Source organism: Schistocerca nitens, chromosome 1, assembly GCF_023898315.1.
Source record: "Schistocerca nitens isolate TAMUIC-IGC-003100 chromosome 1, iqSchNite1.1, whole genome shotgun sequence".
Classification (NCBI taxonomy): Eukaryota; Metazoa; Arthropoda; class Insecta; order Orthoptera; family Acrididae; genus Schistocerca; species Schistocerca nitens.
The window spans coordinates 792,875,097-793,019,275 of record NC_064614.1 but is presented as its reverse complement, the minus strand read 5'-3'; the positions used below and the strand labels follow the sequence as shown (position 1 = coordinate 793,019,275).

Genomic DNA, 144,179 nt, shown 5'->3' with positions numbered 1-144,179 from the left:
ATTTTAATAAACATTTTTGGAACAGAACAGCGATCAAAATATTTTTTAAAAAATTTTCTTATTAAAATTCAGTCCTGATCGCACCACGTATGCTACAAAATATTACTATGATCGTTTCCCCCTATGTAGGTCGGCGTCAACAAAATATTTTCGCATTCGGAGGAGAATATTGTTGATTGAAATTTCGTGAGAAGACTCCACCGCAACGAAAACGTCTTTAAAAAATTTTTCTTTTTAAAATTCAGTCTTGATAGCATCACGTATGCTACAAGAACATGGGTGACCGGTTTCGGTCATATCACATGACAATCATCAGACCTGTAATTTAGTTTAGAAAGTAATAGAATAGGTTTCTATTACTTTCTAAATTAAATTACAGGTCGGATGATGGTCATGTGATATGACCGAAACCAGTCACCCATGTTCTTGTAGCATACGTGGTGCGATCAAGACTGAATGTTAAAAAGAAAAATTTTTTAAAGACTTTTTCGTTGCGGCGGAGTCTTCTCACGAAATTTAAGTCATCAATTTTCTCCTCCGCATGCAAAAATATTTTGTTGACGCCGACCTACATAGGGGGAAACGATCGTAGTAATAAAATAAGGGAAATCAGAGCTCGCACGGAGAGATACATGTCTTCGAGATTGGAATAACAGAGAACTATTGTGAAGGTAGTTCGATTAACCTACTGCCAGGCACTTAAGCGTGATTTGCGGAGTATCCAGCTAGATGTAGATGTAGCAGGTATTCGGAACTAAAATACCGATATCCGTTTTAAACGGTCGCTTTTTGCCATTCCTAATGTACGGGTCGGCCGGAGGAAGCAAGTCCCCGCGTGCGCCCGGCCCTCATACAGGTCGGGCGTACGCCAGCGGCTGGGCGTGTAGCCGTACATAGCCACAGCGGGCAGCCGGCAGCCGGGCGGCGTACCGGGGAGTATCGATCGCGCGGGCGCGTCGCCCGGGAGGACGCAGCGCCCGCCACGCCCACGTGCCGGCGCCGCGCTGCAGCCGTGACACTCGCTCCGCACAGGCGGCGCTGCGCCCTGGGCCTCTGCCTGCGTGGGTGGGTGGGGGCTGCGGGAGACGCCCACCTGTTCCTCTCGCATGGACCCGGACGACCCAAACACTACCGCCGGTCACTTTGGTCAACCGGGGGAGGGGGGGGGGGGGAGTTTAGCATTTAGATCGCCTCCCAGCAAGACCTAACCGCAGGCGAGAATCCAAGGTTCGCTTCTGGGCTCCATCTTATTCTCTCTCTCTCTCTCACACACACACACACACACACATCACACACACAACGTGCCACAAGCGCCTTCGATTTTAATATTGACAACAATAAAATACGTAAAATCTTAACAATGTGACACAGATTATTGATGGGAAAAACCGATCAGTGAAGGGGGCTAGGACGTCAAACGGGCCGTCTTGGAGCAGGAGAGACACCACAGCACATTTTAATTTCCACTGTCTATAGTTTTACGAATAAATTCATAAAACTTTGTCAGCATGACCAGGAAGGATTCAAAAAAATAACAAAATAATTTTTTTTTACATGTGAAAGTTCATCATTTTTTCACTTCTATTGGCTGCGTTTATTGCTGTAGGTACACGTTTCTTCATAAGTAAGAGAGATTCTTCGATGAATTTTGCACAGCATACAAACCATACTTACTGGTGTATGAAACTCTAGAAATCATTTAAAAAAATGAATGTGCTGTTACATTGTTAACTTCATGTTTAGAAAAAACTCAAATTTTATAGTTAATTATCTCAATTTTTACCACAGTTTTTAATAGATTTGGAAAATTCTAGAGTTTCATACACCTGTAAGTATGGTTTGTATCCTGTGCAAAGTTCATCGAAGAATCTCTCTTACTTATGAAGAAACGTGTACCTATAGCAATAAACGCAGCCAATAGAAGTTAAAAAAAATGATGAACTTTCACATGTAAAAAAAATTATTTTGTTATATTTTTGAACTTCCACCACTATAAGTGAGTGTAAATCTTGAATACTTCCTGGTCATTCTGACAAAGTTTCATGGATTTATTTTTAAAAGTATAGCCAGTGGAAATTAAAAATTCCTGTGGTCTCTCTCCTGCTCCAAGTCGTCCCGTTTGACGTCCTACCCTCCTTAAAACCGATACCGGTATTTTAGTTCTGAATAACCGGTATTTTTCGGTATTTGTTTGGCCTCAGGTGTTTATTATTATTTACTAACAACCGGGTAAGAGACCGAAATGTCAATTAGCCACAGCAGCAGTGCTAAAATTTTTGGTTTTTACATATACCTTTCTTTAAAAAACGACTAATTTTATTCGTAAAATTTTCATCGCTTTGAAATATTGCGTTGTAACAGACAATGGGATAAGCTATCAGTGCTATTTTAAAAACAATGTCGACAGAAAGGAACAACTAACACGTGGCACAAGAATTGGTACAGCTTTGCTGAGACATTACTGGCACTGTTAACAATGTTGCGTGGCGTATTAGATGGTACGCATGTACAGTGAGTCCAAAAAGTATTCGTCTAGTTGTAATTTTTTTAAGAAACTAAGTATATGTCACGTGAAAGGAAGGGAACATAAAATGCAAACATCCAGTCCTATGTAATGAACCTTGGTAAGTCATTTTTATTGATGGGCAAGGAAATAAATACATCCATAGCGATAACAAATTTGACAAAATGGAGAATTTATTCAAGGGCTACTTCAAAAAGTATTCGTCCACTCATATTGTTACAATCTGAAAATATGATTTCAATTACAAAAATTGACATTTAGTGTGGTTTCCCTTTGCAGCTATTACTGCTTGTACTCGTCTGGGCATCGACTCGAACAACTTTGCCGTCAGAGAGGGTGGAATTTTGTCCCATTGAAGTGCTTCTTTTAGGTCTCTCTTGTCAGAAATGTGTCTTCTTCTGATGCTATCTTCCAGTACTGTCCAAAGGTGTTCAATAGTATTAATGTCGAGGGTCTGAGGAGCGGTGTTGTTTTGGGTTGTACAGGGGCCACAGCCTTGTATTTAATGCCATATGCCTTGGGTCGTTATCTTGTTTAAAAATGTAATTTCCTTGCAGATCTACTTTTTCGGCGCTAGAATTCATATTGTCCTTTAAAATGTTGATATACATCCATTGTACCTTCTATGAAATGTAATTTTCCAACACCTGCAGCACTCATGCATCCCCACACCAGCAGGGAGCCAACACTGTGTTTAACCGTTGGCACAAGTTTGAGTGGCAGCATCTCCGCATTCTTCTTACGCCACACCATTCGCCTGCATTCCGACCCGAATACGTTATATGATACCCATACGTTTTGAAGGTATTTCTGATTGTGTTGGCACATACTTTCTTTCCCTAGACTCTAACTCCCCAGCCAACTTACGAGCGCTGATTTTAGGTTTCTTCTTCATTTCCCTATTGATAAATCTCACGTCTGCATCAGTTAAAGTGCGAGTGCGTCCGGTACGTGGTTGGTTTCTTAATGATTTTGTTGCGCAAAATCGATCTGTTATCAACTGAACCGTCGATCTAGGTCTACCGACTACTTTAGCAACTTCGCAAGAAGATTTGCACTCATTATGTAAAGGCAGAATAAGTTTCCTTTCGATCAGCGTCGTCTCACTACCCTTACGGCCCAAGGCGCTAATTGCAGTGTATCGGCGCCATTCGGAACCACAACAGGCGATAGAGTGGGGCCGCGCACGGTTGACTCTATTGTGTGCCGTGGATCAGCGTTATAGTTTAATCACTGCGCGGAGAATTTCGGCATGTCCAGATGGTGGACGAATACTTTATGAAGTAGCTCTTGTATTACGTTTTCCATTTTGTTAACCTTGCTGTCGACCTGGATGTATTTCTTTCCTTGCTTTTCAACAAAAATGACTTACCGAGGTAATTCTTACATGGCTGGCTCTTTAGATTTTGTATACATGTCTTTTCATGTTACACAAACTTTGTTTTCTGAAAAATATGCAGGTAGTCGAATACTTTTTGGGCTCACTGTACGTACAACCAGTGTGCAAGATTTGCCTCATTTGGTCAGTATGGTAGTTTCTCGCTGTCGTCGTTCGACACCAGTTGAGTTGCATTACAGAATTGCACCATCCCTAGTCTGGAAGCATTTTACGAAGTGCGATAGTAATGAAGTACAATGCTCCATTTGCTTTAAAAGACTAAAAACGGTCGTAGCCACAACAAACTTGCGACTTCTTATGAGGACAAAACTTCACACTTAACAATTCATTCATAATTTACGATAAACACAGAAAGTAGTTGATATACTTCCTATGTCTACATAATATGCCTATATCTGCGCTTTTGTAGCTCCTGAAAACAGACAAATTAACACGAAAAATAGAGTACTTCAACGTCAGTTTTCATCCGTTACCAAATACCGCCTGATCTTAATCGCTTAAACAATGGCTGAAGCCATAACGGATAGATCATGTTTGTACGTGATTGTCCGGCAGTATTTTTTGCCTGTGATGTCATCGCACAAATGGACCTGCTTAGCTTTGCGCCTTTTCTGTTTGTTGTGCCTTTGACCCGCATCCGCGCAGTGTCGGCATGGTGATGAACGGTTTTTCGCACGGTTAATTTAAGGAGTGGCCAGATGGCTCCGTTACGCACCCCCATCCCCCTCTCCTAACGAGGAAGGAATGTGTATATCCCAACCGTATCCCTGTAGTGTTATTGATGGTGGTAGTGTTAGAAAGTTTTCTAAATATCTGCGAAAGGTGTTAAGTGATGCGGTATTTGGGTACCCGGGCATTCACCAAGTTGGATGTGGGAATCCGCTCGCAAACTTACGTCCAGGCTGGCCGGGATACCGACCCTCGTGGATAATCTGGGAGGGCCGACTCGATCCGAGGCCACCGCACCTCCCCCAACACGGAGACGGCGCTTTAACACAGTTATCAGGACGGCTTCGTCATAGCTTTGTGTAAATTCATGAATTGCTGCAGTATAGAAACTCGTTTAGCAATGACACTGATTAGGTGTCATTCTCAAGAGCTTACAGAGTCCCACTGCGTCCAGAAGTCAGACAATAAAAATATTCACCACAAATGGTTCAAATGGCTCTGAGCACTATGGGACTTAACTTCTGAGGTCATCAGTCCCCTAGAACTTAGAACTACTTAAACCTAACTAACCTAAGGACATCACACACATCCATGCCCGAGGCAGGATTCGAACCTGCGACCGTAGCGGTCGCGCGGTTCCACACTGTAACGCCTAGAACCGCTCGGCCACCCCGGCCGGCTATTCACCACAATATAGGCGAAAATCGTTATTATACTGAAAATTACAAAAGAATAAGCGATGATGTCTCATATGACTCGAATATGTGCACGGAATTATAGAAAACGCCAAGTCACAGGAAAGTTCGCGTCGAAAGGAATCTAAAAGGCCTAAAACGTCCAGAGCGAATGTGAGAGCTACGGCAGCGTCGAAATTGAAATGACAAACCGGTGCTAAGCGATCACGTTGCTGAACCGTCGGGCGTATCACCGCCCAGTATTACATCGATCCCACTGACGCGCATGTCATGTACGCCTGTGATCTGCTTCAGACCGTTGTCTGTTTCATGGAAGATGCTACTGCTGGTCATGCTGACCTCTCGATGATGATACTACGCACACCGCTATACATCCCTGGATATACTTGTTCAACTTCATGAGTCCATAGAACCTTGCTGCATGCGATCAGCTAGTGATTTATCTACTCTGAACCGCCGTACTAATCTGTATAAACAATGCAGCAAAGAGATGGCAAATTAGTTTACTTATTAATACGAGACACTTATTACAATCTTATCCCGACGTTCTCACTAAAAATCCGCGTCACACATAGACGATTTTGTTTATGTCAGTGAATACACACTGACTTCTTATAATGTCAAAGAAATTGTAATTCAGAGAAATATTTCATCTGAAAAACATTCGTCCGAGGTCCGAAAATGTGAGAAGTACATGCGTCATTCAACTGATTACGAACTGTAACAGTAACAATATCTTGTAACTTTGACAGTGTCATTATTTATCCAGTATAAAACGGAAGTGTGTGTTCGCCATTATTATTATTATTATTTCAGATATGGATGCAGACTATGGCTATGCGAGCGTATAAATGGAGTCTATTTCAGCTCTTTCCGTTCTTGAAGTCTGCCTTCTTACTACGTATATTGTTTTCTTCATAGTGCAGGTTCTCTCACCCTTTATCTTCCCCCTTAGACCCGTATTACGCTCTAAAAGGACTTTGTCAAAAATGTTTTGTAAAAGAGGGTTTATGAAATCTTTCACCGTGTACCAGAGTACTTAATTACACATTCTATAAAATTTAGAGCATTGTCCTAGCTTTTATAAAAGATTTGTTAAAGTAACGAGGGCGTGCTGAAGAGTAATGCCTCCGAATTTTTAATGTGAAATCTCTTAAAGCCTTTTAATTAAAACAGATGTTATGAAGGTTTTACATCTATATTCTTCATGTCTATGTATTTGCAGCCCTGTACCGCTACAGGGTTCTGAATTGTAGCGTATAACATGGCGGTGTGCAACGTAAGTATGTCGGTGCCCGAGAAACAGCGTGCTGTAATCAATTTTCGAATTCGAAAGAGTTCGTCCTCGCATGGAACACACACTCCAGCAAGGCAATGCCAGATCTCACGCGGGCGCTGCAACAATCCGACGCCTTCGGTTCACTGCCATCGATCATCCGCCAGGCGTAAATGTGTTCGCCGGCGAGTGCCTATGTTGAGAAATAAGTATGTAGAAACAGACAATAAAGATATAGAATGTTGAAAACGTTTTGTTTTATTTAAAAATCTTTAAGAGTATTCACATAAAAATCGGAGGCATTACTTTTCAGCACGTCCTCAAAGATTGACAATTTCGTGAAACAAATGTTTCTTGCATCGGCTGCTTCTCATGTCCATTTTACTTTTATTTTATGTACTACGATGTTTTCGCTGTGTAGTCATTCTCGGGCTTATGGTTTAACCTGTTAACTACTTACGTTTTGTGTTTCATGGGAAATCCGTGGTTCGTCGGACTTGAGAGCAATAGGCATGATATTCTGGTAAATATTACAGTAATAGTAGCAAACAGTAAAGGCGTTAACTAGAGTGACGGAGCACTGAACTATGTACAGGGAACTTATCCCTTTCCAGAACCTTATTAGAGCTGTGGATCCTGTTTCAGCAGAATTACCTTGTCAATATAATATGAACCTTATCTCTGTGGTTTGTCCGCTGTTCCTTTGGCTCACGAATTGCGTCGGATTTGTTGTTGACAGGTTTGGTCAGCCTGTGAAGATGCGCCTTTACCTGGCTGGTATGTTATTGATCGGACCGCAAACCCGCCCACGTGGGCAAATCTTGAAACAAGCACTAGGAAGGTATCCTGTGGTAAACGTAGCTCGGATTGTAGAATTCTTTGCCATTTCAGAGGCTTAGTTTTCGTGCTAGTTTATTTTACGAACGTTAGCTGCTAAATGTGAAAATTGACATGTGTAAAACTGTAACCGCTTTTGCTACAGTGAATTTTTTCTTGCCACGGCACCCCCTCCCCTCCCCTCCCCCACTTAACCCTAGCTATGGATCCCTTTAGCAGGTAGGGTGCGACAGCGACAGTTGCTGTTTTTTCACAAGCAACTGTTACATCTCTCTCTCTCTCTCTCTCTCTCTCTCTCTCTTTTCCCCCCGTAGCTTAGATACGGATGAACGAAAAACTGATATGACTTATGAAGAAATGTTTCCCGCTCATCAGAGATTTTTGTTATTATTACTGATCGAGTAAGCTACCAACAGGTGACTTAGTTTTTTTTCTGGCTTTCAATATCACAAGCGAAGCACAACGAGATGTTCCATTTACAAGAAAGCTATTTGCTGCCACGGAACATACGCACTAGATCCACCTTAATAAGTCCCAGCAATTACTATTTATTTTTTAATTCCTACAGCAAGGAAGACCTACAAATTGATTTTGTTCCCTTCCAGCCAGTATTGATTCGTAAGGACTACACAAAAGGGCTCCTCCCATTTCTTACGATGGGTAAATTAGCATGAAATTACTGCGTCATATCGATTAACTATACTCTTTTTTTTGTTTCTTATGTTTACGGAGCGTTTTGTAGTGCACGGAGGCAGCGCTACGACACCAAAGTCAACATGAAATATTACCGGCGTCATTTATTATTTTCGTTTTTTATAGAAGCCATGGAGCTGCAAGTGTGCAAATCAACATAGAATCGGAATTTGTGGTGTTGCAGCCACATTTCATGGTATCGGCACAGTGCGTGATCTGTGTTAACGCTTTGTCAAATGCTGAAGACTGGGATTAATTCTTATATTTATGGAGGCAAATTATGTATCTCTCATTTTATTAACATGCCCACTGCCTTCTGGCTTAAATGTGTTTCGCCGCCAGGAAATTCCTAGCTATATTATGGCCTTTTAGTGAGTTATGAATATGCTAATTTGCCGGCCGCTGTGGCCGAGTGGTTCTAAGCGCTTCAGTCTGGAACCGCGCGAGCACTACGGTCGCAGGTTCGAATCCTGCCTCGGGCATGGATGTGTGTGAAGTCCTTAGGTTAATTAGGTTTAAGTAGTTCTAAGTCTAGGGGACTGATGACCTCAGATATTAAGTCCCATAGTGCTCAGAGCCATTTGAACATGTTAATTTGTATCTAAGAAACGTCCCTGCAGGCTCTCCTGGAAGGGCATTACTAGGTTGCTTATGTACTTGTACATAAATGTTAACAATAAAATGCCATTATCAACACTGATTGCAAAGTACCATATGGTCATTTATCCAAGCACTCTATGACAACACAGACAGAGATTTATTTTTCAATATCTAGCCTGTCACTGTCAATTTGTGTGTGTAGAGTATCTAAACAGCAGATATCTCTTTAAGACTGAAGGGTACAGGTCTCCAAATTTCAGAATAGGTCATCTACTAACCAGGGTTACACCTACACACCAAGCAAATCTTAACATTTGAATTCAAAGAGACTGCGAAAAAAGGATTATTGTTGTGAATGGTGAAACTACTCCGTTTCCAATCCCATCTGAATTCATTCCCACATATGTAATTCACCTGGACCTTTTCTATACCAAAAGCAACCTACCTTAATGTCCACCATTTCAGAGATAGTCAGCTCCACACTTCAGCCTGTCAGATTAATAAATAAACAATACTTTCAGTTTAGCATTTGGCATCCTTTACATGTGAAATATCCTTCATGCACAGCCTTGATCTCTATGATTAACATATCCATTCAAATACTGTGTTGGCATATGAAAACGTTGCTACATGTTCTCACAGTTAGTCTGTAAGACTCATTTACAAACAGATCCTTGAAAATAAGACTCAATTAAAAAGTTAGAAAAAAAGGAGTTTAATGAGAAAAAGGATGTCGTCTCTCACCACATACAATTTTATGAAACTGCTCTGAAATAAGACCACTGAAACCAGTTTTTCTTCCATTTAACCCCAATAAAGAATGTTGAAGATTAGATGGGTAGATTGTAGAAATAATGAAACGGTCTGAGTCAAATAGGGGAGAAAGGAATTTCTGACAGATTGAGTAACAGTAGAGGACACATCTTGAGCTATCAAGGAATCATTAATTTGTAATGGAGAGTAGTGTGTGGGGTAAAAATTGTACAGGAAACCAAGGCTCAACTACAGTAATAAAATATAAAATGCACACACAGTATAAATCATAATAATTTCCTTCCATTTTCACTAAAAGTCATGTTTGTGTTCACCTCCCACCACCACACACTACCATTCAGACTGTACCCACCTGTAAGGAATACCAAATAGAAAGCTAAAGTAATGACTCAAATTAGTGTGGCTGGCTGATTTCTTACTAAAATATTTGATGAGCCAGCTAATATGAAAACACACCAGAACCTTCTCATTGGTAACTTAGCAGCACAGTTCATGCAAGGTTAAATGTCATAACACATTTATCTCAGTCTCTATTAAAATAGTTTGCAGATCATCAAATAAACTAGTGTCTGCCATCTTGTCTGCATGCACAATAAATGTGGCATACTGACATCTGAGACAAGCATTGCATACTGGAAGGCTCTCTGAACAGAGCATGAAGCCTTTTGCAACCACACTGTGTCTACTGCATCCTACATTCTGAATTGGTGATCCTCCGATGCCTCAGAATGTGTCCTATCAACCATTCCCTTCTTTTAGTAAAGCTGTGAACAAATTTCTTGTCACCCAAATTCTATTCAGTACCTCCTCATTAATTATGTGATCTCCCCACCTAATCTTTAGCATTCTTCTGTAGCACCACATTTCAAAAGCTTCTATTCTCTTCTTATCTAAACCATTAACCATCCATGTTTCATTGCAATACATGGCTCTAGAAAGCTTCAGGAAAGACTATTTAACACTTAGTCTCTGTATGTCCATCTTTTCAGAGATGGTTGCGAGACTTGGCTGTTCAATACAGGATGTCAAATTAAACACCTTTCAGCCAACTAGTTTCCAAACTTATTTATTTGGCTACCAGTATTGGCTATTTACTACACCATCTGACCAACGTGTAGGATCGGCAGTTAATGGTTGAAGATATCGCTATACCAAGTATAAATCTAATAATACCAGTATTGCTGGCCCCTGTTTTGATCAGAACTGAGGTGGAATCTTCCAATATATTGGTCAGAGGCCTCAAGATGGTGTAGTAAATCGCCAAAACTGATAGCCAAATAAAATGAGTTTGGAAACTAGACAGCTGAAAGGCATTTAATTTGACATCCTTTTAACTCTGAAGTCTCTATTCAATGTTAATACATTTCTCTTCTTTAGAAATACTTTCCTTGCCATTGTCAGTCTACATTTAATATCATCTCTATGACACCCATAAATTATTTTGCTGCCCAAAAAGTCTGATGTATATCACCTGTATCTTACAAGCGTACATCTTGCACACCAGATGGAAGAGTTTTTATTTGACTGGCTCTCCCACGGCACTCAGTAGATCTGATGGAATGTTGTCAGTTCTCAGGGACTTGTTTAGACTTGGGTCTCTCAGCACTCTATCAAATTCTTCTCAAAGTATCAATCTCCCATCTCATTTTCATCCACATTCTCTTCCATTTTTATAAAATTGCCTTCACGTTCATTTCCCGTGTACAGACCATCTACATAATCCTTCCACCTTTAAGCTTTCCCTTCTTTGCTTAGGACTGGTTTTACATCTGAGCTCTTAATATTCATACCACTGCTTCCCCAAAGGCCTCTTTAACTTTCCTGCAGATAGTATCTATCTTTTCTCTAGTTCATTGGTACCAGGTGACCAACTCTACCTTACTTATTTCTTTGAACGTTGAGAAGGGCATCGTGCAGGCTCTAGACCAGAGATAGTCAACCTGGTCTACTGTCCACTAGTGAGCATTCCAGCTGTCAAGGTGGGCAGTAGGTGTTTTAAAAATATTTTTATAAATTTTGACGTAAAGAATGTGATAAAGAATTATTATTATAAAAAGTCTGTTCAAAAAATGCCGCAATGTTGTCCGCAAAATTTTTCTATGTTTACCATTTACTTATCGTGCATGGTCTCCTTAGAAATACTCTCCTCCACAATTGATACAGCGCTCCCAGCACCGTTTACACTTCCGGGCACAGTCTTGGTAGGCCTCTTGTCTGGAGAGTATGGGGGATGAGGCAGCACACTAATTTCATTTTTTGTGCAACAGTCATGCAGCATCAGGGATGAATGTGCAGGTACATTATCGTGATGTATGAGCCATGAATTGTCTGACACATTTCAGGCCATTTCCTTCCCATATTTTCTCGCAGGCATTGCAACATATCCCGATAGTACCATCGCTTAACAGTCTGTCTCTGTGGCATGAATTCATGATGAACTAATCCTTCAAAGTCAAAGAAAACTATCAGCATGGCTCTGACATTTGACCTGAAGAGCTTTTTTCTGTCTTGTAGAATCTTTCCCGACCCATTGTAGAGATTGAACCTTGGTCTCAGCATCATAACCATAGACCCACGTCTCACCACCAGTTGTTATTCTCTTAAGGAACACCTCATTCTCATTTGTGTGATTCAAAAGCTCTTAGAAGGTTGTGAGGTGAAGGTCTTTCCGGTCTTGACTCTTGAGCCGTGGGACAAACGTGGCGGCAACATGATGCATTTCAAGAAAATGTGTAAGGATTTCATGACATGATCCAACTGAAATGTTACATTATTCTGCAATCTCTTGGACAGTCAGTCTTTGATTGGCACACACAATTTCGTTGACGTTGCTGTCATGAGCATCATCAGTAGACATCAAAGGGAGTCCTGAACAAGCGTCATCTTTAACATCTATCCAGCCATTTTTAACCTGTGCGAACCATTCGTAACACAGAATAAGGCTTAAGCACTCATCACTGTAGACTACCTAAATCATTTAGTGTGTCTCTGTGAAGTTTTTTTGAATTTTACACAAAATTTAATGCAGAGATATTGCTCTGCTAACTCTGCCATTTCGAAATTCTCAAAATGTGCGACAATGTTGTACTCAATACAACACTGAACAAAAACTAACAGACATACAATAATGAAACTTTCCGCAGTTACACATTAAACACAGTATGTGTACAGATGCAAACCACATTTCTCTCCAATAAACCACTGGTGTAAAATTACAAATGTCTGGAATTTTTCCCACAGACATCGTATGTTGTATCTTGCTGTAACTATGCTTTATAAATTTTGTAAAGTGACTTTTCCCTACATTGTAACTCATCATTACCAGTGGCGTAGCTTGGTTGTAAAGGTTGGGCAGACTCTACAGTTATTATAGGGAGACAAAATAGTACAATAAACAATAATTTAAACAAATGAAACAAAATGTATCAAATAAAACAACAACTACTACCACCACCACCACCACCACCACTACCACTACCACCACCACCACTAATAATAATAATATTAATAATAATAACTAACTTGCTCAAGAAAGGATGACAAATTTCTAGAACTCCAGCAGCAAGAGAAGAAGCAGTCATATTTTCTTGTACACAAGTGCAATGTGCCTGTCTTTGCTTTACACGAATAAGTCTATAACTCGGTCTACAAAGATCTGATCACTGGATAGCTCTTCAAATAGTGTCTTTTCTATTGCTCAAACACGACGACCGGGTGTTGGACATTGAATTCCTTAAATAATTCTTCACTCATTTAAGAGTACTCATGCTTCGTTCTATGCTTGCTATAATTGCGGGTAAGGTCAAAACCAAAAGCAGGAACTTTGTTGTTTCTTCATAAACAGAGTTTAAATCATTGTTGACAATGTACTTTAAGAGGATTCTTGGAGATAAATTGTTTTTTCTCATCAGCGTATATGTTACTCAGTTCATGCTCAAGTTGTTCTTGTTCGTAAAAAGGATACTGTTCTAATAACTGAAGCAGTTTCAACTTTGGGAATTCTTTTTGATAGTTTGGGAAACACTTTTTGTTCAGAAGTTCAACAAACTGAATTTGGGATAAACTCTTTAAATTTTCTTTCCACCTGAACAATTTGCAAATCCATTATCTTGTAAGTTAATGTCCTGAGAGGTGTCGTTTGACTGTCACAGAATGATAAGTAGCCATTCAAACAGAAGCTGCATTTAATGCATTCATCAACGAATGTTTTCGTTCTTAATTGTCATAAGTTTCTCAAAACAGTTCTTATTTCGTCGTGGCAAGCAATTATACTGACAGACTTTGACTGAAGAACATTAAAGAGATGATCTACATAAACAAAGCACCCTCGGTAGATGCAAAGCAAGTAGACAAATGTAGGATCATCCATTCGTCGTTTCATTCCCGCAGCACAGCTCAAAGATTCTGGGTCCCATTGAGAGTCTGTATCATCAATTATATAATTAAAAGCACCATATAACTCTGAGAAGTGACTAGATATTGTTGAAACTGCTCTGGAACGAAAGTTTCAGCGAGTGCTGCTCGCGTCTGGCAGTTTAAATCCTTTCTCAGTTAGCAATACAGTTTGTTTTGATGATTTGCTGAAAAATGAATGGAATGTAGTACTATCACTTACAAACATGCGTACTTGTCATATGATTTTGGAGGCATGTAACAGTACCAAATTCAGGTGGTGTGCTTAATAATGAATAAACAGCGCATGGAGACAGAACTGCTTCACCAATTGCTGTAGTCTTCTTTCTCTGCCCTCCATTACTGAAGCGCCATCATCTGTTTGACTAACCACTTTCCCTTCCACATTCCATTCTTTCAATACTGCATGAATAATGTTTGGCAAACCTACAGCAATTTAATCTCCAGAAACATCGTAAAATCCAACGAATCTTTCCTCAATTTTGTCTGCAATACAGTATCTGAATATTATAATCATTTGACTCTTGCATGACGTGTCTAATGTTTCATCAGCCTGAATCGAAATGAAATTGCAGTTGTGAATTTCAGATTTTATTTTCTCATTAACTGCCAAAGTTATCATTTCTATTGCATCATTCTGTATATCTGGAGAAGTTCCTTTAAAGGTTGATGATGACAGATGGTCTCTGATTAACTGCTCTCCTTGAGCTAGTAAATCCAACAATTCCAGATAGTTACCGTAGTTGCTAGAGGATTTGTCTTCTCGATGGCCACAAAAGGCTAGTTCTTGTTTACAAATAAATACAATTGCCTGAATAAGACGAGCCAATACTCTCCTGTTGGATACAACTTGTTCATTTTATTTTGTTGCCGTCAGACGAGCGGCTTCAGAAAGGGCGTGCTCAAGCCTACTTTTGCCCAATAACTGAAATGATACTTTGTTCTGCAGGTGACATTTTGATATCTGATGCTTTTGTGCTTTCCTGTGAAAGTTCTTTATTGTACAAATGCCCTCACTGCACCATTCCTTTTCACCACCGAACAGAAGACATGTATAACAATATAATCTTTTATTAACTGCATTCGCAGTCAGCCAAGTATACTTTTCGTACCAGGCTGTCTGAAAAGTGCGTTTTTGTTTGGCTTCACTTAAACTACTTTGAGTATAAGAATAGGTCGTTTGTCCTTCAATTCACACTTTTATCGTTCATTAATGTAGAAAAAGGCGTTTTTAATAAAAATTCTAAAAGGTGTTCAGATGCTGGCTCACTCGTGTTGGCGACACAATGAAAATATGCGCTAAAATCACACAAGAATGACTATGAACACAAACCGTGCGACTGTTCACTTCCGTGTTAAAAGCCAGCATAGAAGGGCAGAGACTAGTCTCGATACCTGCTAGCATGTGCAGCGCACCGGCCTTCGTGGAAGAGGGAAAGTGGAGGGGAGCCGTGAAAGCCACTAAAGCGCACAGGCGCACACAGCCAGGTAAGAGAAGGGAGGCAGAGACTGGGAGCAGTCGAGTCTCAAGCAGGCAGATACACACATACTCAGGGTGCGGTGCGGGCTACAAAAACTGATGTCTTCACACATTTAGAGCTCTTAGCAGAAAATTATTTATATTTTTGTTATGAATTACTATTGCATCTTTTTTAAGCAGGAATACAGGGGAGACTAAGTCTCAAAGTCTCCCCTCACGCTACGCCACCGATCATTACTGAGTAACTAGTAAACAGAAAATTTTACTGCTAACATGGATACAAAAGTCCTGTAAAAAAGGATGACTGCCTCTGCTCTAGACTATTCTGTCTACTCAGAACAAACTGTCTCCTCTGCAGTGGCACCCTCATGACTGTATGTAACTCTGTATAAAATACCATTTAATTGGTTAAATGTGTCTAAAAGACTTATTAATGGAAACATGTGGAGCATCTAAGAAAGCCCGCCCCCACTCCCCCCTTAAAGTCAAATGCAAGTACTGTGGTTCAATTACATGACACATTTAAAATCTCAACATTTTACAGTTAAGATATTCTCAGGAGTGCAGTACCTCTTGTATTTTACTAAATACTGGACAGATAAAACATCTACTCAACAAGCGGCAGCAGGAGAACAACACTTATATACAGTTTTAAATTTGCATGCTTTCAGAGCCAGTGGCTCCTTCTAGAAGAAAGGTTGAAGGGGAAGGAAGACGGATGAAGAAAAAAGCCTCACAATGTTAAGCGAATGAGGATAGTTTGGAAATGTCACCCAAAACCCAAGGTCAGTCTTTCCTGCACATCCTGTCTGATAAGCCTCCCCTTGTCCGTGGTTCTGGGCAACTTCTCAACCATTTGCTAAACTTTGTCAGTCCTTCTCATTTCTCTTCCTTCCACTTAACCATTGTCAGAAGAAGGGGACACTGACTCCAAAAGCTTGCAAATCTCCATAACCTTTATATGAGGGTGTTCTCCTGCTGTTGCTTGGTGAATAGATTTTTTTATCTATCCAGTCACATTATAGTTTAAAAATTGAGAACAGATAATTATTGTTGAAATATTAATTAACACAAAAGAATTCTTGGCGTCTTTAGTAACTGAGATGCTGGGCACCTCTGAAGCTGGGACAAGGTTGGTATTTTCCCCACACCAAGTACACTCCTGGAAATTGAAATAAGAACACCGTGAATTCATTGTCCCAGGAAGGGGAAACTTTATTGACACATTCCTGGGGTCAGATACATCACATGATCACACTGACAGAACCACAGGCACATAGACACAGGCAACAGAGCGTGCACAATGTCGGCACTAGTACAGTGTATATCCACCTTTCGCAGCAATGCAGGCTGCTATTCTCCCATGGAGACGATCGTAGAGATGCTGGATGTAGTCCTGTGGAACGGCTTGCCATGCCATTTCCACCTGGCGCCTCAGTTGGACCAGCGTTCGTGCTGGACGTGCAGACCGCGTGAGACGACGCTTCATCCAGTCCCAAACATGCTCAATGGGGGACAGATCCGGAGATCTTGCTGGCCAGGGTAGTTGACTTACACCTTCTAGAGCACGTTGGGTGGCACGGGATACATGCGGACGTGCATTGTCCTGTTGGAACAGCAAGTTCCCTTGCCGGTCTAGGAATGGTAGAACGATGGGTTCGATGACGGTTTGGATGTACCGTGCACTATTCAGTGTCCCCTCGACGATCACCAGTGGTGTACGGCCAGTGTAGGAGATCGCTCCCCACACCATGATGCCGGGTGTTGGCCCTGTGTGCCTCGGTCGTATGCAGTCCTGATTGTGGCGCTCACCTGCACGGCGCCAAACACGCATACGACCATCATTGGCACCAAGGCAGAAGCGACTCTCATCGCTGAAGACGACACGTCTCCATTCGTCCCTCCATTCACGCCTGTCGCGACACCACTGGAGGCGGGCTGCACGATGTTGGGGCGTGAGCGGAAGACGGCCTAATGGTGTGCGGGACCGTAGCCCAGCTTCATGGAGACGGTTGCGAATGGTCCTCGCCGATACCCCAGGAGCAACAGTGTCCCTAATTTGCTGGGAAGTGGCGGTGCGGTCCCCTACGGCACTGTGTAGGATCCTACGGTCTTGGCGTGCATCCGTGCGTCGCTGCGGTCCGGTCCCAGGTCGACGGGCACGTGCACCTTCCGCCGACCACTGGCGACAACATCAATGTACTGTGGAGACCTTATGCCCCACGTGTTGAGCAATTCGGCGGTACGTCCACCCGGCCTCCCGCATGCCCACTATACGCCCTCGCTCAAAGTCCGTCAACTGCACATACGGTTCACGTCCACGCTGTCGCGGCATGCTACCAGTGTTAAAGACTGCGATGGAGCTCCGTATGCCACGGCAAACTGGCTGACACTGACGGCGGCGGTGCACAAATGCTGCGCAGCTAGCGCCATTCGACGGCCAACACCGCGGTTCCTGGTGTGTCCGCTGTGCCGTGCGTGTGATCATTGCTTGTACAGCCCTCTCGCAGTGTCCGGAGCCAAGTATGGTGGGTCTGACACACCGGTGTCAATGTGTTCTTTTTTCCATTTCCAGGAGTGTATTACAACCTCATGCTTTGTGTAGATCCCACTTGACTATTTTTCTCAGGTGATTTCCAGAAATCAGTTACATGTGAAGGAAAGCAACTGTTTCGTATGTTGTTGATCCTGGAACAATAGAGTACTTGTCATGCTGAGGGTGCGAAGCAGTCACTTCTCATCCATTTGTGGTTCCTTGTGGAGGATCAGATGTATCATGGCCAGTTCATAGCCTTCACAAATGTAGATCTATTTTATATGAGCCTTTTATATGTGCAGCTTTGTCAAAATCCACTGCTTGTAGCATATCAGTCTGTAAATCAGACACCAACCAACCATGTCACACATACGTTGGTGACAACAATGTTCAATTGATTGCAGCATATGTGTAATTTTAAAAATATAATGTATGTGAAAGATAGTACAGGCACATAAATGGCACTGTCTATCCACATCTGTATCAATTTTCTTTCCCTTCAGCAATTTGTTAATCACCAGAAGACACTGGTGCTGTTTGAATTACGATGTTCACCTCGTAGGTCTTCTTAGATAATTTTTTAATGAATTTTCTCCAGTTACTGGTACAATTACAACAGACTTTTAATGTTTTGTATTTTGCAAAAATGAAATGAAATGATCATGTAGCATTATTGGTTGGGAAACTCCAACTGGGATTGTTCAGCCATCTGGTACAAGTCTTTCTGTTTAACGTCACATCAGTGAACTGTGTGTTGAAGATAAAATGATGATGAGAACAACACAACACCCAGTCCCTGAGTGAATAAAGTCTCCCACCCAACTGGCAATTGAACCCAGTCCTCCAACATGGCAGTCAGCCATGCCGACCTCTCAGCTACGAAATGGCTCTGAGCACTATGGGACGTAACATCTGAGGTCATCAGTACCCTAGAACTTAGAACTACTTAAACCTAACCAACCTAAGGACATCACACACATCCATGCCTGAAGCAGGATTCGAACCTGCGACCGTAGTGGTCGCGCGGTTCTAGACTGAAGCGCCTAGAACCGCTTGGCTACACTGGCTGGCTCTCAGCTACGAAAGCAGACATTTTACAGAAATGGAACAGACAATGTCTTAGCAGTGATGACCAGTGCATATTGTATAAGGATGAAAATACAGAAAACTAAAAGTATTACAATAATGTAATTTTGTGCAATCTCCAGCATTGCTAGTGCTCCTTACGATACAGATGCTTACACATGTAGAAAACTGTCATTATAACGTTGTGTAGATTCTAGTGTGTCAGGATATAGAATATGAAGAAAAAGCTAACAAAGTTTCGTGGAACATGCAAACCAATAGCTGAGAACAGTAGGCCCTACGCAGCGAATTTGTACTGCCCAAAAGTGTGGTAGTTTCCACATGTATGTTCTCAGCAAGTCTGGATTCAGTAGTGTCCTCTGGTCCCAAATTATTAAGCAATGCATTATGTACAGTATTAACTTTCTGATGTCTTTTTCTGTCTCTGTTGTATTCCTTTCTGTGCAGTACAGTGGCAGCTACATCTCTACTGCTATTATAAAATGCATATGCTTAGATTGTCAGGAAGCAAAAAGCACAAACAAATGTGAATCATGAAAAGGATTATTCATAATAAAATATTTCAGTAAGTTACTAACTTAACAGGCAGCTCCAAGCATCAAAATATGTGTGCCAAATTGAACAGCAAACAGCACTCAGCAGGCAAGCAGTTTTGTCACTGGAGTTTAAACACAAATAATCAATCGCACCACGCAAGTCTCATGACAGAAATAATTTACCATGGCAGCAACAGCAACTTTACCTACCATGATTGACAAAATAAAAGTACTCACATGAGTACTGTATCAATCTTGGTGCGGCTCAATGGTGCATGAGAAAACATAAGAGAGAGAGGCCAGTACTGTAGCCACCACATTCTCCCGACCTCACTCCTATGGCTTTCTTGTAATAATAGTGTGGTGTACAAAACATCGATGGACAGTCTAGAATGGACGAAATTTTCACCAACATCTGTAGCATCAAAAGTTTCATGGACACCTTGTGTGGAAATGGAGCATCTATGACATTGAGTCACACAAAATGTATCTTTCATTTCCTCTAACTACTCGAAACTTTTGTGTGTATCGATTTTTATAGACCGTCTGTACAACACCATTGTGTGGCAAAGTGACTGGGAGATCAGTTGACTGGAATGGCTAATGTATTGCAAAAAAGGTTATGCAATGAACATCAACGAAAATGAAACAAGGGTAATAGAGTGTAATCAAATCAGGTGATGGTGAGGGAATTAGACTACGAAACGAGGCACTAAAATAGAGAAATGAATTTAGCTGTTCAGCATAAAAATTGACAATGGTTCAGTAAAGAGCTTACAAAATGCAGACTGGCAATCGAAACAAAAGTGTTGGAGAAAGAGAAATTCTAATAGAAATATTGTTACAAAACATTTTGTGAAGTTATCTGTCTAGTGTTGCCTTGTATGGAACTGAAATACACGAGGCGTGTTTTTTAAGTATGATCCGTTTGAACATAAGTACACAACTAAAGTTTATTTCAAAAAAGTAAATTTATTTTCAGAAAGTACATACTTCAATTTATTTCTTGACACAGTTGCCAAGTTTGTTGAAACACATATACCTCTCAACCAATTTTAAAATACCCTCTTCATAAAAACTTGCCGCCTGTTCTGGTAACAGAAAGTTCACCGCCATTTCCACGTCATCGTCATTGTAACGGTTATCACTGAGGTGTTGTTTGAGATGGAGGAACAGATGGTAATCGCTCGGCGCAAGATCAGGACTGTAGGGTGGGTGGTCTAAATCTTCCCAGCCAAAACTGTCCAATAAATCACGGGTCTGACCTGCAGTTTGAGGTCTTGCATTGTCATGGAGAAGGACAATTCTCTTTGTCAGCATGCCGCGTCTTTTGTTTTGAATCGCTCTGCGTAGCTTTCTCGGTGTTTGGCAGTATGCTTGTGCATCGCTAGTGGTTCCTGGTTCCTTGTTGCGTGAAGTAGACCAGCGAAACACCATGCCTATCCCAAAACACCGACGCCATGATTTTGTGCTGGTACAGAGTCTGTTTGGCCTTCACCTTTACAGGCGAGCGTGTGTGTCTCCATTCCATGTCTGTTGCTTCGATTCGGGCACGATATGCGAAACCCATGTTTCGTCTCCAGTTACGATCTGACTCAAGAAGCCATCACCTTCTTTGTGATAACGAGTCAAGAACTTCATCACACACTCAAATCTTTGGTTTCTGTGGTCCTCTGTTAGGAGTTTCAGGACCCAATGGGAGCACAGTTTCCTAAACTTTAGGTGTTCAGAAACAATGTTGTAAAGCACTGATCTCGACATGTCAGGAAATTCTTTTGAGAGACCTGGTATTGTGAAGCACCTGTTCTCATGAATCCTCGCTTCAACTGAAGCCACCAAATCGTCTGTAATCAAAGAAGGGCGACCGGAGCAGTCCTCATCATGGACGTTGTCATGGCCAACTTTGAATTCTCGTACCCACTTATGCACTTTGCTTTCACTCATAACAGTATCACCGTACATTTCGCAAATCTGTCGATGAATTTCTGCAGGAGACAGGTTTCTTGCTGACAAAAACCATATCACTGAGCGAACCTCACACGTGGCAGGCAAGTTGATAGTCTTAAACATTTTGAAGCACAGAAAAGAACCATACAGGTTAGCTACAGAGCTGAAATTGAGCACAGTTGTTCCTGAGGCATGCCGGTACACAGTGCAGGCACTCGTTGTGGTATACGCACGAACTACTAGTGTCTACTACAAAACAGACCTTACTTAAAACACACACCTCGTAGATAATAAACAGGACAGACAAGTAAAATCAGAAGCTTTTGAAATGTAGTGTCCAAGGAGAATAATAAAGACTAGAGGGATATATCAAGTAACTAACAGAGGTTTTGCATTGAATTGGCAAGAAGGAAGCTTCATGATGCAACTTCACTAAAAGGTGAAATAAGTTGACAGGATAATCATTAGATGTCAAGTAATAGCTGATTTGGTAATGGGAAGGTGTCATGGGAAGTTGTTCAGGGTGGTGTGTGTGTGTGTGTGTGTGTGTGTGTGTGTGTGTGTGTGTGTGTGTGTGGTGGTGTGGGAGAGAGGAGGGTTGGTTGCAGTAGTTATGCAGATATGAAAAGACTTGCACGGGACAAACTTAAAGACTAGTGTAGAGAGCTGTATCAAACCCATTTTCAGACTGAAGATTACAGTAACATCTATGTCACAGTAAATATTAGAACAAAATATTAAGTGTTAGAAAAATAAGGAACAACAAATACATAGGCTCAACAGGGGCACTGTAACTGATATTGCAGTGAAGTATTCATTTGCTTCTGTAGCTGACACAGATTATCACTTTTGCCAAAATCCTCGTGATTATACACCAAGGGTCATCATACTCAGTTTAAAGGGACTAAATATCTCCATTATCAGTCCACCATTTCACTGGAAATTCACGTAATGCAAAATAAGAAAGAGAGAACTGCCAGGTCCAGAGTATGTGGCTTTGTTGTCAAGATTGGAAATGTGCATAACAATAGTTTAAAATAGATAGTTAGAAATGAGAGAAAACTGAGGCAGCTAAAAACTACAATTGTTCACTGAAGGATACCCCATGAAGGGTCACCATAGTCAGTATGATTACACTGAGGTGACAAAAGTCATGAGATACCTCATAATATCACGTCAGACCACTTTTTGCCTGGCGTAGCACAGCAACTCGAAGTTGTTGGAAGTCCCTACAGAAATACTGAGCCATGCTGCATCTAAAGCCATCCACAAATGCAAAAGTGTTGCACATGAAGGAGTTTTTGCATGAACTGACCTCTTAATTATGTCCCATAAATGTTCTATAGGATTCATGTAAGATGGTCTGCGTGGCCAATTCATTCACTCAAAATGTCCAGCATGTGCTTCAAATCATTCATGTACAACGGTGGCCTGGTGACGCATTGTCATCCATAAAATTCCACTGTCATTTGGGAATATGAAGTCCATTAATGGCTGCAAATAGCCGAACATAACCACGATCCAGTCCGTTCATGTAAACACAGCCCACACCATTAAGGAGCCACCAGCAATTTGCACAATACCTTTGTGGCAGCTTGCGTACATGGATTCAAGGGGTCTGAGGCCACACTCTGACCCTACCATCAGCTCTTACCAAATGAAACTGTGATTCATCTGACCATGACACAGTTTTCCAGTCATCTAGGGTTAAACCGATATGCTCATGAGCCCAGTAGAGTTACTGCAGGTGATGTCATGCAGTTAGCTAAGGCATTCGTGTCATCTGCTGCCACAGCCCATTAACACCAAATTCCACCACTCAGTCCTAACACACACATTTTTTGTACATCCCATGCTGATTTCCAACGTTATTTCACACAGTGTTGCTTCTCCGTTGACACTGACAAATGCCGCTGCTCTTGGTTGTTTAGTAAAGGCTACTGGCCACAGCATTGTCCATAGTGAGAAGTAATGCCTGAAATTTAGTGTTCACAGTACACTCTTGACCGCTGTGGATGTCGCAATATTGAATTCCCAAACCATTTCCGAAATGGAATGTCCCATGCATCTAGCGCCAAATAACAGTCGGCATTCAGAGTCTGTTAATTCCCTTCGTGTGGCCATAATCACGCCTGAAACCTTTTTACGTGAATCACCCGAGTACAAATGACTGCTCTGCCAATGCACTGCCCTTTTATATCTTGTGTATGTAATATTACCACCACCTTTATCGTACATATCACTACCCCACGACTTGTCACTACAGTGTAAAATGGCATGAGAAAATGAAGACCACTCAGAGTAGAGAGCTAATTAGGCTAAAGAGCAGGATGAATAAAATACATACATAAAGATCTTAAGATGCCTGACAATGCAGAGGCGGAAGGTAGCTTGAGGTAAACTAGGGCACATGCCGCAGTGACAGGTACTCCCTCCACATATACCCTTAACACCAAATGTTGAGGTGCATTATATTTTGTTATAAAATCTGGTTTCCCTCAGGAAACATGACTTTGTTAACTGCTATCCCAATGTCCCTAATTATCTGGGGTAGGGAGGTATGCAGGTTGATGGCTTTTGTCTCTCTTCAGCCAACAAGGCACACATTGTGAGAATATGGGCTCCCATGGGATGGTTAGTGCAAATGCATTGAGACAGTTTTCTTGATGTAAAAGGAACTTGTGGTTAAGTCTGGTGTGGCAGATATGTAGCTGTCAGGATACAATGGCTTTTGAGAGGCTTGGACAGAAGTATACCATGCCTTGGTGGTTCCCTTAATTGTCCTCTACTTGCTGAGGATTGTGCTGACCTGCCATTCCATATCACAGGTTTCAAATTTTGATCCCACAGTTGCAATTTTAGGGCTGTTCTCAGCCTGTGCCCAGTACTCTGAGTTCAATTTTGACTCCTGTGGTGGCTTCTTTAGCTAATTTGCCAGCAAGTTCATTTCCTGGAACATCTGCATGCCTCAGTATCCAGATGAATGTCAAAACCCTTCTGGCATCTGTCATATGAAGAGCATGGAACCAACAGAGAAGGAAAATGTGTTTGGATAATACACTCACAATGAATGAAAAATTTAATTTCTAAAAAAGTTAACTTTTATTTTCCATAGTGAATTGGAATATATCACAAATCACAGTAATGTTGGAAATATTGCCGCATAATATATGTAAATACTATGTATAAATATTTAATATACTATAAAATATCATACATACACACACAGCAACACTGTTATCCTACTAATGAAGTCACTAGTTCTGCTACATCTTCACTAGTTGATCTTACTGTCAGCTGCATTGTGACACCTTCAGCAAGTGCTAATTTCGCTCGGACCAGCATATCATGACCTCCGCGAAACACCCCTGTACAGGAAATAGAAAGGATTCAAGTTGGTTATATGAGTAAAAATACTACCGGTATGAAAACAAATGTATACATTCACTGCTACGTAAGGCTGAAGATGGAATCCAAGTTTCTTAATTCTACAAAGGAAATTCTTCAAGAATGGTGTCGCTTACACTTTTCTTTCTCACTGAAACTTGTCCTTTCTATATCGATCACATTAGCAATTAAAAAACTGCTTTTGACGCCAAATATTTCTAAAAACAATTCTAAATCTTCCACCTTCTTTTCAACGCCTTTCATCCCAATGACTTCGGGCCACTAGTTGATCTTATATAAAACAGAATCTTATTTAAAAAAATACTGTGTTTTGGAAATAATTAAAACCAGCTTAAATTTTCTTGTATAGTTCTTTGGTTGCCATCTCACTTTATTTAAAAAGAAACTTTATACTATTTTAAATACCCATTTCCTGAGTTCTTGTAATTCGAGACTCATAGCATTTCCATGATTGCAGACTCGAATTTAAAAATGCCAAAAATTTTTGAAGAACTCTTCCTGCAGCTTTTAGGTTTTATCACCTAATCTTAACCATAATTTCTGAAAGAAGAATCTGATCTGTTGCTCTGCCATCCAAGACAGATTCTACCTCTTTATTATTCAGTGGATTGTGGTTCTGGTTTTCCTTTTTTATTTATTAATTTTAGTCTGGTTTGATTTGCTTGCGAGTTGTTTAAGCCTGCACTGCAGCTTGCTGCTTCGCCCGCAGCTTTCTACAATTGATATGAAACCAGGATAGATTTTTCTCATCTATCTTAAATGGGTTGTTGAATGAGATTCCTAAAATTAAATTACATATTGTTCTACCAGTTTTATCAAGAGCTGAAAGTTTAGGAAAAAAACTTACAAATACATTCTCTATTCTATTTCCTCAGCCACTCCCATTCTTATTTTGCTTTTGTTCCTGATATCTTCATGCCATAAATTTTCATATATAACATGCAAGAAATAATTATGCTAAACTCATAAAAATTAGAGATGTATGTGCTACTGTACACTACACACTTTACCTGCCAGAAACAATGTGTGTGCCGACTTTCCTTCAGGTACTCTGTCTGACCTCTCAGCTGGCTGCATGCCAAGGAAGTTGATAATGGATTTCACAGCCTCTTCCAGTGTATTCATGCTTGATAGTGCATAAATATCCTCCATTTCACAATATGCTTCTGCTGCTTCATCCCACGAAGCACCAAAATTTACTTTGCTAACCTTCTGGATTTGGTCACTGAGAGTTACTTCAACATCCTCCAACTGCAAACACAATTGCAAGAATGAGAATTGAGAAAATAAAATAAACTCAGTTATTCTACCTATGAACAACAAATTTATTTAACAAGTTGACTGCCATGAGACCAGTGGCAGCGTAAGCAGAGCCACTTGCTGTGCCCGCGCCACAGCCCCTTGGCAGTCAATGTTTTAGATTCCTGTCTTATTATGAAAAAGTGAATGAGTATTTCAATATTCAGGTTGTGGTCTTCAGTCCAGAGACTGGTTTGAAGCAGTTTTCCATGCTACTCTATCCTGTGCAAGCTTCTTTATCTCCGAGCAACTACTGCAACCTACATCCTTCTGAATCTGCTTAGTGTATTTGTCTCTTGGTCCCCCTATATGACTTTTACCCTCCATGCTTCCCTCCAATACTAAATTGGAGATCCCTTGATGCCTCAGAATATGCCCTACCAGCCGATCCCTTCTTCTAGTCAAGTTGTGCCAGAAATTTCTCTTCTCTCCAATTATATTCAATACCTCCTCCTAGTTATGTGATCTACCCCTCTAATCTTCAGCATTCTTCTGCAGCACCATATTTCGAAAGCTTCTATTCTCTTCTTGTCTAAACTATTTATCGTCCATGTTTCACTTGCATACGTAGCGACACTGCATACAAATACTTTCAGAAACAACTTCCTGACACTTAAATCTATACTCGATGTTAACAAATTTCTCTTCTTCAGAAACACTTTCCTTGCTATTGCCAGTCTACATTTTATATCCTCTCTACTTCGACCATCATCAGTATTTTGCTCCCCAAATAGCAAAACTCCTTTACTACTTTAAGTGTCTCATTTCCTAATCTAATTCCCTCAGCACCAGCTGACTTAATTCGATTACATTCCATTATCCCCGTTTTGCTTTTGTTGATGTTCATCTTATACCCTTCTTTCAAGACACTGTCCATTCCGTTCAACTGCTCTTCCAAGTCCTTTGCTCTCTCTGACAGAATTACAATGTCATCGGCGAACCTCAAAGTTTTTATTTCTTCTCCATGGATTTTAATGCCTACTCCGAACTTTTCTTTTGTTTCCTTTACTGCTTGCTCAATATACAGATTGAATAACATCGGGGAGAGGCTACAACCCTGTCTCACTCCTTTCCCAACCACTGCTTCCCTTTCATGCCCCTCGACTCTTATAACTGCCATCTGGTTTCTGTACAAATTGTAAATAGCCTTTCGCTCCCTGTATTTTACCCCTGCCACCTTTAGAATTTGAAAGAGTATTCCACTCAATGTTGTCAAAAGCTTTCTACAAGTGTACAAATGCTAGAAACGTAGGTTTGCCTTTCCTTAATCTATTTTCTAAGATAAGTTGTAGGGTGAGTATTGCCTAGCATGTTCCAAGACTTCTACGGAATCCAAACTGATCTTCCCCAAGTTTGGCTTTTACCAGTTTTTCCATTTTTCTGTAAAGAATTCGTGTTAGTATTTTGCAGCCACGGCTTATTAAACTGATAGGTTGGTAATTTTCACACCTGTCGACACCTGCTTTCTTTGGGATTGGAATTATTTATTCTTCTTGAAGCCTGAGGGTATTTGTATTTCAATGTAGTAAGTTAAATAACATAAATAAGACAATTTTATAATTCTCAACTTATATCACAAACTCAACAAATACCCAAAATATTATGGATTTTGTTCTATATATATATATATAAAAAGAAAACCACCAGAAATAATAAAAACTGGGAAAGGAAGATTAGATTTTAATGTCTCTCTTACCATGAGGTTATTAGTTAAATGCTCAAAGTTTGACACAATGAAAGAGTAGGAAAATGGCTGTAACATCTTCAAAGCAGACATCTTAGCTGTTGCCTTAATTCGCAGAAACTTTGGTAAACCTAGATTTATTGTCCAGACAGGGTTTGAACCCAGTTTCTCTTATGAAGCAGTCTAGTGGCTTAGTCATTATGCCACCAGCTCTACATCTGCATCTATTCTCCGCAAATCATCTGACTGTGTGGCAGAAGGTACTTTGGCACCATTACAGAATTCCACCATTCCCTGTTCCATTCACAAATAGTGCAAGGGAAAATTGATTCGTGGTGAACCTCCACATTAACTGTAATTTCTCGAATTTTCTCATTGTTGTCATTTTAGGAGTTGCATGTGGGAGGAAGTAATTTTTGCTAGACTTTTCCCAGAACATACTCTTTCACAATTTCAAGTACAAACCTCTCCACGATGCCCAACACGTCTCTTGTAGCATCTGCCACTAGTGTTTGTCGAGTATCTCCATAATGTTTTCATGTCAGATGAAGCAATGAAAACTGCTGCTCTTCATTGGATCTTGTCTCAGTCTTCGATCAAACCTTATTACTAGTATTAGTAATTTATTTGTCTAAGGAGGATTCTACAATCCCTTTCCACCTTCAATTTACATATAATACAATTTGTCAAGGTAATATAAAGAAGAACACATGTCACATACATAGACATATAAATATATATACACATGTTAATAACTTGAATACTCAGTATTAATATTCCACAATAATATTTATTAAATAATTCATTATGAACCAGCTTTCAGCTTCTTAGTAATCAGATAGCCCACACAACTCCAGTGATAATTCATAACTTTACAATGATGTGCAAAATTTTATAACTATATCAATACAAAACACAAGCTCAATGTAATACCTAAAGAGGCTCTGAACAAATAAATCTGATATTACAGTAAATTCAAATGTTAAAGCTGTATGAATGTATAAGCCAAATATGTTGTACAGGTGAATAATGGAACAGGCTACAAGTCATATGGACAACTTGTCAATGTGATGAACAGGCCAAAAAAGGAGGAGGAGGAGGAGGAGGAGGAGGAGTAGGAGGAGAAAGACGTCTATGTAATGTGGGTGCGGAACAGTTACAACAAGCCTATTATTCAATGGTGAGAGAAACAATGACTGTCTGCTGATACCTTAGTAAGGTTGAGTAATGCGAACTGCATTAGGTCATTAAGGGCCAGGTCAGGATTCTTTGATTGGTGTTTATTAACGACCAGGGTGTCAAATGTTAGTTTTCTGCCATTAGTTCCTCTATCGCGAACATGTTTCACATCATATGAATGACATTCATTCAGAGCATATTCAGCAAAGGTGTAATCTTTCTTTTTCAGTCCCCAGCACCTTTCATAATCAGTCAATCTAGTAGTTATAGTGCTACCTGGCTGACCTACATATAACTTGCCACACAGATTGCAGGAAATTCTATAAATTCCAAAGGTGGAATCTTACCTTTACAGTTGAACAGAAGGTAGACAACAGTATTCCTAGAACCAAAAGCTGGAGTATGTTCCCTTCCACCTTTGCTAAACATGCTCTGAAAGAATGTCATTCATATGATGTGGAATGTGATGTTCTCCGTAGAGGAACTGAACGCAGAAAACTAACATAATTCAAAACTCCGGCCATTAATAAAAATCAATCAAAGAACACAGACCCGGTCCTTAATGACCAAATACTGTTCTATTACCTACCCTTACTAAAGTAACACCAGCCAGTTATTTCCCTCACCACTAGATAATAAGCTTGTTTTAACTGTTCCACATCAACATTACACAGAATTCTCCCCCACCCCTCCTCCTACCCCTTTTTCAGCTTGTTGTTGTTGTGGTCTTCAGTCCTGAGACTGGTTTGATGCAGCTCTCCATGCTACCCTATCCTGTGCAAGCTTCTTCATCTCCCAGTACCTACTGCAACCTACATCCTTCTGAATCTGCTTAGTGTATTCATCTCTTGGTCTCCCTCTACGATTTTTACCCTCCACGCTGCCCTCCAATGCTAAATTTGTGATCCCTTGATGCCTCAGAACATGTCCTACCAACCGGTCCCTTCTTCTCGTCAAGTTGTGCCACAAACTCCTCTTCTCCCCAATTCTATTCAATACCTCCTCATTAGTTATGTGATCTACCCATCTAATCTTCAGCATTCTTATGTAGCACCAAATTTTGAAAGCTTCTATTCTCTTCTTTTCCAAACTATTTATCATCCATGTTTCACTTCCATATATGGCTACACTCCATACATATACTTTCAGAAACGACTTCCTGACACTTAAATCTATACTCGATGTTAACAAATTTCTCTTCTTCAGAAACGCTTTCCTTGCCATTGCCAGTCTACATTTTATATCCTCTCTACTTTGACCATCATTAGTTATTTTGCTCCCCAAATAGCAGAACACATTTACTACTTTAAGTGTCTCATTTCCTAATCTAATTCCCTCAGCATCACCCGACTTAATTTGTCTACATTCCATTATCCTCGTTTTGCTTTTGTTGATGTTCATCTTATATGCTCCTTTCAAGACACTGTCCATTCCGTTCAATTGCTCTTCCAAGTCCTTTGCTGTCTCTTGACAGAATTACAATGTCATCGGCGAACCTCAAAGTTTTTATTTCTTCTCCCTGGATTTTAATACCTAATCCAAATTTTTATTTTGTTTCCTTTACTGCTTGCTCAATATACAGATTGAAAAACATCGGGGAGAGGCTACAACCCTGTCTCACTCCCTTCCCAACCACTGCTTCCCTTTCACGCCCCTCAACTCTTATAAATGCCATCTGGTTTCTGTACAAACTGTAAATAGCCTTTCGTTCCCTGTATTTTACCCCTGCCACCTTCAGAATTTGGAAGAGAGTATTCCCGTCAACATTGTCAAAAGCTTTCTCTAAGGCTACAAATGCTAGAAACGTAGGTTTGCCTTTCCTTAATCTTTCTTCTAAGGTAAGTCGTAAGGTCAGTATTGCCTCACGTGTTCCAATATTTCCACGGAATCCAAACTGATCTTCCCCGATGTCAGCTTCTACCAGTTTTTCCATTCGTCTGTAAAGACTTCGCCTTAGCATTTTGCAGCTGTGACTTATTAAACTGATAGTTCGGTAATTTTCACATCTGTCAACACCTGCTTTCTTTGGGATTGGAATTACTATGTTCTTCTTGAAGTCTGAGGGTATTTCGCCTGTCTCATACATCTTGCTCACCAGTTGGTAGAGTTTTGTCAGGATTGGCTCTCCCAAGGCCGTCAGTAGTTCTAATGGTATGTTGTCTACTCCCGGGGCCTTGTTTCGATTCAGGTCTTTCAGTGCTCTGTCGAACTCTTCACGCAGTATCGTATCTCCCAACTCATCTTCATCTACCTCCTCTTCCATTTCCATAATATTGTCCTCAAGTACATCGCCCTTGTATAGACCCTCTATATATTCCTTCCATCTTTCTGCTTTCCCTTCTTTGGTTAGAACTGGGTTTCCATCTGAGCTCTTGATATTCATACAAGTGGTTCTCTTTTCTCCAAAGGTCTCTTTAATTTTCCTGTAGGCAGTATCTATCTTACCCTAGTGAGATAAGCCTCTACATCCTTACATTTGTCCTCTAGCCATCCCTGCTTAGCCATTTTGCACTTCCTGTCGATCTCATTTTTGAGACGTTTGTATTCCTTTTTGCCTGCTTCATTTACTGCATTTTTATATTTTCTCCTTTCATCAATTAAATTCAATATTTCTTTTGTTACCCAAGGATTTCTACTAACCCTCGTCTTTTTACCTACTTAATCCACTGCTGCCTTCACTATTTCATTCCTCAAAGCTACCCATTCTTCTTCTATTGTATTTCTTTCCCCCATTCCTAACAATTGTTCCCTTGTGCTCTCCCTGAAACTCTGTACAACCTCTGGTTCTTTCAGTTTATCCAGGTCCCATCTCCTTAAATTCCCACCTTTTTGCAGTTTCTTCAATTTTAATCTGCAGTTCATAACCAATAGATTGTGGTCAGAGTCCACATCTGCCCCTGGAAATGTCTTACAATTTAAAACCAGGTTCCTAAATCTCTGTCTTACCATTATATAATCTATCTGATACCTTTTAATATCTCCGGGATTCTTCCATGTATACAACCTTCTTTTATTCATCACATTCACCAATCTGTTGATGTGACATAGTAGCCTGCGCCATTACTCACTCACTTGTACAACATATGTGGCTTATCTATTGATATGGTTTTAATATTTGAATATAGTATAAGATTTATTTGTTAAGAGTCTGTTTAGGTATGATATACTTATTTTTTTGATATAGTCATAAATGTCACATATCTTTGTACAGCTATATGTCACTGAATTTGTGTGGACTATCTGTTTAGTATTAAGTTATCTTACAATGGCCTAAGAAGCCAAAAGCCAGTTCATAACCATCTATTAAATAGATATTATTGTGGAACATTAATAATGTGTATTCAAGTTGTTAATATGTGTATATTCCTCCAAAAAATGACAGAATATTTCACAAATATATATACATGTGTTTAAATAGGAGAGGGCAGGTGATCAACCATGAACTTGTTAAAGGAAATGTTTCAATATTTGCCTGAATTGATTTGGGAAAGCCACATAAAACCTAAACCAGGCTGATCAGACAGAGAATGTTTGAGCATTCGAATGTAATCCTTTTGAAATGTAGTGCCACAATATTCTAGCCCTGTTTTTCTGCTTCAAAAACTTTGAAGTTTTACAAGAGTAACATGATAGTTTATATTGCTGAAAAAAACTGCCAATATTTCTAAAAACCACAAAAATCGGCAAAAAATAACCTTGAATTTAATAAAAAATCAAATCAAATTTGGCAATAAACAATGACAGCAGCAAGAAATAAAACTGAATTTTATTGAAAAAATCCACTGAATTTGGTGAAGAGCACTGAAACTGGCAAAAACTAAACTGAATTCATTGAAAAATATCAAATTTGATAAAAACAACACAACTGGCAAAAAACAGTACAGACATTTGAGAAAATAACACCAAAATAGGAAAAAAATAACATGGTAAAGTAGAAAAAAAAGTAACACTGAAATACGGAAAAAATAAACCAGATTAAGGAAAAAAATTATCGAGTTTATCAGAATATGTAGCAACATTGGAAAAAACTAACACCAAATTTGGCATAATCATCATATTTGCAAAAAATTATACTGAATTTGGCAAAAAATAACACCAAATTTGGCCATAAAATAAATGATTTTTTCCTGTCTCTACTGGTTCACCACTGTCCAAAAAATGGACTGCTGGAACACGCACCACATTAAAAACACGGCTGCAGTACACCTGCTCGACACCCGCCCTAATATACACAAGAACAGCCCAATTGCCTGCTGCATATCTTAATGTCGACAGCAAGTTTCACATTTGATCCATTAAGGCTTGTTGAGACTGCATCATGCTTTACTAGCTAGAGCAAATGTAGTAGAGTATGCGGAACAATGTCATGCTACACCTTATGTGTATTCACGCGAACATCTGTGGACCCAAGTGCAGAAAAAATGGCAATTTGTGCACTGTAAAAAGAGGGAAAAAATGGTGAAACATCAAGGTCAATATCTACATCTACATGGATACTCTGCAAATCACATTTCAGTGCCTGGCAGAGTGTTTATCGAACCACCTTCACAATAATTCTCTATTATTCCAATCTCGTAAAGTCGCGGAAAAAATGAACACCTTTATCCTTCTGTGCGAGCTCTGATTTCCCTTTTTTATTATGGTAATCGTTTCTCCCTTTATACGTCAAAATCAACAAAATATGTTAGCATTCGAAGGAGAAAGTTGGTGATTGAAATTTCATGAGACATTCGGCCACGATGACAAACACATTTGTTTTAATGACTTCCAACCCAAATACGGTATCACTTCAGTGACACACTCTCTCCTATTTCACGACAATACAAAACATGCTGCCCTTCTCTGAACTTTCTTGATGTACTCTGTCAATCCTATCTGCTAAGGATCCCACACCGTGCAACAGTATTCTAAAAGAGGACGGACAAGCATAGCGTAGGCAGTTTCTCTAGCAGGTCTGTTACATTTTCTAAGTGTGCTGCCAATAAAATGCAGTCTTTGGTTAACCTTCCCCACAACATTTTCTATGTGTTCGTTCCTATTTAAGTTGTTCGCAATTGTAATTCCTAAGTATTTAGTTGAATGTAAGGTCTTTAGATTTGACTCATTTATTGTGTAACTGAAGTTTAACAGATTCCTTCATGCATTCATATGGATGACTTCACACTTTTTGTTATTTTGGGTCAATTGCCAAATTTTGCGCCATACAGATTTCTTTTCTAAATCATTTTGCAATTTGTTTTGATCTTTTTATGACTTTACTAGTCGATAAATGACAGTGTCATCTGCAAACAACCTATGACAGCTGTTCAGATTGACTCCCAAATCATTTATATAGATAAGGAACAGCAAAGATCCTTTAACACTATCTTGGGAAACGCCAGATTAAGGTGTTTGGACCTTCTTAAAATAAACAGTTCTTGAACACTGTGACATCTAGCAATAGAGTTACAAGTTCTGTAGTCCAGTTGCCATGGCCACACAATACCATACCAAACAAGGGAGACAGGGACTATTTTGGTGGAGACCTAGGATGTTAAGAGTTGCTCAAACTAACCACTATTAATAATATGAAATGAGGTAGTTAGGATATACTGCTGAAATATGGTTACCTTTAAGGTATAACAGTAATCTAGCTTTATAAAATATTGAATGAATGGAGAACTTCCTGTCAAATTTATTTCTTGAGGATCAACACGTTATCAAACTCAGCTAATCAACTATAACAAAAATGGCACTTTCTGTGTCTTGCCCCCTCTTGTATTAATTTCTGGGGGTACTCAGGCAGTCAGTGATCACTAAGCTACAACCATATCAGCTCAACATTCAGTCAATAGCACAAAAACATTCTGTGCTGCACTACCCTGATATACAGTCACCCATACTGAACAGCTACTGAGTATGGACACTGCTATACTGCCACTTCTTCGTGTAATTTCAACCCACTATAGTCTCTGTGAGTTTACTGATGTGTATTATTACAATGTGAAGTTTGATATAAAAGCTGATCCTCTTCAAAAAGGACAATGAAAAGAAATGTGCATAAACTTGGAAATCTACTTCAATGGTGTTGTGCAAAGTTACTTAAAGTAAACTTATGAGTCATCCATTCAGCTGGGTCGGTAAATTTGCAACTGGAGATTCGTGACACCGGAAACAGAGAAACGACAGTTTTGATTAATGAAGAATCACTAAACTGGAAACAGATTTTGAAATAGATGATTCAGAGTTTATTGATGAAGACCGTGCAGTTGAAGACAACAAATTGAGTAATGTTAGTGCTAAATGGCTGAGGATTGTATTTACTGGCCAGGACAAACGAAGTTTTAATAGTGGGTATCTTACAAAAAGAATATTTTGGAAATACAAAATTTATTTCACATATATTTGTTGAGGAAATAATTTGATTGAAACTAAGGGAAATTCTGTACAGCTTTTAGATGACAACTGCGTCCACCCCAGGCAAATTAGTAAGAAAATCAGCAAATGGAGTACAATGATAAGAAACAGAAAAGTTCCCCTTTGTAGGAGGGGTGCATCCCCCTTTTTCCCCTCCAGAAGTAGATTGGTACCATATTTTTAATTTACATGCAAAAAGGCTCATTTTTCAAACAGAGCTCTGATTAGTAAATATATTCCTTGCAAAATTGTACACGAAAAAGATCTTGTGCATCTTTTCATTTATACGAATGGTATTTGAGGTATAAGAAGTGGTACAGAATTCTTTTAATGTGATGGTTTGCACTTTTTGTTTCTTAGCAAAGTATTTAAATAAAAAGCGTAAATAAGTGTATATTTTGTAGCCTATATATTCTACTTAATGATTTTTTTTTTTGCGATCAGTATTGTTGAAATCAGGAGTATGTGCCAACAATGAAAACATCAAGTTCTCCTTCCCATTCACTCAGTGATCCCCTACCACTACTGTCAATGCCATTTCTTCCTACCCACTGTCCAGTTCAACTGAGTTAATGTTGTGAACTGTCAAAGTAGTGTCAGAGTTGTTTTTGTGATAGTACTCATCAGTTTGTGGTTTTATGAAGTTCTTCTCCTTAGTCTCAAATCCTTTTGTCTGGACTGAGGAAGCAATACTGCTGGACCCTACTATCTGTTTTATTTGTGGTAAATCTGTTTTGGAAGAAGAGACATCAATAGTGACAAAGGGCTTGGAAACTCTGATACACATCAGCAAGGAATGGAAGGATGGGCTCATAATCCTCTACAGAACGCTGGACTGACTGAAGTGCATAAGGTATGTCGACCTGAATTAGTAGTGTAAGGAAACTAAGCAACCAGAATGTTGCACAAGCAGATGATAAAAGCTCGAGATCCTCTTACTCTTATTCATTCAGTTTCAAAAAAGACTGTTTCATATGTGCTGAAACATGTGACACAGAAGCGGGGGGGAAAAAAAAAACACCCCACAAATGCTGTGGAGTGTTTGATGTTTGCTCTTTAACTGTGAAATATATGTTGCTTGAGAAAGCAGAGAAATACGATGATTATTTTGGTAGAAAGGTTGCCGAATGCATCAAGAGTGTTATGTATTTAGTAGCTGCAAAAGCCCATTATCATCAAGATTGCTATGCTAAATTAATGTCGAACCCATCCTCTGTCTGAAAAAGAGGCCACCCTCAAGATACCAAGTTTGATGCTGCTTTTCAAGAATTATATAAATTTAGATAGTTCAGAGGAATGTCAAATTTTACTGTTCCATTTTTGGCAGAAAGTTAATGAATGTCTTCCAGAAGGAGAGACAATGACTATAAAAACTCTGAAAAATAAACTGACTGAACACTTCGGTGATGGGGTCTTGTTTGCCACAATGCCAAAAAATCCCCTAGTTGTATGTTTTCGTGGCAGGGGCCACAAACTATTGAATCAATGGTAAAATGAGCTATCTGTTAGTGAAAAAGACGAGAGAAAGAGAATAGTAGAAGCAGGAGCAGCAGCAGCTATCATCCGTGAAGATGTAAGAATGACTCCTTACAGTATTGCTGATTATCCAGATATCAATGACTTGGCAGAGAATGCTGAAGTTATGGTTGCTGAAACTTTACATGAATTTGTGAAGGGTGTGGTTTTGTCAAAACAGAAAGGTAGTAAAAAGTTCCCTTCAAAAAAATGTACAGCTATATCCCATGCGATTGTGTCAGCTACCAGCACTTTTTCATTTATCTCCCCACTGCAACCTGGTCTATCTCGAATATGGGTTTGTGCTTTTCATATAGCACTATGGCTTTATTTGAGGCTTCTGCCATTCAGTTCTGGAAACCAAATTTTCCAAATGATTCGTTCACACAGTTCGTTTTTGATACTTCTGACTTCAATATAGCAACAATGATAGGCAAAGGTATATTCCATGCTATGGATGGAATCAAATGTGTGACTCCAGGGAGAGCAACAGAACATCAGAAAGTAACTAAACACTCTGTCATGCGGAGCTTGACTGAAACACGAGGTGCCCAAAAAATTAATCTGCTAACATTCTGAAGGCAGAATAGAATTGGAATTGAAAAAATTGTTCTGCAAAATGTCTACTCAGAACAATCATTCACTAAAGCAACAGTGCCTACAAAGCACGATTTTACTTTGACGATGGGAAAGTTTTTATGGCTTTCTATTTCTGCATGGCTATGTTTTATGGAGAGAATCACAACTGGAGAACCTTATACATAATCAAATGTATTAGTGCTTCCATTCATCAACAAGCTCCCCACAGATTATAGTACTATTTTAACTGCAGGGTGGCGCAGTGGTTAGCACACTGGACTTGCATTTGGGAGGACGATGGTTCAAACCTGTCTCCGGCCATCCTGATTTAGGTTTTCCGCGATTTCCCTAAATCGTTTCACGCAAATGCCGGGATGGTTCCTTTGAAAGGGCATGGCCTATTTCCTTCCCAATACTTGCCCCATCTCAGCTTGTGCTCCTTCTCTAATGACCTCATTGTTGATGGGACGTTAAACACTTATCTCCTCCTCCTCCTCAATTGCCATCATGGAGAATAAGACCACAAAGCAAACATGTATTGTGACGTCTGATCAACCACTGTACATGAAAGCTAAAGATATAGTTGCAGTGGAGGCTAGTGGAGGGAATGAGCTGTTCACTAGCATAGTTATTCGATTAGGAGGCTTTCACTTGATAATGTTTTTCCTGGGAGCAATAGAATTATTAATTAGAGACAGTGGACTCTCTCAACTTTTGGGGACTGTATATGCTGCAGCTTCTGTTCCCCATATACTTTCTGGTCGTATACACGAGGGCAACTCAAGCTTACTCTGCAGTCGTGTGTGCTCTTTCCACCATAATACTGAAGGAAATGGCAGTCATTGAGGAGGAGAAGCAACATATTGAAGACTGTATTTCTGAAAGAGTGGAAATGGGGCATCTTTCAGCGATTCGGAAACAGATCAAGTGATTGAAAAGTTGAAAAATAAATTTGTCAACGCAATGGATTATATTAGGCAAAGAGGGAAAACTTCCCAATTGTGGATACAATACATTCAGCTTGTCATCTTGGCATTGCATTTCATCCAAGCAGAGCATATGGGGAATTGGGAGCTCCATACTTTCTTTATGCTAAGGTGTGTCATTTGCACCTCCAGGACATGGAAAAATTGAAAGAATCTATGAAACCCATGAAGTTCCATAAATTCTCCAAGGACAGTTTCTTCATGGTTCGACACTCTTATAAGTACTGGTGTGGAGTATGGACTGACATGACGATAGAACAAACGCTTATGAAAAACCTGAAGAGTATTGGAGGTGTTTCACACCGAAGAGATTTCAGCGATAGTGTGTTGAACCAATAGATTTGCAGTATACCAATAGCCAATCACTGATGTGAAGCTATGGAACAGTTCTGCAATTTACATTCGGTTATGAGTGATCAGAGTGTTGAACTGAGGAGTGGGAGAATTCACAGAAGATTTCAACTGTGGTTGCAACAACACACTCCATTTGCTTATAAGGAGCAATTGTATTCATCAGCATCTGAATTGGTAGCTTCTCTGGAAGTAAACTGCAACAAAGGTGTGTGTGTTGGTGAAGAAGCTCTTTGAAGAATAGTTACTGTATCGTCAAAATTTGGTTCTCTGAAGCTTAAGCGATGCAGCAAGGTTAGGACAACATGTGTGTCAATTGTTAGGATTAAAAACAAATATAACTGAAGTAGATACAACTCAGGTTATTTTAGAGAATACTGTGCATGTTTCATTCACCTGATGATTTAAAGGATTGCTTCACATACGAATTATTGAGTGTACCAATGTCTCTGTTGGACTGATGAGGAAAACAAAAAGGTCGTCACTGTGCAATCTTTTTGATCAAGTACCTAAAAGGAATATTGAAAATAATGAATTGAAGTTCTTTGCTATAGATGCAGGATTTCTTATCCTCCACATCGTGTGGCCCGAGAATGGAACTTTTGGTGACATTTATAAAACCTTAACAGCCCATATTCAGAGACATTATAAAGATACTGCTGCTGCTGTATTTGACGGATATTCAGAAAGCTCTCTGAACCCAAAGACTACTGAATGACAAAGGTGAATGATGGAATGGATCACAAGAGAAATTTTCTTTGATGACGAAACATTATGTGTTGAATTACAGTTTGCCTTACTTAATAACCTCAGCAATAAAGAAATGTTTATTACACAGCTTGTGCAAGAACTAGACAGTTTTGGTATTGAAACCGGATTGTGGATGATGATGCAGATGTTGAAACTGCTGCAAAAGCAATAAATGCCTAAAAATTTTACCAGCAAATGATTATAGTGGGTCAAGATGTAGATCATCTTGTCCTACTTGTCGATCTTGCTCCAAATGACACAGACATAATTCTAATGAAGGAAGGTAAAGAAAGGTAGCATCAGGACAAGGTGTTACACTTCCAGAGATATACCTAACTCCTCACTCATTCACGAATGCTAGAATTCAATACTATTTCTTTAAGTAGTAAGTGGTTGTGACAGCACATTCGACCGGTATCCCCAACTTCATAATATTCCACAGATATTTAATGCTCCTGTTTCCTCTCCTGATACCACTGCAAAAGCAGGAGAGGTATTTATACTCTCTCTCTACACAAAAATGTCCTGATGAAACTTAAATGCCATTCGATTTAAATGTTTGTACCTGTGGGTCAGGCAAACAACGCTGTCATACTCTCTCATTTGCCACCCACTACTGATGCTGGACACCTCCAGTCTCACCGAATTTACCTACAAGACCAGCTATGGCTGGGGAACAACTTGGGCTGGAGGCAATCAAACTCATCCCTCTCCCCGATTCACATGAAACGACCACCTTCTCCAGAGAAAATACTGCTACTGATTTCATGCGGCTGCACTCAAGACTGTGAAAGAAAGTGCGGATGTGTGAAGACAGTATTGTCGACATCACACCAAAACATTTCTGCCAGACAAGGTTGCTACACTGGTCACAGCCGAGGTGCATAGAATCATGAACATCACAACACAGTGAGACCATGAGTTAAGTAACATTTTGTAACTAAGAGTACTTGTATGCTTCCAAGGAACTCTCACATTGCAAATTTAGCCCAGCCTAGCAACCTGTACTCAGGATGTGCAAGCTTGGAAAAGCTGACACAGCAAGTCTACGGCAAACCTACTAGTTCCTCAGGCGGGACTATGTCAGAAGTGTAGCTGTAAGCGTGGCTCAAGTCATTTAGCCATGCAGTCATTCTGTCGGTGTCTTGAACCAGAGAGAATGACAGGGTTTTGAGTTTCTGAGAACCCACAGCTACCATTGGATGATGAAGATCAGCTGGAGACCTGTCCACTGATAGCTCATCAAGTTAAGGCAAGAAGTGTACCATACCGATGGTGTGTCAGCTGAACGACTTTGAGAAATCTCACTGATGTGGGGAACAGATGCCTGGCCAGCCTCTGCCACTCTGAGGGACTATGGCCGACAGACTGCAAGCTGTTTACAGTCTGGCTTGGGAGGCGCACCTTCATGGCCTCCTAACCACTTAGGTATCATTGGCCAACATCCTGGTCTACCGCTGTGGGGCGACCAGGGCACTGCTGCTTGGCATCAGGAAACTATCGCAACCAAGTGCACGACATGGGGACAATAAGTGTGTGTAGCGGCAACTAGCTGACACTACTTCAGAGGGCTTGGATGGGCCACACTTGTTTTCATCTGCTGGCGACCCACAGAGCACCATGGCAGCTGTGGCCTGTGACCCAAGACAATGGACGCAGCCAGCGTGATCGGGATGTCAGCGCATTCCATAATGTGCTTTGTTTGCATGCATGCAGTGTGGCCCTGAGGTGGGCTGGAGTGTTTTATAAAGCTGCTTGAATGAACAACTGTCAATACTATGACTTTTTAACGGAATGTTCTGGCATTAATCTGTGCTTACCATTTTTCTCGCACATCCTCATGCACAGCAGCCCAGAATAGACCAGGCCATCACAGTAGATTTGCACCCTATATCCTATATAATTTGTTGGATTTATTCCAACCTCCTCCTTTCTTTAAAGTTTTTGCCCTCCACAGCTCCACTAGTATTATGGAAGTTATTTTCTGATGCCTTGGCAAATGTCAACGTTTTCTTTTCTTTGCCACTTCTGCTGAGAACCACAACATTACTTATCAGTAATCGCGCTTTTCAACGTTTTTCTGTAACATAATATCCTAAATTCTTTGATTCCCTTCTGCTCAGATTTCCCCCCAGTCTATGCTTCATTACCATACATGCTGTGCTCCATACACACATTCACACAATTTTATTTCTCAGTCCTATGTTTGATACTTGTATACTTCTTTTGGCCAGGAATACTATCTTCACCAGTAATAGTCTGCTTTTTATGTTGCTTGGTGCCTTGTGTTATTTTGCTTCCTCGTTTCCAAGGTAGCAGAATACCTTCCTTTCTTGTACTTCCTGGTCCCCAATTTTTATGGTAAATCACTCAATAATCTCATTTTTGCCACTCTTCATTATTTTTATCGTTCTTCAGCTTACTCTCTATCCATTTTCTATGCTCGGAAGACTGTAAATTCAATTCAGTGTGACCTGTAATTCTTCCAACTTTCACTGAGGGTAATAGTGACATTAGAAAATCTTACCATTGATGTCCTTTCACCCTGAATTTTAATCCCAATCTTGAACCTTTCTTCAATTACCATCATTGCTCCTCAATATAGACAAGATTACATCCCTATCATACACCCTTTTTAATGCAAGCACTTGATTCTTGGTCTTCCATTCTTATTGTTCTTTGTTGATACTTACACACGAAGTATTACTCTTCTTTTCCTACAGCTTATAACAATTTCTCAGAATTTCAAACATCTTGCACAATTTTACACTGTTGTACACTTTTTTTAGGCCAACAAATCCTGTGAATGTTCTTGACTTTGCTTAAATAATGCTTCCATTAACAAGCGCAATGTCAAAACTGCTTTGTCTCATACTGTTACCGTCCCAAAAACCAAACTGATCGTTACCTAACACAGCCTCAATTTTCTTTTCCATTCTTATGCATATTATTCTTGTGATACAATCATTAATAATATTGTAGTTTTGTTGAGACACTGGCTGAGAGTCATTCTCAAGTGTGCAGGGAGTTTATGCAAAGGATAGCACAAACATATAATATAACATATAAATTCAGTTTAAATGCTCATTGTGTACTGGAACAAAAACTGCACTGCCAATGATGTATGCCATCTGAATTTATAGAGTTTTTTGGCAAATTTTGTACTCAAAACAGCATTTTTTCCAATGTTTCCACTTTCAAAATGCAACCTTTAGCAATGACTAATCAACCTGGTGAATTTCCTACACAGTTGATGAAATGTGATACACCCAGAAAAAATGAAAACATTCCTTCATGCCCCTTAAGCTACCCGTTATTTGCAAGTAACAAAAACATTTTCCTGGTTGAATGAAGAGGGTAGCATGTTATACTTCTTGAATTTCATTTATGCCGACAAAGGGAAGTCAAACTCATCTGTAAAAGGATACATGAATGGTAATAAAACAATATAAAACTTTTCATTTCCTTACCATGTACTCATCATCATAACCTTCTTCAGAATCTGGTTGACCAGTTGTAGGATCACAATCTTTGACTACAAACTTAAGAGTAGCACTGAAAGTACCTATAGAAGAAAAACAAATAGAAAAATGAATATAAAAAATCAGTTCCATAGACCACATAAAAAACAGACTTCAATTGGAAAGTGCTACGAACATTGTAGACCTACTGGAGCAAGAACCAAAAGGTCACTACCTAGTAATATAGTGATGTGATATTGATGGCAAAAAGTTCTGAATCCTTTGAGCATATTTTATTCAACATTTCTTACAAAAAACACTGAGGCTTCTAGTAATTTATCATTCAGTGTTTCTTGGTTGATAAATACCAAAGGGCATTGCATTAAATGACAATCTTAATTCTCAAGTAGAACAGTAAATTGTGACTGGAAAATTTAAATGAACTTCGCCAATTTTATTCATCATAGTGAATACTCAACAAAAATAAGGGGCAAAATTTATAAAATAGCTTTAAGACTAGTCCTAGTGTATGGTAGTGAACTCTGGGTGTAAAAAAAAAAAAACACTCATGAACAGAAACTCCATACAACAGAAATGTGCATGTTACAATAGATGAAAGAAGTAACACTGAAAGATGAATTACACAATGAATTAATGGGTGATGCATTTAAGGTTGTCTCCATTAACGAAAAAACTCATAATCCACGATGAGATTGTATGCTAATGTAACACTAAGACCTGATGTCCATGCCCTGGAAAAGGGCCTTTACAGAATACAAAAATGAGATGGAGGTAAGAGACCTCACCCAGCTGGTTAAGGAATATCCACGGTGATATGAAGAGATTACGCCTTAGTGAAGATGATGCCTACCAGCGGGATAGGTGGTGCCTCATGGTTAGGGAAGTCAAACCCTACAATGGGAAAGGTGAGGACAAGAAAGAATGCATAATCGGGAAACAAAATAAAAATTAAATTAAATTGTAGTTAATACTTTACAAAAAGTGATTGAAAATTTGTGTGTGAACTGAAAATAACAGTGTAATAAATTATCTGTAGGGGGAATCCGTATGAAAATTCAGAGTAGTAATTACAGGTTATAAACACATTTAACAGTTTTCTCATTACATTTACTATCAATTCAATGTAAGCAAAAATGGAAGGCAACTGCAGCTGTTCACTCCTTTCTCTATCAATTATTTCAATAATGCTCCACTAATAATTTAATAATAATATACTCTCTCTTGAGTTTTACAAGACCCCCCCCCCCCCCCCCCCACACACACACCACCACCACCACCACCACCACCACCACCACCACCACCACCACCATCTCCCCTCTCCACCCATAGACAGCACTATTCAATTTCAGAGAAGTGCTGATGTGTAAATAGTGTTCCTATATTTTTAGCCAAATTCAGGACATTTTCAAAATAATGCACAAAAATTAAGGACAGCATGGTAAAATTCAGGACATGTTAGAATTACCATCAATACAGGCTTAATAATATACAATTTTCACATAATCAGCCGTAACACTGGTGAGGCGTTAATAGCAGTACTGCATATACATTTAGGCTGTAAATATAAACAGAAATTTCACACATTTTGGATTGCGTACAATGGTACAAACTCACTGGTACTTGAATAGTACATTTTTTGGTATGTATTTCCTCCAAAAGTTTATTTTTATTCTGTTTACAGTTTTGGAGCCCATACAAAGAAGGCTAACAAATGTGGTTTCTGTCAGTGTCAGAGCTTTTATTGTTTTTAAGTTGAGTGTTTTTTCATCTGTACACATACTTTAATACTGACAACACACTTTTTTTAGATGCATTAAAACATGGAATAGCTAGGAAAATGCAACCAAATTCCTAATATGTTCCGGGACAGGGGCAGGCAAGAATTCAGTTTGAGAGCTGTGGCCTGGCTTACACACACACACACACACACACACACACACACACACACACACACAGAGATTGAATTATTGTAGCACTTTTGCAATCTCTCTGTGGAGATGTCAAAATGCTCCCTGAGGAAAACAATGTAGACATCCTGGACAGTTGTAACATAAGAGATTTTTTCTTTAAAACAGGAATTAGACCGCAGATCAATAAGTTACAACTGTACATGCAAAGGGATGCTTTCAAATGAAATGGCAAATGATCTCGAAAACAGATGTATGGCTGGCACTGTCCTCGAAACGTTTAGAAAACTATCCTCGTGATTCTTTCAAGGCCACAATGAATTCTTCACACTTCATGTTTTCTTTGGTGCTACTGAGCTTAGGACTGTGTTTGTCAGAATTTGTCCCATCTATAATACAATTTTCTTTTTAAGGGCATCCCCATCAAATCAGAAATAAGATGTTTCTCATCTTGCACTGTCTTACTATGGGCAGTGTACAGTGAAGTCCATTTCAAATGTTAGGTCAGCAATTCTTCCCAGATGTTCTTATTTTAGTGCCTGCACTCCTCTTTCATTCATAAATTCAACAATAGCTAGCTCTCTTGAAAACTGTTGCAACTGACAGTGGAATAATGTGCGAGACTTCAGAAATTTTACTATTCATACTACCAATTTATTCACGTGCTCCATGCCTGCAATATTGTTGCAAAGTGCTAGTTGATGTACAGAACAATGAATCTCTTGTCAATTGTATTTTTTTGCTCTTTCGTTGTCAACTAAATCTTTAAATTCTTTCTGTATGGTGCTTTAATGCTGTTTCATAGCAAATTTGTGATACCCAGTCAATTACGGGAAGGTAAGATCTTTCTCATCCTTCTCCTCTGTGATTTCCATTCATTTTTAAAGGACAGTGATGATCAATTGCTAGACTGGCTCTTTCTGTACCAAAAGCTACTCAACCTGTGAACTTCTTGTTCACCATGAACAAATAGCGAAGTAAACAGTATCGACAACACGATTCTGCCGAATGGAGTAGAATCATGATAACTGAAAATGCCACACTGCAATACTAAATGAAACGCCACTCTGTACCCGGTACTTCCGAAGAGGGCTGAGCAAAGCTGAGACAGGTGAAACCTTGGCCTACACATCCAGCTCACATGCGTTTTATCAAGCTGTGGCTAGCCCTATTCTAGGTGCACTCACTCCTTATGAAAATGAGTAAAAATTTGCTGTCGTTTTTCAATGACATTACAGTGTGTGTGTGTGTGTGTGTGTGTGTGTGTGTGTGTGTGTGTGTGTGTTTGAGGTTTACGGGCACTAAACAGCGTGGTCATCAGTGCCCAAATGCATAAAAACAGGAACACATGCAGTGAAGGGACTAAGACGGACAGCAAACAAGGAGAACGGCTAAAAGACACAGACCTAACGCAGTTCCAAATCCTCACATACAAAGGCGAAACAAGAGGAGAAGGAAAACACTAAAAAAGGAAAGGAATCACACGGAAGGGAGGACAGAAACCGAAGGGAAACAAGGAGGTATTCGTGACTGGCGGACCTCTTACCTAAAATCTGGGTGAGCCAGTCACCCAGCAGCACATTAAAACCCTCTCCCTAAAATCTGAGGCAACAAATTGGACAGGACACAAAACTGTAAGACCTTAACCACAGTCATTGCGTCGTCTTGCAAAATAGAGGGCAAATCCGGTGGCAAGGAAACCACCGCCCTCTGGTCAGAGAATAAAAGACAGTCAAGTAAAATGTGACGGACAGTAATATGGACGGCACAAGCACTGCAGATTGGGGGGTCCTCCCGCCGGAGTAAAAAACCATGCGTTAAGGGACTGTGCCCGATGCGGAGGCGAGTGAGGAGAACCTCATCCCGCCTGCATGACTGGTAGACGTACGCCATGGCCGCGTGGTGGCCTTGACCAGACGCAGCTTATTGTCACCGACTGCCAGCCACTCCTCTTCCCATTGACGCATAACACGAAAACGCAAAAGGGAGGTAACAGCACGGAGGGGGACGGCACATTCAACAACGTGAGGGAGGGAACATGCATCTTTGGCAGCCACATCCGCCAGTTCGTTTCCCCTAATACCCACGTGCCCCGGCACCCAGCAGAAAGAAACCTCCTTCCCCTGCTGTTGCAGGTGGAGTAGGGCATCATGGATGTTCTGGACGACCGTATCCGCTGGGTACAAGTGTTGCATGGTCTGAAGGGCACTCAGGGAGTCAGAACAGATGAGGAACTTAAGACTGGGAACACATCTCATCTGCTCCAAAGCCCGCAAGATCGCAAACAATTCGGCATCAAAGATGGTAAACGCTGCAGGAAGTCTTAACTTGACGACTCGATCATGGAAAACAACAGCACAACCAACAGAGTCCCCCTGTTTAGAGCCATCCGTAAATACTGGTACATGGTCGGGATGCTGGTGTAAAATATCGGAAAATAAGGAGGTAAAAACAAATGCAGGAGTGCAGCTCCTACGGTACTCCGACAAGTCCAAAAGGACTGGAGCAACCAGGGAGGCAGGCGGGTAAAACCTTGTCGTTGGGGGGCCACACGCTCCACACCAAGGGACTCAAGCAAATGCTTGGCACAAATCCCAAATGGTCTTGTTGCCCTGGGACGACTGGAAAAGAGACGTTCCATAGGCGGTCAGGCAACGGTAGGGTATGCAGGGGAGGTAGGACAGGCAAGGAATTGACACACCCGTCGCACCATGATGAGTTTCCGCCGGATGGCGAGTGGCGGTTCCCCTGCCTCAGCACACAGGCTGGGGATGGGACTGGTACGGAAGGCACCAGTGGCCAGCCTGATACCCTCATGGTGTACTGCGTCAAGAATCTTCAGATACGAAGGCCTTGCTGACCCACAAACGGTGCAACCATAGTCAAGACGCGATCGGACGAAAGCCCCATAAAATTGCAGCAGACGCGCCCGATCTGCTCCCCAGGACCGATGGCTCAGACACTTCAAAATATTCAGTGCCTTCAGGGCCCGCACCTTGAGGTCTTTAAGGTGAGGCAACCACGACAACTTGGAATCAAAAGTGAGGCCCAGGAACCTCACAGTGTCTCTAAAAGGAAGAATGGTGTCCCTCAGACGCAATTCAGGGGAGGTAAAAAGACGTCGAGAACGATTAAAATGAACACATACACATTTGTCTGCAGAAAAGGTAAAACCCGTCTTCGCAGTCCATGCCTCTAATCGCTTTATCGTAAGCTGCAACTGCCGACTAGCAGTGACAAGACTAGAGGAAGAACAGAAAACAGCAAAGTCGTCCACAAACAAGGAGCATTGGGCAGGACTCCGGATAGTGGACGCGATACTGTTAATGGCGACGGCAAAGAGGGTGACACTTAAAACGCTTCCCAGAGGAACACCATTCTCCTGCACGTACAAATCAGAAAACACAGTACCAACCCGATATCGAAAGAGGCGGTGGGAAAGAAAGGACCGAATGAAGATGGGGAGACAGCCACGAAAGCCCCACTGATGGAGTTGATTGAGGATAAGGCGGCGCCAAGTAGTGTCATACGCCTTATTAATATCAAAGAATACACCTAGACAATGCTGGTTACGTAGGAAGGCCTGCTGGATGGCCGCCTCAAGCAGGGTCAAGTTGTCTATAGTGGAACGACATCTTCGAAAGCCACACTGAGAGGGGCTAAGGAGCTGCCTGGTCTCGAGCAGCCAAACCAGGCGACGGTTGACCATGCGTTCCAACGTCTTCCCGACACAGCTCGTCAAAGCAATACTCCGATAACTACTGGGATGCGTTTGGTCCTTCCCTGGTTTGAGGAGGGGAATCAAAATCGCCTTCCTCCACGAGTCAGGGTACGTGCTGGATAACCATATCATATCAAAACAATTCAGGAGAACTTCCTTGGAAGGCAGTAACAAGTGCTGCAGCATGCTGTACCGGATTTGATCATGACCTGGCGCAGTATCATGAGCCACAGACAGCGCCGAATCCAGTTCCCACATTGTGAAGGGGCAGTTGTAGGGTTCAGAATTTGGAGACCAGAAGTCCAAGTGACCCCTCTCGATGGCAGTGCGGTAGCGGCAGAAATCTGGACCACAGTTAATAGTGGCGGTAGATGCCGCAAAACGCATGGCCAGTGTCTGGGCAATGTCTCTCGGCGCCGTGAGAAGATTTCCCTGATGCAGCAATGCCGTGACAGGTAGCTGGCCGAGTTTCCCGGAAATCCTCCTGATGGCTTCCCATACTTTCGTAGAACTAGTGGAGCGGGAGATGGAGTTCAAGAACGATTGCCATGACCGTCGTTTGCTCTCTTTAATCACTCGCCGCACTTTGGCCCTTGCCACCCAAAAGGCCGCAAGATTGTCAGCTGAGGGACGGCACTTGAAGCGGCACAGAGCTGCACGGTGGGCTCGGATGGCTGAGTGGCACTCAGTGGTCCACCAAGGGACAGGACGCCTCTTGGGATGACCGGATGACCATGGGATTGACAATTCAGCAGCATGGGAGATCACGGCTGTAACATGGTCTACCCATTTGTGAACGCTGGCACATTGTTCCAAAACAGCCAGTTGGCTGAAAAGTGTCCAGTCAGCTCCGCAGAGGTGCCACCGGGGTGGCACTGGTAATGCCATAGCCTCATCCAGGAGTTGAATCAAAAGGGGGAAGTGGTCACTAGAATGGAGGTCAGAAGCACAGAGCAGAATCCGCGAGTGCTGGAGAGCAAAAGGAAAGGTCAATAGCTGATGACGACCCAGAAGCAGTACAGAAATACGTGGGAGCACCAGAGTTGAGGATGCACAGTTCTTCAGACATCATGAGGCTTTCCAGAATGCGACCCCTGGGGCAAGTAGTCGAAGAGCCCCATAAGACATTATGAGCATTGAAGTCCCCCAGAAGAAGAAATGGGCGGGGGAGTTGGCTAATAAGGTCTGTGAGAGCCTCAGAGTCTATCGCATGTGTCTCTTGGAGACATAAGCACAAAGGGCACTCTCGTACAAGGAGTTGTAATTTGGCCACATGCGTCCTGAACCCATTCAGGTTCCACTGTAATATGGGGGCCAGTGATCAAGGTGGCTGAACTTTCACCCTGCCTCTGTGTTTTGGAGAAGAGCCCGTACTGGCCGGAGATTTATTCCTGGGGTGAGAAGATCGCCCCCATCGACATCAATGTCCATCAGCTCCGATGACGACCCACGGGAGATGTCAGACAGTACAATGGCCTTGTCATCGGACCGACCCTGACCAGTCTCCTCAGGTGGCAAAACCTTCACCTTCGGCGTCTTTGTCTTGGGAGGCTTAAAATGCAGAGCCTTGTCAGCAGTTGGAGCTTTACTCGCCTGGGCAGAAGGCGCCATATGGGAAGAGGCAGGAAGTACCCCAATGTCAGCAACCACGGCCTTGTCCGACGTTGCGGGGAGAGCCGCAGGTTTCAAAACAACCGCAGCAGCACAAGTGCACTGGCAAACGCAGGTATTAGTGCTAACACTCGCAACCTCCGTTTGCGTAGCAACAGTGGTCATTTGTACCGGTTTTTTCAGAGCGGAAGCGAAAGATGTCGTGAACACAGGAGGTTGCATGGCCTTAAAGAGCTTCTTGGCTTCACCATAGGGGATGCACTTAGATGTTTTGATCTCCTGTATCTTCCGTTCTTCGAGATAGATGGGGCAGACCCGGCTCCAGACAGGGTGACTCCCAGAGCAATTCACGCACTTCACAGGCGATGAACAATCGGCTCCTTCATGGGCAGGCTGACCACATTTACCGCAAGTGGCTATCCCATTGCACCCCAACGTAGTATGCCCAAAGCGCTGACATTTAAAACAGCGCATTGGGTTGGGGAAATATGGTCGTACTGGAAAACGTAAGAACCCCGCTTTAACATGCTCTGGGAGTCTCGGGCAACTGAATGTGAGAATAAACGAGTCGGATTTGACGAGATCCCCATCGACTTGTTTCATAATATGCTGCACGTCAACAATACCTTCGTCAGCCCACTCAGATTTTAACTCGTCTGTGGAGATATCCACCAAGTCCCTACATGTCACAACACCCTTACTATAATTCAAAGTGGAGTGGAGCTCGGTATCGATAACGTACTCTCCGAGACAGGTTGCTTTCTGAAGAGAAGCGACTTGATGGGAACTAGAAGTCTCAACTAACAGAGTCCCATTGCGCAGTCGCTTCACAGATTTCAGTGTTCCTGCAATACCCTCAAGACCCTTGTGGATGTAAAAGGGAGAAACCCTCTCAAAGCTACCCTCCTTCCATTTAATAATCAAAAACACATTCTGATTATCAGCAAGTGCTCTGTTATGACAGTCTGATAAATCTCTAGCAACACCAGGAGCTGGAGGACTCGCAGCACGAAGTCGCTTTTTCGATGGAGTGTGTTTTCCTACCAGTGGCCCACCCAATCCACTGGTAGGGGGAAATGTAGAGGTCGAAGGGTCCATTGCGGTCCCACAAGCAGCTAGGGAATGAAAGGTCCGCTCAGACAGAGCCCCGCGTGCCTGAGTAAGCCGTATACAACTGGGGTGCGGCAGGTGCCCCAGAGGTTGCCCGCTTGCGACTGTTCCACCCCAACAGCCATGCATCTCATAGGCGCGGAGCACACCGTAAGATTGAGGTTTTTTTTATAGAGGTTGGCCTTCCTCGCAATCCAGGCGGTCAAGCCAAGATTACCATTCCCCGCAGCACACAACATTCCACCGCCGCGCCATACGGTGGTCGCTGAAGCATGTCCGGGGGTTATGGTGACAGGAGACTGGCGGCGCTGACCAGTCCCCAGCTCAGGAACCCGGGGTCGCCAAGCCCGTACTCAGCAAATGAATGCTGAGCCCCTGGGGGGTTCAATGACATTACAATTTGCTGGACTGATTGAGGAGGGTTATGGGACTAAACAGCGAGCTGGTCAGCCCCACAATCCAAAAATTAAATGCGTAAGACAGAGGCATCTGCAAGAAGTGGGTGGATCCAGTCACAGGGGTCAAACTACAACGTGAGGAAGCTAAAACCACACACAGTGGAAGGTGTAAAATTGTAACTCAAATAAAAAAACTGGAAAAACAGAGGGATAAAAGAGCGGTCTTCATATGGGGAGTGGTCATGGGTCCCAGACCCAGAAAAGAGTAGAAGCCCCAACCACAACTGCCCTGCCCCTGCTCCAGGAAGAAAGCAAAACCTTGTAAATGAAAATAAAGACCACTTTCAGAAGGAAACTGAGGACCAGTCCAGTCTTCTGTGAATTGTCCGCTAATACTAAAGGACAAGGAATTTGAGAAGCCATAATTAGTATGCAGGGTCAAAAGAAGGGGACATTCCACTGAAATATGGGATACCATCAGTCTGGCTCTATAATCACATTGTGGGGGTGGCTCGTTACTCAAGAGTAAACAATGGGTGAGCCTGGTATGACCGATGCTTACACAACATAAGACAGTGGACTACTACTGAGAGGAGCGGAAGGAAGAGCGTGAAACTGTAGTAGTCTCCCTGATTGTGTGAAGTTTATTACTGAGAGCAGAAGCACACCAGATGTCATTTACCTTTTGGGCAAAAAGTGATCTGATGTGAATCTGCATACCTGCAACTGAAATCATGAAAAGGGAATTGGGGAGGGAGGGGGGGGGGGGGTGTAAGTATCTGGCTCTCTAGCCAAACAGTCAGCCAGTTCATTCCCTGGGATGCCCTCATGACTTGGGACCCAGAGAAAGGCAACTGAGCAGGCGGTATGGCTAAGGGCAGAGAGAAGGTCATGGATAGCAGAGACCAAAGGGTGATGACAGTAGCATCAGTCTACAGCGTGCAGACTGCTCACTGAGTCAGTACATATTAAAACACTGTGAAGGGAGGCCAAGTAACAAAATGGAGGGGCCTGCATTAATGGCTAGCAGGTCTGTTATGAACACACTAGATGATCCCGGCAGTAAATGGTGTTCCATGCCAGCAGGACACACAAAAGTGTATATTGACTAATCTGTCATTTTAGATCCATCAGTGTAAAAGATGGCAGCACCTTGGAACTCTTCAAGGATGGAACGTACAAGATGCCGATATATCATAGGGGCGACAGAGACCTTAGGACCCTGGAATAGGTCAGTCCTAATCTGCGGTCGAGGCACAATCCAAGGGAGGGGGAGGGGGGGCGGGGTGGGGGGAGGGGGGGGTTGCTGAGCTGCAGAAGGAAATAGGAAATACATGATACATGAGGCCCTCTCCAGTAACCAGAGATGGAGATCCCAATAGATGGAAGTGACACACATTCCAACCAGCAATCCCACCCAAGGGCAGATAGCAGGTGAAAGACACCTCTTGTTTGTAAAGAGGACGGGGTACAAGGGATGGTCAGGGTATTGTCGATTGGCGATTGCGTTAAAAACCAGGAGTAGGCTCCATCGTATTTGTAGAGGGGGAATTCCTGCTTCTGTGAGGACATCGAAAGGCATCGATAGCTAGACACATCCCATAATGATGAACAGGATCAAGTATTTTCAGAGTGGACGGGGCCGCTGAACCATAAACCTGACAGCTGTAATCTAGTCTGGACAAAACCAGAGCATGGTAAAGGTGGAGAAGAATAGCACGGTCTGCACCCCAAGATGTGCGCGCCAGGAGGTGGAGAGCATTAAGCTTCTGCATACATGTAGTCTTCAGGTGACAAATATGGGGCACCCATATCAGCTTTTTATCAAAAAGAAGGTCCAAGAAACAGAGCTCCACTGCAAAATCTAGGTGCTGGTTACCTAAATAAAGTTCTGGATTGGGGTTTACTGTAGGTCTACGGCAAAACCACACAACCCACATTTTGATTCAGAGAACTAGAAGCCATGGGAAAAGGCCCATCAGATGACATATTGGAGCTGGCATTCCGCAGGTGCTACTGAGTGGGATGTGCACCAGATGCAAAAATCATTGACATGCAATGCCGGGGTAACCAGAGGCCTAACAGAAGGTACAAGTCCATTGATAGTGATGAAGAAGAGTGTGACACTTAACAAAACCCTGTGGGATACCATTCTCCTCAGTCCGAGGGTGCCGAGTGAGGTGCCAACTCAAACCTGGAAGAGCCTGTGGGATAAAAACTTGCAGATAAAAATTGGAATGGGGCCTGTGGAAGCCACAGTCATGGAGGGTAAATAAAATGTGATGGCGACAAGCCATGTTGTGTGCCTTTTGTAGGCGAGGTGTAGGTGGTTAGTAAAAGCCTGTTGGATTGCTGTTTCCAATCTGAGTTAATGGTCAGTTGTAGATCATCCTTCCCGGAAGCTTCACTGATATGGGGACAAAATCCCTGAGATTCGAGCACCCAACATAATCAGAAGCTAAACATCCTCTTGAGCAGTTTACAACGTACACTGGTCAGGCTAATCAGCCATAGCTTCCGAGTGTGTCAGTTCCTCCCGGGTTTAAGAATGGAGATACAGGATGTATACGTGGCCAAGGAAAAGAAAGTTCCCGCATTTTTCCTGGATGTCCCGGTTAAAAATGCACTTTTTCCGCGTAAAGTAAGAGAATGCTTTCTCTCGGAACCATAAAACTTATCAACCCGTTGAATGGTTAAGGTTTTATCCACTGGCGTAGAACTTCCCAGCGCTTCAGAAAATGAACGTCCCCTCCCAGAAAAAAGGAGGACATATTTTGGAAAGATCTTTGATGGGCTGCAGCATGTAGCACATATGATCTCGCCAGCCGACTATAGCAGATACTCAGAGCATAGGAATGTGACGTAGTCAGTCAATAGCAACCAACATCGCTGTTCAGTAGTGCAAACATATGAAACGTTAATGGTTTAAATTAAAGCACATAGTGCAGCTACTAGAAAAGCTATGCTTTGACATGTAATACTGGTCTATTTTGCAAGTGTTACACTTTAATATACATCACACAAATGTGTTAGTAACATTTTAAATAATATGTAAACGTGTGGGCTCGAAATTCTGCTAAGTGGTTGGCCCTCACGGTGTTAAGCTTTAAATGAGAATCAAACGATCTGTCATTAAAAAAATTCAAAGCACATTTGCACATGTAACATAATTCATCCTGCGCAAAATGAAATTTACTTATTCCCGCGACCTGTTGGAATTCGTTTCAGCAGCTGTCAGTGAGCACCAGAAAACGACTTTACTGTGAATGCACAGCTATGATGACATAGAAAGATTACATGTTTGTACCTATACAACATTAAGAGATCTAACGTTATGTCGTAAACGAAATAGAACTTCAGAGGGTACTCAAAGAGCATTGGAATTTCGTAACCCAGACTTAAATGCATAATTCGGCTGAAAGTGCACATTCGTATGTCCATATTCACAAAGAAGTAGGCCCCAACATGATACGAGGGTTGGAACTTAATAGTGGCAACTATTTATTCACAACCGATACAAAAGAGTTACATGTTTACACCTGTTACTGTCCTTCAAAGTAGTCACCAGCATTGTGTAGAACCCATTGCCAGTGATGTGGCAGGCGTAGTATACCATTAGCGGAGCCTGTTCTATCTAAAGTTATGGTGATTCTCGTGTACGACTGTGATGGTGTTATCCTAACGCATTACATTCCTCCATGGCAGACCATCAATGCACAGTATTACTGTTCATTTTTGGATCACCACCTGCAACCAGCTTTGCGAAAGAAGCGGCGACACTTTCTGCGCAACCCACCCATGATTTTGCATGACAATGCGCGGGCATATACAGTACGAGCTCTGGCTGCTCTGTTCGATCGATGGGACTGGGAAGTACTGTACCATCCACCATACTCCCCAGACTTAAGTCCTTGTGACTTTGATTTGATTCCAAAGATAAAGGAATCATTTCGTGGCATTCGCTTCAGAACTGTTCCAGGGATTCGGCAGGCAGCAGACCGCTCCATTCGCACCATCGACAGAACAAACTCTGCTAATGGTATACCACGCCTTCCACATCTCTGGCAATGGGTTCTACAGAATGCTGGTGACTACTCTGAATGACAGTAACAGGTGCAAACATGTAACTCTTTTGTATTGGTTTTGAATAAATAGTTGTCACTATTTAAGTTCCAACCCTCATATTAAGCTTTCCAGTGTGGTTTTTGGGCTGCAAATCTTCTTGGAGTACCAGTACTGTATTATCTCATCTTTGGTTCTTTATTATGGCATAATGCCATATGCACCAGGGGATAAAAACGGGCACTTCTAATTCAGCAAACAGTTGACACTAGCTAATAGCGTGGAATAGAGCACTTCGTTTCAAATCAATGAAATGCCTCTGTGAAAAAGATTAATAAAAGCCAAATTTCTTAGCAAATCGACAAAAGTAACTTCAGTGTTCAGCAAGGCAATTAACGCTCGACTGCCAAAAACCTGGAAATAAAATAAACTCAAGAGACTAAAACTAATAACATATCTTAGCCTTCCGTAAATACATGAATGTATTTTATTTCACTTACCTGCTCTCAGACACAGAAATGTGTTTCGTTTTCATTTGATGGGAGAGTTGTAAACAAAGAAGAAAAGCAAAATCACTAAACCTAAGCACTGATCACGCGGAGACTATCACCCTCTCTGCTGCAACTTAGACTGCTCTACGCATGCGCCAATCTGGCAGCCTCAGCTCGCCAGAAGAATTTTTGTGGCTAGTGTCTGGCTGCTTGTTGCTACTGCTGCTACAGCTAACAGCCGTACTTCAAGTAGCCATAAGCAGGAGGGAGCAGGTACTGCTCATATGTGACCCAACTGCGAATGTGCATGAGCCCGCTGGCAACTTCTCAAAGGAACCTAATGTAAACTGTCGTGATGTCACTGTTTGTTGTTATGAAGTACTGCATAGTCTTCGTCCTAAAGCCTTTGACACATTTTGGTGTTGGCAGGCACTTGTGTGTGCACTGTGTTTTGTTGTTGGAAATGGCGCACTTCCTTTGCAACTTGGTTTATTTTGGTTTTCTTTCTCTCGTTCATGTTTTATTGCTGCATTATTATTCTGCAGTAGCGGGCTAGAGTAAAATTCTTTGTTAAAGTATATCAGTTCTTACCCATCAAAACTGTTGTTGTTGTGGTCTTCAGTCCTGAGACTGGTTTGATGCAGCTCTCCATGCTACTCTATCCTGTGCAAGCTTCTTCATCTCCCAGTACCTACTGCAACCTACATCCTCCTGAATCTGCTTAGTGTATTGATCTCTTGGTCTCCCTCTACGATTTTTACCCTCCACGTTACCCTCCAATGCTAAATTTGTGATCCCTTGATGCCTCAAAACATGTCCTACCAACCGATCCCTTCTTCTAGTCAAGTTGTGCCACAAACTTCTCTTCTCCCCAATCCTATTCAATACCTCCTCATTAGTTACGTGATCTACCCACCTTATCTTCAGCATTCTTCTGTAGCACCACATTTCGAAAGCTTCTATTCTCTTCTTGTCCAAACTGGTTATCGTCCATGTTTCACTTCCATACATGGCTACACTCCATACATATACTTTCAGAAACGACTTCCTGACACTTAAATCTATACTCGATGTTAACAAATTTCTCTTCTTCAGAAACGATTTCCTTGCCATTGCCAGTCTACATTTTATATCCTCTCTACTTCGACCATCATCAGTTATTTTACTCCCTAAATAGCAAAACTCCTTTACTACTTTAAGTGTCTCATTTCCTAATCTAATCCCCTCAGCATCACCCGATTTAATTTGACTACATTCCATTATCCTCGTTTTGCTTTTGTTGATGTTCATCTTATATCCTCCTTTCAAGATACTGTCCATTCCGTTCAACTGCTCTTCCAAGTCCTTTGCTGTCTCTGACAGAATTACAATGTCATCGGCGAACCTCAAAGTTTTTACTTCTTCTCCATGAATTTTAATACCTACTCCGAATTTTTCTTTTGTTTCCTTTACTGCTTGCTCAATATACAGACTGAATAACATCGGGGAGAGGCTACAACCCTGTCTCACTCCTTTCCCCACCACTGCTTCCCTTTCATGCCCCTAGACTCTTATAACTGCCATCTGGTTTCTGTACAAATTGTAAATAGCCTTTCGCTCCCTGTATTTTACCCCTGCCACCTTCAGAATTTGGAAGAGAGTATTCCAGTTAACGTTGTCAAAAGCTTTCTCCAAGTCTACAAACGCTAGAAACGTAGGTTTGCCTTTTCTTAATCTTTCTTCTAAGATAAGTCGTAAGGTTAGTATTGCCTCACGTGTTCCGACATTTCTACGGAATCCAAACTGATCTTCCCCGAGGTCCGCTTCTACCAGTTTTTCCATTCGTCTGTAAAGAATTCGTGTTAGTATTTTGCAGCTGTGACTTATTAAACTGATAGTTCGGTAATTTTCACATCTGTCAACACCTGCTTTCTTTGGTATTGGAATTATTATATTCTTCTTGAAGTCTGTGGGTATTTCGCCTGTCTCATACATCTTGCTCACCAGATGGTAGAGTTTTGTCATGACTGGCTCTCCCAAGGCCATCAGTAGTTCTAATGGAATGTTGTCTACTCCCGGGGCCTTGTTTCGACTCAGGTCTTTCAGTGCTCTGTCAAACTCTTCACGCAGTATCTTATCTCCCATTTCGTCTTCTTCTACATCCTCTTCCATTTCCATAATATTGTCCTCAAGTACATTGCCCTTGTATAAACCCTCTATATACTCCTTCCACCTTTCTGCCTTCCCTTCTTTGCTTAGAACTGGGTTGCCATCTGAGCTCTTGATATTCATACAAGTGGTTCTCTTCTCTCCAAAGGTCTCTTTAATTTTCCTGTAGGCAGTATCTATCTTACCCCTAGTGAGACAAGCCTCTACATCCTTACATTTGTCCTCTAGCCATCCCTGCTTAGCCATTTTGCACTTCCTGTCGATCTCATTTTTGAGACGTTTGTATTCCCTTTCGCCTGCTTCATTTACTGCATTTTTATATTTTCTCCTTTCATCAATTAAATTCAATATTTCTTCTGTTACCCAAAGATTTCTATTAGCCCTCATCTTTTTACCTACTTGATCCCCTGCTGCCTTCACTACTTCATCCCTCAGAGCTACCCATTCTTCTTCTACTGTATTTCTTTCCCCCATTCCTGTCAATTGTTCCCTTATGCTCTCCCTGCAACTCTCTACAACCTCTGGTTCTTTCAGTTTATCCAGGTCCCATCTCCTTAAATTCCCACCTTTTTGCAGTTTCTTCAGTTTCAATCTGCAGTTCATAACCAATAGATTGTGGTCAGAATCCACATCTGCCCCTGGAAATGTCTTACAATTTAAAACCTGGTTCCTAAATCTCTGTCTTACCATTATATAATCTATCTGATACCTATTAGTATCTCCAGGATTTTTCCAGGTATACAACCTTCTTTTATGATTCTTGAACCAAGTGTTAGCTATGATTAAGTTATGCTCTGTGCAAAATTCTACAAGGCGGCTTCCTCTTTCATTTCTTCCCCCCAATCCATATTCACCTACTATGTTTCCTTCTCTCCCTTTTCCTACTGACGAATTCCAGTCACCCATGACTATTAAATTTTCGTCTCCCTTCACTACCTGAATAATTTCTTTTATCTCGTCATACATTTCATCAATTTCTTCATCATCTGCAGAGCTAGTTGGCATATAAACTTGTACTACTGTAGTAGGCATGGGCTTTGTGTCTATCTTGGCCACAATAATGCGTTCACTATGCTGTTTGTAGTAGCTAACCCGCACTCCTATTTTTTTATTCATTATTAAACCTACTCCTGCATTACCCCTATTTGATTTTGTATTTATAACCCTGTAATCATCTGACCAAAAGTCTTGTTCCTCCTGCCACCGAACTTCACTAATTCCCACTATATCTAACTTTAACCTATCCATTTCCCTTTTTAAATTTTCTAACCTACCTGCCCGATTAAGGGATCTGACATTCCACGCTCCGATCCGTAGAATGCCAGTTTTCTTTCTCCTGATAACGACATCCTCTTGAGTAGTCCCCGCCCGGAGATCCGAATGGGGGACTATTTTACCTCCGGAATATTTTACCCAAGAGGACGCCATCATCATTTAATCATACAGTAGAGCTGCATGTCCTCGGGAAAAATTACGGCTGTAGTTTCCCCTTGCTTTCAGCCGTTCGCAGTACCAGCACAGCAAGGCCGTTTTGGTTAATGTTACAAGGCCAGATCAGTCAATCATCCAGACTGTTGCCCCTGCAACTACTGAAAAGGCTGCTGCCCCTCTTCAGGAACCACATGTTTGTCTGGCCTCTCAACAGATACCCTTCCGTTGTGGTTGCACCTACGGTACGGCCATCTGTATCGCTGAGGCACGCAAGCCTCCCCACCAACGGCAAGGTCCATGGTTCATGGTTCATCAAAACTACGAAAGTTTAACTGAAAACTAAAACAATGAAAAACACCTGAAATTCTAAAAAATTCTTGGATTTATCCCGGTTTTCTCCAAGATGAAAAAATTTTCAGGTTTTTCCCGAATTTCTCGGGGTGTATACATCCTGAGATAACTATACTGATTCGGCATTGCAAGGGAAAGGCACCTGTAAGCCAAATGCGGTTGAAGACCTTGAGTAGATGTTGCCTCTGGGTAATGTCCAAGTGTTGGATCACCTGGTTGTGGATGGAATCCTGACCTAGGGCCATGTCATGTGAAGAGGTAAGAGCCTGCACGAACTCCCATTCAGTGAAGGGTTCATTATAGGCTGCAACTTTGTGGGGGTTGGAAACAGAGGAATGTTTCTGCCTGAGAAAGGTAGCAGGATAGGAAAAAGACGCCGATGCTGTCGCAAAGTGTGTCATGAGGTGTTCAGCAAGGGCCGATGGTTCAGTAAACAGAGCACCCTGTAAGATACGACAGTGGACAGTTGATTGTCACTGGTAGTCCAGAAGGCTACGAAAGCTTGGACCAAACCTGTGATGAAGAGGAATATGTCCCCAGGAAGGAAACACAGTGCTCCCAGCATTCCTTTTTACTCTGCGTAATAAGGTAGCAGACCTTAGCATGGATATGCTTAAAAGCAATAATGTTGGTCTGGGAAGAGTGTCGTTTAATTCTTTGCAATGCCCGTCAGCAGTCCTTTTTCCACCATGGTACTGGTCAATGATGACAGAGATCTGTGAATAGGGGGATAGTAGTGCCAGCGGCATGAAGGATAGTGTCAGAGATGTGTTGCTTGACCACACAATGCAATCCAAAAGAGGTGTTGAAGAGCACAGATGTATATAAAGGCAAATTGGCTCTGCGGAATGCCCAACATGTGGGGCTGTTTGCCTGGTGGCAGCATAGGACTAATTGAATCACCAGAAAGTGGTCACTGTCACAAAGATAATCATGGGGTGACCAATGTAGAGAAGCCACGAGAGCACAGGAGGATATTGTGAGATCGATAGCAGAAAAGGGACTATGAGCGGCCTTGTGGATAATGAACTGAAATGGAAAAAACATATTAACAATGTCTGTAAGAAACTGAGCTCTGTCATATTCTTAATGATGCAGCTATCACAGTATTCAGACAAGAACCTTCTGTGTACAGTGTATCATGGACTTTTCGAACCATACTTACAGTATGGAGTGACGGTGTGGGGAAACTCAAACAAACAAGAGACAAAACGAGTGTTCACATTACAAAAAAAAGCAATTAGGACCATTTTAAGAAGAAAGACCTCTGAAACATGCAGGAACTGTTTCAAGAATTTAGGTATCTTAACTTTTTCATCGTTGTATATATACAAAACAATAGTGTACATCACAAAAGGTAGTGAGGACTGGATTACAAATGCTAGTGTACACACCCACAATACAAGAAAGAAGAATGAAGTACGGAGCATACCCCACCGACTGGCAATGCTAGAAAAAGGACCCCAGTACTCTGGTATCAGACTACTAAGAAGTCTGCCCAAAACCCTGCAAGATAGTGTACTTCACAATGACTTTACAAAGAAACTTAAAGAGTATCTCATTGAAAAAGAGTTTTACAGTGTTGCAGAATACTTATGCCATTAAATTTGTATATATTGTTACTCGTTATCAGTGATGTAAAAATGTAAGCTAAACGTGTAGAAAAATAAGTGCTAAAGAATTTTAATACTTTGACATGTCCTATATTACACGTACATTTACTGTACACAATGTAATCTTACAGGATCAAATAAAATTCAATTCAATTCAACTTGGGTAGAGGAACCGTCACTGACGAGACACAAATCAATGTCTATAGTAAGTTGGTCAATTAGAAGCCCTACCTGTCGAGGCGGCAGGAGTTGCTGTATTAAGGTAGACAGTTCAACATAAGAAAGCGACCTATCTGGAGGGAGGTAGACATTGCAAATAGTGATTGCTGGGGATGTTCGCACTCTTATTGCTATTGCTTTCAGGTTGGTACGAAGGGGGATTCAGTCATTAATGACATCAGTGCGAACCAAAGAGCAGACTACTCCAGATACTATCCTGGGGCCAGGATGATTCCAACAGAATGCCGATAACCATGAAATATTGAAGAGTGATCATCACAGAAGTGTGTTTCATGAAAAGCAAGAGAAAACTCAGAACAATAGGAAAAAAAGTGTTTTATTTCCAGTGGGTGACAATAACATCTGTTGCAATTCCACTGGATTAGCTTGTGACGAAAGTCCAGGTGAGACAAAGAAACCAAGGGAAGATCACGACAGTCAGTGATCATCACAGATGAGGACGGCATGTCATGCATAAACAAGAGGTTAGGTTGTGATGGGGGCGATGGTACCTCTTCTGGGGGCACCGGGAGGGGCATGGCCCTGGGACTTAAGTTTTTTCTTCTTTTCCTTCAGAGGACGAAGAGGGCACGGCAAAGAGGTAGAGTAGGCTTCTGCAAGATCCAGGGCCGAACGAGAGTGAGTGACCTTGGAACATACAGACAGTGTGTCTGGGAGCACGGATCTCCAGTGTGTGTGTGTGTGTGGGGGGGGGGGGCAGTCTCCAGGTGGGAGGTTTCTCTGGGGGGGGGGGGGGGCTTCATCATTGGTGGTTGCCGAAAAAGAGGGGGGCACTTCTTTGGTCAAGGAGGTGTAGCGGCACCCTGGAGGGGAGAGTGTGGGAACTGCAGAGGCGAAAGTTGAAGAAAGTGATGCTAGATGGAGTCGGTCATATTTCTGGTGAGGTACAGCGTAAGATAGGTGATCCAAGGACTTGTACTCTAGGATCTTCGTTTCTACCTTGTAAACTGGGCAATCTGAAAGTGTGGAGAATGGCAGTCTTAACTATTTACACATACAGATGGCAGAACACAGGGGCTTCCCTAATGGACTGTATGTCCATAGTCACCACACAGAGGGCCCGCAACACATCAAGAGAACATATGCCCAATATGCATGCACCGAAAGCACCTCATGGGTGGTGGGACATAGAGCTTCACATGACATCTTTAACACATGACCTTGACCTCCTCTGGTAGGGTATCTCCCTCAAAAGCCAAATTTGGTTTCATGTTCCAGTCCAATAGTTTACCTTTACAATATTTACCTACACAGCAGTCAAACAGTTCTCCTTGACTCACAGTAAAGTTCATGGAAGTATATTTTACAAAACATTACAAATCTTGAATTCAGCTGACAGTTTTCTTCAGGGCAGCTCTTTAGATTGGCTAAAGAGGCATCATAAATGGTTCGCATCAATCACAAATACATCCAATGCAAGTATCATAGAAATCTGTGGTGATATAATTAAACTGATCAAGTGTCACTAGTGAATCACTTTTCAACTCTCATTACTGCTGTTTTACGACAGATGAAACATATGGAGAGTGGGTTTTTGAAAAAATTCTTCAGGATTGTAAGTCACTTATCAAGGGACAAGAAGAAGGGCTTTAATACTTACAACATCAGCGACTATTCAGAAAGCCGGTAGAAGAGAGAACCATCTAATAGTTTGTTGCATTCTACTTCAGTAAATTCACAGACCGATTTTACTTTTTCACTACATGCAACATAGATACCTAAATGCTGGTAGATTTTACCAATTATGAGCTGTATATTAATGGGCAAGCAATGTGCATTTGTTTGGAAAGAACTGTGCACAATTTGAGGGCATCATCTTCCTCCAGTTAAATTATTTTCATTCTTTTCTTGCAACTTAAAGATTTTTGTATCTTTCCCCCATAACTGGTATTTTTGTTGTCAGCTTAAACTGCTAGAAACTTTTTCTGAAGACCGAATTTGTATTCACCTCTGAGACCTACAAACTCAAGTGGTCTGCACTTTCAGCAAGAGAGTTCTCCAGCTCCAACATTCTGACCATGATCCCTTAGTGGTGAAATCAAACCATTAAATGAAATGGCTTGAAGTTGTGTGGCTTGAAGAACCTATCAATGAAATAAACTACTACTTTCAGTTCCATAATTATTTCTTCCATAGCAAATGGCACAATCATGTTTGCAATAATTGATTTGGTCTTTGTATGCAGGCACAAGTGCTTTTTGTTTATCTATGATTTAATGATGCCAGTGGTGCAGTCCATGCACTTTGAACTCTGGTTGTGCATCACTGTATGGTATGTCAGTGTGGCTTCTTGTGCCAAAAGTTGTTTATCCGTGTCTGAAACTACAACCTTTACCAAAAAATAGTTGTCAATTTTTGATCTTTAGTAGTTAACCTGGGGGCACAGTTTTGTTTTTGTTGGTCTTCCTGTGAGTTGCTATATCAGAGCTTCCTTTATGTCCAATGAAAAATTTCACAGCACAAATCGTACAGACAGCATTCTCACTGTGACCTTTCATAAACATGAATTATTGCTGTGTCTTATTGTTTAGTTTGCACTTACATTATCCCATGATTAATACAGTTAATATTAAGATAATGTTTATTAAGTCCCTGCCGTGAACACTGGAAATGTTGAACTACTCTACAACAATGCAACACACCGATGTTACAATACATGCACTTGTTTACAAGATCACAGTACTGTCATGTTTCTGAAAAAATTTATATATTATATCGAACTTGACAACCAAATAGTTTAATTTTTTCATGTGAATGAAGTGTCATGCCAACATTACAAAACTTCAGGCAAACAAAGCATTTTATCGGCACAGGTTAAGTGATTAGAACAAAAAGGAAAAAGTTGGCTACCTAAGATGAAAATCAGGAACATTTCACTTAGCCCAGAGAGGTGTTGGAGACACAGGGACAGGTTTTTAAGAATTGGGACTGTCCCAGAAAAATCAAGACAAATAGAAACACTGTGCGTAATATATCAAGCTCCAATAATATAACTTCTGTTGCATCACATCAAAAATGAACCCCATCTCCCTACCCTATGGCTCCTATCCCTGTGACAGTCCCTGCTGTAAGACTAACCATATGCACCCACTGACCACCACCTACACTAGCCCTGTAACTGGGGAAATACATACTATCAAAAGATGAGCCACCTGTGAAAGATACCAGCTGTTATGTAAACCCTGTTTGGCCTTTTACTTCGGCACGACTACCACCAAATTATCAGTTAGGATGAATGGGCATAGGCAGAGTGTGTGCACTGGCAACATGCAATATCCTGTTGCAGAACATGGTCTACAACATGACAGCTGTGACTTCGATGCCTGTTTTACCACATTCCCACAGACATCAGTTTCTGAGAACTTCACAGGTGGGAACTGGCGCTACAACATGTCCTTGGTTCTCACCACCTACCGTGTCTTAATTTACATTAATTTTTTCTGTTTCAGCATTTCTTCACAGTATCTATTCCTTTCTTCATTCCCTTTTAGTTGTCTACATCTTTCATTTTCTGACCTGTCTATTTTTCACTGCCCCTCTTCCACCTCTATAGCATAGCTTTTCACTCTTATTATTAAGATCACTAAATAATTCATGATTATATGAAATGATAGTGGTTGTGATTAATGTACTTAGAAGAAGCACTTGTGATTAATGTATGTGACAGCAGCAGTTATTTTCATGCTACAGCAGAAAAATCACTATCAAGTCAACTTACCAACAGATGATGACAAGTCCTTTGGGAATTTCAGGATTACATATGCTGTGCCTGTTTCATTATACGGTAAGCGACGACAAGGTATCTCCTTCAATATTTCATACCCTTCAGCAGGTTCAAGCTGCACACGCACATTTTCCAGGAGTTGATCATCAAGAGTATTCAGGCAGTCAAACTGAGAGGTGAGAAAGTCATGAGAGGAACATGTCATTCAATAATCCAAAAAACTGTGAAGCAACATCTCATCTGAGATAAGCACAAAAAGTGGAGCTACTCACCTGAAGTACAAGATGTTGGGGAAATATGTGCTTCACACACCTTACAACATATTCAGTTTCTGATTCTGTAAGCTCCACCGGCTCAGAACTGCGGAACAACGAAGCACATAGGGGTGCCAGTTCAGGAACAGAACGTAATTTCTCGAGGTATGCCTCCTCACGACTGACAGCAACTGTGGCTGCTGCTGTTGCTGCCGCTGTTGGAGCTTTTACACCTGTGTGCATTCAGGAATTTCATCTATTTTAAGCACAATGGTGAAGCTTTTGTAATTTATTGTCTACAAAAATGGCAATATGAGTAATACCTAGATACTTTTTATTGAAAGTTCAGTCATTTTTAACAAAACAACTTTACATACAGAAAATATACAGAGCAGCAAATAAATGTACAAACACAGCTTTACAAGTGGTGGTGACAACAAATTTAATATAAAAATAAAGTGGTGCCTACACAAAATTATTGTCACATCAGTAAAACTGCCTGGTTCACTTTTTTCAGTAATGATTATGATGATTTCCCATAGCCCTCCTATGTCATAATACTGACATCAATTAATGTAAATTCTACTGCTGTTTTTTCAACCTAAAATTGTCAACAACAATGACATAGGAAAGATTGTAACTCACCACACAGAAGAGAGACTGATTGGCAGTGGGCATATTTAAGCTGCAAGTCCAACTCAAATACACATCTACCCTATTTCATTGCTGTTATTCCATCCAACATTTTCCAGTGTTTAATTTTAAACATTGTGTGCAATTGAATGTTTCAAGAAACCAGAAACTATTAGTGTTGAAATAGCATTAATAAAGAAAGTTGTTGTCATACAGAGCTTGAAAATACAGTTTACCCTTCCCATCAAGGAAACTTCTACATTGCACCTGCCAACAAGTCTTACAACGTATGTAATTTTCTACTTTTCTGCACAGAGTATATTTAGGATGTGACTGGAAACCAAGCTTAATACTGGACTACATGAATATGGAAAATTACCTTCAGTCAAAACAGTAGCATACAAATGCGAGTTCAGTGGACAACGCAACACAAAATCTGAATCTGCTTCATCATCCACTCTCAAAAGTAAGTGACACGGAGTTACACTATCATGAACATCACAGGTTGAACATACTAAATTACAGGGAATATGTATTTAATATCCATATTTGTTGAACATTTCTCTCACTGGTAGGGTAATTTCGAAAGTTCTGCAACCTATAAGATAGTATTGAAGAAAATAATTTATTTTGCAAAATACCTTTACAGGCTTCAATATAATCTCCATTCCAGCTTATGACAGCTTCCCAACATTACGTAAACTTTAGTATTCTGGATGGGGAACCTTCACTGTTGAGCTGTCCAACTATTCACTGGATGCTTTATCAATTGTATCAAAATATTTTTCACGGAGTTGTTCCTTCAATTTGGGAACAAATCAAAGTCTGGCAGACTCATATCATGTTTGTGTGGTGAGTGCAGAAATATTTCCCATCCACATTTGTTGGGCATTTCTCTCACTGGTGGGGCAACATGCAGTCTTGCATTATCATGCAGAATAAGGATACCAGCTGTAAGCTTATCAGGCATCCTTTGATGCATTTTTTGGTGCAAAACATTTAGCAGAAATGGCTTGTAGCACACACCTGTTACAGATGCCTCTGGGACACTATTTGTAGTTATGACTCCATTAATGTGATACGAAACGATTGCCATCAATTTCAGAATTGATTGTTGGCAGATGAATTTTTTTGGGCTTGGAGGGTTGGAAATTTTGCATTGTGATGACTGAGACTTCAGTTCCGGCACAAAATCTCATATCCAGGTTTCATCAAGTACAACAATCCTCTTCAGAAATAATTGTTCTGTCCAATAATGTTGAAGCAATTCTTCTGCAACCTGATTTCTGCTCTTCACACAGATCATGAGGAACACATCTGGCAGCATTTTATCTCATCTTTAACTTTTCAGTTATGATTCTGTACACTGAAGTGACAGACACTCTTGTCTCATATGCAATTTCCTTATGTTTTTCATGGATCCTTTCTGAAAATGTAATTGACAATAACTTGAGAGGTGTAGACCGTTGCAGTTGATGGCCTTCCACTATTTGGGTTATTCTCAATGCTAACTCTATCTTCACGGAAATGAGCAGACCACTATGATACTATGCTGCAAGTCCATTACACAATTCCCTCACACCTCTCTCAAAGCTTTGTAAATTTCCATTGGGTTCTTTCCACAAAGGGAGTCATTTCTGACATCTGAATGCTGGTTACTACATATAATTCAACCTGATTTTGTTTCAGCTTCCATTTTAAAACTGAACTGCTCATGAAACAGCCATGCCAACCAGCACACACATATACAACTATAGGGTGCACAAAAATATTCGCTACAGTCACAATAAAAGGTTATTTATTTGTCACACGACCGGTTTCGGCTTGCGCCCATCCTCAGGTGTTTATACATTCATGTACATGTTTATACCGCTGGAGATCAATAAAGATGAAGCACCATTATTATAGTTAAACTGTGGTGACAGTTTTGCCACTTGATTACACAGTTATCATTTTCACGTCCGTAAGTGTATAACTAAGTGGCAAAACTGTCAACACAGTGTAACTATAATAATGGTGCTTCGTCTTTATTGATCTCCAGCTGTATAAACATGTACATGAATGTATAAACTCCTGAGGATGGGCACAAGCCCGAAACCGGTCATGTGACAAATAAATAACCTTTTATTGTGACTGGTAGCGAATATTTTTCTACACCCTATAAAGGAACAGTCACGGAGTACGATCACTATATGGAGCCAAACAGCGTTTGGATCACAATAGTTCCAATATCGGAAAGTCCAGGACAGAATGTAACAATATAATGAAAAGGATAGTTGCTATTCACCATATAGCAGAGATGCTGAGTTGCAGAAAGGCACAACGAAAAGACTGTCACACAACTAGCTTTCACCAACAAGGCCTTTGTCAAAATTAGACAACATACACACACGCACGCAAAGGACACAAGCACGCAAATCACACACACACACACACACACACACACACACACACACACAGTCTTTGGCAGCTGGAGCCAGCATTATGGGAGAGGAAACTGGGTGGGCCCGGTAGGAGGCTTGGGTGGGGATGGGTACAGTGAGAGATAGCAGGGTAGGGGTGGGGGACTGTAAAGTGCTGATGGGAGTGTGCAGCGATGAGGTGGACAGTGGGGCAGCTAGATGCAGTTGGGAGGTTAGACAGGGGCAGGCGAGACAAAAGGTGGGTTAGCAAAACAGGATAGAAGTGAAAAGACTGTGTGCATTGGTGGAATAGAGTGTAGTGCTGGAATGAAAACAGGGACTAAAGAAAGTCGAGACCAGCACGGTTACGGGAACACAGGATATATAATATATTGCAATACATCCTGCGTTCCTGTAATTCTCCTGATCTCAACCTTTGTTAGTCCTTGTTCTTACCCATCTAGCCCCTTTCCTATTCGAATTCCAATACTACACAGCCCTCTATTCCATCGATGCACCCAGTCTGTTTACTTCTCTCCTTAGACGGTCTAACCTCCAGACTGTACCTAGCTGCCCCACTCTCCACCTCGTCCCTGCACGCTCCCTGAAGCACTTTACAGTCCCCCATCCCTACCCTGCTATCTCTTCCCCTACCCGACCCTGCTTCCTCCTTACTCCCACCATATTGTCTCTCTCATAACGCCCTGCTGCTCGCAGCCTAGCTCCAGCTGCCAGAGATTGTGGTCATGTGTGAGTGAGTTGAATTTGCATGAGTGTGTGCATGTGTGTATGCTGTCTAATTTTGACAAAGGCCTTGTTGGCCGAAAGCTAACTGTGTGACAGTCTTTTTGTTGTGCCTTTCTGTGACTCAGCATCTCCATCATATGGTGAGTAGCAACTATCCATTTCATCATATTGTTATAGTTATAGTAAAATCTGCAGATAACAATCAAAATTGGACTTAGGTTTCATGCAAATATCACATAAAATCTTATTAGTCTGGCCAGCAGACAAAAATCTAAATAGCCCATTATAAAATATGTAAGAAATGTTACTCAACTTTCATACAATTGAAAAATTACTGTACCACCATATTTCCTTTTATTACCTGGTAAGCCTGGTGTTATAAGCATGCCATCAGGTGCAGCACCTCCTTTAGCAGCTAGATCGTCAGCAGATGGAGTGGGAGCTAGAGGAACTGACTTCATGTCAAACGGTGAATCAGTGGGATTGAGATTATATTGATGTAAGGCACGTTCCAAGCCAGGAATTGAAACCTGTAAAAGAATGAAACATGGAAGTACCAATGTACAACTCTGTAACTTTCATCTTATTGATCAGCCATGTTTACTGCAAAAATTACATTTCTAAGTTACCTCGCTAAGCACAGTTATTTGTCTTAGTAGAGCTAGAAGCTTCCTTAGCACTATAAGTTTCTAATTTTGTATTCAGACTTCAGGATAAACTACATAATTAAAGAAACCTAAACAATTAATGTATAACAACAATGTCAGGATGAAAACAGCATTATCTGGACATGACAAATCAATACATTTTAACACTTTCGCTGCTGAGTGAGAGTACAAACATCCTGCCAAATAGTTCCCCTTGTGTTTTGGGCATGTATATGTGCGCTGATTGGATTTTCCTACAGTGCTATGGACATCTGAATGCATCCTGAGCCACCTATCTTTCACTGCTACAGATGTGTTACTTCCATATATCATTGAATAAAAAAAAAAGTTTCCTTTATTTATCGTACAACGTTTGTTCCTCACTATGCGCTATCACTTGCAGAGAACTCCGTTTCGACATCTTAAATCATTTACGAGATATGAAGACATGATAATTGTTATGACCACACAATTCGCAATAGCCAAGGAAGTGAATGGGTGTGTCGCACACAATCATCCTTCACCTCTACGGGGGACACTTCCTTGATGAAGCATTGTCCGGGCAGGTGGAGAGGCTTGCGTATCTGTGGGAAGCTGAGGGCTATGCTGAAGGTAGAGGACCTACTGCCGGAAAGGCGTCAGCCGATGGATCAGACTAAGAGTGTCCCACAACGTCCCATCTTCCCTATCCACTTCTAGTCCTACCCAATTCCCTGACCCAAACCAAGGTGTGATGTGATCCGTGCTGAGCGGTGTGTTGCACATGGGAAGATGTGCTGCAAACGGAGCCTCAGGGATACTGGGCGACCTCCCTGAGCAATTAGCCTTACACCGTGCGGGGTATTCGTGGTGTGGACCTTCTAGATCCCCAAATCTCGTGGGACCAATATGGACACGATTAAAGAAAATAAAGAAAAACAAACTGAGGGGGAAAACTGAGATTTCAGATAGCCAAACATCGGGGTCAGAACTGATGGAAGGCATTCCCACTACTGAATCAGGGTCTAGACCTGAGCCAGAAGTGGGAACTGTAACCAAGAAGCTAAACCAGATTAAGCAGATTAAGATCAAAGCCTTGTCTGGGGCCCAGAGGAGGAAGCTACTTGGGGAACAGAGGAAAAAGGAAGGGAAAGAATGGATTCTTAAAGACAAGTGGAAGTAATTAAAGGGACTAGAACCTAAGACCTCCAGGAAGAAACTGTCTCAGGTTGAAGGGGATATGCAGACCACCATGTCAAAGACAGGTAGTAAGCGGATAAGGGGGGAATCAAAGACTCCCTTCTCCCTGGATAAGTGAGTCCAGAAAAAAAAACCGAGGTAAGAAATAGGGAAACAGACCTACAGTACTGTAGTCTTAGTTTTTAGGATGGCAGTTATCCAGGAAGGTTATCCACTGGTGGCCATCACCTCGCAGCAGGAGGAACTGGTACAGGTGGCCGTCTTTGAAAGATTGGGGGGGATGCTGGCCCAGGACCCAACTTCAGGAGGGTCTATTTAGATCATGGTGACCTCATTTTTGTCTGTGAGAGGGTGCACACGGTGGAATGGCTCAAGGACAAGTTGCCCTTCATATCCCCGTGGGAAGATGCGAAGCTGCTGGTTAAGATGGCAGCGGAGCTTCTTAAGACCACAAAGATATTATTATGGGTACCTAAGATCCTTATGGAAGTCTCTTCTAAGACTCTGTTCGGGAAAATAGGGGCCCAGAACCCAAAAATCTCGACAGAAGACTGGAGAGTGATTAACCAGAAGGTTGCTCTGGAAGGACGAACCCTGGTGGTGGAGGTCACAGAAAAGTCCCTGAAGGCAAAGCGGGAGCAGGACCTGAACCTGATTTTGGGGTTCTCGCAGGACACCATCAGGGTTCTCAAGGATATCAAAGATGGCAGCAAGACGGAGCCTGGAGGTGCTGCAGATTAATATGCAGCACAGTAAAGGGGCCTCCACTGCCCTGAGTTGCTGCCTGGGAAGACCAAACCTCGATAAGGAATCCAGTAGAATCTGAGGAAGTAGCAGAGACAGTTACCTCTGCCATAGTGACCTCATATCAGGACAACTGCACAATCTCCAGGAAGTTCACAAATAGGGGATGTTCCTTGGTGGAATAACAAACTGGAAATGCAAAGAAAACAGGTACGGAGACTGTTTAATATTGTGAGACATGAAGGACAATGGGCTGAATATCGTGAGGCCCTTGTTAATTACAATCTTGCAATAAGACAAGCACAGGAGGCATCCTGGAAGGCATTCTGTGAGGAAGTGGAGGGCACGGGCACAAGCCAGACTTCACAAGATTCTCACTAGAGTACTATCCAAACCAGGAGGTACATTGAGGAAGGAGGATGGGGAATATATGAAGACAGCACTTGAGACGCTGGAATTGCTCCTCAAAACTCACTTTCCTTAATATGCTCTGCTGGGCAACACAGACCAGTATGTGACCCCAGAGAGAGAACGGGTCTCAGGCACTCGAAGAGAGCACTGGGAATCAGCCAAGGAGTGTGTGAACTTCAATAAAATCCACTGGGTGGTGGGAACATTTCAACCATTCTAGTCATCTGGCCCAGATGGTATTTTTCCAGCTTTCCTGCAACAGGCTGGAGGAAAGCTCATAAGAGTCCTTTGCAGGCTATTCATGGTTAGCCTAGCAGTACGAATCATTCCCAATGCTTGGAGGGCAGTGAAGGTTGTCTTCATTCCAAAGCCAGGGAGAATTCACCATACCAAGGCCAATGATATGAGACCAACCAGTCTGTCCTCCTCCATTCTCAAAACATTGGAAAAACTGGTTAATGGATATGTTGGGGAGAGGAGGCTAAGTAGGGTCCCTCTACAATCGAACCAACACGCATACCAACCAGGTAAATCATGTGAGACGGCTCTCCACCAACTTGTTGGGAAGGTGGAAAAAGCACTTCACTTCCAAGACATAGCCCACTGCATCTTCCTGGATATCGAGGGGGCCTTCAGTAACATGACCTTCAATTCCATGGTAAGGGCAGCAGAGGTGCATGACCTGGGGATCACTATATGTAGGTGGACCAGGGGAATGCTCAGTGGAAGGAAGGTAGAGGCTACCATTATGAACGAAAAGATGGTAATTAACACCACTAGAGGCTGCACACAATGAGGAGTTTTGTCTCCTCTACTGTGGACTCTAGTGGTGAATGACCTTATTGAGGAACTAAATTCTAGACAATGCTTCTGCTCCAGCCGCTGTGGCCGAGTGGTTCTAGGTGCTTCAGTCTGGAACCACGCGACTGCTACGGTCGCAGGTTCGAATCCTGCCTCGGGCATGGGTGTGTGTGATGTCCTTAGGTTTAAGTAATTCTAAGTTCTAGGGGACTGATGACCTCAGATGTTAAGTCCCATAGTGCTCAGAGCCATTTGAACCAATGCTTCTGCCAAGTATACGCAGATGACCTTGTCCTAGTAATATTTGGCAAATTCACTGACACAGTTAGGAATATGGCACAAGGAGGATTGGACATTGTGCAAAAATTGTGCAGTAAACAGGATCTGAGAGTTAATCCTAAGAAGACTGTTGTGGTGCCATTTACGAAGAGACACATTCAACACTCAAGTTGGAATCTAAAGCTCCTTGATGAAACTCTACCTGTGAAGGGGATAGTGAAATACACTCCTGGAAATGGAAAAAAGAACACATTGACACCGGTGTGTCAGACCCACCATACTTGCTCCGGACACTGTGAGAGGGCTGTACAAGCAATGATCACACGCACGGCACAGCGGACACACCAGGAACCGCGGTGTTGGCCGTCGAATGGCGCTAGCTGCGCAGCATTTGTGCACCGCCGCCGTCAGTGTCAGCCAGTTTGCCATGGCATACGGAGCTCCATCGCAGTCTTTAACACTGGTAGCATGCCGCGACAGCGTGGACGTGAACCGTATGTGCAGTTGACGGACTTTGAGCGAGGGCGTATAGTGGGCATGCGGGAGGTCGGGTGGACGTACCGCCGAATTGCTCAACACGTGGGGCGTGAGGTCTCCACAGTACATCGAAGTTGTCGCCAGTGGTCGGCGGAAGGTGCACGTGCCCGTCGACCTGGGACCGGACCGCAGCGACGCACGGATGCACGCCAAGACCGTAGGATCCTATGCAGTGCCGTAGGGGACCGCACCGCCACTTCCCAGCAAATTAGGGACACTGTTGCTCCTGGGGTATCGGCGAGGACCATTCGCAACCGTCTCCATGAAGCTGGGCTACGGTCCCGCACACCGTTAGGCCGTCTTCCGCTCACGCCCCAACATCGTGCAGCCCGCCTCCAGTGGTGTCGCGACAGGCGTGAATGGAGGGACGAATGGAGACGTGTCTTCTTCAGCGATGAGAGTCGCTTCTGCCTTGGTGCCAATGATGGTCGTATGCGTGTTTGGCGCCGTGCAGGTGAGCGCCACAATCAGGACTGCATACGACCGAGGCACACAGGGCCAACACCCGGCATCATGGTGTGGGGAGCGATCTCCTACACTGGCCGTACACCACTGGTGATCGTCGAGGGGACACTGAATAGTGCACGGTACATCCAAACCGTCATCGAACCCATCGTTCTACCATTCCTAGACCGGCAAGGGAACTTGCTGTTCCAACAGGACAATGCACGTCCGCATGTATCCCGTGCCACCCAACGTGCTCTAGAAGGTGTAAGTCAACTACCCTGGCCAGCAAGATCTCCGGATCTGTCCCCCATTGAGCATGTTTGGGACTGGATGAAGCATCGTCTCACGCGGTCTGCACGTCCAGCACGAACGCTGGTCCAACTGAGGTGCCAGGTGGAAATGGCATGGCAAGCCGTTCCACAGGACTACATCCAGCATCTCTACGATCGTCTCCATGGGAGAATAGCAGCCTGCATTGCTGCGAAAGGTGGATATACACTGTACTAGTGCCGACATTGTGCATGCTCTGTTGCCTGTGTCTATGTGCCTGTGGTTCTGTCAGTGTGATCATGTGATGTATCTGACCCCAGGAATGTGTCAAAAGTTTCCCCTTCCTGGGACAATGAATTCACGGTGTTCTTATTTCAATTTCCAGGAGTGTATCTAGGGGTAACCCTGGATGAAAAGCTAATTTGGACCCCTCACATTAAGAGCATCTGCTCCTAGGCAAAAAGTACTCTAGTGAGTACTAGGAGGGCTTGTGGCAAAAACTGGGGCCTAAGACCCAGGGGTATGCACTGGATATACATCACAGTGGTTAGACCTAGAATTTCCTATGGGGCCGTAGTGTGGTGGAAGAAGGTAGAACAGCGGGTTGCTGCTAAGGAGCTTGCTAAGGTGCAGAGATTGGCCTGTTTAGCCATAACGGGCGGAATTAGTGGCACACCAACTGCTGTAATGGAAGCCATGCTGGATATGCCTCCACTTCACCTTTGGGTCAAGATGGAGGCAGCAGGTGGGGTACACAGACTTAAAAGTGGCAAAAACTGGGTCTCATTCGCTTATCCAGAATTACACACTAACAAAGTGAGTGAGGTAAATACAGTAATGGCTGGGGAAATGCCTGCCAACTATATAGTAACTCCCAACTGCTTCGACAAGCCTTACAACATAATAATTGGAAGTAGGGAGCAGTGGGAAAAAACAGTTTGACACCATACAGGGGACGTTGTTTGGTTCACCGATGGGTTGAAAACAGACCAAGGTGTTGAGGAAGAGGGTGTACGGGGTTCAGCCAAGACTGGAGAGCATCATCTCTCTAGGAAAACTGGCCTTTGTATTCTAATGGCTCTGAGCACTATGGGACTTAACAGCTGTGGTCATCAGTCCCCTAGAACTCAGAACTACTTAAACCTAACCAACCTAAGGACATCACACACATCCATGCCCGAGACAGGACTCGAACCCACGACCGTAGCAGTCCCACGGTTCCGGACTGCGCGCCTAGAACCGCGAGACCACCGCGGCCGGCCTTTGTATTCTAAGCTGAAATTACTGCAATCAGGGCATGTGTGGAGGAGAATATGCGTAGATGCTACAATGACCGTAGCATCTACAGCTATTCAGACAGCCAAGCAGCCCTGAAATCATTGGCCACTCCTGCAACAAGATCTAACATTGTTGCAGATTGCCACAGGGCTCTGATGGAGCTAGGGGGAAGCAATAGGGTAAACCTAGTGTGGGTCCCTGGCCACTCAGGGATCTGTGGCAATGAACAAGCTGATAGACTGGCTAGTATGGGGACAACAACTCCATTTATTGGACCGGAACCTGTCTTGACACTCACCAAGCCTATGATCAAATTAGAACTACGGAAACAGCATGTAGGATATTGGACCAAGGTCCATAAACAAAAACATGGTAAGGTAATGATGCCCAAGCCATGTTTTGAAAGAAGCTCTGTAATCCTGGGATTGAACAGGAAGGAGATCAAACTCATGACTGGACTGATGACTGGCCATGGGAATTTCAAAAAACACCTACACACAATGGGTATTACGGAAGAGGACCCTAAATGTAGGATCTGTAATGAGGGCAAAGAAACTGCATCACACCTAATCTTCAAAGGCATGGCACTGGAGAGTAAAAGATACAGAATCTTCGGGACAACTAGACCTGAAGAAATTGTGTCTAACAAAAAACTGGTAGAGGGACTCCTTGCACTATTTAAGGGTACCGGTTGGCTTTACTAAATATACAGGGAGTGATACCGCACAATAAACCTAGTTTCGGTGCGGGCAGTGGCGGGTCAGACCTAAGCTGTTTTAGCTTCCCTGTTAAAATCAATCAACCAACCATCCTTCAGATATAAAACACAATAACTCGAGAATGAAATGTGATATCCTTTTGCTCTCAGTTTTATATACAATTTTGATATCTTATCTACACTTCATGGACTGCTATGTATGAGCTAAAATCAACCACATGATAAGTTTACGCAATGTGTTTTTACCTCTGTAAGATCTTCAACATTTTGTCCATGTTTTACTTAATTTGATGCAGTACAGTAACTACGGCATATAACAAAAAGAAAATCAGTCCTTTAGCAAGTGAAGATACCTAGCTGTAAGATGGCCAAAAATCAAATTTTTGCACCTAATAGTTTTTGAAAAACTGGATAAGTAAACTGGGTAAATATTTCATATCCACCAGAATGCCATCTCTCAGCACAGGTACCAACCTCTGATGAACAGTACTGCCATAACAGCAGCAGCCTCAGCACAGAACGCGAAGAGCTCGTTTGCAGCAGCTAAAGGGTTAACTAGGTGTTCTGAGTAGTAAGTCAGTGAATACAGGATACAATGGAGTAACCACCTAACCCACATCTCACTGAACTAGTTTCGTCTCAGTGACTGAAGATGAAAAACTACTGACAGAACAGCCACAACGGCATCAAAGAAACAGCAGGCACAGAAAAGATTATTTAGCTTAACCATTAAAAAACCAAGATGATCATGATGAAGTGATAAAAAGAAAGAACTGATTACGTCTGCTGATGATGTTCTTCAAAAAAGTTGTATCTTTCAGACTTCAGTATCCGTTATAAATGGACAGGCAGTACAGGATTTGAAAAGGGGCAACAGAAGAGAATGTTTTCACTTATACGTTCCAAACCAGCTACAGTGTACAGGTCATTGCTCACCACAGAACTGTTCTTCCCCACACTAATGAGAATGTGAAAGTGCAGCTTTGCACGTGTGTTTTATGACCTGCATCAATCAATTATTTCCAAAACCAGTAATAAGTGAAGAGTAACTAACAATAAAACAATTTTTATGAGACACCACACAGGCAAGAAAAGGTAAGCAATAGATTGCGAAGGGTCAAATGAGTGAATTTCATCACTGTTCTTGATTGTTACCAACTATCAGGACCATAATATGAGCAAAGTAATACTAATACCATTTACACACATGATCACTATCTCTGGCCACTACTCTGGTAACAGCAAGAACAGAAAGTATCATGTGTTCACAATTTAAAAAGTCTCATCTTCAAAGTTACAAGCAAAAGACAATTTCAATAACACATTTCATTGTAATATTAGTAGAGGATTACTGCAAAAATGCAGTCTTTCATAGCCCCAGCTACGTAATTAAAATAAAAATGATTAAAAAATCCGAAGCCACAGACAGCAGTTTTCCACATTCCTTTATGAATAAACCAACATAAAAGCAATTTATCATAGAAATAGAACTGAAGTTATTAATTCCATATTCTTTACAAAGAATAGCTACAACTGAAACCCCCCCCCTCCCTCTCATGTAGAAATAGAGCAATTTCACTGACATTTTGAGTCAAGATAACATTGTAGTAAAACGATGTATAAATTTATTTCATACTGTACCTGAAGGCCTTCAATGATGTACTGATTTGCCAGTGGGCGGTCTTGTTTCTCAAGAATACTGTGGTAGTATGTAGCACGATCTCGCACCTCATCGTCGGAATCCATTTGACATCGAGCCAGTAAAACCTGGATGTTAGGCAATAGATCAGGGCAGGCAGCTCCAAACTGTGCCATTGCTGCAACAGCCGCTGCTCGGACCATGGCATTTTCCAATATTACACGATTATAAATAAATCTTATGTACCTAAAAGGGAATCCAAAAAATAACATGTGCATTGGAATTAAATAAAGGTTCAGACTGGAAAAACAAATGGACAATATGGGAGAGAGACATATTTTATAATAATGTAATTAACGATTTGAGAATATTATTTCAGAAATATAACTCAGTACATTCATACACAGCACATCTACATCTTCCTACTTCCAATAAATGATTATTCTAGCCATAAAATGGGGTAAATTATTGCCATATCTTTCAGATTATAAACAATATTATGTAGAAAATTGTTGTGATCAATCACTGATAAATTGCACTAAGTGATTAGTGTGTGCTGATGAATGTTAAAGTCAAACATATGGCTATCACAGCAAAAATTGAGCTAGTGATAATTTGCCCCAAACAACTCATGTCCAGTTAAAACATATCATTATTGGCTTTGTGCAATCAAATATGAAAACAAGTGAATTATCACTATTAGCATAAAGCAAGGGATAACTTGCTCTGTAACACAAACTCCATGGCAGATTCGTTAAAGAAGCACACTCACATTATATGCAATTTCATTCTCTTGTAAACAGTTTTACCTCTATCAAACACATTAGACAGAAGAACTTTGGTATGAAGGGCCAGTGGTGAACTTCACTAAAGTTTTGGACAAATTAACATTGTTTTTTTCTTTTGCACTGAATCTTAGAGTAAACTGTTGTCATTCCGAAAGCTGCTTAAACGAATGAGCCTATTGGACATGATATGTCCTTACTTTCCTCTGACCTAAGAACTGGCACACCTTACCACTCTGAAAGCAACCCATAGCAAGATTTAATCTGAACAATGTTGTATCCCACTGTGCTATGTGGCTGCTGGATTCTTGTCTTACAGAATTCAACCACATATTGGAATGGAGAAGTCTCACCAATACTGATCATGAAATGGCCTTCTGACAATGTTTCCGTGAGTATGTACTAACTCGGGAAGTGAGCACGGGAAGATGGTTCTTCGAAAAGCCCAAACATTTGTTCTTTGGAAATACCAAACATTTGTTCTGACTGAATGTCACTGTCAACAAGCCATGAGTTAAACTGGTTCCTGGCATTTTGTCAGTTTTCTCTCTGTTGTTAGTGGGTGATTTGCCATCTTAACTGATGAAATGTGATTTTTTACACAATCTGAGTTTTTTGGCTTCTTCATAATAATTGTTCACAATAATTTTTTAAATCAGTGCTTCTTCCCACTTCATTTTGAAGACTTTTCCGAATAGTTTTGTTTACACCAATGCATCTTGATTAGAAAAATGTGGTTTAAACTATTGTAACACATGGAAGACAAGGCAGGAACTTGTGTTGAGTATACATTACATTCTAGCAACTGCGATGGAATATAGAGGCTTTAACAACAAATAAGAATAGTGTAATCCATTTTAAAGTTGTGTTAAATATTTATGTTAATAAGGCCCCTGTATTTTGTCATCTGTTGCTGATCTTTGATGTGGTGAGGAACAAAGGTAATGCATTCTGTGTAAATTCCTTTGTTCTGTGGCTGTCTCTTGAGCTCTATTTAAAACCATTGTCATATTTTTGTTTCCTTGTACTGGAAGGTTTCACCGATCATGGCTACCCGTGTAACTTCACATTTCATTTCAGTGATGTTATCTAATGCAACCACCTGTACCATTCAGTGTTTCAGTGAAGTAACCTGATGTGAGTCTTTACATGTGATCACCACCATTGTCTTTCATGTGCATAAATGTTATGTAAATTTGTCATCATCATTTTTCTGAGAAGTTGTGTGTTTTAGGAAGTAGTCAGCGATACACAGAAAGTTTCAAAGTCATTTCTCATGCCTTCTCAGAAAATGTTGAAGATTCTGACAGCTGATGAAACTGTGTCAAAGCTGCTACAAAATGATGTTGGAAACAGTCTCTGTCTGAAGAAAGTTTGGAAAATTGAGAAGAGAACATTGAAATATGTGAGCATGACATGGATTCGTATGTGGCTATATTTTCAGATGGTGAACCTCCAAATTCAAGTGTTACTGATGAGTAAAGATGAGCAGACTAAATGGCACATGAAACAAATTAGTCACAGAGGAAGATTCAAAAGCCACACTGTAATTTTTTCTCATAAGCCAGGCACCCTATGGCAAAGTAGCAGCATCCAACTGAAATTTTTTCTCTCTATTTTGATGATACATTGATGGGTGGCACCATTGTGTGCGCTAAAAATTATATGATTAACAATTGCGCACAGTTTGACATATATTTATACACAAGATAGAGAGCACGTGAAGATGAATGCGTTTCTGTATCTCTTGCTATGCACAGGGACTTGCAATGCTTCCAATCATCATTTCAAAGTGTCTTGGGATATGGATGGACCTAATACATTTGCAGTTATTGTGTCGTATAGAAGATTCTTGTTTTTACTTTGCTGTATTCACTTTGATGACACAGACACTGGAGATGAGAGTAAAAAGACTGACAAGTCAACTGGTTTGCTTGAACATATCATATCATTGCAAGGTAAGTATTTGATGTTATGTACCACTGAAAGACACGTGACAACTGATGAGCAACTAATTCCATTTTGAGGACAATTTTGCTTCCAAAGTATCTGCCATAAAGCCACAGAAATACAGCATAACAGTTTTTTGCTTTGTTAGACTCCAGAACACACTATCGTATGAACTTTGAAATATATTTAAGGACACCAGTTGGAACAACCAACATGGAGCTACAGAAGAAAAGGGATCTGTGAAACACCAAGTTCAAACGATTCAAGTTGCCCACTCCACGGAACCTGTTTTTGGAGTAGGAGGAGGAGGAGGAGGAGGAGGAGGAGGAGAATGTGAATATTTCATGTATCTCAGTAATGTTGTGGCAAACGAGGGGAGTGATAATCATTATGTTCTGAATGGGGTAACCGAAGGATTCCAGAATATTCCATTTAATATGAAGTCTTGCATGGGTTAACAGAACTTCTCTAAGAACTAAACAGACTGTATTCAAAACTTGCCTTCTACTTATCATGTCATAGTCTGGAGATCTGTGTCATAACCAACATCACTTAAGTCAACTGCAGACTTGTGAAATGAAATTCCTCAAGTTTTCTCTCCAAAATACAAGGAGAGGAAACATAAAAAATGAACACACAAAGAGAGACCTGCAAGTGGAAGTGATCATGGAGATGTACAGTGTAACTGAAGTGCTTTGGCCATGTGAAATGGATGCAACCTAAAACTTCCCTGGCAATATTTGGAAAGGAAATGCCATCACAAAAACCAGTTTGATGACCAACAAAGAGGCAGCTGGGTCAAATTTGAAGACGATCTTGAAAGAAAGGGAAAAATGTGAGATGCTGTGAAGGAGAAAATCCATCAATGGAGGCAAATCATTTGTAAACATTCTGCTGGAAGGACTCAAAAAATATCCTACCTAGCTAACTGGAAGGACTCCATGGCGGTGATGGTGATAAAAAAAAAGATGCCACCGCTCACAAGGAGAGGCGACCAGCGATGGGATCAACTTTTTGAAACAATCTAGACAGTGATGTAGGTTAGGGTCCAAGGAATCACACCTTGCAGCCACTCACCCTCGTGGGCCCTCGTTTGTGAGTAATCAAAGAGAAAAATTTCAAAATTACGTGTGATGCTATATAGCTTTAAAAATGGTAGTTAAATTTACAAACTGGTTCTGCAGTGTAACGGTTAAGGTACTGACTTTGCATGCAAAAGACTGAATAGAATGTAGTTGGGTTCTTTGAATTTTTTTATTTTTTAAAATATTTATTAAAATAACTCTGATCATTATTGGTTTAAATGTAACTTTTTTACTATTCTTTTGTCAAGTCATATTACTCCTCATAGTGTAGCGATTCGAGAATTTCTGTGTAAATTCTAGAACCACTCAGCCTTCTACCATCTCGAACACACGATATTCTAGATACGAGTGTGGGATAGTAAAATCCTACCTACTGCATGTCACATGTTTGTGTGTGCAGGTTTAAAGTCAGATGCGAGAAGAACGTAGACATGGCAGTCGAACGCCACCGACAAGTACTTGTCGGGCAATCCATAGATGTTTTAGAGGAAGAACCATGGAGTTTTATGCAGAGCTGTGCCTGTTGTGTCATTGACTATTGTTATGTGAAAGAAGAACAGTTGAAAAAGTAATCTTGTAAACTCTAAATCCAGCCTTGTTAGAGGCAAGACCTATTTTATGATTCATGTGAAGCAGAGTCATACTTATTAAGCCAACTCTTTCATAAATGTACTTACATTTGTTTCTAATGTTGGATGGAGCGAGTGACTTATTGGAAGTCATATATGTATGTGGAAAGTGATAATTTTATTCTGTATGCAGTTGAAATATACTGTTGTTTGATGAAAAGCAAAGTTCACATATCTACTTATTTCACAAGTAGAGAGAGAGAGAGAGGCTTAAATATTCCCGTACCTAGCATCATTCTGCGGAGATGAAGGCAAGAGGGTTTTCCAGTAGCCAGCAAACAAGATTGGCTGTGAATCTCAAGTAAGTAACCTCGTATAAAAGGAGTGGGAAGGTTGTACGACTACTTCTCGCTTTAAATCGCTGTCAAAAACATTAGAACGTGGCGACCTGTGTGAAAGGACCCGAGAAAATGGGTGATTTAAGTCAAAAACTAGATAAGAAGTTGTTACATGTTGCCCTAACAACCAAACGTAACACGACAAGGAATTTACTCTAAGACATTGGAATACATTCAAGTACCCAATGAAGCAAAATTTTAATGAAAAATGGTGAAGACATGGAAAATTCACAACTATAAAACAGCAAAGAAGATTTTGATGCATTTGTCTAAGAAGAAATATGCGTAATGCACTTCAAGCAAGAAGATCCAGTGTGGGGAGTATATCACTCTCACACACATTGCAGGGACTCAGACGCGGAAACCAACCTACATCAGACGCCGCCGGCACCAGCTGCTGTTCACCAGTGCTGACCTGCCTCTACATCCACTCACCTACGCAACAAGACTTCTACGCCGGGTGAGCATGAAACAAAACTTCATTACTTTAGTACAAAGTGGTACATACTGTTGAGTGAACTTTTTTGGTTTAATTATAGTATTTAAAGTTAGTTTTAGGGCTAAAGCATATAAAAGCATGGACAATATACAACAAATTGAGGACACTCAAGAACCAGCTATGGCTATGAGAGTTAGCAAAGAAACACCTGACTGGGCTGAGTTGGTAAATTTAATCAAAGCTCAGAGTGTGACTCTAAGTTCGGTACATTCTCAATTACATGCTCTGAGTCTTAAGTTAAATTCATCAGATTCATAATTAAATACCCAGAGTGCAGTTTTGAATGCCCAGAGTGATACTCCGAATAATCAAGTGACAAATCTAGGTTTGCTAAATGCCAAAGTCGACTCGCAAAGCAAAGAAATAGTAATCTATGTGAAGGCATGGGTGCTCTTAAGACTGAATTTGATGCCTTAAATAGTAGCGTAGAGAATTTAAAAATAGATTTAAAGAATGAATTGACTAATTCCTTGACCATTCATGTAAATCAAATGTTTACTGACCTTAGTCAGAAACAGAATGACAATTTCCAAGATTTATCAAAAAAGTTAGAATTTAACATTGAGGACAGATGTAATAATGTGGAATCCGAAATTAATGAAAAGTTAGGATCCTTTGAAAATGTGTGCAATGTTAAGTTTAATGCTGTAAAGCAGGACTGAATACTTCGAAAGAGAGTGTAGATAAGAATAATGAATTAATGCCGATTATTCAATCGCAAATTACAGGTGTCACTACAAGAGTAGATAATGTAGAAAGAAATTTCAAAGAGAAAATAACGAACTCTGATATCATAAATGGAAGTAGTTTGGAGGAGCAATTTGAAGAAAGTTTAGATCGAAAAGTTAATGAGAGAATAACACCCGGGAATGTGTCACCTATTCCTTCTTCCGAACTTAATGATACCAGGAAGGGTATAGAAGACCTATGAAGAAATTTAAGCTTATTCAAGACAAGTAGCAAAGAGGGTAACTTCACCTAATGTGGTATTAACTAATGAAGCTGTGACTCATTTACAATGGGGAGCTAATTTAGGGTTATCTAGACAATTCCCCAAATTTAAGCCGGACGGAGATGTACATCTGATCCGTTTCTTAAAAAGATTTAACCAAGCATTACCAAAAAATTCGGAAGAATCTAAGAAGATCAAATTTGCTGTGGGGTACCTTCTAGGGGAAGCCTCAGAATGGGGCACAGTAAATATCGAGAAGTTTTCATCTTGGGAAAACTTTCAAAAGAAATTTAAAGAGAAATACTGGTCTGCCAGTGCTCAAGTAAAGTTGATATCAGATCTATGGGACCCAAAATATTACAATAATACTTGGGGTACTATGAGGAAATATTTTAATTGGCATTTAACATGAGCAAAGTATTTAGATAAGCCAGTGGAAGAAGAAGGGTTAGTATGTATTTTAATTAGACGACTGCCTATCTACGGGAGAAAAGACATCTTATCTAGTGGTTGGAAAACAGCAGAAGAGTAGTAGTTAGTTGGTTGGTTGGTTGTTTGTTTGGGGAAGGAGACCAGACAGCGTGGTCATCGGTCTCACCGGATTAGGGAAGGATGGGGAAGGAAGCCGGCCGTGCCCTTTCAGTGGAACCATCCCGGCATCTGCCTGGAGTGATTTAGGGAAATCACTGAAAACCTAAATCAGGATGGCCGGACGCGGGATTGAACCGTCGTCCTCCCGAATGCGAGTCCAGTGTCCAACCACTGCGCCACCTCGCTCGGTCAGAGTTGTTGTCTTTTGTTGATGCACCTGATGCACTAAATAAGGACCTTAATGAAACTTTACACTAAAGCGAAAGTTCGAACTATAAAAAGAATAGCGGGAATAATTTTAAAAGACATGTGGCAAACTTAGCAAAAGTACATTGGTACAATAAGAAAAGTTATAACAATAATTATAAAAAGAAACATCCACATTCAAATTTAAATCCAGTAACTTCTCAACAATTTGTACCAAGTAACCTAAAAACACAAAATGGGAATGACATACCTTGTTACGGTAACCAACTCGTACTTAGTAGTAATGAAAAAAACGTTGTTCGAGCTGGATTCAGGGCCGGGGCCCAGGTCGTAGAGATACATTAGGAGGCCTTATTCCATATAAGTATGTTAATTTTACATACAAAATACCCACAAAGGAATGGTTTCTGTTTGAAGAACCAAGCTTAGACACTAATAACCCACAGCCTATAATAGCAGGGACAGTGGAAACTTCAGAGGTTAACATATTTACAGATTCGGAAAGTGAGGTATCATTCATCTCATACACATTTTTTAACTCACTGCAGAATAAATAGCACTTACCATTATTGCCAGTGACTGGAGTATACATAACGGGAACAAAAAGTAAACTTGTAAAATATTAAACTCAGGTGAACTGCAGTATTGGAAACACATTATTTCGTCAAACGCTATTGATAATAGAGAGTATTAATAGAGACGTACTGTTTGGTTTAGATTGGTTGTTAAGAGTTGAAAGTCATCTTTAACTTTGACGATCATCATCTTTGTTTTGGTAAAGGGAACAGTAGACGCTAGACATCTTTTGTGATAAATAGTCACTTTGAGAAACAAACAAACGAGTGTCAGTGTCAGTGTCTGCGATTAACAGCTACAGCACAATTACCCTCAAAAATTGGTAATGTGGCCCAAGGAAAACATAGAACTGATATACTAGACAAAGTCAATGAATCCCAGGTATTAACGGATCAACAGAGGCAAGATTTAAATAAAATTTTAATGGAGTATGAAGTAGTGTTTTCCGAATGTCCAGGTAGCATCAGTGACCATACCTGTAAGTTCAAAATCAAAGATGACACTCCATTCTTTTGCAAAACTGTATCCAATACCGATGAGTTTGGAGGAAGCACTTTGGGATGAGATTAACAAAATGATCGATAATAATATTATAGAACGAAGTTCCAGTGTGATCAATAATCCTCTGGTCATGGTAAAGAAAGCTACAGGTGGTGTACTGTTAGTCTTAGACATTCGTACACTGAACTAACATAAAGAGACTGAGAGAGACCAACCGATTAATATCGGTGAATTGCTGTCCAAATTTGAAAAGGCAAGATTCTTTAGCATGATGGATTTGACAGCGGGATATTGGCAGATAAAATTACATCTGGAATCCAAAAAATATACAGCCTTTTTATTTGATGGAAAATCATAGCATTTCATTTCAACATATTGCCATTTGGACTTATATCTCTGTGTCCATATTTATATCTGTGTTAGATGAAGCACTAGGGAGAGACTTATTGAAGGATTTGATAATATACATAGATGATATCCTAATAATATCAGCTACTTAGGAAGAACATTGTCTAACTTTGTGCAAGACTCTGAAAAAATTTAAAGAAAAAGGTATTACAATGAAGCTGTCAAAATTGTTATTTGTGTGCCATGAACTCAAGTTCAGAGGGAATTAGACCAAACACTGAACACACAAAGCTATCAAAAAACGTCTGCACCCCAGAAATGTAAGACAATTAAAAGGACTGATAGGTATGGCTGGATAATATCAACAGTACGTACGAGGGCAGGAGTTGAATGACCCGAGAATTTTACATTTATTAGAGAAAGGAGTACCGTGGACTTGTGATCAAGGTGCAAATGATGCATTTGAAAACATTAAAAGAGCATTTGTTAAGGCACCCATATTACATAATCCAGTTTGGGTGAACCGTTTAAAATTTCGACAGATACATCTGATTACGGTATTGCTGCCGAACTTTTCCAAGGAGAACAGGATCCGAATAAAGTAGAACACAGAACCATAGCTTTTGCTAGCCATAGCCTAAATAAGCACGAACTGAATTACACAGCTACCGAAAAGGAACTATTGATGATTATGAGGAGTATTAAAAAGTTTCAAACATTAGTATGGGGATCAGAAATACATATTCATACAGATCAAGTTTTATCCTTTCTGATGAGTAGTCTATTACTACACAGTAGGTTGATGCGAAGGATGCTTTTCCTACAGGAGTACAATATTAAAATACGATACGTAAGAAGGTTCCAAAAATACTGTCTCTGATGCTTTACCTAGGCTATCCATAGGAACGGAAGAACTGAAACATATGGAAGGACCTGGCGTTATTTTTGCCGTTAATTTTATGTCAGCAGAATATCCGAACTTCAGGGTAAAGGAAATGGCTCAAAGAATAACAGATAACATCCATCATGATCCTTATTTCACAGAAATATTTTCTATGTGTATCCAGAACTCGTTACCTCCTAATCAGTTAGGAAAATGGAAAATTATAGATCATAACCTGTTTTCGAGAGACAGTGTAACATCACAGCATTGGCGTTTATGTATTCCGAAGGTAATGGAAGACGAACTTGTATGGTATGTTCACACAGGGTATGGACACTTCAGAATCAAAAAATGTATATCCCATATGAATAAGTTTTATTATTTCAAGAAGCTAACTCATGGAATAGCATCTTTGATTAGAACCTGTGAAATTTTCCACAGAGTAAAAGAGACTAATACTCATGTGAAATACAAAATGTATCCTACTATTCCTAAGTAATTACACGACCTCACAGCAGCAGAATTTTTGGGCCAATTCCACAAGGAAAGGGAGTAGTATCATATTTTGGTCATCATCGAATGCTGGTCAAAACATGTTAAACTATATCCCATTGAAAAAGCAAATACACAAACGGTTATGCACTGTTTACAACATTACTTCCTAGAAGTAGGCAAACCAAAATGGTTTCTAACGGATAACGGACCACAATTTGTGAGTAACGAATTTAGAAAATTCCTAGCATGGGAAGGTATTCGACAAGTGTTAATATCCAATTATAACCCATCATCAAACCAGTGTGAATGAATAATGAAGAAAATAGTAAAATTATGTCGTGCTTACTGCCACGAAAAACATACTTTGTGGGCAACAAAAATTAAAGACTTTGAACTTATCCTAAATGAGTTACCCCATTTATCGACTGGATTGACACCTGTAGAAGTTATAGGCAAAACTTTAATAGGAGAACCTCTAATTAAATGTTTTAACAACTACATATCAATTATGAAGTAAATCAGGAAATAGTTTCTAAGAATTTAGTTGAGAAAGCACAACAAAGATTAAGTAAGCATTACGAAAAAGCTGTAAAACCTCAGTATCTAGTCAATGACTTGGTCCTTATAAAACAACAACTTAAAAGCTTGACTCTGAAGAAAGTGACCCACCATTTTTTCCAAAAAATATGAGGGACCATACTGGGTACAAATGGTGATCCACCCTAAGATGTTATTTTTGGTATATCCCACGACTGGATCAGAGAAGGGGAAATACAATATAGAAGAAGTAAAATTGTATATTCCCCCCTGGGATGTTAACATTCTGAGTTAACGGGCGGAGTGACGACCATCGGATTCCGAGTTGTTTTTGGGGTTTCTTCCAAAATAGTCTTCCTGCACCAAATTCCTTTAAAATCTTAAACTATTCTGTCATCTAGCCTTTAAAATCTAGAACTATCCTGGAGTCATATTGCGTAGAAAACCCAATATGACTATAAAATCTATAACAACTTAAGAAAATCCCCAAAAAGAAGTGATATGTACACAAAATAAGCCAAATAGATTATTATATTTATGGATAATATAATATGATGTGACTAGTTAAACAACTGTGATACCCAAATGTATAGCTTTCTTATTTTGTATAGAGTATTTTTACCTTTTATGAGATGTGATATAGATGGGAGGGTTTGTATAAATTTTGAAAGGGGTGGGTACTGTTGATAAGAGCATGATTTACACGAACAGATAAATCATGACTAACACAAAACACATAGCACACCTTTCAAACAACCCTCACAAACAAGTGCCGTTTCCATAGGGTGGCTAGGATTTCCTTCAGGGACTTCGACGATGACGAAGTCAAGAGAGTTTCCCAGCAGCCAGCAAAGAAGATCGGCTGTGAATCTCAAGTGAGTCACCTCGTATAAAAGAAGTGGGAAGGTTGTATGTCTACTTCTCGCTTTAAATCGCCGTCAAAAACGTTAGAATATGAAATACATCATATTCTTTCATTTTTCTTCCTATCAGGCATTTGAATTCTTGTTTACAGGATTTTGATTATCGCTCTGTATTACCTTTGATTTAATTGCTTCCATTTTTTACTCTTACATTTTTGTCCTTGTTGCTGCAGTCATTATTTTTATTTCTCATTTTCCTTGAATTTCGTTTTACTTATAATCCTAAATTTTGTTGAAATCATCATTCACATTATTTTGTCCATAGTGCAATAAGAATTTATGTTTCAAATGTTTGTATGACAATTACCATCCAAAAAAATGTACATCTTGTAACAAAAAATACATTCTTGACAGCACTGCACTGACAATACAAATAGATTATTTCATCTTCTGTTTTTTAACTGACAGATCAGCAATTTCAAATTTTTAAACATTGTGATGAATAAATAAAAATAATAAAATGCTCATGCACAAAGAGACTAGGTGGGAAAAAAATGATAGGAAGAAAAAATAAGAGCAACTGAGGAAGCTGAAAGGTTGATTTAAACGGTGTGGCAAATAAAAAAAAAATTGTGTGTAAACCAAATAATTGAATAAAAATAGTGATCCAGGTTATGTCAATGAAGATTTAAAAATAAGTTGGTGGAGGGGGACTCTACATAGTACAGGTTGCGAAGTAGCCATTGAAATTGAGCATGTTGTACTTAGCAGCAAGACTCCTGAATACTTCTCCCCAGCACAAGCTTTTCCAAACTCAGTAGATGGAATTTTTTCTTGCAACAAATTTTTCATTCTCATAATCCTCCTGGTGTCAATCGCTGCTAACCTCTGCCTCACACCCATCAATATATCCATTCACCCTACACCTGTACAATCCCTACAGCCTCCACCTCCTCTGTTCTGTCATCCCTACCCAATCTACTCTGCCACATTATCACCACGTATTGCACAAACTTATTGGTCCTGGTACCCTTGTGTCGCGTCCCTATCCCAAGCATCTGCTGCCCACTGTCATTGACAGTCCTAGATCTCTGAACTATTAGCCACTCTTTCCCAACCATCTCAATCCAACCCCCTGAAACTCCTTTCCGCTCTTGCCCACCCACCCGGTACAAACCTTCACCCTAGTCTGCATGGGGAACTGCAGTCCCAGCACTGTGTACTCAGCCAGCAGAATGTAGCTGGTATGCATATGTGTGTGTGTGTGTGTGTGTGGTGTGTGTGTGTGTGTGTGTGGGGGGGAGGGGGTTGCACATGCTCGTCCACTCACCTGAAGGCTAAAGAAGTATGTAGGATGAAATATGCTGGAGAGTATAAAAAATTCTCAGTCCCATTTAGTTCAGTCAGATAATGGGGCAGCTTCTGGACAAAGGCTGTGTTCAATTTCCTCCACTATTCTTTCCTAACTGAGTCAAGGGCACCTCTCATGATGAAAATACCAAGATGATGTACCAAAATTTATGTTCAATGCCAAGTTCTTTTCGCAACCATCTTGCAGTACAGTTTACAAATCTCAACAATATTGTGATATCTTTGATGTTTCATACCATCTTTGAAAAAACAATACCGCAAAACTGACTTTTCTAATTTTCTGGATTTTGGTCAACTGGCTTACACGACACATTACAAAAGCAATATCATGTAAATCAAACAAGGCAAAAATGGTTAACCCGGATAACCCTGACGTCCTTCTGGAAGAACGACGTAACTCACTGTTGAAATTATCTAATTTTGCGAATAACGCATTGTTGCAACGGACTGTGACGCATTGTTATATGAAGTAGGCAGATTCAGTTGCGCGCTGCGACAGTCAGTTTGACGCTGTCGTTCATAGTGAGTGAGAAAATGTGTCTTGAAAATAGGGCCGATTTTACCATGCACGAACTGACTGACCTTGTCATCGATGGATATGTATATTTTCTTTCATATTGCGTCAATAATTCTGAAACTTGTCATATAATATCTTAAAGAATTAACCTATATTATTTATGGGCTCATATTATGATTGAAAGTTTTTGTCAGTTGTAATTCAATAATGTTTTCAAACGTCCTTCCAGAAGGACGTCAGGGTAATATGTTGCCATTTTGTATTCACAGAAAACGATGTACACTTATGGAACTTTTGGACATGTTAGAATCAAAAGATGAGGAAATACCTAATACTGGTGTGAATGTAACATTACACCCTCCTCTAAATTCAACTGGTGACGTAACAGATGAAGATTCGGGTGCTGAAGAAAATCCAAGTGTAGATAAATTACCAGCAAGTAAGCTCAATGCTACTGCGCTACATGACTTAAAAGAGAGGGGCGCAGAAGCAACAGGAACAATAAGAGGAAACAGAGTTAAGAATTGTACTCTATCATTTGAAGATAAAATGATAAAAGAAAATAGAGGATCATACGAAATTTGTTCTGACTCAGCATCCGGGATTTCCATTGTACATTGGAATGACAACAATGTTGTTACTGTAGCCACCAACTTTGACAGAGTGCAACCACTACGCTCTGTAGCAAGATTTTCCTGGGAACAAAAGAAAAGGATTAGCGTGCTTCAACCTAACTTGGGAGGCATAGATCGAACTGAGCAAAATGAATCCCTATATAGATGCTTTATAAGAGGGAAAAAGTGGTATTTCCCGATCACTGCAGATTTTATAGACATTGCAGAGCAAAATGCCTGGGATCTTTACAAGCACAACGAATAACCCATAGATCATCTGACGTTTCGTCGTTGAATTGTCACTGCAATTCTTGAAAGTAACAGAAGAGTCACTACCAGCAGAGGATTAGAGTGCTGCAACGCTCAATGTTTGACCGGTCACGGCTTGTCTATTGACGGGGGGACCGCCGAGCTGCTCGTGTCCGGCCCCACACGACTCGGCTCGGTCACATACTCGCCCCATGTCTGATGTCCGGATTCCGGACACGCGGATAACCGAGCATGACCGGTCACCGCTGACGTCTCAGCTCGCCTCATTCTGGCTCGCTGCACTGTACTGTACAAATCCAATGCCCCCTCCTCTCTCTCTCTCTCTCTCTCTCTCTCTCTCTCTCTCTCTCTCTCACACACACACACACACACACACACACACACACACACACACACACACACACAATGTATTTATCTCTGTCTCTCTCTCTCTTTTAATACAAAAGTAACGTTTCCAAGAACGAGTACGTGACACAGCTAAATTCATAAAGCACGTGGAAAGTAAAATGATATTTCAATACAATTGCGGATAGGAGACGTAGCAATTTTATGTCTGGAAGTGATCACAGTCTTCTCACAAACGAAAGTCAAGGCTCAATTTTTTATCCTTTGTACCTCCTCTTAAAAAATACATATCTGTTAGTACACATCAATTACGCTAGGTAATTATAAATCTATCGCATATCATAATGAAACAGTTCTTTTAACTGCAGTAATTACTCACCTGACAGTCAGTGTCATTGACACTGCAAATTTGTTGCGGTTTGTGAAACCAAAAAAGAACTAACTGGATTTCGGTTCTTTTTCGCCTTCTAATTCATCTGTGGCCTCTTTAAATGGTCTCAGAAAATGCGCAATTTACCTGCAAGCTCATTATCATAGCCTTGCAATCTGAAGCGGAGTCCTTTTCCGTCAGCAAAGCAGTATCTTCGTTATACTGAATGTGTAAGGATTCCAGCATACTGTACAAGCTGTTCCAGCGCGTGCAGACCTCTTGTTACAACGATGATTTCAAAGACTAGCAGAGGCCACATTTTTTAATGTACCTTACAATGCATTTTGCAGTATTTATTGTTCATGCGATGTTCAGGGCATGATTTAACAAGAAGTTATCTTCAACGAAAGTACGGCTAAGTGCTGTGTTTATACAATGATCAGTACAAGGAATCCTTTCGTGATTTTTCAAAGCCGTTATTACATTGGCAATGTGATCGGAGACATAAACAAAACAATGCAACATGTGCGGCGAAATGTCCCAATCAGCCATTCTCTCTTCAATTTCTTTCATAATATTTACTCCAGTCTTCTTAACGCCACGGAATTTTGTTGTAAATAAAACATTGTTCACAGGAGACCAATCTGTGTTAATGTACTGTGTTGGTTGGTTGGTTTTTTGGGGAAGGAGACCAGACAGCATGGTCATCGGTCTCATCGGATTAGGGAAGGATGGGGAAGGAAGTCGGCCGTGCCCTTTCAGAGGAACCATCCCGGCATTTGCCTGGAGTGATTTAGGGAAATCACGGAAAACCTAAATCAGGATGGCCGGACGCGGGATTGAACCGTCATCCTCCTGAATGCGAGTCCAGTGTCTAACCACTGCGCCACCTCGCTCGGTAATGTACTGTGTTGTAAGCGCCAAATAATGCACCTGATTATGCGAATCAGTCCACATATCAACTGTCGCAGCACTTGTTTTATTAATAACTTCCGCAATAACAGAAGACATTATGCTACTTCGCATTGCGTCAGCTTGTTTTTTGACATGTCAGCTTATAGTAGAGGGATGTGGCATGACATGTGCCACGTTAACTTCTCCATAATGCGCACCTAGATGTATTAATTCTTGGCCCAGTTCTCTGAAACCTTTACCGGAAACAGCATTAAAAGGTCTCATATCTTTAGCACACATTGCAACACATTTTGCTGTAATACTAGTTTTTATTACTGTCGGTATCCCTGAAGGAGCTGTATCTTTGTGAGGTTTCCTGCAACTGTGTTTCTTTAAATGAGGGGTTCCCGACTGGAAACACAATAATGTGGAGCTGTTTATGCACGATACGTACCCAGCAGACGCACTGTTTTCGTCTACAACCAACAGAAATGTACGCCATACTTGGCTTTTTAGACCTTCCTGTTCCTTCAATGTGTAAACATTAGTTTCAGTATTAGGTCTTAATGCACTGGCTTCCTCGCACTGCATGATTACAGAGAGAGATACACCACAAATGAGAAGGCCGTACTGGCTGCATTCTCACACGGATAATGACTCGTGTAATGCGTTTGAAGTTACGTGCTACGTATTCGGTCATGGCTTCTATGTTCGGTTACAAGTACTAGTGCGGGCAGCCTATCCAGTTAGGGTGTGCTCGCCCCATCTCGTATTTCGTGCTCGCATACTCGGTCATGCAGGACTCTACAGAGGATGTCCTGGTAACAGGGCACAACTAGATTCTAGATTTGATGGAATAGAACATTATGGTGCTGAATTACCAATGGACGAGATAACAAAAAAGAAGAAGCAGCTGAAATGTCGAAGTTGCCACAAAAAAACTATTATGTGTGTAAAAGGTGACGAACCACTTCATATTTGTTGCTTTTTGTCTTATCATACTAGTGCATAAAATGTGTGTATAGGTTATTTTATTTGTTTTTTGTATTTATTAGCTGTTTTAGCCCATAATTCAAATTTATTTATGTTTATTTGAAAGTATAAAAACCAAAACAAGTTAATTGTGCAATGTCATATACTTTAAAAACATGTTCCCTTATTGTCCTGACGTCCTTCTGGAAGGACGCCCATTTTTGGAAATAATAAATAAAAATAAATACTCTAAATTGTTTTTTCTTTCTTCCTTACAACCTTGTGAATGAATGTGGATAAGATATAAATCAATTTTTGAAAAACAAATAATTCAGGACTATCTGGGTTAATATTCCACATAACTTCAAAAGAATTAGGTACTACATAAATGGAACATCGTAAGGTTCCTGAGGTTATGTGGCTGTCTAGAGAGAGCTTGCAATGCCAGAAGACTGTGGCAAAGTGCAGGAAAACCTATGAAGGATTGACAATTGGTGCAGTGGCTGGCAGCTGTTAATCACTCTCAAAAGCAAATCTCTACTTTCATGCACTACTTTCGAGGGAGCAAGAGTCTCTCTTTTTGTAAAAATTTAAAATAAGAAGCAATAACAAAGTTCTGTGCTTGCATATGCATTTACAAGGTAAATCAACACTGTCAGTTATGCTCTGTTTTTTAAACAATACTGTGGGACACATTGTTGGTTATGGTTCACACAAAATAGAAACAGACATACCTCGACGGCTGCTTTGTTCGAGGCCCTTCTTTACCCAACAAATGAAGAATACGAACAGCAAGACTTGTGTGCTCACAATCTTCTATGAATTCACAGAGATGGGCGAGACCTGTAAGCATTTGGTTGTTTTGCTAGTTGCACTCAATCTCAATGGTATGGCATCATACAGTTTGAATTCAGTATTATTAAGGTTGACCAGACAATATAAATATCTGTTATCTAGGCAAAGACATTTCATTAAAATTCATATCACTACAGTACTCAGATAATGGAATGAACAGTGAGAACGACATAACAGAATTTCATCATAAAAATACCTGTTTCCTTTGCTTCAGGATTTTCTTCAATGATGGTGATAATTGTATCGGCAATTGAAGCTTTGTATTCCAATCCTCCCTCATCACGAAGCATGGCTGACAGGAAATTCATCAACACACTGTGTTTGCGAGGGAACTTCAGACACAGTGCTCGTATAGCCTGCAAAATTTTATGCAATGTTGTAGTTTCCATCAGAAAAACACTGGTTATTTATGAATACAATCTGTCCAGCATTACTGGCCTCATAACTTAGGCAATTAAAAAAAATCCACACTCTGATGAACCTTGTGACATCCAGGGTTATTGGAACATTAAGGTCGCTACATAAATTTCTTTACTGACTTAGTGAGAATGGTCAACCTCTACAGCAGTCCAAAAAAAATGTGGGAGTTACAGGTCTTGGTTCACTGAAAAATCCGTGTAACAATGTTGGACAATTTCATATTCACCCACCAAACCTCTTAAATATCATACTGAACACCAAATAAACTGTTAAGAAGTTACACAAAATTTAAACTAAAAATTTAAACTAACTGATGCACAGTCTTGATGGGTATGTTCATTAATGCGTAATACATACTCGCATAACCAAAAATAATTATAATTATTATTACTTTGAAAAATATAACAGATACTGAAAGTCCGTGAAGGTTGCTGCAAAGTGCTCAATCCAATTTAGGTAAAGCTGCTCAGCATCATTCGTCAAAACAAAAATATAGACATATACGTTTTCATTAAAAATAAATTTGATTAAAGCTGTTCATTTGACACGTGTCCTTACCTGAACAACAACAATCTTGAATTCATCGCTGATCTCACTGACAAAGCTAGCAATCTGCTTCATCAATCTATCAACAGAGGATTCTGCACCAGTCTTCAGCAACGTTGTAATGGCAAGTGTGGCGATTGATCGATTCGAATCAGTTATAAGACTTTCGAGATCCATATTGCAAGCTGTAACTGCCGTTGGATGAGTCATAGCCACCTGAAAATCATTGAACACATTGATTCACATTCACTGTGGGGGGGGGGGGGGGGGGGGGGGGAAGAAACAAACAAACCCAGACTTTAAAAGAATCGAATTCACAGCATAGCAAGAATAACACTGCATCTTAAATACAGCTACACAAACAGCAGAGTTAATGGGCCAGATGCACAAATACTTTTTACAACATATTATAACTATTTTAATGGTAGTACGAGTATGCAGCTGGTGAACTAGGCAGGCTGGTACAGGGCAATAGGGAGCACCAGTATCGACTTGGCACAGAGCAAATGCTGCTTCAGATGGATCAAGATTGAAGACTCATGGGCGAAACCCACCACAGTCTAGTTCTTTGGAAAGAAATGGAAGGACTAACAAATTATTACATTTCCTGAATGTTGGAAGGCTGAGAATAATGATGCTATTTTTCAGATTAAAATGTTCATGATGTAAACTAATCCCCAATTCAGATGTCTGGCTGGTAAGTACTTCAGGGGATGTCATCAAAAGAAATGAACATTTTAATTTCAGCATCGGGACACAAAAAGTAAGAACACTTCAAAGAGCAGGAAAAGTGGAAAATCTGAAGAAAGACAGGGACAAATGTGAAAGGAACATAAAGGGTTTAAATGGGGTTGGCACACAATGGTGAAATAGTGTCAGGTAATTCCACAATGATTTATTCTTTGAACATGATATAGCAGTAGTGATGGGAAATCAAAAGAGTGCAAAGTGATACTAACGTGATGTGCCACAATGATCATTTAATGTTTGTGAAAATAAATGCAGAAACAGATCAGGTGTGCACGACATCAGACCACGATGACAAAGAAGTGGAGAAAATATACAATGCAATAGAAGATATTATTCACTCTGAGGGCAGAGCGACAGTCAGCATCTTAATCATAGAAAACTGGTATAGGGTGGTTCGACAAGGTAGCGAAACAAACAACATGGGACAATATGGATTAGGAAGAGGCAATGACAAAGGGGAGATGCTAGTGGAGTACTGTCAGCAAAATAAATTGGTCACGATGAACACTTTGTTAAAGGAAACAAAGAGTAAATTTTACACATGTAAGAGCCCAGGAGACATTCACAGATATCACATAGACTACTTACTCATCAAACAGAGGCAAAGTGGTGGTGTGAAAGACACCAAGACTATGCTGGTTGCTGATATAGACTCTCATCACAATCTTTTGGTTGCAGACATCAGTACAAGGTTGAAGAGGTGAGGAAACAACATGCCAAGAACTGTAGTGATCACAGAATAATTAGTCTGATCTCGCACACAGTGAAGGTCATTGCAAGAGTACTCAACAGATGGCTGGAACACAAAGTTGAAGAAATAATGGGAGAGGAGCAGTTTGGATTTAGGAAAGTAAAGGAACCATAGGCATCATTAGCATAGTGAGGATTTTGTTGAAGAGAGTTTTGGGTTTTACAAAGAACTTGTAAGCTGGTTGTAGGTTGTGTTCCAAAAATGAATAGCATAGAAACAGAAGTGATGACATTTTCTGCAAGACCTGACCATCATTTTGCATGACAATGCTCAAGCACGCACAGTACAAGCTGTTACTGATTTGTTTCACTAATGGGACTGCAAAGTGCTATACCACCTACTGTACTCCCCTGGCTTAAGCCCTCTTAAGTTCAACTCAATTTCTTAACTGAAGGAAACACTTCACGGCATTCAATTCAGAACTGTACAAATTCATTGGACAATAGACTGCGATGCTTGAACTGTCAACATAACTGGCACTGCTAAGAGTATTCTACGACTTCCACATCGCTGGCAACAATGCTGGTGACTATGTTGAAGGTCAGGAAAACTTTGAAACACGTATCTATTTTATACGAGCTGTAAATAAATAGTTGCCACTATTAAAATTCCAACCCTTGTAAAAAGAAGTGAAGAAAGGAGTAGTTACAGTGAAACAACACTGAGATAGAAAGAATTAAAGTAAATTAAGGCCAGGTGGTTGGTGAGAACCAAGGACATGTTGTGCTAGTTCCCACCAGCAGAATTCTGAGAAACTGGTGTGTGGGGGAAGAATCTAGATGGTGCGTGTAGTGAAACAAGCACCGAGGTCGTAACTGTCATGTTGTACAGCATGCTCTGCAACAGGATATTGTGTGTTGCCTGTATACAACCTCTGCCTATGCCCTGACTGGTAACTGGGTGATAGTCATGCCGATGTAAAAGGCCAAATAGTGTTAACATTACAGCTGGCATATGACATGTCATTTCACAGGTGGCTCTTCATTTGATAGTATATACTTTGAAACTTCCTGGCAGATCAAAACTGTGTGCTGGACCGAGACTCTAACTCGGGACCTTGCCTTTCGCGGCCAAGTGCTCTACCAACTGAGTTACCCAAGCATTTCATTCTAGAAGTATATACTTTGTCAGTTACAGGGCTATTATAGGTGGTTGGAGGAGGGTGTGTACGGCAAGTCTTGCAGTGGGGACGGTCACAGGGGTAGGAGCCATAGGCTAAGCATATGGGTGCAGAAGAGCATATGGTCTGACAAGAATATTATAGAGATTAGGAGGCTGACGAAAAGCTATTCTATGCGTGGTGAGCAAAATCTCAGACAGAATGGATTTCATTTCAGGGCATGATTTTAGAAAGTCGTGGCCTTTAAGTAGCTGAGTGATACATTCAAGAACAGGATAATACTGGGTGACATGTGGTGAGCTCTAAAGTTGTTTTTTTGGATGGATCAGCAGAACCAGAATTGCATCTGATGGCCCAGGAAATCTGGTTTTGAACTAGGCTGTTGGGATAATTATGTCCAATGAAGGCTGAGGTGAGAGTTGTGGTGTATTGCTGTCAGTCTGCATCCAAAAAATATGTTTGTCTCGAATTCCAAGGCTGTATGGGAGGAAATGTTTGACATGGAAAGGATGGCAACTGTCAAAATGTAAATACTGTTGTTTGTTAGTAGGTTTAATATGGACAGAAATGTGTAGCTGATCTTCAACGAGGATGAGATCAATATCAAAGAAAATGGCATGGGATTCAGAATAGGACCATGTGAAATTTAATTAAGAGACAGTATAGAGATTCCAGGAATTTTAACAGGTCGGCCTCACCCTGAGTCCATATGGCAAATATGTCTTCTATGTATGTAAACCGTACCCGGGGCTGAAGGCTTACAGATCCCAGGAGAGCCCCCTCCAAGCGACCCATGAAAAGGTTGGCATATGAAGGAACCATCCCGATTCCCATGACTGTACCTCCGATCTGTTTGTACATCTGCCCCTCATAGGTGAAGTAATTGTTGATAAATACTGCCCTCCAAAAAACAACTTCGAAGCATACAACTTGTCCCCCAGTATTATCCTGGTCAGACATACAACCCGGGTTCTGGATGACTTTTCTGAACTGTAACCCTTTCCCTAAACCTCTCCAGTCCTTTTCCTTCACCCCTCTTCCTTCCCCTTCAACTCTTCTGCCAGAAGGAACAGCCCTGGCTCCAGAAGTTTGTGAACATTAAATCCTTTTGTGTGTTTTTTTCCTTGCCGCCACATGGTAAATAGATTTTTTATCTGTCCATTTACATTTATATTGTCAACAACTGATTATTTCTGTTTTGGCTGTTGCTGTTGCTGTTTATGACAGTCAAATAGGGCAGCACTCTTGGAAGTTCTGGAGGAACTCACGTGAACAGCACAAAGTGTTAATTAATAACTTTAAAAAGCCTGTAGAAATTTACTCTACAATAGGTCTTAGTATCTTTCAATGAAAAGCTCTATTTATGCTAACTGCCTTGGTCACTGCCTACCTCCTCAGAATTTCTCTGTCCTACCATTACCCTGTATCTGCCCAATGTTTTACATTTATTGACTTCTTGTCTAGTGTGTTACTTCCATTGTCTTTTCTCATCCAGCCCACACTGTGACTGTGTTTCATTCTTTTCTGCAAGTTTCTCTCGACAACACAACACTTCTGCATTCTAGTTAGTAATCTCCTCTACTGTAATTGCTTCTCTAGAATTTATTCCTTTCTTTTTCTATTCTGGTCACCAATTTTATGACATCTATACTTCTTTCTGCTGCCCTTCCCTTGCCTCACATAACGCGTGCAGGTTTTAAAAGCTTTCCTGTTTGAATTCTGATTTGCGTCATTTCTTATATCACTTTCTTAAATTAAACTTTTTTTGCATAGGCTGCTACTTTATTTGAAACAACAGTTACTTCACAATTGGTCAATTTTGACATTGTTGTTATTTTCAGGTGACCTCTTTTCTTAGAGCTTGTTTACACATCACTGTGAATTGAACAGGAAGTGCACTCCACCACATGCATTATGTTGAGTATAGGGTACAGAAGCACTGCGAAATTCAGCTGTGTGTTAAATATACTGAACGATTTGGACATCTTAAATTACGTATTACATATGATCTTTTAAGATACTACACAGGACTGTATGCACAAATATAGTACAGCGCACATTAAATGTCCAAATTGGTTAATTGTAAAGCAACTGTAACTTCAAATAAATTAGTAGCTTTTAAAGGCAAAGTTTTCATTCAATTAATTCATGATGACTGTGGATCCTAACTACAGAAAACTACATTATAAATGTCACTTCCTTCTCATCAGATGTATCGATCTCTGATTTTGGAAGTAGCATTAATGGAACCTTTTCAGCTTGTACCTGCACTTCTACCTGCAGCCACTTGGCACATTCAATTTCATAAATTAAAAAAGGAAAAAAGAAATGATTCTGGCACTGAACTGTAGTACCACTTTCAATTTGTCAGGTATTTTTAACTTTGACACGGGTCTTTGTCCTATGTACACTTTCTCTTATATCTTTACACACTTCATCATCCACAATCTTGTCTAAACATGGTAATACTATTGCACATACACTGATCAGCCAGAACATTATAACCACCTACCTAATAGCTGATATGTCCACCTTTGGCAAGGATAACAGTGGCGACATGTCATGGTTTGGAAGCAATGAGACATTGGTAGGTCGTTAGAGAGAGCTGGCGTCACATCTGCACACACAAGTCAGCTAATTTCCGTAAATGCTGGGAAGAAGGATATGAGCTCTGATACCATATTCAATCAAGTCTCAAATGTGTTCAATCAGGTTCAGATCTGGTTAGCTAGGGGCCAGCACACCAACTGGAACTCACCACTGTGTTCCCCAAACACTCCTGGCCTTGTGACATCATGTTGAAAAATGTCACTGCTATCAGGAAACATGATCATCTTGAAGGGGTATATGTGATCTGCAACCAGTGTACGATACTTGTCGGCCATCACTGTGCGTTCCATAAGCTCCACTGGACCGATGGATACCCATGTGAATGCTCCCAATAATGGAGCAGCCACTAGCTTGTCTCTGTCCCCCCATACAGATATCAAGGAGCTATTCCCTTGGAATATGACTAATTTGCACCCTTCCATCGGCATGATGAAGAAGGTATCGGGACCCATCAGACCATGCAATGCTCTGCCACTGTGCCAACAACCAGTGTGATGGTCACATGTCCATTTCAGTCATAGTTGCTGATCTTGTGGTGTTAACATTAACACATGCATGGGTCGTCGGCTACGAAGGCCCATCATTAAGAGTGACTGATGAACCGTGTGTTCAAACACACTTGTACTCTGTCCAGCATTAAGTCTGATGTTAGTTCCACCACAGTTCCCCACCTGTCCTGTTTTACCTGCCTGCCCAGAATATATCTGACATCTGTAACAAGTCGTACACTGTCCTAATTGCTCATGTTGAGCCTCCGAGCCATCACAATCTGATCTAGGTCAAACTCGTATAGATCATGTGCCTTCCCCATTCTAAAGAAGGACAACAAGCTCACTGATACTACACGAACTGTGTGTATATGTGACTGGCAACCATTCCTCACCACATGACACTGCTGTCACTTGGACAAGTTTATGTCAATTGTAGGTTGGTGGTCATAATGTTCTGACTGATTAGTGGCAATGGATGGTTAAAACTGTAACATTTAGTTTCATTTCCAAGAATGTTTAGAGACTCAAATGTTCATGTTCCAGAAGTATTATCTTATTATGGCCTAAAAACACTTCACACCCAATGATTATGTATCAAACCGTCAAACACATTTTCACAATGGAAGTGTCAGTATTCAAAAAGTTTGCTAAGAACAATGAGCATGACAGTAAAATGTGATAAAAGAATTTCCACAGAAAAAAATAAATTCTACCTACAGCTAGCTGAAATGATTACAGAACTGGGAGCCAATACTGTCTTTTTTCCAGTGAAGTACTTACATAATTTAACTTTCTTGATACACCTACGACCAGAATGAGCCCAGACTTTGTTTCTCTTGTCTGATTTCTAATAGTATCAACTGTCCTGAACAGAGAAAGCTACAAACTTATCATAGCTTCTAGTTCTGCATTGACATGTTTAGTTAGGTTGTAGTGCTGATTCAACGTATTTGGGCAGAAAAATGAATGTGTGTGTGTGTGTGTGTGTGTGTGTGTGTGTGTGTGTGTGTGTGTGTGTGTGTGTGTGTGTGGGCGCGTGCGCGCAGGATGTAATATTGTCTCAAAGCTTAGCGACATTTCCAATCTTGTTTACATGCCTATCAACCACTCCACACCTTGTTATCTTTACTCCTTCCATTATTTGTAATACAAATTATTTAGTCCATGAAATCATCTTGTGTCCAAATATTTACCGATTCTGATACAGTTCAAATATTTTAGAATATAAGGTGGAGATTATTGGCATAGGATACTACATTTACAAACTCTGTAGACAAATTATCAATACAGTATAATATTTAATTCAATCAAGTGTTGACAAACAGTGGCCACAGGTTTGTATGAGGAGTGTCCCTTATTTTCCAATTCCAATATTGTCTGAATGACTCTATAACATACATATACAAAATTTTGTTGTGATCGAAGCACAGTAATACGTGCCGACTTGAGCATGAACTTACATAAAAAACATGATCTTTCACATTATACCCAGATATCATGGTGTTGTCACTTCAGTTTTTCAGTACTTGCATGTGCATATGCCATGCAGTTAGTTGTGTATTTGTTACGGATAGTGTCAGACATTTTTCAGTTGTTATCTAATATGTCATGTTAATACAAAACTCTTAAATACCTGTACCCAATAAACCATCAGACAGACAATTGCTGGAAGTTTTATTTTGAAACATACAGGAAGTCAAATCAACAGTTGATGTAATTGACAACCTTGTGGTTCGCGAGTGCACATATTTAGCAAGAAAGCAAGAATTCTGACAAGAGCTATTGAAAATTATTCACAAAAAGTTACTAATGTGCACTCGAGTGAAGAAATTTCCAAAGGAGTGTCAAGGTGTGTTTCAGTGCCATAAAGACAAGTTTATAAATAATTTGGACAATTTATTTGGTATCACACATGCCAATGCTCTGCAAACTATCAAACTGGAAATATACAAGATATTTTTACTTTGACAGAGAGGGCCAGGTTGTAAAGGCTTACCTGGGCAGGAGTAGACCGAATACTTGTGGATAAAGAAGAAAGGGCAAGGCAGAGAAACAAAAGTTCTCAGCATCTATTTCTACGTCTACTGCTGTACTTCTATTTTCATCACCTGAAGAAACAGATAGGGCATTTTGAACTTCAGATGAAATTGATGTTGTTGGGACTTTGGAACATACTTCTAAGAGTACTTCATTAGAGAATGCTGTAAGGTGGGGCACCAATGTCTGTACTGCTGAAAAATATGAAGTCACCTCAGACAGATGCCAGCATAGTGTAAGAGATTCTGTGTGTATTATACAGGCGATAACAGAGACACTAGGTCACAATACTGAAGAGCTATCTATCACTAAATTTTCTCTTCAGACAAAGGAGAAGAAAACTGTCTAATACAATAAAATGAGCTTTCAAAAATGTTACCTCTGCAGTTCTCAGTGTTCATTGGGATGGTAAACTTGCCAGCATCAAATGCCACAGATCCAAAAGAAGAAAGATTCCCAGTCATCGTTATATTTGAGGACAGCAAACAGCTTACTGGTGTTCTGGGATTACAGAATACTTTTGGTAGAGAGCTAGCAACTGTTTTTCTGGAATGCAACAAAGTATTGGGGTATTGAAGACAACATACAAATTCTCTGCAATGACAACTGCATCAGATAATGGCCATCTTAATGGGGCATGCAACTTATCTGATCACAAACTGGAAAGGAAATTTTATTTCCCATGCCATTAACACATGGATGAACTTATTTTAAGAAATGTGTTTGAATGTACACTATATGGGGGTAGGAAGCAGTCCTGGAGTACCAGCTTTTAAAAATCTGAAAGATAACTGGAAAAGTATCAATGTCAGTAATTATTTCATGTGCAAAAAAGATGGTCTATTTGGTTTTTAATGAGTCATAAACTAGGCCAGATGTTTGACGTTCAAGTTAATGAGGTAGTCCAACAGTGAGATGCGATTACTGTAAACTGTTATACGTCTGTGTAATATTTCTGGGAGGAGACTTTTGGAAAAATCTGAAAAACACCCTTACGGAGGAGTGCATTAAGCAAGATTGAAGGCAAGAGCCAGTAATTGATTAAAAATGTTTCTGCTAAGATCACAACTTGAACTATATATTAAAAATAAATGTACCCTGAGATGTATCAATTTTATTGTAAATGTTTGTTTCAAACTTTTACTTCAGTTCAGTGGAGTTTTAAAAGTTCCTCACCTGGATCTGTGCCTCCTAATCTGAAATCAAATGAAAAGGCAGATTCCATGATTTCTGAAACAACTATAAGGGAATTGAGTACTCATTTGTGGTATTTATCAGAACAGTTTTCTCTCTTATCACTCTTTGATGGTGAAATAGACACACAAACCAAAATCTAAATGAGAGCAAATTTTGAGAGAAGAATCTAAAAATGGAAAATAGATACTGGAGAACATGATGGACCATTATATGGTAAGAGTGATATTACTCTGATTACCATTTACTATTGCTTTTATTTCATTAATTTGCATCTCTTAATTCACTCTTGTCTTTAGTCCAGAGAAAACATTAGCCGACTTCATGTTAAGCAAGAACAGCTGAAGATTGTGGACACTACTTTTATGCCCTTTGAAATGAACGAGCAGCACTTCATATTAAGAAGCTAAACTGATATTTAAGGAATTAACAGCTGTCAATGACTCTTCCGAAATGCTTGTTAAATTAGTGCAAGATTTTCATGGAAAAATGTTCAAATGTGTATGAATTCCAAAGGGACCAAACTGCTGAGGTCAGTGGTCCCTAGACTTACACACTACTTAAACTAATTCACAATAAGAACAACACACACACCTATGCCCAAGGGAGGACTCTAATATCCAGTGGGAGGGACCACGCAGTTCGTGACATGGCGCATCACACTGTGCAGCCACTACGCGAGGCATTTTCATGGACTATTGACAGTAGGTGAGGAGCAAAAGGAATTGTATGTGTTGTGTTCAAGATCAGTGCAGACTATACCTAGATTAAAAGAAACAAACACTGAAAGCAATACTCTTAAGAATACTAAACAAACCCTAAAAAGCAAAAAGGTATTCAACTTTAATTTTATGCACTCATCAATAAATTTTACACAAAAGCTAACATTCCCAACATTTAAAATTTGTCACTCTAGTCGGTATGGGTTAAGTCATTCTACTGACATGAAACTTTTCTCCAGAGGAAATCTAACCAAACAGAAACATTTAAGGGGTGAGTGTAAAATTTTTGAAAAAACATACCATATTTACTCGAATCTAAGCCGTACTTTTTTTTGGTGTTTTTGTAATCCAAAAAACCGCCTGCAGCTTAGAATCGAGTGCAAAGTAAGCGGAAGTTCTGAAAAATGTTGGTAGGTGCCGCCACAACTAACTTCTGCCATCGAATATATGTAGCACTGCACTGGCATGCTTTGCAGGCACAAAGATAAATACTGGCGCCAAAACCTGCGTGTCAGTAAAAAAAAAAGGTGGAAGACAAGCTTTCTTCTCCGCCCCGAGTTTTGACCACTGCATTTTATACATTATCCAATGAAGTAAATACAAATTCCGTATTGTTCATCTTCAATGTAGCAGCATTTCAATGTACTACGAAAATCCGACTGGCAAGACTGTTTAGGATGTTTGTCAATATGGCCAACTCTACGTTCTGAATTTTTTCCTACCTGTGAGAAGAGATGGTTGCTAATAGGAACTTTTATGAATTGTGAATCACATGCAGTATTCTCTTCGCCATAAGAATAAGACGAATATAAACATTTTGCCATGTATTCTTTCGTGTTTGCTGCTATTTCATTTAAATCCTGTCTGCCTAATAAACTACGAAACTAGGGTGAGACAACAGCAAACGCGGAAGAATATACATATCATGTCATGTTTATATTCGTATTATTCTTATGCCTAATAGTGATACAGTCAGAAATGAAGCACGGCGATTGACTAGATTTTTAAATCTAAGATGACTAATTGCTATGCAGAATGTAATATACTGAAGAGGCGTCTGCAAAGATTTTCAAATGGAGAAAAATTTTCGCTAAACTCTCGTTCAGAACGTCTTCTATCATAAGCAGTCTATTATTTGGTTCTTGTTGATCATTATCAAAGAAAGCAGCAGTATAAGTAACAACAAATAGCAGTCTCTTGCCATTGTTTTGCTAATGAGACAATTCCTCTCTTTTTTTATTGTAAGCTGCGGTAGCGCGCACAAAAGCAAGCCATGCTGAGAGCGGGGACAGGCCCTAAACACTCATTATCAGAATACAACAAACAATTCATGACACAGTACAGTAATGCATTTTCAGCTTAGAGTGACAAACACCTACAACAAAGAGAACGGCACTTACCAGATCAAAGCAAAATAAGCAATCAATTCAAACCAGACGAAGCACGTGAAAAAGGAAAGGTACCCGTATAAATACGGACGGAGCGCATGACGCATAGCAATGGCTCCTTAGTAAAGCATAACTGCTAAATTTACGACTCAAACCTGCTGTAGCTGTATCGTCATTCATTTGACCTAAATTGTGTCTCATATTACAATGGACCAACTTTGTTTCGATTTCGAGGTGTGGCCTAAAACTTTTCTCTCCCCTTGAATTTCGAGTCTCAAATTTCAGGTGTGGCTTAGATTCGGGAATTTTTTTTTCTCCTTGATTTCGAGTCTCATTTTTTACGTGCGGCTTAGATTCGAGTAAATACAGTAAAATAAATAAATACATTCAGCCAAAATAAAGGGCACCCTAACTGATACCGACTATATAAAAATGACTGATTTGAGTGGTATGCCCAGCACAATTTTTCCTGTTTTGTCCTTAATCCTGTGCTTGCATAAAGAGAGAAGGGAACAGAAAGAATGTAAAACAGGAAACAGTTTCTGTCTAATATATGCACATGTCTAATACATGCACACACTAAGAAGCGTGCAATAAGGTGGCTAATGGGAGTAGCTGACTCAATACGAACTAAATAACCTGGACAGATATTGATCACTTTGCAGTTGTTATCAACTTTAGGTCACAGATGACACTATGTTTAGGGCATGTAAAACATCAATATGTATGATAATTTCAAACTCAGTTACATATAACATTTCAGCTTCATTAACTCAAGTGTCATATCTACATCTTCGTAGGTGTAAACATAACGTATATAGTGTTGTCTACATGCTAAGGTATGCTGCATTCTGTACCAGATGATGTCATTGAGATTCTTTCAGTTCAGCAACTCCCATTATCTTATTGAGTGTCTTCTAACATGTGTATAGTAGATTTAGATTACTGTTTATTATAGCCTCTGATTGTTGAAAGTAAAAATGTGGTATTTCACAATAACAGACTTTTACATACTCTTTATTCAACAATCAAGTGTTCAGTATGAACAACTATGATGATCAAAAAATTTCAAGATGATAAAATATGTTGAGACAATACTTACTTTAGTGGGTTTGTATATTGTGACAAACAGTATTGAAAAAACTCAATTCTTCAAAGAGGCTATAGAAATTATTGAAGTGATATCACATACAGTTTGAACACTGTTCTGTGCTCTTAAATTATTTGTGTCCAGTGAGCTATGTTGAATCTTACATTACATGGAATTAAGAATTAAAATTTATAAAGTGAATTCTTTTATCACAAGACAGTCTCACAACCTTTGTAATACTGAAAACAATTTTCCTAATCCAATGACTTGCACAACTTACCTTGTTGAGTGTTCTGACAGCTGCAAATCGGAGTGTTGGCTTTGGACTGGAACAAAAGAGCTGCAGCACACCTACAGCTGGTGCAAGTTCCCTGGAGGTTGTGCGACGGAGGTTGACAATGGCATGGGCTGCCTCATAAATTACCATTTCAGATTTATGTCGCAGGCATGAATCAATAAATTCAAGCAAAGGTGAATCTGAAGACCCACCACTGCCCACACTATCTTCTTCTTCCAACAATTTGCATGCAATACGTATCTGAAACAAAAGGTGGTTTAATAAAATCAAATTGTGTCGTCATCTTCAGTAAGAAGACTGATTTAACTCAGCTGTTTATCCAGTTCATCTCTGCAAAACTACCACAATCTACTTCTATTTGAACATGCTTATTGTATTCAAGTCTTTGTATCCCTCTACAACCCCCCTCCCCCCCAAACACACACACTTCCTTCCATGACAAAAACTGTAATTTCTTGCTCCCTCAGGAAGCATCCTATCATCTGATTCCTTCTTTTAGTCAAGCTATGTCATATATTTCTTTCTCCCACGTACATTTAGTGCATCCTTATTTGTTATTCTTTCTACCTATCTAATCTTCAGCGTTCTTTCGTAGCACCACATTTCAAAAGCTTCTACTCTCTTCTTTGTCTGAACTGCCTCTCATTCATGTTTCACTTCCATACAAGGCAAATACAGTCACAGAAAATTTCCTGAAACTTAATTTTTTTTCAATGTTAACAAATTTCTCTTTTTTCAGGAATGCTTTCTTGCTGTTGCCAGTCTACTTTTCACATCTTCTCTACTTTGTCCATAATCAATTATTTTGCTGCTCAAATAGCAAAACTCATCTGCTATATTACGTGTCACATTTTCTAATCTAATTTCCTCAGCACCCTGCGATTTAATTTGATTACACTGCATAACAGATGTTTTGCTTTTGTTAATGTCCATGCTGTAATTCCAGTTCAACTGCTCTTCAAAGTAATTTGCCATCTATGACAGAATTACAATGTCACTCGCAAACCTCCACAGCTTGCTCAGTGTACAGACTGCATAACATTAGGGATGGGTTACAATCCTGTCTCACTGCATTCTCAATCACTGCCTCTCCTTCATGTCGTTTGACTATTGTAACTGATGTCTGGTTTCTGTACAAATTTTAAATAATCTTTTGATCTGTATATTTCATCCCTGCTACCTTCAGAATTTCAAAGTACAGTCAATATTGTCAAAACCTTTCTCTGAGTCCATAAATACTGTAAATGTAGTTTTGCTTTTTGTTAACCTACCTTCTAAGATTATTTGTAAGGTCAATATTGCCTCGTGTGCTTTTACTTTTCTCCAAATTCCTAACTATCTTCTCTTGGGTCACCTTCTAACAGTTTTTTTTTTTTTTTTCAGTTTCCTGTAAATAATTCATGTCAATATTTTACCACCATGACTTATTACACTGATGGTTCAGTAGTATTCACAACTGTCCACACCCACCTTCTTTGGAAATGGAATTATTACATTCTTCCTGAAGTCAGAGTGTTTTTATTCTGCCTCATGTATCTTGTGCACCAAATGAAATAACTGTGTCATGGCTGGCTCTCCCAAGGATCTCACTAATTTGGAGCATACATTGTCTACTACAGAGGCCTTCTTGAACATTTCTTTGTATTCTGCTGGGTGGAATCGTCCAAAAGGCACGATATTTTGACAAGCCAACTTCTTGCCTTCTTTAGGTGTACCTGCAGTCTCATTGATCTCTGATGGATGCTGACTATATATCGTCTGTCCCCCTCCTGCAACCTCTGTCTCGGTGCCTCTGTGTGGTCTGTGGCTGGTGGCAGGGGAAGTGTGGTGCTCGGTGGTGGGGCAAGCAAGGAGCAGGCCATGCCAGATCACGAACCACAGTCCTTTTGCGGTCGCAGCTGCATGCAGATCTCAACTGCAGTGTTGACAATGTGTCTTCTTTAGATGTCTTAACGGTAGCGGATTTCCTTGTAGACTCTTGATGTGATTCATCATACTCAAGGCTGGATCCTTAGCTGAAAGTCACTGTCCTTATTTATTAGCTCATCATACTGTCTGATCTCCACTGCCTCTTTGAGAACACAATCCCAGAGGGTATTCAACTGCTGCAACACCGTTATGCCATCGTAGCACATTTCATGTGCATGGAAGATGCAGTGCTCTGCCATGGCAGACATTGTCAGCTGTACATTGTCTGTGGGGTGTTTATGCTCAGTGCATCTCTCCTGTACTGTCCAGATGGCCTGACCTACATATATTTTCCCACACATGCAAGGGATGCGGTAAACACCTGGTTTCCAGAGACCTACGTCATCTTTGACTGATCCTAATAAGGTTTTAGTCTTGCATGGAGGGCAAAACACGCACCTGACATTGTGTTTTTGGAGTATTCTGCCAATCTCTGCCAATATGTTCCTGACGTGGTACAATCACTGATGCAGTCACTTTGTCTTTGTTCTCACCAGGCTGCTATCTCAGTTTCTTCAATCTAAGGGCACATTTTATCTGGCAGTTGTACTAACTGTTCGTGCGGAAGACTGCCTGTACGTACTGCAATTCAGCTGCCAAGTTTTCACGATCTGAGGTTTTGCGTGCTCTGTGTACCAGTGTGCCTAGGAAACCTCACTGTGAAGGAGCACGACAGCTGGAAGCATGCAGGCACAAATCTGTATGTGTCAGTTTATGGTAGAACCTGTTCTAGTGTGCCATCTGGTCTTGGCTTGACGAGAACATCCAGAAATAAAAGCTGGTTGTTTTCTTCTACTTCTATTGTGAACTTGATATTGTAGTGAAGTGAATTCAGGTTCTGCAGAATGTCTTGTAGGTGATGTCATCCATGTGGCCACATTGTATCGCCTACATTCTGGAAAAAGCAAGAGGGGTTGCAGACTGCTGACTCCAGATCTTGTTTCCACTTGGGGTCTTTCTATGCTTCATCAAATTCTTCTTATAGTATCATCTCTCATATTCACATACTTCCTCTTTGTATGAAAGTATAAAATTGTCCTCAAGTTTGTTTCCTTATGTAGGCCCTCTATATCCACCAATGAACCAAAACATTAATACCACCTGTTTAATAGTGTGTTGGTATACTTTTCAAACACAGTACAGCAGTGATACTAATTGGCATGTGTTCTACAAGTCCTTGACTGGTTTCTAAAGAATGTGGCACCAGATGTCTATTCACAGGTCACTAAATTCCCACAAATTACATCTATGAGACTTATGCTCCTCAAACCACTGCAGTACAATTCTGCCCTTGTGTCGTGGAGAGCCATGCTGCTGGAAGATGTCATCACCAGTATAGAAGACTTCAACTGTGAAGGAATGCAAGTATTTCTCAATAATCTTAATGTAATTCGCTGCTGTCATGGAGTCTGAGTACTACCGTAGGACCCATAGAAGTCCCAACAGAATGTACCCCCTAACATAATTCTGCTCTCACCAGCCTGCATCTGTGGTGCGGTGCATGGATCAAGCAGCCATTCACCTGGAAGACAGTGTGTAAGGACCCAATCATTCAACAGGCAACATATTTGTATCGATCCACAGTGAAAACTTGGTAGTGCTGGGCCTACTGCAACCATAACTAACAAAGTTGTTGGGTCAACACAGGTCATGTGATATGGAGTTCTATGTTCAACAATGGCCTTTGAATTGTGTGCTTTGAAACACTTGTGCCTGCACCAACCTGGATTACACTGCAGGGGATCCTGTGACTGCTATATTTTGTGATGAGATGTGGACATCCCAATACCATCAGTCTATTCAAATCTTCACCATCCTTCAACCACTTTCCATAGCTGCTCACGACAGTAGTACACAAACAGTAGTCCAGGTTCACTGTTTCAGAGATTTTTGTTTCCAGTCTTGCCACAACAATGTGCTTTGTCAAAACCACTTATATCAGTGGATCTCTTTATTGTAATGACTGCCCTCTTGCCTCTTTTCCGTTAACATTCTTTCCTCACTGAGCCTCATGCCTGCGGCACCACAAGGAGGCACTGAACCCGGCGGTGGATAGTGGTCATAATGCTTTGGCTCGTCAGTGTATATGCCTTCTACCTTTCAGCTTTACCTTCTTTGCTTAGTACTGGCTTGCCATTTGAGTTTTTAATAACCACACAGCGTATCTTTTCTTCGAAAGTTTCTTTAATTTTTCTATAGGCGGCATCAATCTTCCCCCTAGATGTGCAGTCTTCCACAGCCTTGCATTTGTTTTCTAGCCATCCCTGCATTGCCATTTTGCAATTTCTGTTAATCGTAATTTTAGGGTTCTGTACCTTATTTGTAGAAACAGAACCATTATTGGATCACTTCGTTGTCTGTGTGTGTGTGTGTGTGTGTGTGTGTGTGTGTGTGTGTGTGTGTGTGTGTGTGTGTGTCCGATTGTTAAGAACTCTTTTTCTCAGGAACATGCGGACGCACGGTTCCGTGGCGGTGCAAAAATTCTACGTCAATATGTTGAAAAGATTTGACCATTTATGTCACATATTTTAAAACTTGTGAACTCATTCATCCAAACCTACAGCGCACTTCCCATTGACCTAGAATCATGAAATTTGGTACAAAGCAATGTTTCATGCTACAAGTAAAGGAAAACATCTGAAAATTGTTAATGTAATTATATCACACAAAAATATTCTTTTATCATTTTTTATCCATCTCTTTGTATGTCTGTCCATCTTTTAAGACCCCTTTTTCTCTGGAACAGGTTGGCATATCAAGTTCAAATTTAAGTCACCACTTTTGGTGGTGTAAGAAAATTAAGCTTATAATACAAAGCAATCAAAACATTTTGTCATTTATGTCACATATTTTGATACCAACAAACTCACTCATGAAAACCTGTAGGATACTTCCCGTTGACCCACAATCATGAAATTTGGCAAGATGCAAAGTTTCTTACAAGGGAAGCTCCCCATCACACCCCCCTCATATTTAGATATAAGTTGGCACACTGGATAGGCCTTTAAAAACTGAACACAGATCAATCAAGAAAACAGGAAGAAGTTGTGTAGAACTATGAAAAAATAAGCAAAATATACAAACTGAGTAGTCCATGCGTAACATAGGCAACACCAAGGCTGATGTGAGCTCAGGAGCGCCGTGGTCCCGTGGTTAGCGTGAGCAGCTGTGGAACGAAAGGTCCTTGGTCCAAGTCTTCCTTCCAGTGAAATGTTTTACTTTCTTCATTTTCGCAAAGTTATGATCTGTCGGTTCTTTCATTGACGTCTCTGTTCACTGTAATAAGTTTAGTGTCTGTGTTTTGCGACCGCACTGGTAAACCATGCGATTAGTAGACGAAAGGACGTGCCTCTCCAATGGGAACCGAAAACATTTGATCGCAAGATCATAGGTCAACCGATTCCTCCACAGGGAAACGCGTCTGATATATTATATACGACACTGGTGACGGCATGTGCGTCACATGACAGGAATAGGTTGTCGACCCACTTAACTTGTACACTTGGCGAATGGGTAAAAAGATTCTTCTACCCTACCCGACTTCGGTTTTCTTGTGGATGTGATATCACTCCCAAAAAAGTGATGAAACCATAAGAGTTTGTCACATAAACTGAAAATAAAAAAAATAAACTTTTCATTGGAGGGAAGACTTGAACCAAGAACCTCTCGTTCCTTACCTGTTCACGCTAACCACGGGACCACTGCGCTCCTGAACTTACATTGGCCTTGATGTGGCCTATCTTGCGCATGGACTACTCAGTTTGTATATTTTGTTTATTTTTTCGTAGTTCCACCCTCTGCAACATTTAACAACCTCTCGGTTCTTCAATTTATCAATGTCCCATCACCTTAATTTCCTACATTTTTTAAATTTCAGTTTTAATTTCCAATTCATAACCAACTAATTGTGGTCAGAGTACACATCTTGCCTTGGAAATGTCTTAAAATCTGGTTTTAAAATCTCTGTATTACCATTATACAATCAATCTGAAACATTCCTGTGGCCCCACAGCTCTTCTTTCACGATTCTGAAATCAGTGTTAGCGATGAATAAATTATGTTCTATGCAAAATTCTACCACACAGAATCCTCTATCATTTTTTTCCCCCAGCTCATGTTCTCCTAATGTTTTTCATTCCCTCTGTTTTCTTACAGTAGACATCCACTCATCCGTCACAAATTTTCATCTCCCGTAACTACATGAATAGTTTCCATCAATCTCTTCACCATCCGTGTGGCTAGTTGGTATATAAACTTTTACTTATGTGGTGGGTGTTGTCTTCATGTCTTTCTTGGCTATGATAATGCGTTCACGATGCTGCTCATGGTAGCTTATCCACATTCCTATTTTCTTATTCATTATTAGACTTACTCCTGTATTACCTTTATTTGATTTTATGTTGTGGCCCTTTACTGATGTTTCCTGAAGTTCTGTCTTCCAGGCACCGTACTACGTTAAATCTCTCTACATTTAATCTCAACCTATCCATTTCCTTTTTAAATTCTCTTACCTATCTACACAATTATGGGCCATCTTAGATTCTATGCTCTGACTCATGACATGCCAGTTTTGTTTTTCCTGATGGCAACATGAAATTACTGTGCTATATTAATAGTAATTCTCATATGACACACAATTGCTTTAATGAATCTTGGCACTCACTGTGCCATGTACAGAAAAAATAAAATGTACATTGTGTAACACATTACACCAGCAAACTAAGAGAATACACTTACAGATAATAATTGTGACCTACAAGAATGCATAGCAATGAAATGACATCAGTTCCAAAAGATGATGAACAGCAAGCAAATTACATAGTTAAAAGTTTCACTCCAATATAATTAAATCACTGTCAATCATTATTTCTTAAGTGATGATGATGTGTGAAACCAACTTCTACAAAGAAGAATTTGATAACCTGCCTGCTATATTATTTCTGTACATTGGAAACCATTTGGGTACAGTCTGTGCCAAACCCATTAAATGTGTAAACCAAGTAAGCACCTCATCCTATTATGTTGTAGAGAATACCAGGGCATTCTGTAAATAGTGTAACGAAAATCACAGCTTTGTCCTTTACAGTCCACTAGGTATATGTATAAATATCTATAATTTGTGACAACAGTAACACTTTTTGATGATGTCTTCTTGTCATGTCATCATGTTCACCGAGTTTGATGCTAAAAATACATGTTCGATAAAGAGGTTTCAGGGCCACTAGAAGCGGCCACTGATGTATGTAAGGACTTCAGAAAGTTTTATTTGTCGTCCATGAGAAGACCACTGCCGAACAAGAGTGGTGCATTGTCAAAAGAGAGTACATGTTCTCCATTTCCCGCAGATGTAGTTCTGCTGTGGCATTGAGAACAGGTGCATTACAGTGTTTATATGTAATGGCATGGCAACTGGAAATGTACTCCAAAGTTGAAGTATGAGGGGCAGTACTACTATTGTGACCAAAATGTCTAAATTCCACACACAGTCACCAAAAAAATTCTGGTGGTACATGGACCAAATTCAATTTCATGTCCGGCCACAGTGAGACGATGGCAACAATTCAGCCAAGACGGAACAGAGATAGGTGAAGCTGATTGGGAAGTCCACATCTTGCACCATGTGATTACCATCTTTTCAGCAGGCTGAAAGAAAACTGGGAGGGAGTGGGAGGCAGGGTGGGAGGGGGGGAGATGTTCTCTTGATGAGGATGTTAATGTTTTTTATTCCAGTCTTTGATCACAATATCAATTCTTTTGACGATGACCGGTTTCAGTCAGTAATGACCATCCTCAGATCTACAGTATAAAAATATATTCACCTAGTGAATAGTGTCTCTTTGACCACAATACAGCAGTACCTTTTCTACACCATGTCTTAAAGTGATAAGGCCGTAATGGCATCGTCAAAACATAAATATACTCAACCCATCATCGTCACATAGATATAAAATAAGGTGTAGAATAGGTCACATAGTCCATACTGTCATTTTTGCAGCTTGCTACTGAAGCAAGTAGCTAGCAGACATATGTTTGCCTACATCCTACATAGGTGTCACTACTGTAGGCTTAGATGTAGTCATCACTTACGTAAGAAACATAATCTGATAAAACACATTAGGTAAAAGACATGTAGCAGACTTTTAAATATTGATAACTATTATAGAAAACATGTGTGTTACAGTAAAAGACGAATACAGTTACCCATATAAAATTATTAAAAGGAAATATATAAAGATAATAGGTCTGACACTTTTATAGTTAATTTACGGTCAAAAATTAATATATGTAATACATGCCTGCAGCACCTATAAATTACCTATGAAAGATAAAATGTCTATATGACAGCTGAAGAAAAGACAGATCAATGATCAGTGCCCTCTGTTGGGTCGGTCACCAGAATTTTACACAGCTCTTTTTATATTAATGGGTCTACACTGTGGGGTAATACAAGGAAAATTACCAAAAATTTCTAAAAGTGCCTCATAAGAGTTTATCTGGACACCACCAAAACCATACTTTTTCATATTAGGCGCATTGTGCTGCCACCTACTGCCAGGTTCTCAATATCAGTGACCTCAGTAGTCATTAGACATCCTGAGAGAGCAGAATGGGGCACTCCATGGAACTCACCAACTTCGAACATGGTTAGGTGATTGGGTGTCACTTGTGTCATATGACTACACAAGATTTCCACATTACTAAACATCCCTAGGGCCACTGTTTCCAATGTGATAGTGAAGTGGAAACGTGAGGGGACACATACAGCACAAAAGCATACAGGCTGACCTCGTCTGTTGACTGACAGAGACCACTGACAGTTGAAGAGGGTCATGTGTAATAGGCAGGCATCTATCCAGACCATCATACAGAAATTCCAAATTGCATCACGATCCATTGCAAGTACTATGACAGTTAGGCAGGAGGTGAGGAAACTTGAATTTCAAGGTCAATTGGCTACTCATAGGCCACACATCACACCGGTAAACTCTAAACAATGCCTCGCTTGGTGTAAGAAGTGTAAACAGTGGGAAAACATTGTATGGAGTGATGAATCATGGTACACAACATGGCGATCCGATGGCAGGGTGTGGGTGTGGCGAATGCCCAGTGAATGTCATCTGCCAGTGTGTGTAGTGCCCACAGTAAAATTATGAGGCAGTGGCGCTACGATGTGGTAGGGGCTTGCACCCCTTGGTTTTTTTTTTTTTTTTTTTTTTTTTTTACGTGACACTATCACAGCACAGGCCAACATTGATGTTTTAAGCACATTCTCGCTTCCCACTGTTTAAGAGCAATTCGGGGATGGCGATTCATCTTTCAACACGATCTCGAGCAACTGTTCACAATGCACGGCCTGTGGTGGCGTGATTATATGACAATAACATTCCTGTAATGGACTGTTAATGGGCTGCCATTCCCCAAGAAATCTTCCAGCACCTGACTGAACGTATGCCTGCGAAAGTGGAAGCTGTCATCAAGGCTAAGGGTGGGCCAACACCCTATTGAATTCCAGCATTACCAATGGAGAGTGCCACGAACTTGTAAGTCATTTTCAGTCAGGTGTCCAGATACTTTTGATCACATAGTCTACCATAACATACAGAAGGGGGGGGGGGACTTTTTCCCCTTCAATTGGATTGAGTTACAAATTATTATACACTTTCCCGGATCAATAATATACATTAACCATGTTATATGTGCTAACACAAAACTAACATGTTTTCGTACGTTTTGTTGTAGACTGCAAAAACAACTAAGTCACATGCACCCATGTCAGAACTGTAGAAGAAGAAGAAGAAGAAGAAGAAGAAGAAGAAGACAAAGAGATGTGTTACAAATGACTATATGTTAATCCCAATTGATGGAAGAGAAGACAGCTAAAAACAGGAATAGGGAGAAAGGTCTATAAAAATACGCCACAGAGAAATGAAGGTTCTGAACTAAAAATTAAATGGCCTTTGCCATAATGTCAGGATGGATAAAAAGTAAAATGCCGTCTACAGCCTGCACATTGTTCGCTAAAATGACCAATAAGTCGTACAGCAAATACAACTGAGAATATAAGTAGTTAAAAAAAGGACATTCCATCAGGAATTGGCGGACCATCAAAGGTTGAGCACAATGAGCAAGAAAAGAAAGCTTCCCATTGAGCATGAGCTCCGTGAATTTCGTAGTTTCAACGAATCGAAGAGCAGCAGGCTCAAGATGTAAAGACAGTGGAAGACACCAAACGTGGCACCAGAAATTCATACAAATGGTTTTGTCATTGGAAAAATGAAAGCCATTATTGATGCTCCATGAGTGAAGATGATTGAGACATCGCTGAAGATGCCGCTTAATGAGACAAGTCCATGGAGAACTGCAATAGATGGCAAAATCGTCAACGAAAAGGGAGCTGGAGATGCCTGATGGAAGACAGTCCATTATAGGGTTAATGGGGATAGCAAAGAGGATGATGTTCAGGACGGAACCCTGAGGCACACCATTTTCAAGGATAAAGGTGTCCAACAAGCCAGAACCTATCGATACCTTGAAAACTCTGTCTTTTAAAAATTCCTGAAGGAAATGGGATGTGTGTGGCTATGGAAGCCAACCGTGTAGAGAGTACAGAGGATACCAGTCCTCCAGCAGGTGTCATAGGCTTTACCAAAATCGAAAAACATGGCCACAGTCTGGGATTTCCGCAGAAAACCATTCATGACATGGGTGAACAAAGTGATGAGATTGTCAACTGCAGAGTGGCATCCTCGAATTCACACTGTGCAGTGGTTAGTAAATTACTAGACTCGAGCCATCATACCAGCTGGACATAAACAGAGCTGGTGAGAGAAATGTGGCAGTAGCTAGAAGGAAGGTGTTTATCCTTACCAAGCTTAGGTACGAGTATGAAAGTGGCTTCTTGCCAGTGTCTGGGAAATGTGTCCCCTGCCCAGATGCAGTTGTATGTATGAAGCAGAAAGTGCTTGCCCGCAAGAGAAAGGTGCTGCAACATCTATATGTGAACATCATCTGGTCCTGGAATGGAGGATCGAGATGAAGTGAGAGGATGAGCTAGCTCCCTCTTAGTAAAGGCGGCATTGTAGCACTCACAATTCTGAGAAGAGAAGGGTATCGCCTGAACCTCCTCCACTCATTTCCGATGGAGGAATGCAGGATGATAGTGGCAAGAGCTTGAAACATTCGCAAAATGGTGGCCCAAGGTGTTGGAGATAGCAATAGGGTCCACTATGACATCATCTGCTACTGTCAGGCCGGAAATTGGGGAATCGTGCTTGGTACCGGACAGCCTTAGGAGGTTGGCCCACATGAAGGAAGAGGCAGTGGAACTGTTAAAACAACTAGTGACTGAAATTCAGCTAGCTTTTTTACTATCCCGAAGAATGTGACTACACTGCGCACACAACTGTTTATAATGAATGCAGTTTGCCATCATAGGATGACAGTCAAAACTGCAGAGAGCACATCTCCACGCGTAAATTGTGCCGTGGCACGCCTCAGTCCACTGAGGGACCAGGACACGGTGCAGTAAAGAGAAAATATGAGGAATGGAACGTTCTGCGGTGGTAAGGGTAACATTTGTAAAATATTCTACCTGGTCATCACAACTGGGCAAATAATGTTCATTGAAGGTCGCCAGAGATGAGTAAAGCCTCCATAACTGCCGTTTGGGTGTGCATGTAGGTGGGGTAGGAGTCGGTAAGTGGATAGCATACGGGGAATGCTCGCTAGAGTATGTGTCAGAGAGAATGGACCACTTGAGATAATGGGCAAGCTGGGTAGTGCATAAGGGTAGGTCCAAGTGGGAATAGGTATGCATGGAGTCTGAAAGGAATGTGGGTGATTCTGTGTTAAAGCAGAGGAGGTTAAGTTGATTGAGGCCAGCCAAAAGGGTACTTCTCGTGCATGTTCTGGGAGGACTCCAAAGGGGATGGTGTGCATTAAAGCCCCCAAACAGCAGAAAGGGATGAGGTAGCTGCCCAATGAGCTGTAGGAAGCCTGCCCTGGCAACTTCAATGATGGAGGGGATGCAAACGGTATAAAGGGAAAAGGTCACGTGAGGAGGGAAAAGGTCACGTGAGGAAGGAAAAGGCGAGCTGCAACAGCTAGAAGGCGGCAGTCAGGGAGATGGGATGACTATAACCATCATTCCATATGAACAGCATGAATGCACCCCAAGATGAAATGCCAACCTTGGCGGAAAATCAGAACGGATGGCTCTGAGCACTATGGGACTTAACTTCTGAGGTCATCAGTTCCATCAAAACAGACTGGGAAGAAATGGTGAGAGCTCAAAGCTGTCACGAGGATGCAATTTTGTTTCCTGGAAGCAGAGAATAAGTGGAGATGGCGATTCTAAGAACAACCATAAGTCCTTTTCATTTGATCGAAGGCCATGAACATTCCATTGAAGGAAAGTCGCAATGAGGACGGGGGAAAAAATGAAGGGGTGTCACCTAGGCAGTTGCTGAGCATCAATCTTCAAAGACTCACTGCTACAGGGCACAGAGGCTGAAGGATCCTGCTCCATGAGATCTACAGAGGCGTCAGCATTCTCCCTCTGTCAATCTGCCGAGTCCACAGCAGAAAAATGATTGGCGGTGTGCGCTGGCGACATAGAGGTCAGCCACGAAAGGTTATCACGTGCCGACGCCATCTAAGAGGATCTCTAAGTCAGCGAAGCAGAAGATCATTTGCCTTTGTTTGACTTGGCTCCCTTCTAGTTGGCAGAGGAAGACTCAGATATTGTTGGGTGGAGGGACGTAGGAAGTCTTCGCACGAGTATTCCTTCTGTCATTTCTGGCCTGCCGGTTGTGTAGCAGGTGACTTTACCCCAAGAGGCGAATGTCAGGTGGCTTTTTGTACAGCTGAATGAGGAGACAGTGATGCTATCAAGACACTGGGCGATTTAACTATCATAGTGCTGAATTTGAGGTCGCATGTCTGTGTGGCCACATCCTTCATGGAGAGAGATGAGATGTAGCAAGAACAGTAATGTCAGTAAGGCCAGATAGTAGAACACACAGTCTGCGACTAGACAATAACTTGTGAGCAACCGGGTAGGGCAGTTTTTTCTTTACCCAAATCTTCTGGACAGCTGGCTCATCGAAATACATTGGACATTCTTGAAAGGAGGCAGCATGGTTGCCATTGCAGTTGATACAATGGACAATCGCCCTCTTGCACATCCCTACCACAGGTTACACATTTGGGCGGCTATCAACAAGACACTTCAGTGTGGTTGAAACGAAGACACTGGTGGCAGTGCATTGGGTTCGGAATGTACGGCTGGACTGAGATAAATTACAGCCTGCTTTGATCTAGAATGGGAGCACCACTGTATCAAATGTGAGAAAAAGAGTGTGTGTGTGTAGGCACTAAGGACACATCTACCTTTTTCATCACTTGATGGGCCGCTATGACATGCTTATCAGGGAGGTAAGATTGGATTTCGGCCTCGTTCAGACCATTGAGCAGCCTAGTGTAAGTAATACCACAGGAAGAATTCAGAGTTCTATGGGTCTCTACATGTAGAGGATGGTGTTGGAGAGTGAAGCGGAAAGCAGTTGTGCTTGAGAATCAGAAGTAGTCTCTAAAATCAAAGTGCCATTGCATAAACGAGAGCAGAATTTCACAACACCTTTCTGAATAAGAAACGGATTTTCCATAGCAAAGGACTGACCGCCTTCGGTACGTGAAACCACAAGGAACCGTGGTGCAGGAGGAGGGTCTTTGAAATGGGAGCTTCATTCTGTTTACATTTGGTAGACATGGACTGTGAAGATGATGACTGGCTCATTGTGAGAAAATCCCCTATGATTGTGAGCGCCTCTGACTGTGCGCTCCTTCTAACTGGGGCCCACCTTTACAAGGGGGCGCACTCGTCTTAAGTGATTGTTCACACTTCCCGAACACCTGAAAGAGGTATCAATTGGCAATTTGGGAAGAGAGCAGCTCTGGCAATCACCCCTCCCTTAGTCTGGCCTGTACCAGTAGGTACCTGCAAACCCTACCTGTCGACCCAGGGCTGGCTGGGAATAATGCGTTACCCAGTCACCTGTTATGCGTCAGATGTATGGGCCGGCCTTCAGAAGTGCACGGGGAGGAAGAAAAAGAAGGGAACCTCAAATGCTGAAGTGGAGGAAGGATAGGAGAAGGTGAACAAAGAAAGAAAAATGAAACAAAAAACAGTGGTGCGACTGTTCTGATGTCAACCACAGAAAATGCAGAACACATTCCGAAAAACACCCCACACATGTCCCCCTTGGAAGGGGAAAAAGAACAGCAAGAGTGTAGGCATGCAGCATGGAAGGGAAAAGATGCTGCAAAGATTGGGGCCCCAGGGTAGCCAAGCACAAACCCGCGAAAGTGCAGTGAGCCCCCTGGGGGTACAAAGCTGACATACAGAATAGTTATCAATATACAATTTTATCTGTGATGAACAATTAACAATCAGCATTTTAACTTCAGTTGATTTCACAATGGCAATTATTATAAGTTTTTTGCTGCTCATAGGTTCCTCCAATAATGCACCATGAAAGGTCACCATTTTCCATGGCGTTCATCTCGGAGAGAGCTTTTGTTGAAGTCAAATTTTTGTAGCCTAGATTGTTAAACTTAGTACAAGTAAGTGAAAGCTACAGTGGTTTTTTCACTATGTGGCAGAGCACTCACTATAATGAAACTTCTCTATGGCTTTAAACTGTATTATAAACTAGAGTTGGAATATGAATCTGTCTTTCACAGAAATAAACGTCTGCAACTGCGACACCCTGTGTATGTTTTGCTATCAATTTTTCTCCTTTCTTTTCTTTCAGAACACCCTGAATTAAGTAAGGGAGGGTATAAGAACTCACCAACATGCAAACAGCATAAGGAGACTTCAGAGCCATACGTGTCAGCTTGGCCACGAGCTTGGTAACTGCGAGCCTGTCTGATTTTCTAATGTGGTACAGCACTCCAAGAGCGTGGTACTGGACCATAACACTGAAAAACAACGGTTACAGAAATTCAAGATGATTGCTCACTAATGGGTCAGGTGTGCATACATACATGTATTAAGTTACAAGAAGTAACTGACTCTTGTCTATTATATTCTTAAATTAACTCAATTTACTACACATACTATGGATGTTCAATAATTCCTAATATTGTTGCAAAAGAAACAAGCCTGTGTACATCACTTTTTTTGTGAAACTGAGTTATTAGTACCATCACAATCTACATGGCACTTCTCATTCATTGACAAAGCAGTTTACATCAAATACAACAGATGGTGAAGGAAGAACCATTTGAAAAACACCACCTAAGTTTGACAGTATGAAACATTATCTCCATGGAGTTGGTAGCACATGGTGAACTTCTCTGTTTCCATCAATTTATATCAATATATTATGTATTTTGTGCATGATGTATATTGTATTTACCTAGATGTTGTTATAAGTTTTGTGTATCTTAAGTCTAATTCCACTAAATACAAACTATAATGTGAAAAATAGTCATTTGTTTTAAGAGGCGGTGTTGTTGCTAGTCTTTCTGGTATTTTGTGTAGATACTTGGGGAAGTCCTACAGATAGATGTTTAATGTAAGTATTTCGTTCATTTTTTTGACTTGTGAAATGATATTTACAGGTATGGTGTTCTGACTATAGTCATTTTACCTTTGCTTTTCATGATTCACAATAACTATATTTACCATATACAAATATTGCAAGTTACACTATGGTATTATTTTTCAGTTTGTATTAAGTCTGGACAGGATGTAAGTGGAAGTTCTTGGCAAATTTAAGCAGAAGGCTTAATATGGTTGTAAGCGTTACATTTTATTAAACGGTTCTTTGCATTTAAGATAAAAATGGCAGATGAAAATGAAGATGATGGCTTATTTGCAGTTGAAAAAGTCTTGGCACAAATATGTTACAGCAAATTTCCTGCCAACAAAGCAGTAGTCAAAGACAAAAAGCCATCCTGCAGAAGGAGGTCTTGAATGATTCATATACTTTATTGTTAATAAATAATATTATGTAGCCTAGATATCAGCCCTCTTTTGCTACAGTAATACACGTTGCACAAGGCCTATGAAAAAGCAGCTGGTAGATTAAGTACAGAATATGAAATATAATTTTATTATTTTCTAATTCAAACATTTGTCAACAAAACTGAATTATTTCCAAAGATCATACTCCAGATTAATCTATATTAATAATAAAATTATTGTTGTTCTGCACAGGCTCACTGTGCCAGCAAACGAGTGTAAAATAACTTGACTTACAATTAGTAGCAGAAATTTGCCTCAATACGAAAAAACTGGAAAGAAATTCAAGCTATTGATACATCATTTATCAATTAAAAAACAGACCTGGGCAATCTGGACAGTTCTCTGATGAATGTAAGTGAAATGTGCATACTGAAGGATATTTCTACAGGTAAAAATTAATTTAGGCATTCTCATATCAGTGAAGAACATTTTCATTTAATTTCAGATTCAGTAAACAATTTTATTATTTTCCCAGATAATTAATTCTTCAGTAATCCAATCAATATGGAAATGGGTAGCCAAGAAAATGTGGCACTCATTCTGCAGGAAAACTATACATAGCTCTGTGCAAGAAAAAATTGGGGTTCAGAAAGAGGACTCATTAAATCTCTTACGAGAAATTCAGCCAGGTGCTAAGAAGATAAGAGGTAATCTCTTAGATGCCTCAGTTATATCAAAGAAAGTCAAATATCAAGACATTGAAGACAATTATGATGATGATGATCCTGATTCAAATTCTAATTACAGTCTTTCAGAAAACCTGCATGACAAATTACACATCCAGAATCATGATTTTGTTCAAGGACATACCATGAATGAAAACAATGAAAATCAAGATCCCCAACACACGGAAGAAGTTAGTAAAAGCACAAAGACAGCAGACACTCCGGAGAAGGAGAAAACACTAAGAAAAAGGAATACTAGAGAGGAGTGGAAGAAAATTGATAACGAAAAGAAGACAGAACATGATGAAGCCTACCTAGTATATGAGCATGTTGGTCACGGCAAAATAGGTCACAAAGTGCAAAGGCCTCCCAAGCAACTGGGACCTCGATAAATCTCCGATCTTTGTAATACTGCAACAGGACTGTAGAATTCAAGACCAATTTTGACAAGTTTTTGCCATTACCAAGACAACACCAAAAATTATCAAAGTGATGCCAGAATTCCCACATCTCCACTCAGTAAGGTTGAAAATACACTGATATAAGAGAAAAACAACAAGAAAAAATATTTTCCCGAAGGCATGAGTTGGGATCAGTGGAAGGTGTCCAGGGAAAGAACGCAAGTATGTCGGAACACATTCCTCAATACATCCGGTATAAACAAATGGATAATTTGGTATAGGTTGGATGGAGATGATAAAACTTCAGCTAATCATTCCAGCCAAACTAATAATTTTGTACTATCAGCATTGCTCATGCACCCATCTACAAAGAGGTACAGCAAGGAAGAAGTTAACTTCCTTGCAGACAACTTCAGGAAAATTCCAAAATTTCCCTCACACTTCGGTAGGCTTTCGCCAGCTAAGTTGTGCTTCAAGCCTATACTCCATTCATTGACTGGAGTCTCTGAATTTTATAAAGAAGATTGCCAAAAAGAAGAGAAGAAACCATTAAGCAGGCACACATTCAATTCGGTGTTCACTGAAAAAAAAGAACATGGCAATATTTCAGTCACTAAAAGAGCAGTGTAACATTTGTCACAGCCTTGAAGTAGGTAATGGAAAACTGTCTGACGATTTGTACAAGGACCACATACAATATAAAGAAAGAGCTAGGAAAGAGAAAGCATGGACACTGATAAAGCAAAATGTAACAAAGTTTATGTTTTTTTGCAAGAGACACAAGCCGAGACACTTGTTCCTTGTGTGAATGGAGTGGCAATGTACTACAAGATTAACTTGAATGTACATAATTTCACTATCTACAATCATGCAAGTCATGATACCATGAACTGTTGGTAGGATGAAATACAAGGACATCTATGTTCTTCATCTTTTGCATCTTGTATTACTGGCAACCTAACAGAAATTCTCAGAGATGAATTAAAGCCAGTTACTCTATTGTCAGACAGTTGTGGCTACCAGAACAGAAACCATGTATTGTCTAATGCTCTTCTACACCTGTCAATGGAAAAAGTTGTTAACAATAAAACAAAAGTTTCTAGTCAAGGGGCACATGCACATGGAGCACCGCAGTGTACATTCCACAATCATTATAATTCTGAACCCGAAAAGAAGAACAAAAAACAAGGAGACATTAAGGAATTTTCCAGCCAAGTCAGTATGCCAAGTGGACAGAAGAAACTGGTAAAGGTCCATTCCACAACACTGCAGAATTTCTCAACTACAACATTTTCAGAAGTTATTCTCTGAAAAAGCATCAGCTTACGATTCTATTATAGTAGAGGGAAACTCCAGTGACAGTGTGGTCCATGATCTCAGAGCCGTGAAATACAACTGCAACAGGACTGTAGAATTCAAGACCAATTTTGACAAGTTTTTGCCATTACCAAGACGACACCAAAAATTATCAAAGTGATGCCAGAATTCCCACATCTCCACTCAGTAAGGTTGAAAATAAAAGTCTATGTAAATGTATCTGCAAAAGTTGACAGAATACATTCCAGCTGATTGTCATCTATTTTATGATGACATTCCTGTGGAAAATGACTAGAACAAACAAAAAATTCAGGAAATTCAATCAACACATATCTGACCTATGATTTAACATTTTTACAGGAATATATATTAAATTTTACTGACAATATTTTATTACTGGTTTTGTCTACATATACTTTTATAAACAAAGGTAGAGTACTGTTTGATAACTAAGCTATGAATATTAAGCAATCCACATAACTGACTATAATTTTTGTCTAGTTCTTACTGTAAACAAGTAAAGTTAGTTTAATTTGGAAATTGAGTGATTCACTGTAAACACTACCTATCCCTCCCTAAATTGTATAGTAAACAGTAACAACACTGCCCATGTCCCATAAAATTATAGTTTTACCCCATAATCTTAAATTTGTAATGCACTTCAACCAACACCAGAGAATAAAAATGTGGAAACTAAAACCTATTCAAATTTTAACAGGCTTTATGGAGTTTTATTTTTTTGTCTCTCCTGAAACTTATATAAATGTCACGAAGGTGGTGCTGTTTCTTAAGTGATGATATATATACATAGAGAACATTTTCTCTCATGAAGGTTGCAGGAAAACAACTCATTTTGCAAATGTACCTGTCAGAATTAACAGCTTCTTGAGCTTCATTTACCCATCTTTTAATGACATCACCAGCTATTTTTGTGAGATGAAGACTACTCACAAGTGCAGCACTGCTGACAGCTGCATTTCTATCTACTATTGCTTGCTTCATGTACCGTTCTATGGCTTGCAGCATTGTAACCTAAAAAAAATCCAATACACAAATCATACAGGAAAACAACACACTACAAATGTTGTAAGTATGCATTCAGCACATCAAGCATAAAATAATTACTTCTATACAGAAAACAGATTTCTTTAAAAAAGGAACCTACAAGTCTCAGTGAATATTATAATCAAGAATTGGGAAATTAGAACAACTTGATAAAAGCTTAAAGTAAATTCAATTATTTAATGTGATTTATACTTACGAAAAAACAGAAGACAAATAATATTCTTTTTTCCGTACAATATGTATCATTCCACTTAAGTTACATTCATGCTGGTAGATGGTTGATTATGTGCACAACGATGGAAAGAGTGTGTGTCTTTATTAATGTGGGCCTTCTTATTTCTTCAAGAGATAGGTACCTGCCTGTTGTATCCTGTTGTTCATTGTTCTGAGGTCTGTGGTTAATTGCTATTTGATTTGTCCATCTCTTTTTGGTCTCAGTCTATTGACCTTTGCCCTACTGGTTGATAATCCATTCCTATTTTAGGCATTGTATTTTTACTGCAACTTGTGACAGGATCTCTAAATTTATTTCTATATTTAAAGTGAGGGGAAGACAACCACTTACCTACAGCAGATCGAATGCATGGAGTACACAGAAACATGTAACATAACAGCATTCATACTAGTTTCTGAGCAACAGATCTTTTTCTAGCGAAAGTACACATATTCACACAAACAAGCACAAAGACATCTGAGCACTTGTTCAAGTACTGTATGGTTGTGAGCACGAATGTGTGTACTACGCTACAAAAAGAGCTATTACTGAAAAGGATGCTGATTACCGTTAAGTGTTACTGTGTTCCGTGCATTTGACCTCCTATAGGTGAAATGTTACTACTATTTTATTGAATGTAATGCTCTACTTAGGAATCCCATTATTGTTATTTACTTCTATACTTCTTGATCTGCTTATTTGTGCTTTTCACTCCTAGTTCTTGTCTCATTGTTTTAATCCATATCATCTTCTAAAAAACCTCATTTCCACGTTTCATTTGAGCTAGTGTTGTCTCACACCCATTAAGTACAGATGGCATTACCATTATTTTGTACAACTTTATTAAGATTTCTTTCTTCACCATTTTGTTCAATGTTCTGTATGTGGTTCCATTAACATAATGGCATCTTTCAAATTTTTCCAATATGTCTTTTTCATTTGTGAAGGGGCAGGTACTTCCCAAGAAGTTGAATTCATTGACTATTTTCTGGTTATCTGTTACAATTTAGCTTGGGACTGGCTATTGACTTTTAGAAGCCATGACTTTTGTTTCTTTGGTCAAAATTGTTAAGTTATAGCTTTTGGCAATAATATTTAATTTATACAAGGCCTTTTTGAAGGGTGTCTCTGCTCTCAGCTATAAGAAGTTAGTCATCAGCAAAGAATGTTGTCATTATCTAATTCTGTTGGCTAGACGAGGAGGAGATTAGCGTGTAATGTCCCATCAAAGGAATGGAGAAGGAAAGTGGTCATGCCCTTTCGAAGGAACCACCCCTGCATTTGCCTTAAGCAATTTAGGGAAGTCACAGAAATCAGAATGGCCAGACACGTGTTTGAACCATCGTCCTCACAGTGCAAGTCCAGTGTGCTAACTACTGTGGTACCCCACTCAGTTCTGTTAGCTAAAGGTGTGGGTGTAAGACCATTTCAACCTATCATCAATATAGATATTAAAAACTATCAAAGAAAATCACCATCCTTGCTGTAAGTCTAAATGTTTTATTACTTTGACATTCCCTTTTCTGGCAGTGGCAGTACTGGAATGTTGTTACAATTGCTGGACGAATCTTAAAAGTGTTTAAGGATGTCTCTCCTGTCTACACTGTGAAAGGCTTTCACTTAGCCAATAAAGAAAAGATGTTTTCACAATCACACTGTATATGTCTTTAGAAACTATATAAGAATAGGTATGAAATGAAACTATAAAATAAATATTTGGGAAGGTGAATGGAATATTTAGATTTGTTGGAAGGGCTCTGGGGAAAATGCAGTACATCTGTAAATGAAATCACATATACAACACTAGTGTGATGTATTGCGAAGTACCATTTTGGTATTTGGTATCCTTATCAAGTAGACATGACAACAAACATTGAACAAAAATGCTGAGTGATCTTAAAATGAGAATCTTTGGAAGGACAATGATGTAGTTGTCACGAAATCCTATTAGGTATATTTAGAGAGCCTGTATTCAAAGAAGACAGACAGTTACGCTGCCACTACTGAATATCTCACTTAGCGAGCAAGAGAATAGGACAGAGATTATGGTATGCACAGAGGCATTTAGACAGTACTGCCTCACTCAATACGCAAATTGCTAAGGACACCGATAACACTGGTATGAAGTACCCTCCACCAGCCACCAAACAGAGGCCTACAGATTATATATGCAGGTGTGCCAGACTAAATGCCTCATAAGGTCTGAACCAAGCATTTTGTTCTGTTGCTTACCACTTCTTTCATCACTGCTAATTATTTGTTAATGTGAAAAATGTCAAAATGTGCCATGGTTCAGAATTCAGGTTAAGCTGTAGGTTCACCTATAACTAACTAGATAAGTCAGCTAGAAGGTCAGAGGAAGGCAAATCCACATCACCTCCAACAGGCACATGTCTATTACAGCACTGTGCTGTTCAAACCAATTTTGGTTAAAGGACAGCTTCACTCATTATGGTTACAGAAAATCATGATCATTGTTGAAAATGATAATCTGTTGAATTCCGTGTACAGTCAAATAATAAAGAGTAAAGATACATAAACTCAATCAAAATCAATTTTACCGCAGCTTTCCTTCAGATATGTAGTGCTTGAATTAGAAAGCTCCATCCAACTCTCATACCACTGATTGATATCCATGAAATTTAAGCTGAGATAAAAGTGAAGTAAAGGTACAGTAAAAATGAAGGCCACAATCAAGAATGAGTAAATCATTTTAACCAAGATTCATTCAAAGAAATGAAATACCTCTAGACTAGATTTGGCAAACGAATCCCACTGCCCACTTTTCACAAGTGATGAGGTATTTGAATAAATGGAATCAGCAAAGTAGGTCAACATACTATTATTATAACTCACAAAATAATTAGTATAGCTCTTCTGATGAATGTTTCCACCAAGAGGGAAGGATGCTGGTGTTTGCTAACACACAAATGGAACAACCAGTAAGGCACACTAGAGTGCTAGTTACATCACGTTTAAAACAATTTTTTCCACTGGCTGAAATTGTCCCAAAACCCTCCAATAAATACTAATTATGTAGTAAGCTGTAATTTCAGAATCCGAAGTTTGAAACTTTAACAGTAACTTTATTTACGATTTATGCAAAATAGATACATGTTTCAAATTTTTACTATCATTCAGAGTAGTTACAGTAATCGTGTATAACCCGTTGCCAGTGATAAAGTCCTAGGAGACCCTTAACAGTGCCAATTGTGTTGATAGTTGAAGTGGAGTGATCTATTGCCCGACAAATCTCTGAAACAATTCTGAAGCAAATGACATGAAGTGCTTTCATCATCGTAGAAAGCAAGCTGAAGCCACAAGGGCTTAGGCTTAGCTCTTGTGACTTCAACTTGATTCCAAAACTGAAGGAAGCACTTCATGGCATTCGCTTCAGAACTGTGACAGATTCATTGGGCACTAGACTGCTCCTATTGAACGATCAACACGACCGGCACTTCTGAGGACATCCTATGAATTCTACTTCACTGGTAACAAGTTATACACAATGCTGGTGACTACTTTGAAGAACACTGAAGCTTTGTAATATGTATCTGTCTTGTATAATGTGTAAATAAATAGTTGCCACTCAAAGCTCTAACCATTGTAGATGACATATGAGATGTTTCTGTTTGTATGTTTCAGTTGCAGTTGTTGACTATACATTTTGTTTACAATAGGTCACTTACTTCATGTGAATGGTGGAACAAGTAAGTCTGAGTGTTATATACTAGACCAAATAAGTTGTGGATTTTTTTCTTTTGTGACAGTTTGGTTGAGAACTTCTGAAGCCAAAAAATGTGTCATGACAAAAAAGGTATTTCTCTTAAACAAAGTATGCAGTGACAAACTAATTTGCAGTATGGCCTGAGGCCTAGGTTAGGTTGGAATGTGATGGTTGGTGAAGCTGACAATTTTTTAAAATATACAATGTATTATCCCATACTTTTAATTAAGTCCTTGATATTAACCCTTATTTTCCTATTGTGATCTAACATTTCCAAGTTTTTAATAGTTTAAAGGAGTTAATACCATGAATATTCACAACCCAAAACTCCTTATTTCCATTGAGTTCCCATTAGTTTTTCGTGTTATATTTTGATAATATTTTGTGCCACTGGCAACATAAACCACTAGTTGTTTTTTAATGCTCGTATCTCCCCCTTCTTAATAATACCACCAGTACATCACTGTGGTATCGTGATGTTAATTAACTCCAATTCTTGAATAACTTTTTTTAAGAGTCATACTGTGGAGCCCCACTAAGGAGTTTGAAAGGATGCATTGGTGCATACAAATGAAAGATTGTTTTCTGTCTGTGAGTCATGCATACCCAAAGAATCACTGAATGTTTTCTTAACACAGGCATTGAAATATTATTATCCTCTGAGAAGTTGTACGAACCTTGATACGCAATCACTGAACATGATTTCACTTAAAGTAAGTAACAACTGCAAATTATACAGTTACATTGGAAATGTGTGTCATTGTCTACAGTCGTACAAGTAAAGTATGCCACAGAGGAAGTGGAATCACGAACTGTGTATCAAAGTCTCCACTATCAGCTGTGTGCCACAGTTCGCTGGAGAAGTGAAGTGCTCCAGCTATTAGAAAAATGTGCACATTATCCCCATTTTAAACAAAGCTTGTTGAACCAATGCACAAAATTATGGCCTATATTGCTGCCATTTGTGTGTTTTAGAATTCTGGAATAAGGACTTACTTGCATATAGAACAGAGCATTTCTTTCTTAACGGAGAAAACCTTTGGACATAAAACTAACTGTGGGCGTATGCCAAAAGAGTTATGTAAGACAGGCACTTAACAATATGTATGGATAATCTAGTAAATAATGTCAAACATTCCATGAGACTTTTCACAGATGATGCAATTATTTACAATGAAACAATACTAGCAAAAAATTGCAGAATAATCTGCAGAGAATCAACACACAGTGCAGGGTTATGCAACTGACCACCAAAATTAACAAATCCAATGTATTGTGCATAAATAGGCAGAAACACTCATTGTGTGATTACATTATTGTAAACAAATCCTGGAAGCAATCATGCCCACTGAATATCAATGGGTCTGTGTACAGACTGATTTAAAGTGGAATGACCACATAAAACTAGCTGCAGGTAAGACAGATGCTAAACAGAATCATTGGAAGGATACTATAACCCATCCAAGGAGGAGACAGTTCACATAACCCCAGTTTGATCAATACTTGGCTAGTGTTCATTGTTCAGTAACGTGGTATCTATACCATATAGAACTGATAGAACAAACACAGAGGGTTCAAAGGAGAGCAGTGTGCTTTGTCACTGTTTATTAAGTTTGAAAGCATTATGGTGATGCTCATCCGCCTCCAGTGAAAGATGCTGTAAGAGAAGCATCATGCATTATTGTGTGGTTTATGGTTAAAATACCTAGAGGAGTGAACAAATATATTGCTTCCTCCTACACAAGTCTTACAAAAAATCCTGAAGGTAAGATCATAAGAGTCAACCTCATGCAGATGCTTACTATCAGGAAAGGAGGAAAAGTGATTGGGGCATGTGAAGTGCCACCTGCCACACCTTAAGGTGGCTTATGGAGTAGAGACTTAGGTCTTAAAAAAAGGTGGAAGAGGGCGAGGGTGAGAGAAGGGGGGGGGGGAGTCTTGTGGTCTTGTGAACAATACAGCAGGTAATCGAGAATCACAGTGATTACCTACAATATGTCACACAAAATGAAAGAACTAATGCTTACAATATTAACTGAATACCCAACCCCCAACCTCACTTCCAAAATACAAAACATCATCTCTCAATATTAATGCAGAACACACGTGGACGACCGTACATTTATAGGAAACAACAAGATTCATGGTGCACTCAGCATAAACAGTCACACTTACCATAACCTGAAACACTATTAGAAATGCCATCACATGCACAATGTCCATAATAGATTTTTTATTTCTGGGTCACCAGTTTGCCGATTGGTTTGATGTAGGCCCCCCCAAATTCCTCACCTGTGCCAAACTCTATCTCACAGCAACATGTGCACCTAATGTCTGTAAATACTTGCTGGAAATACCTAAATCTCTGCCTGCCACTAAAGTGGGTACCCTCTACACTCCCTTAAAGTACTAACAAAGTAATTTTTTGATGTCTTAATACTTCCTAACATCCTACCCCTTCTTCTTTCAATCTTTTCCATATTATTCTCCTTGTCAATTCTGCTCAGGACCTCTTTATTTCTTATCTTACCACTGCACCTAGTCTTCAGCACAGCCAGTTTTCAGCACCCTTCTATAGCACTACATTCCAAACGGAAATACGGAAGCATCTGATCCCGCCCGTCTGCTTTGACCCATGACGTCACAAATATGGCGGAAACAAAAACACACACACACACACACTTTCCACAAGAAGCCTAATGACACTAACGGGACAAGCGCGGGAAATGGGGTGTTTTGGGTGGGGGGCAAACTTAATATAAACAAATTTAGATGCCTTGCATAGCTACAACGTGTAAGTGAAGACAGCCATGCATGAATACCCACCCACCTCTCCAGGGGTCGTAACCCCTGCAACCCATAGAAGATAAAGATGCTTCAGTAGCTGATTAGTGTTTTTTTGTCTTTTTTAAAAAAAAAAAAATCTCACGGGATAGAACAAACAGATCAGAAAGATAAATATAATAAACTAAAACAGAAATTGGAGGAAACAGATAATTAAAATAAGTAATAAGTGTTTTTAAATTTTAAAAAAAATCTCACGAGATAGAACGAACAGATCAGAAAAGTACATAAAATAAGATAAAACAGAACTGGAGACAGCCACACTCAAACCAAACTCCGCGCCGTCATGACGTCACACACGACAACACCCTTACGTCACGGGTCAAAGCAGACACGTGGGATCGGACGCTTCTGTCGACCCTTCCAAACACCTAGATTCTCTTTGTATCTGTTTTCCCAATGTCTTCCTTAGCCAAATTGGTGGTGATCTATGATACTTGTAAATTTCTTTTGACCAGGAATACCCTCATAGTATTTTTAATGAGGGCTACTGGTAGAAGGAAGTGAGCCCTATCTCAGATATAGAGGCCACCAGGAAAGGATTTGTGCACATATAACGTACCGACTTCCCTCCGGTTTATGGACCAGGAACAGCGGAGCGAACAAATTACCCTCCAATTGATATTAAGATCCTACTACGTCAACAGTGGCCAGAAACAAATTCCTCTATGTCTACAGATTCCTCTGCTCACAGTAACTAACACTAAATCACTAAAGTTACAGAGCAAACACATACATTATTGAGACACATTACGTCATACAAGATGCAACTTCCACCATAATGAAGATTTTCATTTTCTGCAGGCCACATAACAGAAAATGAAGTACACAGCATATGGCAGCCAATGACAACTTATAACAATTACTATGCATAAACTTCTCTAAACTGTGATATGTCTAAAGAATGATTAATTCACAATGCCGCAGAGTGTACACAGTCTTCCAACTTTCTGACAGATTAAAACTGTTTCCACATCAGGATTAAACTGAAACCTGGCTTTTTGTACACAGTGCTCTTACCGACATAAGCTCTTCATCCCTGACTAACAATCTACCCTGAAGTCTCTATTTGGCCAGTACTTCTCTTTCTCTGCTACTTTAAATACTTCATAGAAATTTACCAGTTTACTTTGCTTGGCAAGCGCTCCCTGACCAGAGCATTTTGCAAAGAAGTGGATTAGCCACAGCCTACAGCTTCTGTTACATTGGAAAGCAAGGTAGGTAAGGTGTTGGCAGTATTGGATATCTGAGGGCAGGTTGTGCTCTGTGTCTGGAAAGCCTAGCCTGTTAGAACACTGCTCCCAAATGGCAAGAATACAGGCACCAGTCAGGCACTGAGATTTAATCCATCAGGAAGTTTAAGGATACAGCACTTTCTATAATCACTCCGGGCGCCATATGAATACAGAAAACAGACAAAAACGGTAGGCATCAATTAATTCTCTACGTACTTCGATTAAGGCAAGCTGAATGATAACTACAAAATGACACTACGTTCCGAGTGTAAAATATGCCATTTATCTGAGGTACAAACATCTAAGTTAAATTCAAATCTCTTAACCAGTATAATGCACTTCATAGACTCACGTCCGTGATGCTGCACAGTGCTCTTATTGCAGCCGCTCTGTATAAATCTTCTTTTCCAGTCATATCCTTAGTCAGACTTGAGGTCACAATAATGACGTCCTCTGCGATGGACGACAGCTCCTTTATACCTAAATATACCATTCGACGTAAAATAACGTCACGAGATTGGAATAATTTGGTCATCGCAAAAAATGTTTCGGTGGCCTCTGTTGTGCCCAGTTGCTCCCCCTGGACAACAAGAAAAGTAAGAAACATTAATGCGTTTATCCAGAGTCGTAAAACATATCCAGGGTCGTAAAACACCTCAACTTTGACACTGCTTCCCACCTGGTTGAGCAGATAAAGTATCTTTGTAAGTATGTGTGTACATTTTCTTGGGTTCACCGGGGTGTCATTGAACGTTCGGGCTTCTTGCAGAACTGTGGTCTTCTCAATATTCTGAAATGGGTTTCCGCCACCTACAACATAATATTTGTTTCACGACGACACAAACATTAACCTAAAATAAAGAACTTGATAATCTATTAGCGCTAACGTATACGTAAAGGTTTGTGGAGGCTGTGAATACCTTCCTCTTCTTCTTTTTTCTCTCTCTTAAATGAATTCATATCTATCTTACAATATACACAACTCAACAGCTTTTACACGCTCTTTCACACATCTACTATCTTTGACTTACACGTCAACTTCTTTCTCGCCATTCGAAAACACTACTTGCCACAACAGACGATACCAACAACAGTGTAACCAACGTCACTCGAAGCATCGTAATCGAAAAGTTAGAATATCGTTGACCGTAATTTCGCAAGAAAACAAATCATGCCAAGAAACTGTATAGACTTGCTATCGACTTGACAGTACGGAAGGAACACCAAAACATACCACAATGCATTTCAAATGGTAGCAGTAACACGTCACAAGCAGGTATAATCCAAACATAAAGACAGAAATTCCAATAAGTAAAACAATAATGTACTTAAGGCCCGTCCACACGCAACGATCTGTCTGCGCAAATGTCTGCGCACATCACATCTGCGCAGACAGATCGTTGCGTGTGGACGGAAGATTTGCACCAACCCGAGGTGTGTGCAAACCTGGAAGTTGGAGTTGGAGGTTTGAGCGAAACCTCTCAAATCTGTGGGTTCAAACCACATCTGCAAAGACAAGTTGGAGCGTGTGGACAGGAGATCGCCGCAAATCTGGCGCGAAACAGCTGTTTGCTCAGTCTAATGTTTGTATTTGTGCGCATAGGGCATTAAAATGGCTGATACTCGTCAGTGTTCTCGAGAGTTTGTAAGTGAATTCATTGGATTATATATAGAAACCACCCATGTTTGTGGAAGATTAAAAGTAAAGAATATAGTGACCGAGACAAAAAGACAGCAGCATACAATGCTCTAATTGAAAAATTGCGGGCAGTTGACGCCTCGTCAAACAGAGAAACGGTAAAAAAAAAAAAAAAAAAAAAACCGTTGCGAACTGGCGAAATTATTTGCGGATGGATGTCGAAACTTATAATTATCTCTTAAAGCTTGTAACCCCTCATATTATGAGAAAAAATACTTGTATGAGAAGGGCAATTTCTCCTCATGAACGGCTGGCGGTAACATTAAGATTCCTAGCAACAGGAAGGAGCTACAAGGATTTGGAATTTTCAACTGCAATATCGAAACAAGCGTTGAGTAAAATAATACCCAACACATGTGAAACTATTTACGCTGTCCTGAAGGATGAGTTCATGAAGGCAAGTCAAGTAAATTAAGTCTGTCAGCGAACTGTTTACCGAAAAGAGTAATCCAAAGTTCAGAAATCTAGAAGATCTGGTGTAAGAGTAGATCAAGTATACCAGCCAACGTTATGGTATTTTGATCTGCTTGGCTTTCTTAGTGATCAAGAAACGCCAAGACCAAAGAGGAGTACAATTGAAGATGAAATTGGAGTGTCAATGTGCCAGGAAATGGAACACGAGGTAATGTAAAACAAAACAGGTTCGCCCTGCAACTCTCGCAGTAAATGTACGTGAGAAAACTGCTTTCGCTTTAGCAACCACTGTCTACACCATTTTGACCGCCTTCTCTGTCTCTTGCGGTTGGTCTGAATGTTTTTTGCAACACAAGTTGCGAACACAGACCACAACAGAACTTCCTCCATTTCTATATTTCAAAATAACTGAATTAAATTTTTGACGTTTACGGGGAGCGTAGTCGCTTGCCACGGATATTTCTTATCTACACCGACAGATGGCGGGCGAGTAGTAGATTGGGGTTTGTGTCGTGTGAACACACCACATTTGCAGCGATCTTTTGCGTGTACAGACATCTGCGCCAATGTCTGCGCAGACAGATCGTTGCGTGTGGACCGGGCTTTACAGCCAGTGACAACCACAGAACTGCAAACTGCTATCGGTAAACTAAAGTGCAAAAGGTCCTGTGGATTTCGTAATATCCCAGACAACATTATTAACTGTATTACTGATGACACAGGCGGTGACTCCTAAGCTCCAGGAATGTTTTAAAGCAGCTATGTCAGTGCCCGTGTGTAAAAGTGGTGATAAGTTTGACATTAGATATTACAGACCACTGTCACTATTAACCATATTTTCAAAACTAGTTGAAAGAATAATGTATGACAGATTACTAGAGATTTGAAACAAAAATAAAGTTATTGTTAATGCAAAGAATGGTTCCTAAAAGAGGAAATCGGCAGAAAACAACTCTATTCAGCTCCCTGAAACATTTTTTAGGAAGCTATAGAGGATAATCAACTAAAGTGTGATTTGTCTTTGACGTTTTGCAAAGACACTGACCTTGTAAATCATGATCTACTACTTTTAAAACTGTATAACTATTGTGTCTGTCGTGTTACCTACGAATGGTTCAAGTCATATTCATCTGATTGGAAACAAAAAGAGGAAATTTTGTCAAGAAGGTTAAGTGTACCATTCTGAATACAAACAAGTTAATTGTGAGGTGCCCCAGGGTTCAGTATTGAGTCCCCTGATATTCTTGGTTTTTTAATTAGCACCTACCACAACATTTTCTGGCAGAAGCTACTGCTTTATTTGCAGATATACCAGATTCTTTGTGACATGGAATGGTGATTTTGAGTTGCAGCAGAAGAGTGAAAAAAACACTAAAACTAACAGAAAAAAAGCTTAAAGACAAATGACAAACACATAAATGTCGAATTGTTAATGACAAGAAAATTGTATGAATGAATTTCAACTACATACGAAATGAAGATAGAACGAATGTACAGGTTGCATTAGGAAGCAGCGAAATTGACTAAAAAAATCATATAAAATCGCATCATGTTTAGTAGGCTGTATTTTGCCAATAGTAAACATTGTCTACATTATATATATATATATATATATATATATATATATATATATATATATATATAGTGATTAAAAATTACATTTCATTGTGAATAAGTTAGTTAACAGATACTGCAGTTAAGTGATTGCTGAGTTCTAGTTTCCAGTGGAAATAATTGACTTCTTACATTACATCATACACCTCAAACACTAGCCTACAGGTATGAGTTTTGATGCTCATAAATAAGGAAAACTCGTATAGTGTAAAGAAAGTTAAGTGATTTAACTTTATATTTAAGTGTTTAATCTGTGTTGCAATCAATGATAAGTTTGGACTTTGCTGTAGGGTAGTCAGATAGGGAGTGGTATGTGAGTTGGAATTCCGCTAGGATGACTTTGGTAGGGAATTTAATGGAGAACTCAATGGGGCTCCCCCATGGAACTGTAGGCTCTGCAAAAAATAAAAAGAGTTTCGCTGAACAGGTGGCAAAGGTTTATGCTCTTCAGAATGAATTAAGTTAAGTGAAATTTGAACTAAAGAGGTAAAGAGGTTGAATGGGGTAAAAGATCTCGCTAACTGGGTAACGATAACGAGTGAGGGGCTAAAAGGGAACAGCTCTTCAACTTCTTCAACTAAATTTGAGCTCACAGCGTCTAATAACTTTGGGTTGTTGCCTGAAGTAGGACGGAAAGAGCCTCATCAGGTACAGCTCACAGAAGGGTGCAACAGACCTCTAGCAAAGAAACTAAATGTAGGTACCAAAAGAGAGAAGAAAGAAATGTATCTTGTTACTGGGTAATAGCTATGGCAGGGGTGTAGGCAAGATGGTACACGACAAATTAGGAATGGGGTGCAAGGTCACAAGTATTGTGGAGCAATAGGGAATTTGTGTAAAGATTTTGACAAAGAGTATTAGGTTGTCAAGTAGATGGAAAAGGGAACAGTCTGGCTATAGACAGAAATTGTATTATTAGGGATGAAACGGATGAAATAGGAGTAGCAAACCCATACACAATTATGAATTCTGTGGGATCCTATGGTGCCATGACTGTCCCTGGATCAACACTACACTGAGATGTGTGAAATCTGACAAAGGAACAATCCCAAGTGTCAATAAATGATCTTGATGAAACTTGACCGGCGTTTACAAGGGGAAAATACTGTAAAATGTTTGTTTTTGTTTCTGGGCAATTTCAATTTTAAGAGTTAAAACAGATCCCTGAAGGTAATTAGGCATACTAGGTTTTAAGACAATACCTTTGAAACGATGATATATAGGAAATGTTACTCATTTGCTAGTTGATAAGTAATTAACATTGTTGAAAACTGTATACCAGAATCCTGTAATAATCTGAAAATTGTCAAAGTACTCCACTACCACTAATTAATTTTGAAAAAATGAAACTTTTGTTATTATAAAAATTAAAGAAGCTTTCAAACTACATACATATTTGAAAAATAAACGTTACAGAATGTCTGTCAGAGTATTTTCAACATACCTAATTAAAATATCTAAACATTAACTATTAATCTAGTTATTTAGTTCCCTTGAATTTGTTTTATGTTTAAAATGTTACTTTAAGTCTTACATTATTTTCTTGATTTTTAGGTTACCATTTCACATGTGCATATTTTCTTAATTCAGAATAATAAGGAACACATTATTATGATACAAAATCATGATACAACGATAGCCTTTAATAAATGCTTAAAACATAACTTTTTCTTGGATCTTGAACATAAAATGAACGAAATTTCTTCATATAATATACACAACAGAGAACACAACATAAAACAAAATTCAGCAGGATTTCAAATTGTTGCAGGTGATTCTCTAAATACCCTGATTTGTAACAGCCATATTTCAGTATATTGGTAATCCATGGTGAGAAGAATTGATTATCCACTAGTGACTGCAGCTTAATTATATTGTTTCCCAAGTGGAGACTGGCATCAAAATAATTCAGCCGAACTAGATTTGAAAAAACTACTCACAAAGTTCCTCCAAGATCGAAAGGCATATACCTATCGCACCTGTACCTGTGCTGATAACCGATGAACAAGTTCCTTGTCTTCAGGTATTATGTTCCATATGGTTCTTTCACTGTCATAAGAATCAAACAATAGTAACGGTTTTTCTCCCTTACTAGGAAAGAAAAAGTCCTTCAAATATCTTTTGACCTGGTCATACGTTTGTTTTCTAAATTTCGATGCTGTCACAGGGAGATTTGAGGCTTCAAGAAGAGATTTTCGAATTCTTGGTCCAAATTTATCATTAGTTGCTTTCAACCAACGAAAAGCGTGTGGTTAGTGTGAGAAAACCGTTTTGACCATCATACTCGATGACAAGAAACTTATTTATCTGGTGATACCAGAGGATTCAACAGCACTGGTACAGACATGGTAGTTATATGGCATTCGATGTTGGAAGAGTTTAGTGAGAAGATTTTCCAGATCTAGTTCTGATGAATAACTTTGATGTCAATTTCCACTTGAGGAACAATATAATTAAGGTGCAATCACTAGTAGATAATCATTCTTTTCGCCACACCTTACCATGTCTGAAATATGACTTATACACATAATGCTATTTAAGAGGAACAATTTGAAATTCTGCTGAATTTTGTTTTATTTTGTATTCTCTCTCATGTATATTACATGAAGAAAATTCGTTGATTTTATGTTCATGGTGTAAGAAAATGTTATGTTTGAAGCATTTATTGTAAAGTTTTTGTATCATAATAATGGGTTACTTATTATTTTCAGTTAACAAAATACACATATATGAAATGTTAAACCTAAAACTAAGAAAGATCAAGAAAATGTATGAAGTAAAATAACAATTTAAAACAAAACAAATACAAGGAAAATAAATAACTACGCTAATAATGAATGTTTAGCTATTTAAATTATGTATGTTAAAAATTCTCTTATAGACATTGTGTAAAGCTTGTTTTCCAAATATGGTTCTCCAGAAATCAACTTTATTACACATGAATGTATGTAAGGTTCTTTATACATACATACATACAAACATTTATCCTTGTTCCATAGACCATAAATACGAGATTTCGTAATGAGTTGGAATGCGTCACTTCAACATAAGTTTTATTTACACAAATTAATTAATTAATTTTTTTACAGTTGCTACTTCATATCTAAGAATTCATCTATTGAGTAGCAGGAGTTGTCATTCAGAAATTATTTTAATTCACTTTTAAATGTTGGTTGGCTATCTGTCAGGTTTTAATACTATTTGGCAAATGACCAAAGATTTCTGTGACA

The 144,179-nt window shown here is 40.3% G+C and overlaps 1 protein-coding gene across 2 annotated transcripts; it reads right to left on the bottom strand.

Annotated features, from left to right (window-relative positions):
- Positions 1-24,543: 24,543 nt before the first annotated feature.
- On the bottom strand, positions 24,544-138,345 carry LOC126262315 (coatomer subunit gamma). Of its 2 annotated transcripts, none has more exons than XM_049958878.1 (16): positions 138,254-138,345; positions 137,902-138,032; positions 137,575-137,802; positions 129,003-129,169; positions 124,574-124,703; positions 109,734-109,991; positions 97,313-97,516; positions 96,531-96,690; positions 96,214-96,322; positions 78,890-79,133; positions 70,299-70,467; positions 66,174-66,388; positions 65,896-66,070; positions 43,083-43,177; positions 25,884-26,124; positions 24,544-24,833 (listed from the first exon to the last, which is right to left on the bottom strand). In XM_049958878.1, the coding sequence occupies exons 1-16, from the start codon at positions 138,273-138,275 to the stop codon at positions 24,703-24,705; spliced, it is 2,679 nt and encodes an 892-aa protein (XP_049814835.1). In that variant the 5' UTR covers positions 138,276-138,345; the 3' UTR covers positions 24,544-24,702. The 2 variants fall into 2 exon arrangements, with proteins under 2 accessions (XP_049814835.1, XP_049814828.1); XM_049958871.1 differs by having other exon boundaries at positions 138,143-138,301.
- Positions 138,346-144,179: the final 5,834 nt, after the last annotated feature.

What these genes read in the sequence shown, in the direction of transcription:
- LOC126262315 (XM_049958871.1), bottom strand. Translation starts at nt 138,182, where the DNA reads ATGAATTCATTTAAGAGAGAGAAAAAAGAAGAAGAGGAAG. An exon ending in CACTGTGCAGCATCACGGAC is followed by an intron (nt 129,170 to 137,574) that starts GTGAGTCTATGA and finishes GATTTTTTTTAG; the next exon opens with GTTACAATGCTGCAAGCCAT. An exon ending in CTTATGCTGTTTGCATGTTG is followed by an intron (nt 109,992 to 124,573) that starts GTGAGTTCTTAT and finishes CTTTTGTTTCAG; the next exon opens with ATACGTATTGCATGCAAATT.